A 144,179-nucleotide genomic window follows, 5' to 3' on the forward strand; every position below is an offset into this window, starting at 1 on the left:
ACATCAACTCCATTGGGGAAAAACACATCTTGGGATATGGAGAAAACATGTGCTTTAATTTCCAATGAAAATAGTTTTAAAACAATTACAATAAAATCTCTGACATGGATATGTGTCTTTAAACACTTGGAAATCAAATAAACTGACCATGTTCAGTATTGAAAGCACTGAAAGTTCTGTTATCCTTCAGGATATCACCATCACTCTCCTCCTGACTGTCTTTTTCCAAAATTGTAGGGTTACTTAAAAACTTGTTATGTTCCTTTTATTCAATTTGTTTCCACCTAATTCAACACCCTCTAGGGACATTCCATTTAGGATTATGTTCTCAGCACCCTCCTGTATAAACAACGAACTATCGTACATGTTTTCATCTTCCCATTTCTCAATGTTGACGGGTCCCACATGTTCATTATATGTGTCATTAAATATCCATTCCTTATATGATCACATCTATGCATGACATCTTGACAAAACAAGTTTTTACTTGTTTATATATCAACATATAACATAAAAGTAAATGTATGCTCATCCTGTCCGCGTTTCCATATTTTCCCCATCCCATTCTCTTTTTAACTGTCTATAATTTGTGGATGACTCTTTATGCTGTTATGATGTTTGGTGATTCAAGTATATTGAATGTAATTTGCAATCATTATTTTATCTCATTTATTTCATTATTGCTCTATCAGTGTAATATTACTATTGCTTTTAAGCTTTAGTATTTCAGAAATGCATTAATTCCAAGCTCACACTGTTATTAATATCCCTTCTGTTTAACAAGTACATAAACATACAGCACTTATATTAGCTATTGACTATATGTTGATATCTAATATGATATTTTGGCAATAAGCATATTTACTTGTTTGCATGTCAAAACATCAAAGAGTAGTATGTTCACCCACTTCTCCTTTATTATATTATCTCACTCACATTACCCTTTGGTTAGCTGTCTACAACTTGTAAAAATTCTTTATGCCAGCACTTTCTGATCTCTCTTAAGTAGATACATTTGGGTTAGTTTGAATAATTAACACAATTATTTAATTATTGTATCAATATTATAATTAGGAATTTGTTAGTTTCTTTTCTGCACATTTAGTTACTTATTTGTAAATTATTTATTTTTCCCAAATTGTTTATCTATAGATTCCATTACCACAGAGCATGCTTATCACAATATCAGTGAAATTTTAATTCAAACCAGCCAAAAATAAAACATTCTGAAGCCATCTGTAATGATTGTACTTTGCAAATTAACTAGACTGTAACTATAACAGTTCACTGCATGTATATAACAAGATCTTGTTTCTGAGATAAGAAACGTGTAATATTTTATTATTTTACTGCAAGGAGAAAACTTATAGTCCAAAGAATGCTTTGAAAGCATTCAAAACCTTCAGTCAGTAATAACTTCCTTGTTACATTTTTTCCCTCTGTCGCCACTTTTCCTATGTGCGACCAGACTAAGATGACATTACATCATCATTAAATGCTTCTGTAGCAAGCGTCAGGCTCAAAAACAAGGATTTAATGCATAGCTCGTGACTTGCTTCTCATGAAGCTTGACAAACAAAATATTGCCTTTGCGAGGAGAACATAACGCTTTTCAGGTATTTTCAAGCTTTTCTTAACTGTCATACACTCAATAAGCGTTAAAGGCATGTAAAAAAACAAAAAACAAGTTAAGCAGGGTAACACAATGCTATTTACATTATAACATTAAAATTACACTTCGCAAGTGACTACAAAGTTTTGGCATTGCTCAAACATGTCTACACAGGATATTTATAATAAAAATATGTTACGCTTGTTGATTAAACAAGCCAAGGACAAGAAAAGTCACTAATAAGCAGCGTAAAACTGGCAGTACCCCTTTCAACATCTAGGAACATCGCAATTCCATTTTAAATGGCAAGCAGTGCAATAAAGACACACAAGCTGTTCCAACTACTAATCCAACCCCAAACGAGCAATACTCAACACATTATTAATTGAAATTAGATATAAGTCGTAATCTTATAAAGCTCTGTCAATATTTATAATTTATGAGCCCATCAATTATTGTTTATACAATAATCTATAAAGGAAATAGTGTTACATAACAAAGAAGAAAGAATAAATCAGAAAGCTGTCACAAGTAACTAGTGAGAATTCAAAATAAGAAAGAAGTATTAAATATTTTTAGTTATGAATATGTTAATGTAAAATCTTACCTAATAGCTTGTAGTATTGGACATATTACCATGGGAAAAATGCCACTGGAAATTAGAAGTTAGTATTTTATTTCCCTTTAAGTTTTTTTGTTGATTTATCATTTGCTGTTGTTTTGCCATTTGTAGCTTGTCTCTTTAGGCTTGGGGTAGAGAGTTCCATATCTTCAATTTTGTCTAGTAGGTTATGTTTTTTGACAAATTCTCTTGCCTCTTCGATGTTATTAAAGATTTTCTGACCATCTGGAAGTGTGATTTTCAATCTAGCAGGGAAGAGTATTTGAGCTTTTATTTCAGCTTTTTTTAGATCTTTAATGAGAGGAACACAGGCTTTTCTCTTTGCTATTGTCACAGATGTATAATCATTATAAAATCTAATGACTTTTCCATTTTCCTGAATAGGACCCATTGACCAGGCAGTCATTAACACCAAATCTTTATCCTGTGTTGATAAAAACTTAACTATGATAGATCTTGTTGAAGTTATTTTTTTAGATATAGAAGGGTTTGACAAAGATCTATGTGCCCTTTTGATTCCATAAGAAAATGACTCTGGCAGGTTTAGTATTTTAGGTAACCAGTTATTCAGGAAAAGAATCATGTTATTCCCTTCTGTCCCTTCAAGAACTCCATAAATTCTAATATTATTTCTTCTTGACCTTGATTCTAGATCATCCACCTTTTCTAATAGTGAATTATTTTGCTTCAAAAGGAAATTTATTTGATTGTCATTCTCCATCTGTTTCCCATCTATTTCATTTAGAGATTCTTCTATATTGGTTATTTGATCTGAGTGCTTTGAAATAATTTCCTTTATTCTTGAATTTGTTTTTTACTTTCTTTTTCCATGTTTTCCATGATGTTTTCTAGGTTATCCATTTTTGTAGAGAGATCTTGTATACTTGTAATTATAGTCTGTAGTTCCTTCTTCATAGAACTATCTAGAACAGATGACTTTGAATGACTCATATTTCAAGTATCTGTATACAGCAACTGATGTTCTGACAGGATTTTTGTGAAGAATTTCACTGAAGATTGTTATTTTTTCTTCTTCTGATAATCCACAATAGTGAAAGGAATATTTATAGGCAGTTTTTCCAAGATATTTCAAAACATTTTTAATTAATTCCTGTCAGAAATAAATCTCATGAACAGAGCAACAAAAAACTACTGCACAAACTCTGACATCTTGGCCACACCCCTATTTAGCTGACATTTTCTGACATATCTGAAGTCTGACACTGGAATGTGTTGTGTCATTACCTAGTGACAAACATCCTCAGATCATCACAGTGCTTTACCACAGGAATACAAGATGTATGATGCACAGACCAATATTATGAGCCTGACTATATATATTCTTGCCCAAAAAGGCCAATTGAGAGGTGTGGCTACAGCCGGTTGACTGATGAAGCTCTGTAAGCAGTCCAAAAACTTGTTGATATACTGGCTGGGGATCTCCTGCTTGTGTGGTATTTTCTTACCTGAAAAGGCATATCCTGGTATGGCCATACCTGTCAACTGTACATTTTTTGGCAGATTGTCCAGGTGCTTGTCTAGAAGTTTTGTCCAGTCTACATAAACTTGTGTTTTTATGGCAAGCTAGTTGCATATAATCGAATACTGATGTTACAAAATAATGACAGACATTAGTGTTACAGACTTCATAACCTTCAGACCATTCCTGCTAATGCAAAACCTGTTATTCTACCAACTTTCTCAGTATGTAAGGGCAATATTTACAACACATGCCTATCATTGGGCCTTTATCCCACTTTTATTTAGGACCTTGTCCAGATGTCTTGCTGTCAGAGGTTAAGAGGTATGGGTGTGGGTATAGAATGCATTCTACTGTGCAGAGATGTCCATTGTATATGTAATATATTCCACATAGCACTGTGACTTCCAGGTATGTCAGTGGCAGAGCAGTACAGAGTAATGTGGTGAATCACTGACAGACAGTTGTGTATAGGTTGATAGGTTCCTACGATGTTAGTAGGGTATTTGCCCTTAAGCCCTTATATCCCACACAGATGAGAGCATAGCCCATGTTATGACATGTCAGCACACAGAGCCCCTGTCCAGCAGGGAGACAGGTGGTATCACAGGACTGTATTTTGTGTTTCCTGTGCACTTATGCAGGAAGCACATCACTAGGGGTATTGAGGCACTTGGCTTGCTGTTGACAGGGAGTGTATTCCACAGATAGGAGAGTGTTTGGTACATGTATCTGTCACACTGACAAGCCGTACTGATATCACAGCCTAGGTTGATGCTGAGCCCAAAGGTTGATGGAGTGGGTCTTGAGTGCCATCAAGGCAGGGTCTGGATTGCTCTTGTATGCCAGACAGGTTTCAACTCAGCAGAGTCTGTATGGAATGGGGTAGAGGGGCAGTGCTGTTAGCCTATCTGAGTAGAGTAGGTGTTTGGGGTTTGGGGTAAAGCCTTAGTGTTTGCAAGACCCTGGTCTGTGGAGTCTACATGGTCTGTGGTGTGTAGGTTTGTGGAGTTCTCGTGTGATTTTTGCCTCTGAGGTGTCCATTGTTTGGGTTTTTGTTTTGTTGCAGACCTCCACTTACATGGGTGTGTGTTGTGTATTTGCAGGTGATGTTTACTGACTCCATACACTGCATGGCACCTATGTTACTGCACAATTTGTTCTGGTGTGCGCATTCTCCATTTGTCTGGTCAGTGTTTCCCCTTCCCCTTATGTGTGTCTCTTTATCCTTCTGTAGTCCAGTCACAGGCTTTGGCCACAGTGGCTGCTGTTATATATTTGTAATTCTGATGTGAGCAGGGTAAGTGCTGTGACATCACACACAAGGTTGTGGACTTCACATCTCTGAGTGTACCTATTTAGCAGAGTGTCCATCATTGCACCACTCCATTTGCTGTGGTCCTTAGACAGCTTGTGTTGCTATATGTTATTATGAGGATACATGTGGGGCTAGCTGCCATGCCATCACAGACTGACATCTGGACAGGCCCAAATATGACAGTCAGACAAAGGCCCATACATGGGGACAGGATGTTAATGTTCTGCCAAACATAGACAGTTGGGAGACTGGTTTGGTAATTGCTTGTTTGCTCTTATGGGTATGATGTCTGCTTCCACACTGTCTGCCATTGCTGTTTTGACATGACCCTTTCTTGTTTTGCAAATAGTTGAAAGGCAAATGCAATGTTAGGACAAGCAGAACTGATATACAAGGCATACTTGTGCTCCTTCTGTGACAACCTGTGTCATTCCAGGGGTATGGCTGTTGGCCAATGACATCATGTTGTCAGTGCTGACACAGAAAGGTGGCAGCCTTTTATAAACTGGCAGTACACTGACTTTCAGGTACCTGCTGTCCTACTAGGCACCATACCTCTCAACTTCTGAGAGCCAGACATCTGGACAAAGCCATAAGTAACTGGGGGACAGATGCCTAAATATAGGGACCATTTTTAAGTATTGGCCTTACAAACCTAGAAGGTGATTCAATAACAGGTTTTGCATTAGCATGCGTTTTTCTATAGGGTATGAAGTCTTCCATTACAATCTGTCATTATTTTCTGACCTTAGTATTACGTGATTTGCCAATAAATTGCCAGACAACTACTATTTCATGATATACAGACCACAAATATGATGCAAACCTCTGGACATTCGACAATCAGTCTGTACAGTTGAGAGGTATGGTAGACACTGTGTAGGTTACTCCAAGCTGTGTACTGTCCATATGTGTGGCCCCCTATCCATGACCTGTCCAGCTTTCCTGGAATATCAGATATTGACGTCTGGACAGTGTGTACAACTCCTACCATAGGTGTAGCTGACATGCAGAATAGTTGGCACTGCAGTTCTTAGAACATAGCCCTGTCAACCACAGTACTGTACCTAGTCCACTTTGACAGAATAGCCGGGAGTAAGTGCTGGCCACATCCTGACAGTATTAACCACATGTATACATAGCTCTTTGACCCCTGCATATTGTGGACATGCAACAAATTATCATGTTGATTGGGACAACCCTGGCAATGTGTGCTCTGCTGCTATTTCCCTACAAGCATACATGTTACTGCATTGCTATGGGAATATGGGTGTGGGGCACACTTGTCAACTGTACACACTTGCACAGACTGTGCTGATATTCTTTAAATGTTGATTCCATTTAGCATAGTATTGTACCCTGTCTTTAAGACTAGCGGCATATCACTAAAGACCACAGGTCAGATTGTAATGGCATACATTTGAGTTTCAGACCTCTTACCCTTCAGAGCCTTACTGCAACTGCAAGACCTGCTGTACTATTACTGTGTAAGTCTGTAGGGGGGGCATTTCATCATTGTTGCCATTTGTGGTCCTTTGCCAGACATTTCTTTATGGTTTTCTATGGCTGACGTGCTGGGTGAGTCTGACTTGTAAGTATTGGACTCCCACACTGACATCCATGTCTGTGACCTATGACCCCCCCCCGCCAGTTAGTTGGACTTCCACATATACTGCAGTGGTATTTGTCACCTTGGGTACTACTGCATAGTGTGGGAAAGCCAGTATTGGGAAAACATTTTCTGGTGTCCCACATAGCTGTCAGTTGTCTGCTGCTATCCTAGTAGGCCACCCCATTCCCTTGCATGCATGCAGCGATACCATATATATGCTACCAGAATATACAACTCCATTCATTTATTGTTAAGAAGACTGACTTACCTTGTGCCTGTGGCAGTTGTGAGGATGGTGCTTGAGGGCTGCCTATGTCAGATGCATGCAGTACACTGCCTATACATGGTAAGGTACAAGTAGCATGATGTGTGTGGCATCCATTTTACTTTGTGTGTGTATGTCAGAGAGAAGTGTCAGTCCCTGGGTCCTTACAGTGTCAGTGTGTGTGCTATGTATTACCTCTTTTCCAAGGCTCCAGTGCATAGCCAGCATCCCCCACCAGATGGCCATATGGGATGCCCCCTGGCAAATCCCTGTTACAGCTGTGAGGAATGCCAGATGTGGGAGTCATGATAGCTTTCAGGGCTGCCAGCACACACATTAATGATAATGCCCTGGGCATTGCACATGACCTGGCATTGCACATAACCTGGCAGATGATGGAGTGAAAGCCCTTGCGGTTTACATAGACCATACCCTCTTCACTGGGTGGTGCTTTGATGTGGATGTGCATGCAGTCTATGGCACACAGTACCTCAGGGTGGTCTGCTACATGATGGAAGGGGTGCATATTGCTGGTCCTCTCCTCAGGGGTGCTGGGGAATTAAATGTGCTCACCGGCATGTGGAAACATGGCATCCAGAAACTGGTGGAGTACCCTGGATGCAGATGCCTGTGAGACCCCCATGATGTCCCAAGTAGGTCTTTGGAAAGTACCTGTAGCTAGTATTCTTAAGGCTACACATACCTTGGTATTCACTGGGATGGGTTCCCCTCTGTTAGCTCTGGTTCTGAGGTGAGGCTGGCACAGCTCAATGAGTTGCTGAAGTACGTCCCTGTCCACCCTGTAACGTTCTACTATCTCCAGATCATGTAGCCCCTAGTAGTTTACCCTGGGTCTGAACACTCTTTTCCTCTTTCTCAATTTGGGGTGATTGTCAGCATTATCCTACTCACTGCCCTCAGCCTCTAGCACATATTGATGTATCAAAGTGACAGCAGCCCCTAACATTTTGTCAGTTAAAATTCCCCTACATCTGTACACCAGTGGTGCAGAGTTTGTGGGAAAAAACAGACTGAAAGGTATTTGCATAGTTTATACTGTTATGCTGCAGATTGGCTGACTATGACACATTCCACCTGCCAGCTATATTATTTGTACTTGATTGCCTTTATTCTTTCTGCTATTTCCAATTTTTTCCCATTGCCATTTCCGCACTGTTAAAGCCCTACAGTATGCCATGCAAACCTGCTGCTCAAATGTAAACATTTCTGCCATTTCCATTTTTTTAAGACCCAGTGTACTACTTGCAAACCTGTTTAGCTAAATTAAACACTTTTAAGTATAAATGGCCCTCCCCTGGACGCGAACATGCTCCTCATTTCATAGAATAAGTAAATACAGCCTCAGACACACATCTTTGCTTAGCTGTGCTTAGCCAAGTTCAAATGGAATCCGTGCGCTTACACCAAGCATGACATACCCCCTTTTCATGTCAGCTGCTTCTCCTGCTTACACCACTGCATTATAGCATTAGGTGCATCCAGACAATGGTTTCCCATTTTGCTATTCAGTAAATTTTGCTCATTTGCATACCTCACTGCCATAGTCCCTTGTTACACCACTACACCAGAGCCTATGTCCTTAGCAACAAGTGGTACTTGCTATTGTTTTGTTTCTGCATGCTACCCACTATAATGGCAAAATTCATATTTCACAAATAAGTGTGTTTTTACATTTCTTTTTATATTTTCAGCATGATCTCATTTGCATGCTGCTGTGCTATGCTTAAACAGACAAAATTGGCCCCAAAAAGTTTTGATTTTTATAATTTTGCAACTGTTTTGCATGCCAATGGCCATCATTTTGGCCACTGGCATGCCTAATGATCAAAATACATGATTTACTTTGAGCTGTCATGCCCCCATTTTGATTTTTGCTGAAATGTACACGGTTAGTAACCGGATACATTTCTGCAATGGACACTGCTCTGATATGCATGTCTGCCTGCTTACTGAATAGCTAACTCACCTCATTTGCATGGTTTTCACCAGCAAATGATGTAATTAGCATTATTCAGTGGTGTCCATGCCAGAATAGTGCTGGTAGGCTCGTGCATGCCCCCAGCCTTGTTTACTGAAATTGCTCGGCGACCATATTCCATGCAGAAGCTGCTACACTATTCTGGCACAGTAAAATTGCTTTATTGAATCCCAGAGACTGCAACCAAAAAAGCCATTCAGTGATCAAAATAACTAGGAAAACTTTTCAAAAGCACACCCAACAGTTCCAGCCATCAAAACAACCTGGCACATATGCCAAATCAGTGACCAAAAGTGTTGTGAAGTAAAACAGGCCACAACAAAATTCCAAAAATCTGTAAAATATGCAGGAGGGTATAAAGCATTCATACTTTATTCCTCAGGGACTGAGCACTTTCGTCTCATCATGCATCAGGACTGCATCAGAACTAGGTTACATACATGAAGATTCCTATTTAAATAACTTCTTAAAGTAATATATCCCCATCAAAACAGTTGTTGTTAAAACATAAATCAAATAAAAATGAATTGACATTAAATATGAAAATAATAGCAAAACAAAATTAATAAATTATTTATACAAAAGTCCTTTATAGTTTGGCTGCCCTCAAATGCAGTACTGAATCTATAGATCTAACATCATTTAACCATGGGATGGTGTGAGCAGTAAATTTCAACTGTCAAAGCAGTTCTTTACATTCAAGCTTTGTCTCCCACATACCACCCCTAGGGTCTTTGAGTCCATGTTCCGAGATCACAAAATCAAACTTCCTAAAATTATTGCAAGGCAGTGAGTGTTTAAATAATGTGTTGTCATTAAATTTCTTTATATCATTATTTAGTTCATAGATGCTAACTCTTAATGCCTGTTCCATTCTTACCAATATAAAAACTTTGAACACTTATCGTAATAAAAACCACTCCACTGATCTTACAATTCCCTGGCTTAAGGTGAACAACTGATTTAAATTCATTATCCAACATATCAGTTTCATTTTCTAAAATATATAAATACTGCTGGCATGCACCCCATTTTCTTGTCCTACTGTGTCTTGGACCCATGGGAATACCCATGGGAATAAGAGTCATTTTTTTTGTTTAGTTTCCAATATGATCTTAATATTTTGCCTTGTCCTAAATATTTATTGTAGGCCTTTACCTAAAATTTTGTAAATTTCTTCATCACATTTCAAAATGCTCCAATTCTGTTTAAAAATATTCTCAACAGTCATTGTATGGTTATTGTAAGCTAAAACAAACAGTCTCTCAATTTTTTTCCATCTCATTCTCATCAGTTATTTATTTTTTAATTAATCCCTAAAATAGGTTGGTATTTGGTGTGCCTTAACTTTGCCACTTCATCACTAATTTTGTCACCATTTCCTTTGGATACCCCCATCTAAAAACATTTTGTCTATTTTTAGTTTTTCAATCTCAAAGTTCTTGTCAACAGAAACCATCCAAAACAACATGATTAGATGACCCTTCACCAAGCTCATCTTTTGTTAAAAGGATGCACACTCCTAAAATGTAATTAAGTATTAATAAATGCTGGCTTTTAATATATGTTAGAAACAAACCCTTGGTTACTATTGGAAATGATAACATCCAAATAGTTAAATGAATTTTCATCAACCTGGTAAGTCAATATAAACATACACGCACACACGCGCACACACACACACACACACACACACACACACACACACACACACACTTTTCTATTTTCTGTTAAACAACACAGTGCTAACAGAAACTGACCTTATTAATTGTGTATACTACATTTTTATAGCCATCTTTATGTCAGATACAGGTACTGTATCCAATTCCGAAATGGTGGAAATAATGAAATATTGGTAAAGTCTCACTGCCACTGATAAGCACCTGAACAAACTGACAGAAAATAGTCCAGTTGCTAGTAAAGCTGCTAATAAAATATGGTTAAGAACTTGCTGAAGTTAGTGCAGCCTTACCGAAAAGTTCTGCTACCACTGATCACTATTTGATCAACTTGCAATAACAACAGTTCACTACAGTTCTTCAACAATTGGTGGCTGTGATGAGCCAGTCAATTACTGTGTTGGGAAATTTGAGGACTGGTAACTGAAGAAGCTTGGTTCAGATAATGGCATAAAAACCTACCTAATGGAATTTGAGTGATACACATATTGGAACTGGTGCCAGACCAAGTAGAGGGAATGCCACCATCTTGTCTGGGAGATGAATTATTGAAAGACAACATGGAGTCAGTAGACACTGATGATTGATCCATAGGATTATCAATTATTAAGAAAAAAATAAATAACATTTAACAAAGGACTGCTGTTTTACCAGACAGCCAGGCATGTAGATTTCACAACTGGACTTTTAATATGAATAGACTAGCAAGGTTACAATTTAACTCATATTCATAATTTGTGGTTAGAACCTGGTGTGGTTATAGTACATACAATTTTCGAAATTCTAGCTGTAGTTAAATTTAAGGGGGCACTCCATAGTAATTTAAGAAGTATAAAGCCAAGAGTGAATATACAGCTTCCGAACAACTAGTTATTTGACTAAAGAGAGAGATTGATATAACTGAAATCTTTAAGACTGAACAGCATGTACCAAAAACTAAGTCTTCAATTAGATATGTATTTGGGTCTTTGAACAAACAAGGGCATTGCCAGTTATTTTTAAAGTGCTGAGAGGAACACATAGCAAAGTATTGCTCAGTTAGTGATAATAAAATTATACTTGCAAAATCTGGTAATGTTAGTTAACCTGCTGATAGGTAAAACCATGTCTGAAAGTATGCTTGTGGAATGTGGCAATGATAAACTGATAATTATACAATTACCCCCATTAGTATTCCAAAATGTGCACACTGATTGGCCAGCGTGCCCATTGTAAATCCCACAATATACCAACGGAAAAAGGTCCGGTTGCCCAGACTTTTTTCCGTTGGTATAAAGTGCTCAAAACATTTTTTTTCAACAAATAAAAAGAGAAAAAAGAAACAATGGAGCAACAGAGACTTTCTTTTCTCCATTGCTTTGGTTTCAAAGCATTGATGTACTGGGTATGTGAGGGACCCAAGTCCCATACATATGCTCAGCACATCAAAACAAGGAAGCAGTGTACCACAACCAGTGGAAGAACAGTAATGCGCCATTAGGCATATACATTATTTAAGAAAAGTATTTTTTTTCTTAAATAATTTCATTGTATTATAGCAATAACCAACTCTATGGTTGTGGTATATTGAATATTTACCCACAGTTGGCTTTATTTAATCACTAGGGCTTTGCCCTCATGATTAAACCACATCAACCATGGGTAAATCTTCAATATACCACACCACCTTGTCGGTTACTGCTTAAGTATCAAACTCTGGAATCATCATTCTGACTTCATGCTATTATTACACTTATCAATTGTAAGGCACTTGAGGAGGGAGACACCTGAAAATGATTATTCAATTCAGGAAGCACAGTCACACATGTTAGAACTCAAAACTATCAGCAGCCGGAAAACTATTATGTGTGTGCCCGAGGACAAGCCAGAATACTCTGTAACCTAAATAGAAATGCAAATTCTTCTAGGCAAAGTCTTCCATCCATCTGCTTACCTGCCTAACTTAACCCATGATATGACATTGGTCAAGATATACCACCATTAAAAAAACTTGGAATTGTTGAGGATGAACTGTAAAGTCAGAGATATACAGCTACAGTATAGATAAAGCTGTTCATTTAGAAACCTTAAAAGTAACTAAGATTTTACTCTGGGTGGAATGTGTAGATGAATCTGGCACTGTGTCTTACCAATGGACTCCAGTTATAAAGACATGAAAAGAGGACAGTGCTGAGACTGATAGCAAATGTCTGACAGTTAAGCATACACACTACAAGGCCTCCAATAGTTACAATGATGAAAGAAGTCAGTATATAAACTGATTTAGAAAAGCCTGCATATGACACTCAGGTGGAAACAGATGACTGCTGGACTTAACAAAAGGAGAAAGAGGAAGATAAAAAGATCCAGATATTTCTCTCTGCTATACTTGTGCAGACATCAAAACAGATACAGAACAGACCTCTAAGGCTGTTACAACAAGCAGGAGTAAAGTTGAATATAATAATGTAAACTGCCAGTAACACAGGCAGAAGAAAATTATTTTCATGAGTTACTCTTTACAGGGGATGAGTTTGGTGAAAAGGGGGGGTGCTGTATTTGCCTTCGTAAGGAGAAGTCTTGACCCTCTACTTCATGTCAAGCTTCTGATGTAAGTAATATCCATCTGGGTGACCTGCAGATAAGTCAAATCAATTTTATGAAAGCCCTCTAAGTAACCCAACAGAGAATATAGCAAGAGTGGAAGAGGGAGCTGCAATAACAAAACACCCCTAGTTCACATTCATACCTTGAGCTAAGAAGTGACTTACTATACAGGAAAACTGAAGAAAAAGAATGGATATTGAAATGTGTTAGTACCAAAGACATTTAGAGCTCTTGTAATGAAGCTAACACACTGCCATGTCTTGGGTGGGATGGATATGACTAAGGCAAGAGTTCTAGCTAGATTTTTTGACCTAATGTCAAAAGATAAAGTTAATAAGGGGTATGTATCTTAGATTTTTAGAAAACATACATACTGTAACTCATTTCTACACTTCTCTAGCTGCCACCCGTTTTATCAGAGGCAGTCCATTGTAAAAGGTCAACTAATTAGGGCAGCTAGGATGGTTACACTTGAGTTTGACTTCCACCAGGAATGTGATTTGTTAAGTAGGATGTTTGAACAGCGTGGGTATCCTAGTGAACTAGTTGTTTCTTTAGTCAGTGAAGTCTCTGAAAAAAGAAGACTAGGGGTTGTTTCCCCCATCCTTTGTCTAAACAATTTAGGTAATGATGGATTAGCTCACCATATGGAGGATAGCCTTTCTAGTGAATTAGATATAACACAAACCTCAGTCTCTAACTTTAAAGGTGGATTTATTACCACTTTTTGTATAGACAGCGGCCGAGTCAGATCTATTTTATACAAAAACTGGCAATTTATTTTAAGTGACAATTCATTATTTAGTAAACTGTGTCCAGTCCCAAATATAGTTTTCTGTAGAGGCTATAACCTAAAGAATTTACTTGAAAGTGGTGGCCATCAGACTAAAACGCATAGATATGCAGGGATGACCATGTGTGAATCTTGTAGGATGTGTATAAGTTTGAAATTAAATTCAAATTTAATTGTAATTCTAGACTGGTTGTATACATAGCAAGGTGTGTTTGCTGCCCCACATTCTACGTGGGGAAGACTGAACGTAGACTGCGGGACAGGGTGTATGAACACACCTATGCTATTTCTGTCAACAAGACGGATAATCCATTGGCAGGACACGTTGCGAACAATGTGAGCCACAAATTTTTGTTTAAGGCTATAGACCAAATTCAAACTAATATGAGAGGGGGTCCATTGAACTTACTTTTAGAAGAACACAAATTATCATGACAAATCCGATTAAATGCATTTGTGGCCCCAGGGCTGAACGATGCTTGTAATATTGCTTGCTTACTGAAATTAAAAAGCCTGAAACGGTAACTAGTTTAGTTTGTGAGTACATTTACACCTACACCTGTATGAACAATTAATAGTGGAGCGAATTTGAGGTTGGGTTGTATATTATGGTTTGAATTTAATGTTTTTCGAACTTAATGTTTTGTTGGGTTAATTAACAGTATTCAACACTGTAATTGATGAGACTTTTGGATCATTTCTTTGGTAAACTTGCAGCTAGTTTACTATGTATTTATGAATAATGTGTGTGTTTTTTTTAGGGAAAGTCTTTTTAAAAAAATCCCTTTTAAAAAAATCCATTAGAGAGAGGTGTGTCTATCATGTGACATGATTTAATTACTTAAATACTGTTCTTTGAAACTTTGTATGTGTTTCTGAAGAAGTTGCTACATTTTGGCAACGAAAAGTGCTTAAAAGTAAATGGTTCTTGTTTTTACCTTTATTGGATTCCTGATATATTTGTTGTGTTGGGATAAGGTACTATATAGACAATGAACTTGTCCTTTTGATCACCACATAACCAATATTGCAAGAAAGTTCTTTTTTACTGCACAGCTTGTTACTATGGGTATAACCTTCAATTCCAGGGATGTGATCTTTTCACTGTGTTCAACGTGCATCAGGCTAACCATTAAGTATAATGCCCTCTTCAATATGTACCTAAACAAGCAACCGACATCTTGAATTCCCACTCTTTCTTTGCTTTCTTACTGAGAAAATCAAGGGTCTTAATCATAAAAACTATGCAAATCATCTCAAAGCCTTTCTCTGTAACCAGCTGGGACTGACATAAAAGTTCTGAAATACAGAGACTGAATAGCCAAAATACAGACTTGTATATACCAAGTCCAAGATTGCCATTCCAAGCAATATTCCCTTTTCTCCAATGTATGGTGATCTTGGAGTTGGTATATATACGTTTGGGGGTGTGGGGGGCAAGCCTACTTCAAAAACAAATTTATAGGAGAAGAGTGATGTTTGAGATTTGCTTTTCTCTTGCAATGTTGGCCTTTTGCAGTATTTCATCACTCAAAGTTATGAATGATGGCATTTCAATAGGTAACCCTTGTTCCTCTTCATGGTTTCATGCAGGTTACTGACTGGTGATCTCTGTCTAGCATACAGAGCCTCAGCACACCTTATCCTGTCTGACCTACTGCACATTTGCAAGTTCAATGGGGGTGCAAACACCTGCTCAAGATATTGCAATCTGTTTTGCAACATGAAAAAGAACACATTGGAGGCATTGATATGTATCACAGAGGATGCCACTTCTTTTGAACTGACTTCCTGTTTACATAAAGCATAGCACTTCTCTTTCACCAATTGTACATCTTCTGGACAAATGGATGGGTAACCACAAAGTTACCCATGGTTTAGCACCCTTGTCCCTTATGGATAGGAGCAACAAGTAAATGTTCTGCACATCTTTGGGTTATTCATACTTAAGATATTATGGTTAAAAACTTCATAAGAATGTATACCTAGGCTTCTGAAGATCTTCATGGATCAATAGTTTATTAAATATATAGGAGTCTATGAACTTATAAGGAGAGAATGAGAGCACCGTGGCAGCAGCAAAAATAATTCTAGGGTGTGTTCTCAGATAAAGAGATTCCACGAGAACAGGTAATGCTCCTGCTCTACTGTGCCACGGAAAGGCCACTTTTGAGCACTGTGTGCAATTCTGGAGGCCACAGTAGGATAGGTACATCAGGCTGTTAGAAAGAGGCCAGAGGAAATCGACTAGAAATGGATACGTGATGGTATGGAAGGGGTGTAATCAAAAACAAGAGAACTTAGAATTTGTTTTCTGATCAGAGGTCAGAATAGATTGGTAGACATGATATCTTTGTACAAGAGCATATCAAGCAGATGTAAAGGGGCTATCCTGAACAGGAAGGATGGGTGGCCACACGCAGCAAATTGTAAGGACCAACAACTCCCTTGATCTGTAAAAGTAACTGACAGACAGGACTGTTGGCAAATGGATGCAGGAGAGTAAATCCACAGAACCATTCAAGTTGCAATAAGATGATAGAAAACAGATAAGAGTAAGATAAAAAATGATGGGGGTAGGGTGGAAGAAGGCAGACAAGATAAACATCATCTTTTCCTACAATGTAATATCAGTAAAGATGCATTAACTTTAAAAAATGTAATATTTATTGTTGCCATTTTACCAGAGGGGACTTTGATGTTACTGTTTTTAATTTTAGAAAACTGTAGTTCAAATCAGACTTAACTAAAGGTAATTACTTAGCTATAGAAAGCAAGCCACCTGACTTAAAATAATTACAGTCTGTATAGTTTCTGAAAATGGAACACAATGCAGCTCGTTTCCCAAAAACAAATAACCATGCACACCAAATTTAACTCTCACTTTATTCTGACAGTTGTCTCTCTACTTAAAATAATGCCAAAGAAAACTCCTTCTGCTTCTCAGCAGTCCCCATTGCATTTATTTAAAAAAAACTGCACAAGCTAAAACTCACCACATTATATCCTAGCCATCTTCTCCAAGAATACATCAAGAAGCCACAGATGGTTCATAGGTTCATAGGTTCATACTAGGCTATCTGCCCTAGGGCATTTATAAGCCTAGCCAGAGTGTGTTTGGCTTTTGACACCCATTTTAAATTAATTTTGCTATGCCGTTTTTCGAGGTTAGTATACTGTGCCTCTGTCTAACAGTGACACATAAGTGATACCCGAGGTAAACCTATGATCTCCCATCCACTCATCAAGATTCCTCTTGAAGAGAGTCAATGAGGGACTCTGCCTAACCTGGACTGGGATTTTATTCCAGAGTGAAGGGAGCCTCTGGGTTATGAATCTGTCCCTCCAACATGTCCTATTTATTTCAGTGCTGAGGTTCAAGTCTCTCGAGTGCATAGCTCGATGGGATTTGGATTTTCTGAGGTGCAGCATGTCCATTAATTCCGGGTTGCACATGGCTTTATATGTCAGGCACAGATTGCCTCTGAGCAGGCGGTATGCCACTGAGTAGAGCTGGAGTTTCTTTAACTGGGCAGCATATGGCATCTGTTTGAGCCCTTTGATCCTCTTGGTGAGGTACTTTTGGGGTCTTTCCAGTTGCTGCAGGTGTCTGGTAAGGTACATCCCAAAAGGGGCATTGTACTCAATTATGGGCCTGATGAGGGATGAGTAAAGAGGCACGATGACCTCCCCTGATCTAGATGGGAATCCCTTCATGATTAGGTGGGCTATATAAAATGTTTTTCTAACCACTTTGGCCACGTGGTTGTCAAATGAGAGATAGCTATCAACTTGGGTCCCCAGGTCCCTAATTACTTCTTCTGTACTTAATGGATTACCACCTATGTGGTAATTTGTGAGCACTTTGTTTTTGCCAAAGGGGATGACTATACACTTTTTGGTGTTTAGCTTGAGGCCATGGCTCTGGCACCAGTTGTCTGTTTCTATGAGGCCCTTTTGGAGGATGCTTGTGTCAGCTGGAGAGTCAATTATGGCGCCCAGTTTGCAGTCATCTGCGAACTTGGTCAGCCACAGTCCTTCCATGTTGGCCTGTACCTCTGAGAAATATATACCGAACAAGAGTGGTCCCAGGACTGAGCCTTGTGGGATGCCACTTTTACTGGTTTGGAGTCTGACATGGCTCCAGCAATTCTAACCATGTGGGTTCTGTCCTTGAGCCAGTTTGCAACCCATCTAGTGACATAGGGGTTTATATTTAAGCTGGTGAGCTTATCTATAATGCCCGAGTGGGGTATTGTATCGAAGGCTTTTGCGAGGTCCAGATAGGCTGTGTGGACCACCTTCCCCTCGTCAATGGCCTTGATGACTGTTTCAAAGAAATCAACCAGGTTTAAGAGGCAGGATCTGCCCTTAACAAAGCCGAACTGGGTAGGATCCAGTGTTTGTAGGTCCCCAATATCTTTATTTATGAGGTCCATGATGATCCTTTCCATAGCTTTGCAGACCAAGCTAGTCAGGCTTATGGGGCAATAGTTTCCAGGATCCGTTGAGGCACCACCTTTGTGGAGAGGGACCACTGTTGCTGTACGCCACTCTTTGGGTACATATCCTGTAGTAAGGCTGAGATTGAACAGTAGTTTTATGTTTGGGTTTAGCTCTTCTTGGAGTTCATGTAGGACGCAGCCCGGGACACAGTCTGGTCCCATTGATGCTGTGTTTTTTGCTTTGGAGAGGGTGGCTCTTACCTGAGCATCTGAGATGTCAGGGGGGCAGCACTCTGCTGGGATAGATATTTGCCCTTTTGGTGGGGAGGGGGTGAGAAGTTTGCGCTGAACCTGTCAGCTAGGATGTTGGCAATGTCTGTGGGTTCGGTGTATTTTTTGTCATTTTGGACTAATTCTGAGCATAGCTGGGAATTCCCACCCAGGTTCCTAACATAACTAAAGGAAGCCTTGTGATTATCCGTAGTGTCCTGTGTAATTTTTCTCTCAAAGCTGGCCTTAGACGATTGTATGAGTGCCCATAGTTTTTTGCTTATACTGATCAGAGATGCCTTCCCTTTTTGGGATTTTGCTCTATCATGTAGTAGCTTCCTCCTTCTATTGTATAGTTTGTTTATGGCTAGGGTCCACCAGACAGGACGTCTACCTTTGGAGGATTGGGTCTTGGTTTTATTTGGGATTGCATGATCCATGCATTCCTGAAGGTGTTCATAGAATGCGGTTATAAAGGATTCTGTGGTCTGGGCCATATTTTCTACAGGCCCGGGGGCTTTGAAGGATTCAACCTCAGTTTTGAGGAGTGTGAAATTTGCTTTAGAGAAGTTTTTCACTGTGGTTTTCTGGGCAGCGGGTGGGGTTGGGATGTGAATATCCAGTGAGATTAGTTTATGGTCTGATCTTACCAGTGAGGGATACACTTCTGGTCTGGAGCACAGAGTCCCCATGTTGGTGATGATCACATCCAGTATGTTTTGCCCTCTTGTGGGAGTGGTAATAAGTTGTTCCATAGCATTTGAGTTTATAAATTCTAGGAACCTTTGGGCTAGGGTGTTGGAGCTAGAGTAATGCTCCCAGTCTATGTAGCTTAGTAGCTTACCCTGTTTCTATCCTAGAAAAATCACTCACTCAGAGAAACTTATGTACCTAAACTCTGGAAAAAAATATTTTGTTGTACCCCTTCATAAAGGTGGCCCTTCTATTGATCTCTCTATCTAGAGGTCCATGAGTATTCTATCGCCATTATGAAAAGTCCTAGAAAAATGCACACACTCTCAGCTGCTCAAATACATACTAACCCACAACCTACTGACATCATCACAGCATGATTTGGGACTCAATCATAGCACCACTGCAGAATTAGTAAGTTTCATTAATATGGTTAACCAAAGCAGAAACTCAGATAATCTACTATCCACATTCTTCCTGATCTTATCCAAAACTCTTGATACTGCCTGTCTCAAAAAGCTTGTAAACAAACTTTCCACACTTTGACCAGTCATTTCCTCACTTCACTGGGTTCATAGTTACTTAACTGAAAGACCAGGCAGTAAAATGGCAGAATGATTGCTCTTTCTTCCTGACAGAATCTGTGGGTGTCCCCTATGGATCCATACTTGGTTGCCAATTATTCAATGTATTCATCAGTGACTTATAGTCAGTATCACTGCATGCCTCAGTAGTTCAATCCACTGATGATGCCACCCTTATTTGTACTGCTAAAAACCTATTGTCTCTACAACAATCTTTCTCTTCCCTTGAAAATTGACTTGACAGTTCCCAACTCCTACTCAACCCAAAGAATAATGTTGTTCACCCCAGAACAATATAACACTCCAAAATGTTTATTCACGATAACCTCAAAAAACAATACTGAAAATAAACTACTGTCCCATACCAAACTACTTGGAATTATCATAAATGACCACACTAAATTTGATCAACATATATCGCAAATCATAAAAAAATGAATCAAAAATTGGGCAATCTGTACAGAGCAAAATAATTCCTTACAGATATGACTTGGGTAAACATTGCCATAGACTGTTTTGTCCTTCATCTCCTGTGCACAACTCTTATCTTTACTAACCTAAGCCCCACTTTAACCTATAAGCCTGAACAGTTTTATAATAAAACAAATTAGCTATAAATCTGCCCAGTAGAACCACCACTGTTTAGCCTTTAAACAGTTGCATTGGCTTGAACTGTCACACATACCTGCACAGTTACAGCTATAATAATCCATAAACTAGCACACAAACCTGAAATATGCCCAAGCCTAGACACTCTCCTTCATCGCTGCTTCCCAAGTAGAACTCTATGTTCCTCAAATACATTGCTGCTTACAACAGCCAAATCAAAAATCACAGCCATTTCACTAAACTATGCACATTGATTCCTGTCTCCTTCAGACAGATTGATAAGCTAAAAATATTTAAAATAGTACTGAAGCAACATCTTATCCATACTTGATTTTGCACTTGCATAACCCCAGGTTAAAGGTTACTACCTAACTCAACACACTGCCATTGTAATATCACTTTCCCTAGTACAGACTGTATAAACAAACTATTGATATTGTGACATCCTTTCTTGCACTGAAACCATACATTATTGAACATTACTTTTCCTTTGACTACAATAAAGCTAAACCTTACCTTGTAATTTAATGTAGTAAACTACTCAGTCTCTCAGTCCCCATATTCCCAACCAATCCCTGGACTACTACCTTCCTAATCAATTTCCTGAACTATTCACATTGCCCTTTTCATAATCTCCTAAGAGAAAATCTCTTAGCACTACTCCTGCAGATAAATTGTTTTTCAGATTTTTCTTCCTGAAAAGCCAGCTTCTTACATTACCCAAATGCAACAAACTCAGTAGGGGAGGCCTATAGGATATATGCAAAATGCCCCTTAAACACATACTGGTGTTTCAACTACATGGCTCCTGAATGTCCATGACTTTTTCCCTTTAAAGTATTTAGGAAACATTAAAGTCAATAAAGCCAAACTCCATTAGTGCTAAACATGCATGCTTCTTTTTTCTTTTTTTTTTATTTTTACCTTGTTTGTACAGCATAATTGGATTGTTTGGCTATAGTTTAGAAACACAGGGCTTATAATCAAATATGATTATAATAAATATTAGACTGCCTGCAATGTTGCCCAAATAACATCCAAACAAAAGAGTAAAAAGATCAAACAGACAAACCATGTATTAAAAACAGTAAGTAAAGACCCAGCCAAGCTAAAGTCTTTGATGTGTAATACTTTAACCATCCTGTAGTGGTGGCCCATGGTATGTATACAAATGATCCTTTAAGGAAATACCAGTATTTCAGCTACATGGCTTCTGAATGCCCATGACTTTACTTTTCACATTATAAAGTCTTTATGGGTACAATGAACACTCCAGTTTGCCTGGGTCCTTCTAGCAGTTTTTACTGAATTGTTTGTCTATATGACCTTTTTTACCCTTTGGTTTGGATGTTATATTGTGTTTCATACTGTTCTTCTCCACAGGCCTCTGTTGAAGAGTCTATGCCCATTCAGCATTTTCCAGCAACCGAATAGCATTTTAGTGGCTGTTTTGGTTTTTCTGATTGCTTTGTATTTAGAGACAAAAACAGTCGCAGCCCATAGACATGCTTATCTTTTTTTTTATAACTGTTACTTGTCATGGTTATGGCTAGGAAATGTCACTCTTTTGATGCTCTCAGGCATAGAAATCCTGAATAAACATATGTAGTTTGATAAGATTTTGCTATGATTCTAACAGAAACATAAAGCACAGGATTCAGCTTCACTGAGATGACCAATATACCTGAAGCTTCTAGGAAGTGTGAATCCTGATGCTAGCATCTGCAGCATTATCAATGTTATAAATTGCATGACAATCAGATGGAGGGTCTATCCAAACTGTATTATCTGCATATGCTGTTTATTCTACCATCCAACTTTCAACATGCCATAATATTTAACTATCATGTATGTGCTTCACTACAGAGTGTGGTGGCATGATTCCACACTGAGAGTATGGTGGTATGGTTCCACATAAGCTGCATGGTGTATGGTTTCACACTGGTGGTATGGAGGTAGAGTTCCACACTAGTGGTATGATGGTTTGGTTCCACACTGGCAGCATAGTGATATGGTTCCACACTGGTGGTATAGGTAACTGAACATGCTACCACGTAGGAGACGTGTGAGAGTAGAACACCCACATTTGCAACAGCAAACCCATTTCACCCCAAATACTGTAAGCAAAGCTCAGGAGAGAGTACATGAGATCCATTCCGTCAGTTACTTATGAATAATATGTTCATGTTTCACATAAACAGTTTCCATTTTATCCCCTTACATTTGCTTATTTACATTTAATTATCAGGTCTGAAAAACAAGATAGCCATTTGCATGCTTTTTTGGAACTTTCAAGGCCAGTTCTGACATTACGAAAGAAACCAGTAATATGACTCATATGGCCTTTTGGCTTCCTTTTGTCACTACTGCAGACTGAAATAAACAGAGTAAAGAAATAACTCTAAAACGGCACATACCGCTTTTGTTTCTACAATGACATTCAGTTTCCATCTGACGCAAGATAGGAAAACTGAAGACAAAAAATAAATATTTTATATTGTCAAGTCTTTAAAGAAACTATTTATTCTGTTTTAATATCTAATAAAATGAGAAATGTGTTTGGAAACTAATCCTGATTTCAGGTGCAACCTTGAATGCTAAGGGCATTGAGTGAGTCTAAAGCATACAATATTATAGCCAGGCTCAAGCCTGTGTTCTAAATGCATTAAGCTCACTCAGAGCTCATTGATCTAAACTATAGTCTATCCAGCTATCACATTTACTTGCAGGGAAGGATTCTCAGTATTAATAATATATTTTGGGGAATTTTACTTCTTAACTTCCACCTTATAATCAGTAGTACTGGAGATTATGGGATAGCAATAAATATGGTTTTACTCATATAATGTAAAGATCAGCAGGTGCTGATTTACACTAATGTGTGCCCCCCAAAAATCTGTCATCCCTGACCTGTTGGAATTGTCAGGAACTTCCTCCTTTCTTTGAATATGTCTCTGAAATTCTATTCAGATTGCTTGCTCTTAGGGCAGATTTATGTCTAGAAAATTTGGAGCTGCTTGCTGAAAGGATGAGAGCCATTTATTTTCCTGTTAACAGGCTTCTGCATGATGTGATAACATTAGCTGAAATATTCAGAAGGAGCAAGTCCTTTTTTCTTTTGCTTTTTTTTTTACTCTTTTCTCGCTCTCTGAGCCCAGTTACCTATTTAACTCCAGCCTGTCAATTAGGCCAGGACTAGGATTGGGGGGGGGGATGGGGATGAGAGAAAAACTAAGAACTAATTAGGCAACTGTGTAATTTTAATTAGCTGTTTTGATAATTAAACTAATTAGTTCCCCTGTGTTTCCACAATATGCAGTGGACTGGTTTTGATATCATGGCTTCAGAGTTCCATTCCGTTAGTTAATTAGTCACTTTTGCATTAGAAAGCTTTATTAATAGCCTTAATTTGCAGTTGAAATGAGAAATCCGCTGTCAATAATTTGGGTAATTGCCTACTGTTTGATTATAAAGTGCAAAAAGTAACGGCACACTATTACATATGCAAATCCCAAGGGTTATTTCTTGGATACTTAGCTTTCTTGATCTACATTTCATCCTCTCCAGCTTTCTGTTATTCACTGACCCTGTTCAGAGGAAGAGAACATTGCTTGTTAAATGCTAGTGGTTTGCACCCCCACTACCACCTCACCGTCTCCTTATGCAGTCATCTTTTCCATCCATTTGTCTGTCTTGGTATAGCATGTATGCAGGTGCCTGCAGTTGTTAAAAGTTATTGCTTGCTTTGTACTTAATTAGTGTCCTTGGAATTAAATGAATGGTTCTGCATAGTCTTCAGGCTCCTACAGCCATGTTTGTGAATTGAATAATTGATTCTACTGTGCTAATCAGATAGGGACATAATGAGCCATTTTAATTAAATGGGTATCTAACCTGGTGAATAGTGGGAAAATATTTGCTCATTTACTTAGCAAAAGGACACAGTTGCATCTGACTGGAATGAATTGGGGGATGGGAGGTTATTACAATGTGAAGAGGGCTCCAGAGCAGAGATACTTTAGGAGTCATCGTTATACCTTTCCCCACAATAAACTTGAATGCAAAGTGACGACAGATAAGACACACAAGGTCCTTATAGTTTCTCTCTCTCTCTTCTCCATATTAACTGCAGATTTTCCTGCCTGAACAGCAACAGCAAACATATATAAATAAATAAAGTAGCCTGACTTTATTTGCAATGTAAACTCCTTTCATACCTGTTCCGTGAATTATCGAATACCTCCACTTATTTATTTGTACTCCTCCTACACCTGCTATGCTGCTCAGTGCATGTTTTTTTTTATTATAATTTGTTAACTAAGTAAGTTAATAGGTCTATATAAGAACCTCTTTTGCAGCAACATGGGCCAGAAGAACAAGGTTAAATTAAGTGTGCTTGAATAGTTTAGCTAATCAATCAGCATATTCTGAAAGGTTAGAAGAAGTAAGAGTGCATGGAAGAAAAATAAAGACATGGGGATATCCTGCATATTCCATGCAGACAATGAATTAAAGTAAGAAGTGAACTCCTGATTCTTAACTGTGAGTGCAAGATTTTTATGACTAAGCCACAATGCTGTCCATCTGTTTGTTACTTAGCAATGCTTAGCAGCAGTACCATGCATACTTTCTCCTTTACTTGTTTCCTATTTTCTAAAAGAACTCTTTTTATACCTTTAGGCATTTGCAATATCCTGCATATGCATATCATTTTGTACTCTCTTGCAATGAGAATGTACTAATATTTTTAGATCTTTTGTATTCAAACATCATAGGATATCTGATGCCTTTCAAAACTGCCTTTGCAACATCTTTAGCATTATCAAGATCCAACTCAAAGAGAGTACACAGCAAACTGAATGGACAGCGTGACATTACTATGAGATACAACTTAGCCTATGCAAAAAGGAATATGGGAAACTAGAACACACTGAAATGCATTCATAATTCATATTATTTGTGTTTGTGGGATGTTGAAAGACTTTTTTCTTTAGGTGATAATATGAAGATCTGGACATTTAAGTGAAAAAACTGGTGTGTGTGTGTGTGTGTGTGTGTGTGTGTGTGTGTGTGTGTGTGTGTGTGTGTGTGTGTGTGTGTGTGTGTGTGTGTGTGTGTGTGTGTGTGCGTGTGTGTGTGCATGTGTGTGTGCATGTGTGTGTGTGCGTGTGTGTGTGACAGAGACTGAGATAGAGACAGAGAATGTGTGTGTGTCTGCACATGTTTTATGTAGATATCTAAAAGCTGTTTTCTGCATGTCAACATTTCATTTTGTCTCCATTCACAGCCATGGTGACAAATTAATTCCCTTATCAAATATAACTTCCCCAGTTCTTTTTAATGACACTGATATTTCAGTCATTGACACATGGTGATACAAATGCAGAGGTAACTAATCAGAGCTTCCTCAGAAAAACGTCCACTTCAGATAAACTGAAAAGGTGAGCAAGTTTATTTACCTACCTGGAAATGAAGGAAGGGGATAAGAATGGGGAACCAACACTTTAATAGCAGACATTTCAGGTCACACCAAACAGGAGGGGTGGGTGTCATTTTTATTCCACACCAAATTGAATGCCTAGTATTTCTGTGGATGACAGAGATTGCTCATGAAAATATGCATCCGAGGACATCGCCATGATTTCTTAGCCAGATAAGGTCCAGCCCACTTGTTACAATAATCCATTCTATGAAATAGCATCTTATTATTAAGTTGAATTTGGTGACATGGAAATCCCACTGTAAGTAATGTGTCCCTTTTTTTTCCACGGAGTACATGGTAGAAACAGTAAAAAAATGATGCACATTAGTAGCAACAGTGCACTATGTAGTTTAAATAGCTGGACTGAAGCCATAAACCATACTGTGGTCAGACATTCAATGTATGCTATAACATGCAGGTTTTAAAAATAATTTATATACAATTTATTTATTTATGTTGAGCTGCATTAAGATGTGCTATAATTTATTTATTTATTTAATATTTTTGCTAGTATTATATAGGTGGGCTGCTCAAAAGTTAAAAACATTAAGGCGATGTACAGTGGTCTGCATGTCCAAACATCCTAGCTAGATCAATATATATTGTTCTATAAAATAAGAATTGAGATCGGATATAGAGAAAAAAAATAAAATAAAGTGATAATTTTGCCCATTAAATTGAAAGATGAAAAGCCCAGGAAGATTCTTTGATATTCAGTAAGGACTTGGGCATTGAGGAAGTGAGTGCAGGAATGTTACTGGACAATATTAGCCCGCTGAGTTTTTATTAAAGTAACAATGATGAGTTTTAAGAACTACAGCACTATAGTTTCTCTTGAATGATATAAAATGGTATTAAATCTGATTTGGCAATCTGTACAAGAGGAGAAGGGTTAAGGATATCAAAGGCATGATTATAGCATTTAGATTTAGATGAAACCATGACCGCAGCAGTCAAGTATGAGTTTTCTTTCTGCATGTAGATATCTGAAAGTTATCCCATAGTGATCTGTGAGAGAGGCATGAAAGAAAAACTATGAGCAGTACAGAAATAGGTATATCTAGGCAGCATACTGGTAAAGCAATTAGAATTGTATCCTCTAAGCAGTAACCATTTGAAATGTCAGGACCACTATAATGTGGAGACTGAATAGTGGAAGGAAAGAATGGACTTATATATACTAAGGCTAAGATGACATTTCTGGGAATATTTCTTTTTCTCCGAGGTACAACCATTTCAAAGTTGATATATATATATATATATATATATATATATATATATATATATATATATATATGTATATGGGTCTACCTGACATGGTTGACAGTTCATATGGTCGACAGTTTATTTGGTCGACAGTTCATTTGATCGACAAGCATTTTAGGTGGGGGCTTCACCCCCCCACCCCCACCCCCTAACTATATATATCAACTCCAGGGTTGCACAACATTGGGGAAGAGGGCAAATCTGCTTGTCGATCAAATGAACTGTCGACCAAATAAACCTTTTGTGCAAAAAGAAGTTTTGAGAAGAAGAGCGATTTTCAAGATTCACTCTTCTCCAGGTTTTCTGACTTTTGCTTTCAGCTTTTTGGCACTTGGCATTTTGAGTGTGGACATTTCACCTGGGAGCCCCTCACAGCACTGGTTCTCCAGTTTGATTCTCAGATGGGGTACCTTCTGTGTGGGATCCCCATACCCTCTTTTTGTCTGCATGGACTTCACAGTTGCTTCTGTATCTTCTCCTTTTCAAAGACATACAGCAGGTGAATTGGTGATCCTCTAAACTGTCAATAAATGTGTGACATGTGAAAGTGTATGTGTCTGTGCACATCCTGCATTGGGATGGCACCCCATACAGGATGAATACTATGAATTGCACCCACTATATGCTAGGATATGGTGATGCTTCCTCATAATCCTGCATTAGATTAAACAAATGAATCACAGGAAGAATAAATGAATGAAATGTCACAGTCAGTGTAGCTGTATGCATGTGTCATATATAAGAACATAGCAATCGCAGACTCTAGTAATACCATATGTTGTTTCAAGCTTCAGTTTTTCACTTAAGAATGATACAATAAATAAAGGTAATCTCTGGCAATAGGCACAAAAGGTTAAGGCTGTAAGCCATAGTTCCTGTGGTACAGGGATTGATTTCTTCAACCATCATTTGCCTACTATATGATCTTGAGTAAGTCACTTAATCGGACATTGTACCTGGGTCACCAATGAAAAGGGACTGTTTATTCAGTGGGCTTACCTGGCTAACAAATGGATATTATTACCACAGCATGCATAAAATACTTCCATTGTAATTTGTCATGGATGATTTTTTGATTCTGATGAACTTCAGTTTTACTGTAGATTTCTGGTATGTAACATTAGTGATAGTGTGCAATTGGCCACAAGATTACTATTCTGGTCAGCACTAAAGTCTGATTGTATATAGTCTATTCCTTCAGCTACCTTGGTGAAAACTTGTCCTCAAGGTCACATTACAGACTTTAAAAGAATCCACGAGTTCCAACAACTATAGAGTCTTCACACAGGTTTAATGTTCATGACACAAATAAAAACTTAAAGCACTTTTCGTTTGCTAGCATGCAAACTTCTTCAGAAGTACCAGTACAAACAATTAACCATTCTTAAATAGGCACTCAATCAAAAAATGCGGGAAACAACACAATTAATTACTTAAACAAACACTACCCCTCAAAACATCAGTATAGTTTAAAAATATTTTTATATTAAATTCTTCATATGCCTAAATTAGATTAAAAACATTAATTAATTAAAATAATAAACACTAATGTTAAACTACATTGCTACATTACTAACAAAGTGATGCCAGACAAGAAAAGTAATATAAAAAATAATAAACATTCTGAAGAACATTATCTTTGTAAATTTTTAAGTTTAAGAACACTAATAATGGAACATGATTCATTTAAACTTGGAATATTGAACGCATTTAGTTTAATCTGCCATATTAGTTCCAACTCTTCTAATTTAAAGGACAACGGAACACTTGTCATGCAAGATATTGTCTATGACCATGAATTTAAATTGATGGTGTACATTTGAATGAATGTGTTTTGCTAGAGCATTATCTAATTTATTATGATTGATGGCATAAAGGTGCTCATATATTCTGTCCCTGAACCTTCGTTCCGTTTTACCCACATAAAATGCGGGACAAGTTGTACATCTTGCCAAAGATAACTGATAAACAAGAATCACTGATCTGGTGTGGCAGTACCAGTGTTGCGTAGTGTATCATTATTTGCTGAAATAAGTATAAAACTATTATTGCTGTGACTTATGCATGCATGTGTGTATGTTTAAAAATATCACAGATTTTTATCTGTGCAGACACCCAATAATGCCAGGACATATGCATTATTGTTCTGGGTATCAGTAAAAAAATGCAGATAACAAGTAATTATATTTCAAAAGTAAGACATGTAATATACCACAGAACATTCAGACACTTAGATCTTCTAGGCATGTGGTGGCTGCAGCCCCCAGACTGCATAAATGGATAATTATCCTTGACTCTGTGGGGGCCCCACTCCCCAGACTGTATAAACAGATAATCATACTTGACTGGGTGGTGGCCCCACTCCCCCGACTGTATAAATGGATAATCATCCTTGACTGTGTGAAGGCTCCACTCCCTAGAATGTATAAATGGATAATCATCCATGACTGTGTGGGCCCCCACTCCCCAGACTATATAAATCGATAATCATCCTTGATTGGGTGGGGGCCTCACAAAAGCTGTCATTGGCTGGGGAAAAATGAGGACAAAAAATGTATTAATTTTCTGATTTCACTGTTTAACCTAAACAGGGCTGCGATATGACACTGTTAGGATAAAGCACTCATTCTAAAACCAGCCTTGCTCAGATGCATGTGTACAGAAAGTTGCTGTAGGTTATGTGTATGTGTATGTGTGTGGGGGAGGGGGGTGCTGGAGATTGTGTGGTTATTACTTCTTTAATTTGCATCTCAATCAAACCTTAGAAATGTGCACAGGAGGTCATCATAGCTTGTGTTTGGTGTGGGAACAGTGTTGATATAGTTTCCTTTACTTTTTTTACAGATCTCAGAGGTGTACAAAGAAGGTTACTATAGTTTGTGTAGGGGCAGTGTACTGTCTACAAGCATCAAAATAGAATACATTACTGTAATCATTATTTTTGTTCACTTGCCTCACAATCACATATCAGGCACATATACAGGTGGCTGCATTTAAGGGGTTGGGGGTTAGGAGGGAGGAGACATGCTATGTATATGTATATGTATGTCAGCAATCACTTAAAATACATGTCTGTGGCAGTTTAGACCTCTGCTTTTATCCCAGTCTAAACCCAGAGGCATGCATACACAGTGACTGTCTTGTTTTTTTTTTTTTTTTGGACGGGGGGGATTAGGGAGGCAGGCATATTCCCAGATTGGACCTGTGTATCTTCACAATAATTGGCTTGTTATTTTATCATGAGTTACTATTTTGTCATCTTTAGACATTAAGCCTTGGGCACAACTTATGCCTTCCTTGAAAGAAAAAAAAATATTTGACTGAAATTCTTTTCTTACTCATGATTTTTGTTCAGGACACCGTTGTATTAAAAAGTTGGGGAAATGCTGTAAAATGCATCCCAGAGCATCTATAATCCATGGCTTTTGGGGGCAGTAGCTTAATTGAGTTATTTCCTAAATGGTTCATGCTGTGCTGTCCTGGTCAGGAAAGGTGTGTTGAAAGGATTCTAGGAAAACTAAATATGAACAGCAACACTGAATTTGTTTCCTTATTCATAATTTCAGTTCAAGCTATCACTGGATGAAAAGGTTGCATAAACAAACAAAAAAAAACCTCAAAATGCACTTCAGAGGCAAAATGTGACAAAATGAAGACCGAATGAATGCACATGGTATGGGGACCCCAAAGGGGGTAGACAGAGGGGAACACTGGAGGATGTGTGTGGGTGGTGATTGGAGGATGAAACAGTAGACATTGCCTAGGTTGCCATTTCACCTAATTCCAGTTCTGTACATAGAGTTGTCATAATGTATCATTGTTGCAACTAAATGCCAATAAATGTGAATGTCCCTTTGTGAGATGGGCCAACATGGTGTGCTACCTAGGCCTGTAATAATATAAGACTGATGGGCCAACATAGTGTGTTACATAGGCCTGTAATAATATAAGACTGATGGGCCAACATAGTGTGCTACATAGGCCTGTAATAATATAAGACTGATGGGCCAACATAGTGTGCTACATAGGCCTGTAATAATATAAGACCGATGGGCCAACATAGTGTGCTGCATAGGCCTGTAATAATTTAAGACCGATGGGCCTGCATGGTGTGGTACATAGGCCTGTAATAATATAAGACAGATGGGCCAGCATGGTGTAATACATAGGCCTGTAATAATATAAGACCAGTGTAGCTGCAGGTCAGTCTGTGCATACTACTCTTAAAAGTTTGCAGCATGAACTAAAAGGTTGCTTAGTAGGGGTGGCAATGACAGAGTGATAGACTAGAAGTGCTTTGGGGGCCACCAGTTTGATATTTGCTGGGGGACCCCCAAAATGCTAACACTGGCCCTGAGTCATGTGTCCTTGGCTGATTTCAGTCTTCAGTAAAGCCTTGAACTGTAAGCAGGTTTTTGTGCACACTTCTATACCTGGCCTTCTACACTTCTTTCATTAAACCAATAAACAGATATGGCATACTTTGCTTCCTGCAAATATTCTTAAACCTCTTAGCACAAGAATTCTGCTCAAAACCAAAATAGTGATGGCACAAAGGCCCACAATTAGGGACATCATGTAAATACTGTTCTTATAAATTTAGACAGTTGCTAGAATAACAGGTTTTGCATAACATGCATTTTCCTGAAGGAAAAGAAGTCTGAAACTCAAATGTCTGCCATTATTTGGTGATTTCAATCCTCAATGATTTGCCAGATAATCAGAAATGTTATGAGGTGCAGACTAAAAACATAAAGCAAAAATGTAAACATCTTGCTAAATTATGGACAGTTGAAAGGCATGCCTCCAGCCTCTAAGTTTTTGTTCATTTGAATGATAAGTAATTTCAGATACAATTACTTCCTACAGTATAGAATAGGATGCATTACTGAAAGATATAGTGGACTCGTATCATCTTAGGATTTTAGAATAGGATGACCTTGTAAAATCAAGCGGTCCCATATTATATGGTCTAGTGAGAATGCCCAAGCATTCCAGGGAAAATGCCCTTTAATTTGCTTTCCTACCAGGCTAGACTGAGAGCCTAACACCTATTTTTCACAGTGACACTTCATCTGCTCTTCTCCATCTCAATTCCTTTATAGGCATAAACTCTTACGTGTATGTTTGTGAGGGTATGTGTATGTGTGTGTGTGTCTGCTATAGATATAAAAATATATACATACACACACACATATATATTAGTGATTGCAGAGGAACTCGCCCACTGTAAAAACACTGACGTTTAAATATAATTTAAAAAAACATGATTTCTTCTACACACACACACACACACACACACACACACACACACACACACACACACACACACACGTACATATGCACACACAAATACACACATACCAGATGCACACTTCTGCTTTCTTTTTTTTTTGGCATTCTGCTTGGCACAGCATCCATGTATTTACTAAGCAGGGGGTACATTTCTAAAGCACCCTACCTAGTGAACAGTAAAATTAGGGAATGCTGCTGATTAAAGCAAGAAATAGGGAGGGGGACTTTCTAAGAATGGTCATTTACCACATATTAATAATTTTAAGGAATTTTCGATAGCTTGTTAAACATTACTAGAAGTAAAAGGCAGGCAGTCCATTCTGCAGGTGAAATGTAATGCCTTGACCCTTTTATTGGCTTCTTCCTAACTTTCCTGTTGATATCTTATACTATTGACCCTCTCTCATTTCCTCCATAGTGAGCCTCTCCTTCCTTCTCTCATCTCTTTTCTCCCCATTTTGTAAATGCATCGTTAGCCTTTATATTTTCTGCCACCTTGTTTGAAAGCCACAACATCCAGTAGTCTTGTTTTTATTTCTCCTTAACTTGCTGCAATGCTCTTTCATAGTTTCTTTTGTTTGCATTATTTTTCTCTAAGCTCGTATTTTTAGGCTAAGTTGAAAATGTAACTGTATTCTACATCAGGTACTCCAACTAATTGGTTTGCACAACATGAAAAAATGTCTTTTTGTGTTCCAACAAGCTCCACTTTGCTACTTTACAACCCAATTCCCTCCCAACCCCACCATATCTATGAATTTTTATCTTGAAACTTTCTACTCATTCTGGTAATCAGAAGATAGCTTATTGGCTGATCATACTTTGACACATGACACTCCACTACAAGCTCCTACTCATTGCTTTCAATAAAATCTCTTTAATTCACCACTTCTGTCTTCACACTGATGTGTTTAGATCCTCTTTTTACTACGAATAATGCCTTCTCTTTCTTATATCAGCTTTCTAAGCATGTTTTTCTTCTTCTATTCATTAGTTAAATAAAATAAGCACATTATCTCCAATAACAATATTTCATCATTCTACACCTCAATTAAAGTTAGGCCCTTTGAAATAATAATCATAAAATCTATAAAATCCCAAAATGGGATTCTTCAGCCATCTCAACTATCCAGCTAAACTAAAATTAAGAGTACACATCCTTAACAAAGTCTTGCCAGTCTTTAATGTCTATAAATCAGCTCTAGCCTTAATTTCCATAACCCAAGCAAGAAAAAAAAATAATTTACAGGAGAACATAATGTAAACCTGGGTCACCACAATTGTACTCTGATTAACTTACCCAGTGAGGCAACAACAAGCAGATGCCCTACAATGAACTCTGTAAAGCTATAATTGGTGAGACTTTCAGGTTTGGGTAATTTCAGATAAATAAAGAATCACTTATAACTCATAATAAATGCCTTAAAGTGATACTTGGCTAGCGCACTACTCTAATGGCAGTTATAGTTGCCTCTGTGACAGCTGTCCAAATGTATATCTCTGTGCTGTTTGCTTTCACTCAGTAGCTCAAATAACCTTTCTCTTACTACACCAGTAAGAAAAAGCAGTTCAGTAATTGACTTCTCACCATACTGGCTTATCACGTAAATAACCCTAGGCAATAGAGCAGAAATCTCTTTGGCAATACTCATGATCTGTTACATAATTAAAAAACAAAAACTATATGCTTCTGAGATGCACATATCACATGGTGCCCTAAATTAACTTAATGAAAATAACTCTCTTTTAAGCAGTTTCCTATCTAGTCTAATGCAGTTAGAAATCAAACCAATAAGGACAGACCCCACTCAGAAATTCAAAAACTTTGTTAGGCTTAATGATTACCAAGATTTCTCATAGATATATACAAGTTTAAATTTGCCATATGTTTTGAGTGTCCACTGCAATATTATTACATTTTGGTCATTCATGCATTCTAAATTTCCTGCTTCATTCATCTAAAACTAGAAAATAGATTCATGGAATCTTAGAGAGATTCAAGATGGTGGGTGTCTAAGTAGTACCCTGTTCTAGTAGCTCCAGCTATTAGTATCTGGTCATCTTATTTAACTGAGTTAAATAGGCTAAAAATCTATACTCACTAACTTCGTTTTAAATACAGCCTTTGTGAGTGGATTTTAAGTTATTTTAATAACTTTAACTCACGCTAAGTGACTATAATTAACTTCAGAGGACTGCAACGGTTCCTGCACGTGGATTTTTAGAGGCCTGAATTCCAGCACCACACCGTGTGACAGCTCCGTCAATTTTGAACTGTGTCTCAAAATGAACAAAATGTCTAAAGATTCGGAACTTATGGACACTCAAACTACCAAATCTAAACTATCTGCTATTACTACATCTCCTGAAAAGGATGCAAAAAGGCTGAGATCATCCAAATCTACATCGGACCACTCCAGAGAACCGATTAAACAAAAAGCCGAGAGTGCTCTTCTAATGGATGAACTAAAATGTGCGCTTTCCCCTCTACAAGAAGCCATCAAAGATTTGTCAGCAAATATTAATACGCTTGATCTAACTATACATAAAATTGCAGATAGGTTGGACCTTGTCGAAGAAAGATCTAAGGCTAATGAGTTTGAAATTGGTTTAGTTAAAGAATCTCTTTCATTAAAAGATAAAACGATCAGCGCTATGCAAGCCAAGATTTGTGACTTAGAAGCGCGAAGCAGGAGGAACAATCTAATTATAAGGGGTTTAAGTGAATCATTTGAGCCCAGTCAACTAGCGGATGTTGCAGTCCAAATATTTAGTGCTTTATGCCATGAAACTAACCCCGCTTATAAGTATGAGATTGAGAGGGCGCACAGAGCATTACGGAGAGATCAATCAACCGTATTGCCTAGACCGGTGTATATCAAGTTGCTCAATTTTCGGGATGTTCAATCAATTCTGATAGCCTTTAAGAAAGTTAAAAAACTTACCTGGAATAACCAGTCAATAGTAATCACTCAGGATCTTCCCCTGGAGATACGAGAGATGCGTCGGAAATTGGCTCCCTTCTGTGCTGAACTCATACACAGGAAGATTAAGTTCCAGATGAGGTTTCCCGCTATATTGTCCTTTGTACATCAAGAGATGAAGCTATCCGTGACATCTCCTAGTGAAGCTAAAGCTATATTTCTTAGACATTTTGGGTTAGATCCTTCCGTTAAATGATGTGCTGTTCGAACATTAATATGTTCTTGTGGAGTTGGTTTGTGGCCACGTTTCCTCATTTGAGGGCAAGCGATGTTATTTTTTCTTAGTGTTGTAAAGATAAAGTATTTTTTTTCTTTCTTTTTTTCTTAACAAACTATAGGAACCTTTTTTTTTAGCTTCCGAAGTAACAGGAAGCCTTTAGGTGAGGCGCTTATTTAATCCTGGCTGTTACACATTTAACAGGAAGTTCGCCTCATCTATCCGGGTTTCATTAATGATGGCTGCTTGTTAGCCGCGGATCTTCAGGTTTATTAGCTGCTTCAAGGGCGAAAACAGTAAGATTTTTGGATTTGGGTTTGGTTTTGACCAATCTGGTTCAAACAGTTGATCACAGATTTTAATATTCACGCTGGTCACCGTGATTGTATATATTTGTCGTTAACTGTATGGTCCCAGATTTCCGGAGTAATATTAGTTTATTCGTACCAATAGTCACAGTAATTGTTAAGTGTGTTAATAGCAATTTTACTATTATCATACGTGTTAAGTTTCATTTATATGGACAGTATAACATGATATACTATTATTAGCCTTAAACCTACATTTTGTTAAGTGACCTACTTAAAGTTGATAACCTGTTGTTTACTGGACGCTATTAGGATATTAATAGGGATTGTGATGTCCGGGCTTGGTCTGGTTATGTGGTTGTATATTGTGTGTAAATATTTTACCTTCTGTATTTTACTTTTATGGATGAAAATTATTTTCTGTTACTTAAGTATAGGCTCATTTAGAATGTTTTATTTCTGCATTCTCTCAATTGCTACAGCAGTGTGGGTATGCACGGGGTTAGGATTGAGGGATTTTGGTGCCATGTATTTGCAATATGCTGCTCATCTTTCCTGTTTTTTAAGTCTTATTGATGGTTATTATACAGATTTTGTACATTTGACCTTTATAACTGTTTTCTCAGTTTTTTTTTTCTCTCACTATACTTAACTAAATGAATAGTATTTTAAAGGTTTCTTCGTGGAATGTTAGGGGACTCAATGATATAAATAAGAAAAAAATAGTAATGCATTTGATTCTTAAATCTAAAGCAGAAATATGTTTCCTGCAGGAGACTCACTTGCTAAGTAGTGATTGGTCCAACGATACCAGGAAGGCTTGGATTTGTGACATTATCTCTGCTGGGACCTGTAACAATTCCAAGGGGGTGGCTATTATTATTAAAAAATCCTTTTGACCACTGATTATTTCAAAAGATAGTGATCAGGAAGGCAGATGGTGTTACTTTACTTGCTCTTTACAGGATATAGACAATCCAATACTATTTCTGAATATTTATGGTCCATGTTCGGGGCATTCTGACTTCATTATGAGTATTTATAATTTATTACTTAAATTTCCCAATCATAAATTGGTTATTGGTGGGGATTGGAATATTGTGGTTAATCCTCAGGTAGATCGTTCATCTAGGAGTAAGACTGGGAATACAATGACGTGTAAAGCCCTGCTAGACTTGATTGAAGATTTTGACTTAATTGACCCGATTGCCTTTGCTGCCAATCTCATGGATTGCAAATCCAACTATTTTACTTATTTCTCTAAATGTCATCAGACTTGGTCCCGTATTGATTACTTTCTAATTTCAAGATCTTTCAATAATAGACAAATTAAGTTTACAACAGATCCTCGATTCCTATCTGACCATTCAAGAATAGACTTGGAAATTGGCTCAATTCGTAACTCGGCTGAACTATCCAAAATTCCTAGTTGGTCATTGAATTGTAACCTTCTGAAGGATCAACCCTTAATTACTGATATTAATACGACACTTAATGATTTTTTTGGGACACAACATGATGAGAATATCCATTTTGATATCAGATGGGCAGCAGCAAAGGCGGTGATTAGGGGTATCTTTATTAAGAAAGCGAGTTTTCTTAAAAGAGTGCGTTCCTCCAGGTTAACTACATTACTATTGGATATTAAACTCTTAGAGGAGAATTTGATTAATAATTACTCTATAAACCTTGAAAAGGAGTTAATTAGTAAACAGAAAGAATTATTTGAACATCACCAGTCTACTTTGTCTATTCAGGAGTTTAGGTTTATAGCCAAATTTTCAGAATATATGCAAACTCCTTCCAGAGCATTGGCTAGAATAATTCTCAATTCACCTAGATCTTCTAGAATATCCTGCCTTCAGCACAATAAACAGATTTATAGATCTGATGGGAAATCACTCAGTTGTTCTACCAATTATACTCGGGAATCTATGCTAATTGTAACCCGGTGGCTAGAAAGGAAGAGATGGAGGAGTTCCTTAATGAGATTACTTTCGAAAGTTACTAAGTTGCAAAAAACCTTACTCTCAGCTCAGATTACTAAAAAAGAAATTCTAGATGCTATCGATAACCTGAAATTGGGAAAAGCCCCAGGTCCAGATGGATTTCCATCGGAGTTTTATAAAGCGTTTAAAATCTCTCTGGCCCCTATTTTACTAGATTTATTTAAATCCTTTGCTAGTAATGGTATTGTGGACTTGTATACTAATTATTCTAAAACTATTTTGATTCCTAAGAACACTTTAGATTCTACTAATCCTAACAATTATAGGCCGATATCACTTATAAATGTTGATATTAAAATTCTTTCCTCTATACTGGCCAAGAGACTTAAAACTGTAATGAATGATTTAATTTCCCCGGAGCAAGCTGGTTTTATGGTGAATAGACACACTTGGGACAACACCCTAACCTTGGAATCTATGATAAAAATGATTAAACAAGAAAGAAATCCTAAATATGCTTTGGTTTTGGATGCTTCTAAGGCATTTGATCGGGTGAATTGGGACTTTTTGTTTATGGCTCTTCTGAAATTTGACTTTCCACCTGAATTTATCAATTTAATTAAAACTCTATACAATAGTTCATATACTCGCTTATATATAAACAAGACTTACTCCAATCCTATTAAGATTGCAAATGGTACTAGGCAGGGATGCCCTATGTCTCCTCTGCTTTTCAATTTATACCTAGAAGCTCTACTTCTTTTTGTTGTACAAAAAACCTATCATGCCATTCCTAGAATTTGTAATACTAACATTAGATTTACAGCTTTTGCAGATTATCTAATTATTTATTTTACGCAACCTACCAATGATGCTTTGAAAATAATGCACTCACTAAATACCTTTGCTGCTATCTCTGACTACAAGATTAGTGATAGTAAATCCCTTGTTTTCCCAATCAATCCCGAGGCGCATAGTCAACATTTGTTCCCAGTCTTACCCATGCATATTGGTTACTCTTTAAAGTATTTAGGGGTCGCATATGAGCATTCGTATTCCTCTATTTTGCAGGCTAATCTAACCAGGATATGGACTTCTATCCAGCAGGATATTATGAGATGGCAGCAACTAAAGTTCTCTATGTTGTCAAAAATCTCTATTGTTAAGATGAATATACTCCCTAAAATTCTCTACCAATGTAATTCTTCTCTATCTCCTGTGACAATTACTTTTATTAATAAGATACAGAAAGAGATTGCAAAGTTTATCTGGCACCCGAAATCGGTTAGAATGGCATACTATAGGCTTACCTTTCCTAAATCATTGGGAGGTATGGCGTTGCCCAATTTCATCTTATATTATAGAATTATTCATGCAAATCGAATTTTGGCTATTGCTAACCATACCCAAGACTCTTCAGTATGGACTCCTTTATGGATTAGACTATGGTATAATCACACAATTAGTAATAAGATTAACCCTAAAGCTCTACCCTTCCTGAATAGATCTACTATTAAAAAGCTCAAGTTACATAATACTCTAAAGGGTTTAATTAGGACTTTTCAGGAATTATTTCACTCCTTTGGTTTAACTAAGGCTCTTTTCCTGTTTCAGCCCTTCCACCTTAACCCGAATGTTAAATTGAACAGTCAAATGATTAATCTTAGTAATTTCCCATTGATTAGAGACTATACTTTTTGGGATTTTTATAAACATAAACATCTTTCATTAACGGAACTTAGAGAAGTTTTGTCTTTGTCCAAAGCCTATATGATTATTTTGAGACAGCTACGGGACCTCACTGCATTTTTTCTTCTAAAATTTCAAAGTTCAGATAATGAGATTGATACAGTCGTACATCTTCTACAAAGTCTCAATTCCAATAAACACATGCTTTCTTTAGCATACAAATCTTTCTCCTCCTACCTCTACAAAGGGGAGATTATATTTGCTGACTACTGGAATAAGCAAGGTGTTATTATATCGCCACAGCAGAAAATGTGGTCGATTGAACTTACACGTAAATATTCCCCTTTTAAGAAATTTATTTCTACTCAATTTATGATTACAAACAATTTATATATAACTCCTACCCATCTTAATAAATTCAACCCTTCTATATCTGTCTCATGTCCGTGTTGCTCACACTCTCATGCTGACATCATCCACATATTATGGTTTTGTAAGTATGCTCACAACCTATGGTGTTCTCTTAAAATAAGACTAAGTAAAATGGGATATCATAAGTCAACATTATCTTGGGAATTGGCTTTGCTCCATATTACTAACATTAAGATGACTCCTCTTAGACTCAAAGCGCTTATCACCATTTGTCTTTTAGTTAAGTTTTATATTACCAAACATTGGTTAGATCGTACTAAATTAACGTGGGGGGATTTCACTGCTTTGGCAATTAAATATATAACCTCCCAGAAAATGTTAATTGTTAATCCACGCAAAAAGATAGAAAACCAGAAATTTTGGGATTTTATTTTTCAATTATTGGTAGAGGTCTAATATATGGCTTATGATATCCCTTTTCACCAGTGGTTGTATGCCTCTATTTTTGCGATGATTTGTTTTGAAATCATATGAGTCCCAAGCTGCTTGGTGTACCTCTATGTTTTGATATGAGAACTTACAAGAAGATGGGCGCATAGTTTATTGTTTAATATTCTAGATATTGGCACTTGTGTATATAGTTTTATTAGTTTTTTTTATTTACTTTGGTTTTAATAGCTTTTCTTTTACCTTTGTTATCCTTTGTGTTAATCTTTGAGAGATACTAATGGTTTGGTTGTATGACGTTATTATATGTAGTGATTTATAAATTGAAATAAAGAATTTTGGAAAAAGATTCATGGAATCTTAGATATTCCATGGCAACTGAATCTTTTAACCACTGGTACTCTGCCAGTATCCTCTCTTTGACTGCATCACCCCATCTAGGAGATTTATACGTGTCACTCCTAGAGTAAATTTGTGTATATCAATCCAGTCATCTTGGTTATGTTTAAAGAAATATAGTGAGTTTAACCACTTAACACAAGGGTGAAGTTTATTCCAGAGGTTTTGGAGGAACTGAGTAATAAACCTATCCGTCCATCATGTTTTATTTTTTGCATGGTGAAAATTTATGTCCCTGGTTCTAGTAAATGTGGAGGTCCAGGATAATCTAGTCTGTAATTCTGTGCTAAATGAGATTGAGAAGTCACCTCAAAAGTCTTTTGGACATTTACTGCTAAAGTGATATCACATCCAGGCTCTCTTGGTAGCTCAGGGCCTCTATGCCTGTGATCTTTTTGGTTAGAAACTTTTGGAGTCTTTCTAATTGTTTGCTATATTTAATGAGATACATCCTGAAGTGGGTAATTGTTCTCAATAACTAGACTGAACAATGCTGAGAAAAAGGAAATAATAACCACTTCTGACCTTGATGCTCTTCCTTTGGGAATTAGCTGTATTCAGTATAATGATGGCCTGGCAACAGTTGTTGCATGATTGTCAAAAGACAGGGACTTATTAACCCAAGTACTTAAATCCCTGACTACATTTTTATTTTATGGTGGTATGTTGTCTATGCAGTATGATGTGGAGAGGGGATGTGAACAAAAAGTGGTGATGCTGTGCTTTCTAGCAATTAGTTTGAATCCAGTTTAGTAGGGTCTATATTATGTCAGCGAAAAGGCATTACAGTGAATGCCGTTTCACCGACACATATAAAACGAAATCTTAAAAGAACGAAACCCCAGTTCACCGATTTTTTTCCCATGGAACAAATATTGGTGAACCAACAAAACACAACATACATTTAAAACATGACAAAGTGGGGGGCTTCACCCCCCACACCCCAACTAAATATACCAACTCTGAGATCACACTACAGTGGAGTAAAGGGCAATGTCATGGCTCAGGCCAAGCGATTTATTTCCCTGGGTAAGAAATCGCTGACCTGAGCTTTCACTCTTTTCTGATTTTGCTCTATATGTGTCAGTGAAACAGCATTCACTGTAATGCCATTTCACTGGCATAATATAGACCCGTTTAGTACACCAAGAGTTTACTATGGAGAGTTCATTCTGGAGAGTATTTGTATCAGAAGATGACTTAATAACAGCCCCCAGTTTGCAACCCTCTGCAAACTTTGTTAGCTAGAAGTCTAGGTTCTCTGCTATGAGATCTGAGAAGTAAATGCTGAAAAGGTAAATGTCCTATGGGACATGGCTGGTCACTTTCATACTTTCTGCTGGGGTACCTGCAACTTATTCTGTTTGGATTGTTTCAGCTAATTGGTTTTCTATCTTACTACACATGAGGCAAGATTTAAAGCATTTTGCTTATGTATAATGCCAGCATAGGGAATGGAGTCACAGGACTGGACAAGTCAACAAATGCCACGTGTAGTACATAGCAACTGTCAAAGTCCTCCAAAACCATTTTAAAGATGTTTACCAGATTCAGTGGATAGGATTTATTATTCACAAAGCCAACTTTTCGGGTGTCAAGTCTAATAAGATTCCTGATATGGTAGTTTATGATGTCCATTATAATATCTTTAATGGCTTTGAAGATGAGGCTTGCAAGGCCGATAGGTCTATAATTACTTAAGTCAGTTGTAATGTCATCCTTATGAAGGGGCATCACCATGGCAGTGTGCCAGTCATGGAGGTCAAAACCACTAGGTAAACTTAGGTTAAACAGTTTAAGGAGTGTGTTTGCAAGGGCATGCTTAACACTATTAATTGAACAAATAGGTATAGTGTCAGGTCCTCTGCAGAAAGTATTTTTGTTCTTGGGTATCCCTTTCAGTTAATAATCTTTAAGATAATTGAGAGAGAGAGAGAGAGAGAGAGAGCTCCAGATATTTCAGGGCTTTGGATTGAATTCCTGGGGATGACATCAGCATAACATTTGTTTGCAATGATATTGGTACTGTCTACAAGATCAAAATGTGTGTGTGGGCATTGATTTTAAATTAATTCAGAGTAATGTATGGTACCGTTTCTTAATTTTCTAATATAGCTAAATAAGGATTTATAACTGTCTTTCACTTCAGAGGACAGCCTAAGGTCACAGGCTTCTTTAGTAGACCTGTTAGTGTTTTTCACTTTTTTTTGTAAAACTTTCTATATTATCCTTCAGACTAAGAGTTTTGGATCTACTGTATAATTTATGGAGTGTCCACATTGTCCACCACAAAAGTCTGAAACTCAGCCAGATCAGTTTAGTTTCCAACCTGTCCCAACAGCAACTATAAAAAAATATCTGTGGACACTAAAACCCACCATCTTAGCAGTAGACAATTTGTCTGTTGAGTATCTGAAAGTAGCTGCAGACACCTTTACCTGCCCTGTGTCTATCCTTATAAAATAATACAATAAAAGTAACAGCTAGTAATGTAACCAAATCCAATAAACTCTACAGGAATAAATAAAAGAATAAAAAGTCACTGAAAACACAAACCACTCTAAAACTGCTTTAATTATCCAGAGTAAAATCCACAGATATCACAAATCCATACAGCAAGTTAAATCCACAGGTAAAATCCTCTAGTTATAACAAACTCCACTTGCAAGTTAGAAAACTTTAATCTAGTAAGGCTTGATAAGGCATAACAGTTGAGTAGGTAACTGTGCAACTATTTAAAGAAGTAAGTCATATGCTAACACATTCAAATTAGACCTACTTTTGAAATTCCACTAATAAGGCTTTAAAGAAACATTTCCATTTAAGTTTGGTGGTAAATGTGCTCCTAAATAAAGTACCCAGTAAAATTCCTCTGTCACTGTGTGGTATATTACATTACCACCTCACACTGAGTCAGGTATCACTTTTAGTAGAAGAAACTTAAAATTATGATTTATGCCGTTTTCTTTTATATGTTTAAATAAGGCAGTCACTGTGGTTTCTCTTCTAATATTAGAACTATGATTCCAAATATGCATTTTAAATTTCTGATTAGTTTTCCCTACATAGTATGCTTGGCAAAGTTGACATGTGACTAAATAAACAAGATTTCTGGTATCACAGTTACCATAATCACCAAGTCTGTATACCATGCCTGTAACAGGATGAACAAAAAAATTGCAAGCACATACGTACTTACAGAATGAGCATCTACCACATTTAAAAGTACCCTTTTTATTAGATGATCTAAATGACTGTGGTTGCGTTTGTTCTTTATAACAGAGTATATTCTTTAAATTTTGACTTCTTTTGTATCCAACACTTGGTCTGTCAGATATAATAGAGCTTAATTCTGGAACGTCTTGCAGAATATGCCAATATTTGTTTATTATATGTCTCACATTATGTGTATTGTAATTAAATGTGAGCATGCATCTAGGTATATTAGCTAACTGTTTTTACTGTGTTTAGTTGATGTATTAGCTGAAAAGATTGGCTTAGCTTAAATAAACCGATTTTTTACTACATTATTATACATAAAATGGGGATGCATACTGTTACAATGTAAGTATGCATTTCTTTAGCTGTTTTTTATATAATTTAGTACCTAATGTTCCGTTGTTTTCTTTATGAGTTATACTATCTAAAAATCTGTGCTGTCAGTACATATTGTTGTTTTAAAACTTAGAAAAGAGACTGTATCAGATAAATATTTAACAAATAAATTAAATCTCTCAGTGTCTCCTTTCCATATAAAAAAAGAGGTCATCAACAAAACAATGATAAAAGAGAACACTATCTAAAAAAATAATTATCTGTTGACAGAATGAATTGACTTTCTCAAATATACATAATACTATTTGCGTAGCTACTGGCAGCAGGCATGTCCATTGCTACGCCTCTTCTTTGTTTAAATAGATGCTTTTGAAAAATAAACACATTATTAGTAAGTACTAGGGATAGCAGATCACAAAAACATTAATAAAATGTTCTGTATGTTCAGTAAAATCTAATAAATAATGTTTAACATATTGTGTACCAATGTCACTAGGAATATCTGTGAATAAAGAATCATATTCAGTTAGAAAGTTGTTTGTTAAAAGACCATTCATATAGCTTTCATAAAAATTCTGAAGTATCTTTTAAGATAGTACCTGTATATTCAAAGCCAGCCTTCAGCTGCATGTCTAAAAACGTTGATATTGGTTCCGTCACCCACCCTCTAACAGAAACAATTGGTTCCGTCACCCACCCTCTAGCAGAAACAATTGGTCTAAGTAGGGGCTCTCTCATAGAGTTATGCAATTTTGGTATCCCATATATAAATGATGTTATGGGATCAACAACTTTTAAATAATTACACAATTCATCACTAATTTTCTTTTGTATATGCATATCCTTTAGTGATCTGAGTACTTGTGCTATAATAATATTGCATTTATGCTTGGATATTTGTTCCTAATCAGGACTCGCAACCATATTTAACATAGTTTTCTGATAATAATCTGCAGCTAATATAACTACCCCTCCACCTTTTTCAGTATTATTTATTATAATATTGTCATTATCTATTAATGGCTTGATAGCTGATTGTTCTGCTGTAGTAAGATTATAAAAGCTCTTAACCTCATGCGTCTAATAGATGGCATAAATATCTCTTTCAACTGCATGCTGAAAGACTTGAATTATGTTATTGCAAAATTGTATGAATATTCTACAGCACTTACATATGTTAACATCAGTCTCCTGAGTAGCCCCAAATAACACTTTCAAATTCAATATTTTTACAAAATAACGAAATTCAGCTAGTGTCCTCACAATGTCATCTGTATAAGCTGGTATGAAATTCAGGCCTTTACTTAGAATAGATAGCTCTTCTGTGGTTAAATTATAAAAAGTAAGATTAAATACCATTTTTTTATTTCCTTGCTTGGCTGGAGGTTATCAGTCTTATGAATGATTTTTTTCTTTGTTGTTGCAAGTTCTTCCTCTGTGAGCGAGGTTGTGACATCAGGAGAGGTTCCTCTAACAAAAAAGAACAGTCAATGGGGTCAAGCTCTCTGATTGAGTTCATATTCACAAAGGTGAGCTCCAAATCTTGCTCTGCTGTTTCAATTTGTGTGGCAGTTGGAATTGTGGATGCATCTTGAGCATTATCATTTCCTTTTGCATGTGACGTCAGGGCATTGGGTGTACCAGAAATCTTGTTTATTTAGCCATGTGTCAACTTTGCCAAGCATACTAAGTAGGGAAAACTAATCAGAAATTTAAAATAGATATTGGGAAACATATGTCTGATATTAGAAGGGAAAATCCAGTGAATGCCTTATTTAAACATATAAAAGAAAAAGGCATAAATCATAATTTTAAGTTTCTTATTCTTAAAGTGATACCATACTCACTGAGAGGTGGTAATGTAATATACCACACAGTGACAGAGGAATTTTACTGGATACTTCATTTAGGAGCACATTTACCACCAAACTTAAATGGAAATATTTCTTTAAAGCCTTTATAAGTAGAATTTCAAAAGAAGGTCTAATTGAATGTGATATCATGTGATTTTCTACTTTGAATAGTTGCACAGATACCACTCAACTGTTATGCCTGATGAAGCCTTACTAGGTGAAAATTTTTCTAACTTGCAAGTGGAGTTTGTTATAACTAGTGGATTTTACCAGTAGATTTTACCTTGCTGTGTGGATTTGTGATTATCTGTGGATTTTACTCTGTCTAGTTAAAGAGGTTTTAGAGTGGTTTGTGGTTCCAGTGGCTTTTTATTCTTTTATCTATCTTTATAAAGTGTTCTATCTCAGCAAACTATGTCCCAGTCTCTGGAAAAAGTATGTTATTACAACCATACACAAAGGGGGCACATCCACAGAATTCACCAACTACAGACCTGCAGCTATCTTAACACCTCTATCAAAAATATTGGAAAAAATGTATCAGTTCTCAACTTTTAAAATATCTCATCAATAATAACCTCCTCGCTAACACTCAGCATAGATTTCAACCTAAATTTAGTATCACAACCACCCTTCTCATTTTCACAAACAGTGTAAAACAATTCAGAAATTCTGGCCACTTAGTATCATCTGTTTCCATTGACTCCTCTGAACATTCAGCACCATCTCTTACCAAAATCTACTCAAATAATTTTTATCCTTCAGCCTATCCTACTCAGCCATGTTATGGTTCCACAGTTATCTTACAAATTACCAGCAGGAGGTAAAATGGCTCCAAGACTTATTACCCTTTCTGTTTCCATTGGAGTCCCATAGGATTCAGTACTTGGCCCCTTTTATTCAATATTTTTATAAATAAACAATGCACAATCTCCAAGCACAAAACCATAGTATAATACGAAGATGACACCACCCTCATCTGCTAAGACACAACCCTCTTAAAACGTAATGATCTCACCAAGGATTCCTTCTCACCCATTGAAACATGGCTAAGAAACACTTCTAAATCCTAAGGGAAAAAAATGGTTTTCAACAAAAAACATTTCTCAGATCAAAAATAGTATTTCACAATACTTTGCAAAATAATCAACTACTTCTAAACCATGAAAAAACACAATTACTGCTTTTTACCCCAAAAACTCTCTGTCAAAACAAAACTATTCACTATTGATCCACGCAAAACTACTGTGTGTCATCATAGATGACCAGTTGAAATTTGACTACCATGTTTCACATGTTTTAAAAACTTTATCAAAAACTGGGTACATTAAACAGAGTAAGAAACAACCTCACTGACATGACCAGAATACCCAGAAGACATATAGACTCTACTTTCTTACTGCCATCTCTCCTCTATGCTGACACAATTTTCACTAACCTTCAAGTTTCACAACTATCCAAACTTGAGCAATGTTATAATAAAATAGACAACTTTGCTGCAAACAATAGCAATAAAACAGTTTACTATCAAAACCTCGTAACACCTTGTGTGAGTGATTATTTATACAAATTAAAACATTGTAAAATTCAGATTCTGACTGATCACAACACCGATCGTGGTAATTTCAGAAAAAACGACAGTTAGCAATGTCGACTTTACCGAATCTACCTGGACTTCCTGTTATGTCCTACTAATGTTTTGCAGGGGGCAAGTACCCCTGCACCCCCTACCCTCCAGCTAATTATATATGCAAACTCCAAGATCACACTACAGTGAGATAAAGGGTAAATTTCCCAATCCCCACTGTAGTGCAATCTCCATTCGAAATGACAAATCCACAACAGCGAATGCTAGTTGCATTCACTGTCATGGATTAAAAAATTTACAAATCGATGTTACAAAACCTTGGAACAGTGACATCGATCTTCCAAGGTTCACGTAACTGTCTTCTGAGATTTTGATGGTCAATCCAGTAGAACACACCACTACATATCACTGCTCTAAGACTTAAACTGGTTAGTATTACTGCGTTACTTAGTTCTTTCTCAGCTAACTATAATACACAGACTTCTTTATAAGCTAGAAAGTAGCTCCACCCTTAACAACTTAATACAACTCTACTCCCTCAACAGAATTTTACACTCTAGAGAAAAATCACTAATCACAATAACCAAATAATCTAGTGCTGCAGATGACAGTAGAACAACACCCTGCTATCACTGAAATCCATCAGAAAGTAAACTCATTAAAATACAACTAACACTTCACCTATCAAATCAATTGCCCTGTTCTTGTATGTCTCCAGGATAAATACCAGTGTCATCTTCAGCTTGCCATATCATCAAATGATTTCTCTTCACTCAGTCCCCCATGCCCCATAACCAGTCCTCCCCATATTTGATTGGTTTTACCAGTATCTTGCACCCTACTAAATACCCCACCTCTTAACTACAATATTAACATTGTCTGCTCTACCAAGTTCCTTGACTCACTTACATTTCTTTGAATTTCTACTCAGTAGTCCCAAGATGTATTATCTATTTGACAAATCCACTATACATCTTTTCAAATGTTCAGTGTTCAACATCATCTAAACGCATATGTATCTTTTATACTGTAATAGTTTGCCTTATTTCATGTGAATGTAATCTAACTAGCAAATGTATGTGTAATTGTTAATTTATAATACTTAATGTCTGTTACTCAATATTACTGAATGTCTGTTTAAAAATGTTTTCAATGTGTTGGAGCTTTACTCCTCAGGCCTCAGCTGAAAGTTTTTTTTTGAAAAAAAAACCTAGTCAGACAGACTCACTAAACAAAAGCAAAGTAATTACAAATAAAACAATACTCTCTGAAAAATAACACCCAAAAAGAAGTAGCACAGCAATTAAAGCGGTTGAGAGCCACAATAAATGAACACTTAAAATATGATTGACACATTCTCCAGACTGATAAAAAAAAACACCATAAACTTGGTTTATTATACAGAATTAAATGCTATCTGCATGACAGCACTACGAAAAATACTGCATCAGCCTATTTACTACCATCTCTTTTTTATTCCTCCCCCATCCTGATTAACCTTTCACAGCAATTAAATGAAACTAAAGTGTTCTGACAACAAAATTGCTAGAGTTCCACCAGTCTACCTAAAAAAGTTCACCACTGTATAACTTTAAAACAACTATACTGGCTAGAGCCTCCACAAAGTCTTACCTACTGACAGCTTGCCAATAACCTAACATATAAACTAGAAAAATGTCCATCACCATAAAATGCCATAAAAATATTATTCCTCAGCCAGGGAGCTGCACTCTGAAAGAAAATAATATTTACTCATCCCCAAATCTAATAATTGTGCCACACTCTATTTCTGCTATGTCTCCAAACTGAGAACCCCCCTAACACTACAGTTAAAGCAAATAAAAAGATAAAAGTTTAAAAAAATCAACTTAAATAATACCTAAATATTACCTGGCTATGTTCCTGCTTAACCACAGGCTAATAACCTAACTGTAAGTACCAAAAACTAATGTTTAATATACCAATTACTATTTCACTGGAACCTAATGCTACTATGTCAATTATTCTGCCTCCTAACCTTCACTCTGTTTCAAAATGTAAGTCTGCAAATATTATTTCTCATTCTTGAAAGTTTATTTAAGTACTAACCAACTGCTATACCCTTTGCTCTCATTTAACCATATCTATCTACAATACTGTCTCTCTTTCTACCTCAGTTTGATCTTCTCCATTTATTTATTTATATATTTATTGACATTTGTTAACCGGGTTTGTCCAACTGGGCTTGTGGCCCATTTTCAGTGGAGACCCGAGGTGAAAAGCTCCAGTAATACATTTTAAAACAAGTACAATTTTAAACAATATTGATATAATAGCAGTTATAGCAAAACACTGCGATGGTGGTGCAGCGGTAGCGTTGTTGCATCACAGTAAGACGTCCTGTTCGATTCTCAGCTAGAGCGTCTTCTGTGTGGAGACATGCGTGAATGGGCGTACCTTCGTTGAAGGTTGTGCGTCAGAGCTGGCAGTTCAGCACGTAAAAATCCACTGCCAATCATTAGTGGACCGGAGTTCTGCTGTGGCGACCCCTAACCGGGAAAAGCCGAGAGACACAACAACAACAACAGCAGTTATAGCAAAACGATTCACATATATGTTGGGTTACATGCATAAAGTTAAAGTTGCATTAAAAAGAAGCTAAGTAACAATTTTACATTGATATAGTTCAATAGGTCAACAATAAACATTTTTTTGTTTGTATAAAATTGTGCAAATGCATAGTAGACACATTGGAGAGAGAGGTGTAATGAGGTACTAAGTATGGTCCTTTTGAGGGTACATAAAGGGAAGGAAGACTAGGTAGGGTAATGGCAAGGGCAGGTTCTGGAATTGAGAAAATAAGCTTTTAGTTCATTTTTAAAGTGTGAGGTGTGGGAGATTGAATGTAAGTCAAGGGGAAGTTTGTTCCAAGCATGGGCAAGGGAGTGTTTGTAGAGTAGTTTGCCTACTGACCTTTTTGGGTGGCAGATATCAAGTAATTGTTGGTTAGAAGTACGGAGGTTCTGGGATGGGATGTAGATGGAGACTAAGGAAGATAGAGATGGACACAAGGAGGGCTTATAAAGAATAGAGTGTAGCATATGAAATTGATAAGATAGCAAAAACGGGGGAAGTTCAAGCCATTGAAGAGAGTTTAAAGAAATGCAGTGGTGTGAGTTGTATGGGAAGTTAGTAATGAATCTGGCTATTTTATGGTAAGTCTGTTGCAGTTTGTTTAGAGTGGAGGCCTGGATATTGGTAAGAACTGGGGCATATAAGAGGGAGGGAGGAGGAGTGCCTGGCCCAGGGTAAGTCTAGATTCAGGGGTTAGGAATTTTTTGTTCTGATATAGCAGACCTAGTTTCTGGTTTGTTTTTTTTATACATTGGAGTATGTGCAGGTTGAACTTGAGTTTGTCATCGATAATGACCCCCAGGAGTTTTGTGTGGGTGTCAGGTTGGATGTTTGTATTGTTAGAAGATGTAATAAAAAAGGAGGTTTTGTGATGAGAAAGAGAACGGGGAAGGAAAAGTAGGAGTTTGGTCTTTTTGGGATTTAGGATCAATAGGTTGTGAGAGAGCCATTGTTCAGTGGATAGTAGGGCCTGTTGGGTCAGGGAGTGTAGTTCAGGAATGTTATTTGAGATGGATATAAGTGTGGAGTCAGTGGCATACTGAATAAGGGAGGATTCTTTGCATGAGGTGTAAAGATCATTGTTGAAGATGTTAAACAAAAGGGGCCCCAAGATGGAGCCTTGGGGAACACCAGTGGAGATGGGAAGGAAAGGTGAGGAGGATGAGAGCCATTTGACAGATTGTTCCCTGCCAGATAGGTAACTATTAAACCAGGCAAGTGTGGAGGGGGATAGGTGGAGATTTGTGAGTTTGGATAGTAGTAGAGGATGAGAGACAGTAGCGAAGGCTTTGGAGAGATCTAGGAAGAGACAGGAAATGAGTTTATTGTTGTCTAGGGCCTCTGCAATGATATGAGTGAAGGAGAGGAGGGCAGTGGTGGTGCTGTGGTGAGGACGAAATCAGTGTTGGGTAGGGGTAAGTAAGTGGTGTGTGAGGAGGTGACTGAGAAGCTGTGAGTGAATATATTTTTCTAATATCTTGGAGAGGGGGGACAGAATGGCATTGGGTTGGTAGTTTGAGAGGGTCAGTGGAGTTTCCACTTTTATAAAGAGGGATAGTGAAGAAAGATTTCCAAAGGGTGAGGACAGTTGATTCCAGAATAGATCGATTAATTAGTAGAGATACAGGATAGGCAATTGAGTCAGCAGCAAGTTTGAGGAATGTAGGAGATAGATTGTCAGTGGAAGGAGAGCAAAGTTTTAGCTTGAGTAGTAGAGATTTGATGTAAGTAATGGAAAATGGCTCAAAAGAAAACAAAGTTGTGTTAGTGAGACTTGGAGAGGTGGGTGTCGAAGTAGAGTTTGGCTTAGAGGTTACCAGATTTTGGGTGGAAGAGATGAAGTGTCTATTCAGGAGGGTAGCTGTTTCCTGAGAGGAAGAGTTAGGGTATGGGGAGGGATTAGAGGGCTTTCCAGGATAGAGGATGTTGTTGAGAGTTGACCAAAATTTTCGAGGATTGGATTTATTGTTAAGCTGAGCAGAGCTATAGTATAACTTTTTGTCATTAGTTGTATGTTTTTTTGCAAGGTTCCTCAATTGTCTGTATTTTTGAAGAAAAGGTGGTTGTTTAGTTTTAGTCCAGGTTTTCCAAGCATGATCTCTTTGTTTCATAAGGGACCTAGTCTCTTTGGAGAGCCAGGGAGCATGGTTTGATTTTACTCTGATCTTCCTAGAGGAAGCTAAGGAGTTTAGAGTATTCATGAAGATGCTATTGAAAGTGCTTTCAGCATCGTTTAGGGGGAGGTGCTTTAAGATGGACCAATCTATGTTGTGGAGAATGGAGTTAAATTGGGGTGAATTGAAAGTCGATAGTTTTTGACAGTCTTTGATAAGGTAGGGTTTAGGAATATGGGAGTAGTGTCTTAAGATGGTGGTAGGGAGATGATCACTGAGGGGGTCAGGTAAGGTGGTGGGATTGTGGTATTGGTGGGGGAATTGGTAAGGATCCAGTCTATGATGGAGCTGGAAGTGGAATTTTTATGGAAGCGAGTGGGAGATGTTATAAGTTGCTGGAAGCCGTGTAGGTGGATACTGAGTTGGGGGGAGTCAGTCCATCAAAACAAAGTACTTCATTTTATTTCTCACAAATGTCTACTACTGTACTGTATGTTTAGCCAATGTATGCCAATGTAGATTCATCACAATATTGTAGGATTTGATTTATATTCATGCATTATAATGAAAGCTTTTTTTTCTTTTTATGTCTCTGTACTGCAAATGTTATCCTACATGACTTTTTTTTTGCATTAATATTTAACATTGTATAATTTGTGTGTGCAGATCTTCCCCTGGGCCTCCATTGAAAGTTTTTTTTTTTTTTTTTTGGCCAGTTAAATGGAATTAAATAAATAAATAATTGTGCATTTTATTTATGATGGTGGAACAACAGGGCAATTTGATTTTGAATCTCTCATGACATGGGATTCTGATAGGGACTGCTAGCTTTATGCATTTTTCTAAATGGGTGTAGAATTCCTTAGGGATCAGTAGAGGTGGAGACAGGAGTGAATTTTGATATTTCATCATAGAGTAGGTTGAGACTGACATGTTTGTAGACCATGATTTCAGTAGGGTTTGCTGTAGGCCTTTTGGGAGTTTAAAGGAGAAAGGCCAATGTTTGTGGTCAGACTTCACTGGGGAAGGAGATAGCTGAGGAGTAGTGCAAGAGCAATGTCCATGAATATTTGGCAACTGTGCTTCCCATGGAGTTGGATGCTATAGACCAGTGTATATCTTATTTATTTACTTACTTATTTGCATTTTTGCCCCCCCCACTACCTAACAACTATCAGAATCCCCCACCCCCCATCAGCTGGCCCATTTTTTCTTTATCACCAATAAAGAGTTAATGAAACTGGGCCATCACTGAAGCAGCAATTTATGGGATATGGGATTTTACTATTTACAACCCTAACCACACTGCACATTCCAAGTAGCATACTCAAGGCTTGGTATGCAGTGGGCATCAGTGAAGCCATGACACGAAGAGGATTTACCATCCACTTCCATATGTAGTGTAACCTCTCAGGGCAGCCCTGTTGCCATTGTAGCCACTGGTCCCCTTGAGTGTCTCATCCCTCTAGTAATTCAACCACATGACCGTGTGATGCACATTCTCCCCCTGAAGAGATGCAAGCAAAGTCACATCCCCATTTCCTTCTCCAGCCCAGCTTCAGCAGGTGCCTGAGTAACCTACATCATAATCAAGACTTTAGCCCACCATATCAATAGAACTGGCAGAGTAGAGTCTAGTTTTTTTTTTTTTGTTGTTGTTTTTTGTTTGTTTTTTTAATGATAATCCTATTACTGTACTTTCTAGTTTCTATTACATACTCTAACTCATTCAAAATAGGCTGTTCATCTTCTACAAAAAAAAGGCTCAAAAGCAAAAATGTTACCCCTAACTAACAATAAGCCTTGAAGCTCTTTTGAAGTAATGTAATCGGCCATGGAAATTGTGGAAGGATAACCTTTACAGGAGAACCAAATACCATTTTACCATTAACTAAGCATTAACTTGAGAATAGCAATTAATATGACACAAACCAACCTTATTAGGCATCATTAAAGAGGTCTGTATGGGCATACAAAAATGTTAAGAAAAAAACCACTATCAGCCTTGGAACTCACAATAACACCAGAACAGCTTCCTACTCTGATGTCTTAAGTGGTATTTTATGAATTCTCCCTAGAACACCCATTCACAGAGGCAGAACCAATAGCAACAGCCCATGTGCAAGCTCTTTACCATCCCATCAACTGTGTATATATATATATATATATATATATATATATATATATATATATATATATATATGTGTGTGTGTGTGTGTGTGTGTGTGTGTGTGTGTGTGTGTGTGTGTGTGTGTGTGTGTGTGTGTGTGTGTGTATATCACTGGATTGAAAACAAAACCTTATAATTTAGAATGATTCATCTCAAAAGACTGCTGAAGACATGCTTCAGAATATAGGCATATTTGAGAAAATCTGTCTTCAATATTTTGCAAAAAAAAATCTTAAAAATGGTCAGTCCCATCTTAAGTAAATTGCTGGCACAAGTATACAATCTAATCATAAATAAAGGTGGAAAAGGAATAGAAGGAAGTACAGTTGAACTGGAGGTAGAATGTTAAATGCAATTAAGTATATCAAATGTACTGTAGTATAGTCATCCCTCACATCTTCAAGCAAGATTTAATAGTTGCAGTGTCTAAACTTAAAATCCCCCCAAGCAAGATTATAGAATGTTTGCCAGTTTCTGTCCGCCCATCAGGAAAAATTGTATACACTTATTAGAATATGTTAAAAAAACACTTGTTCTCTCCTACATATACACAGACAGGCTGTATATGTCTATATACATCACCTCTAGCTTCCTCAACTGATCTGCTGTCACTGCTCAGATTTCTGTACCTTACAGTAGGACTGGTCAAAGCACTGTTTTTTACATCTTACTTTCCAGCTTCTTTGGCATTCTTCTGTCATATACTATCCCCATCACTCTGTGCCAGTTGGATGCAGCCCCTCTCATTCTAATTTTGACCTCCTCACTCAGACTTCCCTTCTCCTCCACTGCCCCCCCAGATACTTGAAGATGCTAACCTGTTCCACTGTTTTACTTTCTATCTCATTTCTCAGCTTTTTTGATTTTCCCCGTTTGTTGCCATTACAACTGTACTATCTGTACTCACTTTCATCTCATGTGCCTTCACTGTGCATTCCATGAACAAGTGCTTTGCATACGTTCTTGTTCAGAGTCTGAATATATAGTCATCTGCATATAGCAACTTTGTTGATCTGTGCCCTCTAACATGTTTGATAATGTGGTTTATTACCAGTATGAACAGCAGTCGGCTCAGAGCTGAGATCTGATGCACACCTACTCCCACTGGGAACTCCTCTATGAGTCCAAATTCTGTTTGTATCTGTGCCCTTGGGTCCTTGTACATAATCTATACTAATTCTACTAATGTCTCTGGAATTTTAAACCATAGCAGGATGGCCTAAAATCAGCTGTCTTGGGACTTTTTTTAATGTCTCCCAGTCTAGGAATACCCAGTTGCACTCTTTCCTCATCTCTAGCTTCTTCTCAACTACCTGACCCACTGCAAACACTGGGTCTGTTGTGCTGTTGTGCTGTATCCTGAATCCAAACAGCTCATCTCCTGTCTTACTTTCAACTAATCCTCATATTCCTTTAGTAATCACTCTCTCCAGAACCTCTTGCACTGATAGAAGTTTGACACTGCTATATTGCTCGCAAATGTGAATGCCCACTTTGTTCTTCTAGCTTGGTATTAGCATGCTTGATTTCTAATCATCTAGGATATGCCCTTTTCCCCATACTGCTGAGTATCCTCAGGAATAAGTTCTCCCTTAACTCACCCAACATTTTGATCATATCAACCATGACCAAATCTGAGCCTGCTGCTTTCCCTGATTTTATTTTTTGTGGTGCTGTTTTTTCTTACTTCTGCTAAGGGGGCTCCTCCTCCTGCTCCTCCTTCACTATAGATAGTACAGCTTCTTGTGGGTTTTCTTCATTCAGAAGCTGCTGGAAATACTCCTTCCATCTGCCCTTGATGTCCTATGGTATGGTGAGCAGATTGCTGCTGATATTCCTTATGAAGGTTGTCTGATGACTACCTTCTTTACATATTTAAAATGTACTTTTAGGCATCAAATCATCACTTTCTGTTGAAAACATGTAAAATATGGTATGGGATAAGGGCAGAATGTTCTGTGTAAATTCAGAAAAGATTTTTTAAAGGGCTTTTTGAACTTAATGACTGCTGATGGTCATAAGTTCCTCTCCTGGACAGCCGGCTCATTTATTCTCCTAACACGAGGTTGAGAGACAAGCAAGACGGAATGTCACTTAGGCAACCATCAGGGGTTGTTTAGTTTTTAGATTTAAGGCCCTAACCACTCTGTGCTTGCCCATAACTACTCCAGGATTTGACTTGCAAGGGGCTTCTACAAGGATATACAATTCACATGTTACATAACTCTTCAAAGGAGACTCACAACCAGTGAAGCCAGTGATCCAGATGGATCTCCATTCTCCACTGGGAATTCTTCATTGTGAATAATGGTTGCATGTGCACCTTTCCTCCTCATCCAAACAGATGAGAGTTGGCAAGCCACATCATACCTGTCTTCTCCATGCACTATATCCATCAAGCGCACACTCTGCTGTTCAAACTCAGATCACCTAGATCATATCCAGAGTTTTACCCTCTACAATAATGGAGCTGCCAATTTGGGAAACAATTCCTTGATTACATGATTTTTTAAATCAGGAGGGCCAGAGGGTTCTGTTATATGCCCCTTCCCATTTTCCTGCATGCAAACTCCCTTACCAGAGACCTCCCTTACTCAGTTGTACCATGCTTGCAGATAACTTCATTCTCAGAGTCACTATATCCACTACCAAATTACAAGCTGCCTGGAAAAATCCATATACTGTGGAATTAGATGCCCTCAAATCCACAAGCTATAAATTGTGCAAACACTACAACCATGGTATTTGGAATCCCTCAAAATGTATACAAAATAATAATATTTATATCTCTGACCCATAGAAATGGTTAATAGCACAGTTCTAGGAACAGAAATGCCATGGTGTCTGGTTTGATTAACACTGAACCTTCACATAGCACAGTGAAACCATCATCTAAACATATTTATCCCAAAATTAGAAAATGCATTGCAAGTGATAGTATTTCACTGTGCACACAAATCTAATAATCTGCATGATATGCAAATTTGTTCCAGCTAGTGATGAAGAATATTTATGAACCTCACCCTGGTTACTGACAACAGACTACCCTTTTACTGCCAGAGCCAATCTCCTGTTAAATGCATTAACATTTAAATTGTAAGTTATTTACAAATTATTTAGCATACTGGGTCTTTTGTTATTATAGATCTTAATACTAAAGCCAGCAGTCTTAAGGCCCATGTCTTGATTTTTATGACATCATCTTTAACTGAAAGTTTATCATTTGTTATTATTTGTATATGTCCAGCATTATTAACATCAAGCATTTTATTGTGTGATCCTGACACTAGAACACAGCCAGATATCCAGAATAATTTGAGCAATGACACAATGTTTCCATTATTATTACACTGTTCTATTACATGAAGTGGCACTGTGACATTTGGGAACTGATGTATTAATTCATTTAATTCAGTAAGGCTGCAACATTATCTTCTGTGCCAGGGTGAAAAATATTTGTCAGTCAATTCTGGATGCCAAGTCAAAGGACATGGTTCCATCAGTACTCATATCTTTCAGATATGTGTTTGCAGGCTGACACCTGTCTGTAAAAAATAGATTAACTAGGTTAACCCATTCAACTAGGCTAGTGGCCTCTTTTCGGTATGGTGTTTATACAACTATGGAAATAACAAATGATCAGGAAGCCACAAGTCAGCTGCAGGAATATTTAATAGGTTAACACCATCTATTGTGAGTGACTTGAAGTTAAGAACTTCCAAACTGTAAAATTTCTTTTATATTTAGAGTCACTGCACCTTTAAATGCTTTGGTTTTTAACAGTTTTTACAGCCTTTTTCATTGTTGGTTGCTTTTGGGGGTAAGTAAGTATGTAATTTTCTATAAGAATGGTTCATTTTCCTGTATGACAGTTCTGAAGAAGTCATAAAGATGAAAGTGCTTAACTGTGTTGTTTTAACGTAGTAAATACTCTGGTAGTTGACTCATTGCTTCCTGGTTGTGTGTTGTTTCCTTACTTGGCTTTTTTTATGTACCAGTTTTAGAGTTTGCACATAATTTTTGGTTTATTTATACAACTATGGGAAAGTTGGCTAGGACATCAGGGAATTCCCCCTTCTCATCATTGCTGCAAATGGGACCCATTTTGAAGGAGTATTCTTGTTTCCATTCCAGGCACAGAGGTAGCCCAGAGAAACAGGGAAGCAGATGGAGAGATAAGGAGATGATGGTGAGGTGAGAGAAGTAGAGGAGAAAGTAAATACCAAGACACAGAACGCATGCAGGATTATGAGGATATATTTCAAAGAAATTTGTTTGATGGAGATGAGTCAGCAAATGATAGATGTATAACTACAACCCTCCAGTTGTGAGGGTTGTGGGAATGACTTGCTTAGAGAAATGGTGATGCAGAGTGAGCCAGAAAATGAAGGAGATGTTTCTTGGGGGGGGGGGGGGCATTATGGAGAATATACAAAATGATGATGCAGTGACAATCCTGAAGAATAGTGGTGAAATGGAAATAAATATATATGCAGAGACAGTAAAGGAAGGCTGACATGGAGTAGTAGAAAAGAAGGCAGAAGAAAATGAAAAATGAAAATTCATGGTAAGGATTCAAAGTAAGGAAGACAAAGAAATGAGCAGGTATAAAGTGTGGGTCAATTTAATATCTCCTTTGGTTGTAAAAGCACATGAGCTAAGAGTATTTATTCTTATTGCCAAAGAGAACATTTCTGACATGATATTTGAGACATTTTTTTTCAACTGAAAATTTTCTTGGAAAATATGAAAAAAGTGAGATTGTAACCCATGGTATCTTTACATGATAAAAGTATTTAACAGAAAAACAAAACAAAAGAATTATGTACAATTTTGAACAGAAGTAGAAAGGGAGACTTTGAAAGGACATTTGAAAAATATATGTAAGGAAATACTGGACATTGCAAAATTTATGATAAAAGGGGTTTATGGACTTGTGAATGTGATTGTAATATTTTGTTAAAAATATACAGAGAAAATATATATATATATATATATATATATATACAAAGCATGATAAATGTGAGAGGAATGGGGTGTTGTAAAATGCTGGGGACAACCCAAAATATGTTGTTGTTGTTGTTGTGGAAAAGAAAGACATTTTCTAAGTAACTATGACAAAAGAAAATGTTACATTTTTGGGAATATGGGGCATGATGCAAAAATGTGATTTTATAGATGGATTGTAAAAATGAAAGTAAGGAAAAAGAAAAAGATAGAGAAAAATGGACAAAGAAAAGAAATTTTAGAAGGAGTAAAACAGAAGAAAAATTAGATAGAAAAAAATAATAAAGAATACATAGAAGAAGGTTCTGAAATAGGTGGTGAGGAAGACATAAATTGGAGGGTAGCAAAAGAAAAAATCTATTGGTAAAATGGTAAAAGATAGAAAAATAAATTTTAAAGGGATAAGTACAAAAGAAAAAATAAGGAAATGGATGAAAAAGAATATGTAGAGCTAATGATTGTGGGTTGGTACAATGATTAAGGTGTTTGACTCACAGAGACAAGGTACAGTGTTTGATTCTCACTTTTGAGAGGGAATTGGCTAGGCTTAGAATGGCCTATTAAGAAAGTTAGCCTAGTAATTAGCTATGAATGTATGAATCTAAGAAAAAAATAATTTTAGTGTGCTTTCTGCAAATGGGAATAGCATTAAGAATATAGTTAGAAGAATAGGCAGTGGTGTAATACATGTTATGTAGATGTAATTATATTAGAAAACACAAGATTTTTAGCAAATGAATAAAAATTCCAAACAGAGAAACCGTAGGGAAGAAAGATAATATGAAATATGAGTAATAAGAGATGATCTGGCATAGCTGTATTGTGCAGAAATACAGCAAAGATATAAAATGTAACTTTTGCAAAGATGGGAAGATTAACCATTGCAGATTTAAAACGGAAAGAACAAATATATAGAATTATAACATTATATGTTTATATTAATTGTAAAGAATGGGAAGCCTACTTCATAAGATTTTAGACTATGTAGTGATAAATATGAATATTATAATAACAGGATACTTTAATTGTGATTTAAGAGGCAAGAGTAAATAGAAAGGAAATGATATAAGAAAACTGTTAAAAGTTATAAGATACAGCAAGTTGAAACTTTGAGATAAAAATTCCTGGACTTACAAAAGGGGTATGTATAGAACTGAAATATATTATTTTATAGCAACAGAAGGTTTAGTTGTTGGAAGAGAGGGGGTAGCTGACAAAGGATTTTCTGATCAACTTGCAATATGGCTAGAAAAAAAGGAAAACAAGGAATATATAAAAAAATAGACAAAGAAATAAAAAAGATGAAAAAGCATGGAATGAAGAAGGACAGAGATTAGTAATATAGTTATGGAAAGATCATATTACTTTGAGAACCTTTTATAAAAATAGTCTGAATGGTGGATGATATTTAAGGAAAAATTTTAAAAATATTAAAAAAAATGTTTTTTACAGTGGCAATATGATGTGAGAAAATTAGAGAAAGAAAAAATATAAAACAACAGATGATGCATTAGAAGATTTAAAAATAATGATAGAAAGTACACTGGCAAAGAAAACGAATTATATAAAAGAAATAAAAAAATACAAGAACTTTTATATAACATAAACCAACAGTGGCATAATTAATAATGGATATGCAAGGACTGACCAAAGCAGACATTCACAGACCAAGAACCATAAAGTAAAACAAGTCATCCAGGATATACTATTAAAAAATCAATTTATTCCAACCAAATATCATGAACTGTTAAGGGCTTTCACCTGTACATTTAATTTTAAAAGGACTTTAATTACTTCCTTACTTATATGGGGTAGGTATTTTGTGATGTAAACTAACGGACCATCTGTTTTCTTAAAAACGTAAATGTATATTCTAAAAACACAAAACCAGTAAACCATTATATAAAATAGCTCTAATATTTCAGGTAAAACAAATATTAAATTATAAAGTTTCAAGCATCCCTATTTACAATCCATGTATATGCTATTCCTATAAAACATTAAATATTAAAATTATTCAACCACTAGGAAAGGCACATTGCTTCAAATGAATGTTAAATGTGTAACCCTAAAAATATTAATGTTTGCAATTCAAAAATATATTGTTATTCTAAAATATTGATATTGTTAAATAAACTCTATAAATAAGTAAAAACGTGAAAAGTGAATATCAAGTGCTTTCTCCCTTGTATAATTTCATTACCATCATAATTTTAGCAGTCCTTAATTTTAACAAGGACTTGATGGGAATGTATTCATTGATTCCTGTTGGACAAATTGGCATTTGATTTTAGTTGCCAAAAAGCTCTCTGTACTCTGACCTTTTTTCCCTATCATCGCTCATTTCCAATATAGCAAAGTTAAAGCCATTAAATCCATGCAAGTTGTGGAGTGTTTGTATAGACCACTGTTAGTATTTTAGTTAGAATATTGTATCCATGATCATATATCCTCTTTTTAAGTGCTCTCTCTATTTTCCCTTATAAAACAAGGGGTACTTGGTTCATTTTATAGTGGTCCAGCAGTTACATTGGATTTGTTCTTAATATTGTCCAATTATTCTCTATAATCAAACTGATTGCTGACATTCATTGCTGTACTCTGAGACCAATGCTGTTTCATAACCATTATTTACATTCCCTTTTTGAATTTTATTTAATTTCAAATCAACCCCTAAGAGGGTTATTAGTTGGATTTCCATAATTTACCACTTTTCCTGTAATGTGCTCCACTATTTTTCTTGGATAAACTCTGTCATAAGACTTTTTTTTAATTTTTTCTATTTCTTGTAAAAATACTTCTGCATCTGGGGTCATCCTTGCTAATCTTATTGACTGCACTTTAACCAAACTTATGCATTAAAGGATGAACTAGAAACATGGGGATATGTATTACTGAATGTAGGCTTTCTGTAGATTGTTGACATGAAGACCGTTTTGGTATTTGTAATTGTAGCATTTAATAATTTACCATCTTCCTCTGCTAATTGAAAGTAAGCCTTAAAGAATTCATAGTATTATTTAAATAATCTATGAAATCATGTACTACATCTTCTGGGGGATTCCATAATATAAAATATAATCTACAAATTGCAAATATAACTTACAATACTTAAAAAAAAACCTCAATTTGTAAAAGATATTGCTTCCCATGATTTGAGAACCAAATTTGCATACACAAGGACACAAAATGCTCAAATAGTGACTCTAGATATCTACTTAAAGAATATACCCTTGAAAAAAATAAAATTATTTCCTAGTACCATCAGCACACATTCTTTAATCAGGTTAATTTCATTTGCATCCAAAATTATTAATAAATATTCATGGAAGAACTCCATCCCTTCCTTAATCGGTATACAAGAAAATAAATCAGTAATGTTAATGGCTAAAAAAACTATGTCTATATCCCATAATTATTCTACTTAAAGAACTCATCTTTGAAAAAAAAATTAAATTATTGTCTAATACCATCAGTGTACATTATTTAATCAGGTTAATTTCATTTGCATCCAAAAATTATTAATAAAACTCTATGAAAAACCTCTATCCCCTTCCTTAATTGGTATACAAGAAAATAAACCAATAATGTTAATGGTTAAAAAACCTACATCTGTACCCCATAATTCTTGCTTCATCCACCCTAGGAAATTCCAAGAATCTTTTAATAATGACTTTCTTTTGAAAAAATGGGTTTCAAAAATCGATGAATCATATCTGCTATGGGATATGTTTTGACTGTTGTGCTACCACAGTGAGCTAAAGGGTGGTTTAAAAATATTCTTGTGTATTTTCAGTAATCTAAAAATATTTGGAATGATGGGATTAGACCTTTTTTAGAAATCATATAGGACAGAGGTATAAGTCATCTATATGAAGATCTATCATTCTGCATGCAATATTAATTTGGTTCCTCAAAACTGGTTCATAAGTGTTGCTATCTTTTACAATGTTCAATATTACCCTAGAATATTTTATGGAATCAAATATTAACATACCACCCCCCCTTAGGGTTTCATCAGATGTTTGGTCTTATCTTGATTAACAGACTTCAGCACTTGCCTTTCCTTGTTGGTTAAATTATGATGATTTTCTTTTTTTGTATTTTTGAGCTTGTATAAATCTTCTGTGCAATCTTCTTCAAAAAACTGGATTATGGGGTGTAAACTAGGGTTAAAAATACTTTTTTATAACAACTCACAAGTGTGAAAACTTGCAGTTATTTTGATTTTTTTATTTACATTATTGCAGCAGCTGGAGAGGCCACAAAAGTTCCTCACCAAAAGGATAAAGGGTCTCAAACATCGGTGACCACTGGCCTTGTTCAAGAGAAATCTTGACCAATGGATGGCAGATAGCCTAGTATGAACCTATGAACCTATGAACCTATGAACCTATAAAAAGTATGATAGTTGGTTAGAATAAATTGATTTTTTTTAATATTATATCTTAGACGAGTTGGTTTACTTTATGGCTCCTGCACTGTGAATGTTTATTTTGGTCAGGCCTTACTTCTCTATGATTAGATACTCTAATATTTTTGGGTTATTAGTAAGCGAGTACCATTTTTTTACAACTTAAGGGGTTGCAACTGTTATATAAGCAAAGATATTTTTTACAAGGAAAAAGAGAAGTATCAAGTTACTTAATCAGTTTAGTAAAGGAATATGGTAGTGTGGTGAGTGAAATAAAAAAGTAAAAGGAGAAACAGAAAGAACTCAGGAAATATTATAAATAGTGCAGTATGATATATACAAGAAAAGTTTAAAGAAAAAATGAAGGTAGTGAAAAAACATGGAAAGTAAACATAATTAACAGAAAACAAGAATAAAGAATTGGAAAAGGAGTTTTCTTTAAATGATCTAGATAAAGTAATAGGACGAGGAAATAGAAATTCAGCTGTAGGAGCAGATGCAATAGGAATATGGAGTGAAATGTATAAACATTTAAGGGACTAGCAAAAAATATATGTTTTAACAGTTTGAATGAATGATTAAATTAAGGTTTTATGTATAAAGAATTAAGTAGTGCAATACTTAAATTCAGATGGAAAAAGGAAGTTATAAGACAATTAAAAAAATGGGGACTGAATAATGATTATAAAATCTTTATGAAAATAATACAAAAGAGATTTATTTATTTATTTTTATTTATTTATTTAACATTTGTCTACCAGGGAAGTCTGAATGGGCAAATTTGCCCATTTTCAGTGAAGACCTGGGGAGAAAAGCTCCACATAATAACATAACAGATAGTATTTTAAACAGCAGTGAAACAATCAGAGAAATTATAATAATAAATAATATAATAACATATCACCATCCAAGTTAATAATAAAGCTAGCAGAATCACGTAGTAATGCATATTTTGACAGTTACACTTAGTATCAATAAATCATTCAATGGAGTAATGTCTCCGAGATACAACAGCTTAATATACAATGGAGTAGTATCTCAGATATACCTGTTTGGTACTGTAAATTGTTATGCTTAATGTTGTTATACTTATAATCACATGGGATCAGTAAAAAAATAGAGATATATTGAAAGTGCAGAGTAAGGAGAGAGAGGGTGAGGATGGAAATAAGTAAGGTTTTCAGTAAGCATACAGATATAGTGAAAGTGGAGTATGGGAAGAGAAAAGGTGAGGAGAAATGGGCTCAGCCTGATGAGGAGCAGGAGCATAACCAGTTGTCATTTAGGTGGGACATTAGCAGTTTTTTGAATAGCATTAGGATTGCTGTGTTTAGTAAGTTCTGGGGGGTAGAGTTCCATGATTTAGTTACGTACTTAGAATATAGTGAGTCTCCAAAACTGGTGTTGGATTTTGTAACTTCGAGTAGTAATTTTTTTGAGGATCATACAGTCCTGCTATTAAGGTGGATTTGTACTAAGTCTTGTAGGGATGGACCTTGTTGGGTAGGTAAACCATGGAATGGGCTATGGCAAGTTCGTTTAGGGTTAGTAGGTTGGGCAGCTCTAGCCATTTGAGTTGTTTCACAGCAAGACGATGGCTTCTGTGGGGCAGGTTAGTAGCAAATCTGGCTAACTTATGGTAGCATGATTCGAGTTTTCTTAAGTCTGACTTTTTGAGGTTAGAAAATATAGGGGAGGTATAGAGTAAAGTGGATAATAGGTGGGTCCTGGCAATAGATTGTCTGGAAGAGTTTAAGGAAGGTTTTATTCTGTAAAGGGAACCTAATTTAATGTGGACCTTTTTGATGGCATGAGATATATGTTTGTCAATTTTTAATTTATCAACTAGAATGATACCTAGCAGCTTAGTTTCTGACGTGGGTTTAATTAGAATGTGATTGGATGAGGTGATTGTAAAGTCATGGTTGGGGGAGTTTGTTTTGTGGCATTGGTTAGGGAACATTTGTTTGGTTTTGTTAGGGTTAAGGATGAGCTGGTATTTTTCTAAAAAAGACTCAATGGCAGTAAAATATTTTTTAGTATTGTCTTGTAGTTGTTTTAGGGTAGGTGTGTTGGAGATGACAGTGGAGTCATCTGCATGTTGTATGATGGAAGCAAGGTTAGTAGCTTTCTGTAGGTTATTGTCAGAACTGTGAAGAACAGAGGCCTAGGAATTGAGCCTTATGGAACACCTACTGTAATGTGAAGTGAGGAGGAGAGGTCATATTGCCATTTGACAGATTAATAGTTGGTCAGATAAGTAATTTTGGAACCAAATGAGAGTGCTTCTAGATATGTGAAGTGATGCAACCTCATGTAGGAGTTGTTCATGGACACTGTGTCAAATGCTTTTGACATGTCTAAAAATATTGAGGTAACCATTTGGCCATTGATTTTTAGTTGGTTGACAGTATTAATAAATTTGAGCAGTGCCATGGTGGTACTATGGCCTGATCAAAATCTGTGTTGTGCGAGGGAAAGGAGCTTATTAGAAAGTAGGTATTGCAGCAGTTGAGAGTGGATGGACTTTTCTAAGATTTTAGAAAGGGGATAGTATAGATATCGGCCTATAGTTAGATAGTTCTAGAGAGGAACCTCCTTTGTGGAGTGGGATTATGCAGGAGGTTTTGTAGATTTTTAGGTACATACTGTTCGGTGATAGATCTATTGATCAGTATTGAAACTGGGTAGCAGATGACATCAGCTGCTAATTTGAGGTAGCCGTTCAGCAGCTTGTCGGTGGCAAGGGTTGTGGGTTTCAATTGGCTTAGCAATTTCTTTATTGTACTTTTTTGGATGGATTTGAGAGAGAGAGAGAGAGAGAGGTAGATGAATTGGTGATAGTAGGGAGGGTGATTTGATGCCGGCTATTCTTGTTTTTTATGAATGAGAGTATAGAGTTTATGAAAAATGAGTTAAAGTGGGATGCTATGCTTTCTTCCATGTTTTTGATATTCAGGAATGGGGTAGGAGTGTGGCCTGGATGAATAAGCTGATTGATGGAGGTTCAAACTTTTTTTGGGTTGTTTTGATGTTTGGTCTGAATGTTTGTATAGTACAGCTTTTATCAGCTCTGATTTGCTTTTTGCAGACATTTCTTAGGTGGTGGTAGATGTCTAGGGAAGGTTTTGATTTGTTGGTAATATGTTGATAACATACTTTATCTCTTTGTTTTAGTAACTGTTTGGTTTCTTTAGAGAGCCATGGACATTCGTTAGTTTTTGTTCTTATGTGTCTTATGGGGGTAAGTGTGTTTATAACATCAAGAAATATGTTATTGAAATAATCAACTGCCATATCTAGTGGGAAGTATTTTAATGGGGACCAGTTACAGCTTAGCAGTATTTGTTTAAAGGTGTCTATAGAGACTTTTTTTGTATTACGCATTTGTTTATACATTTGTGGTTTTGTGGGTGAGCTGCAGTGTCTTAGGAAGAAGGTTAGTAGGTGGCCACTTAGGCTGTCTTGTAGACAGCCTGAAAGGTGGATTAGAGAGGGTTTGTTAGTCAGGGTCCAGTCAAGAATAGATTGTTTGTTGCTGTTTTTGCCAATTCTAGTGGGTGAATGAAATAATTGGGTGAAACCATGTAGGTTAATATGATTTGAGGGGTTATCTGATGAGTTGGTTTGCCAATTAGTATTGAAATCACCAACTCATATAATTTCTTGGCTAAATGTGGCTGAGGCCCATGAGAGAAGGCTTTCTATTGTGAAGGAGCTATTTGGTGGTATGTATACAGCTAGTAAAATTACATGTTTGCTGTTATTGATTTTTAGACGTGATGCTAAAAGTTCTGTATTATTAATATCTGGGATGTTTACCTTCAGTTTTTCAAAATTAAGAGTGTCTTTATATAGAATTGCAACTCCTCCACCTCGTTTTGTTGTCCTGTCTTGTCTAAGGATATTGTAGCCAGGGGGAATGATTTCATTATTGTTGATGTGGGGTTCAAGCCAGGTTTCAGTTAGTACAGCAATGTCAGGAGTGTATAGTGATAGGGTATCATGGAGTTCATGTATTTCATTTAAGAGACTTCTAAGGTTTATATTTATGAGGAGGATCTCAGAGCTTTTTTTTTTGGATATGCTGGCTAGTAGAGGTGAGGTTGGATTTATTGTTGGTTTGGTGAAGTTATTTGTGATGGCTGTGTTTTGTTGAGTGAGAGTAGAGCCAGGGTTGGGGTGAATGTCTCCACATAAATGAAGATTAGATTTTTTACTTGCACTTAGGAGGAAATCTTTGGAAGGTATAGGTGGTTGTTTCAGTGGTATTAATGAGGGGTTTGCATGGTGGATCTAGCTATACGGGTATAGTTCAATACTGGTGGAGTTGTAGATGTGGGGTGCTATGTCGAAGTGAGAAAGGTCAGACAGAAAGTTTGTTAAAGGGTAGGTGGGGGATTTTAAGTAGATTACGGGAGGGTTGTTAGGTGTTGTTAGTTAGAGAGCAGTTAGTAGTAATGGGATAAACAGTATGTGTAAGTGAAACATGTCTGAATACTGGGTTTTATGAGAGGAGTCAGTGGAGGAGGGAGTGGTGGTATAAGTAGTGAGATGATGAGAAAAGGATGTTATTGAGGCTTTGAGAAGCTAGGGATGGAATAGATAGGGTTTGGGATAATAATATACAATTATGAGGTTGGAGGAGCTGATTAGTGACTTGTGATGTGGAGGACAGTGATAGGTTGAGGATGTGTGGGTGGTGTGGTTTGGGTAAGATAAATGAAAGTGATGTGGGGGTGGGTGAGAATAAGGGTAGGGTAGGGGAGTAGAGTGAGCCTGAGTGGAGTGAGGGTGAATGGAACTGGCAAGTGTGAATTCCCAGTGTGCATGCCGTGCACATAAAACTATCAGCTGCCATAAACTTTTCTGAAGGAATGCAGAACTTTTTTGGAGGTATAGAATAACAACTGCGCATTCTGCACAGAATTAAGCTATTGAGTTAGAGGAGCACTACATGTCTTTATCAGGAATATGTTCAGGATAAGGAATATTCATTTAATCATCCCAGATGCTACCTGCATTCAATATGCTGATGACTCCACCTTGATTTCTTCTGACACCTCACCAGCTACTTTATTCACATTAACTCAAAATACCTTTAATACAGTGGAAAAATGGCTCTCCAATCAACATCTAATCCTAAACCCCAACAAAACTAAGCTGCTTTTCTTCTCTCCCACACGTAGGACCCCTCCCTGCCATCCTTCAACATAACCACTAACAATGGCACTATCATCTCCCCAGAAGCCAAAACTAAACTACTGGGTGTCATAGTTGATAACCTGAAGTTTGATGTGCATATCAATCAAACTATCAAAACCATTAATAAAATACTTGGCTCTTTACAGAATCAAACCTTTCCTTACCCCACTTGCTAGAACTGCAATTGCCCATTCCCATATACTATCAACTCTTCTCTGTGCCTCACCTCTATTCTCCAACTTAAACAAAACAGATCTTAATAAACTATCATCCTGCTATAACCACATTGCCAGATTTGCTACTGGCACAGCCTACCGGCCACACCACTGTCACAACCTAAATCACCTAGGATGGCGTGAACTGCCTAGCCTACTGCAGTTCAACAAGCTAATAGTGGCACATAAAGTCCTTTACCAACCAGAAAATGCACCTGCACTAAATAATATTATCAGCCCCTACACCAGCACCCGGCCACTGTGATCATCCACTAGACTCCTAGTTCAAACATACAAATCCAACTACTCAGTTGGGGACTCTCTATTTGCCAACACTGTTGGAAACACATGGAACAGGCTCCCAGCTGACTTGACCCTAGAACCCTCACTAATTCAATTCAAAAACAAACTCAAAAAATATTTCAAAGCTCATTGGTTATGTCTTTGCACTAACCCCAATTAGTGACCTCTCTATTACTTAGGTCCCTTACCTTCAACTACTTCTAACTTTTTTCTACCACACCATTTCAGGAAGGGTCAGTTGTATAACTGCTGCTCAATGTGTCTTAAACCTGAATGTAATGTTATATATATATATATATATATATATATATATATATATATATATATATATATATACATATGTATAAAACTTTGAAAATAATGTTATGTTTTGTAAAGTGTTTTATAATAAGTTAGTACTATATGTGATAAATGCTAGTATTGCTTATGGCTATAATCTGCTTGAAACTAGCATTTACTAAATGTTCAATGTGTATTTTTATCTTGGAGCTTTTCTCCCTGGGCCTCCGCTGAAAAAGGGCATATATCCAGTAGGACTATCCCGGTCAACAAATGTAAAATAAAATAAATAAATATAGTAATGCTTGTTGTTCTTTTCAGTTTAAACATGTTATTTCACTCTAGAAGTTGTGGAGCTAGCATAACAAAAACAATATGGGCACAGAGAGATGTTCATAAAAAAGAACCTTAGGTCTGTGAAAAGGTATGGGCACTCCACCTGACGAGACAAGCAGCTACACCAAGGAGATTTTAAAAATGGCTCCTGTAGCTTAAGAACGCTAGGTTAGGCTGTAATTGGTCTTGTGGGGGAGGGACAGGACAGAGTAGACTAGAAAAGGGGTGGATAGCCAATATTATGATGAAAAGGGCCGGCCCTGATTTCACAGATGTGCATGTCTACAGAAACAATCTGGAAAGGCAGTCGGTACTCTGGACTTGCTTATTTTGCATACCTTTCTTACTGAAATAAAATAAACCACTTTTACCAAGGATTATGTGGGATTTAGGAAGACCAGAATTTATAACAGAAAGGATTTAGTAGCAGTAGAAAAACAGCAGGGCTTTCAAATAGTTAAACAGCATATAAAGGGAGACTGCTGTTAGGAAGTACAGAATGGGGGGAGCAGCTAATTTCCTGAAAAATCAGAAAAAGCAGTAGGTGATTTGGAATTACTTGTTTTGCATACCTTTCTTATGAAAGAAAATAAAATAAAGAGCTTTTTCCAGAAGTATGTGGGATTTAGAAAGACCAGAATTTATAGGGGAATGGGTTTCGTAATAGTAGAAAACAGTGGGGCTTTCAAATAGTTAAACAGCATGCAAAGGGAGACTGATGTTAGGAAGTACAGGATTACGGGAGCAGCTAACATCCCTGGAGTGCTTTAGTTAAAAAAAAATATATAGAAATTAAACAAAGGCTAGCAATTAACAATTTTGTCCAGAGGATAAAACATACTTTCTATATAAACCAAAATGGAAAATATAATGAAAGATGCTAAATATAGCAAAAAGAGAAGGGTTGTCAAGAATTATTAATGATAGTTGAAGAAATTGTGGATAACATTAGTAACAGAAAAGAAGATGTGAAAATCAAAATAGGAGACCTTAATAAGGCATTTGATATAACTGGACTTGAAATCTTATGGGTAATAATTAAATAATATAATATAAGTGAGAAAGTTAGGAAATTATATATGTCAGTGTATAGCAATAATAAAGTAAAAATACTTGTAAATGGTTGTTTAAGCCAAGAGGTACATATGAAGAGTGAAACAGGAATGCACAATGAATTGTATACTCTTTGAAATAGTTATGAATGTGATAGTATGTGAAATAAATTACAAAATGAAGTAGGCAGACTATATACCACTTGAATGGTTAAGAATTCCAGTTCTGTTGATGAATATTTAGAGGTGATAGAGATGGCTTTAAATAAAAAAAAAAGTAAAGGTTTAAGTGATGTAGTAAGGATATGGGGAATATATTCTACAATGAATGACATTTCTGTGTTAGGTATAAAACTTGAGGATAAAGCTATAGAACTGAATGGGGGAAAAACAATAGAAAAAAACAAAACTCCAGCTGAGTGCTGGCTGTTTTATTTTTTGATATTGCTTTTTGAGCCTGTACATCTGCAGTCCTTGCAGAGGTTTTGGTTTGGGGAATTCCTTTGTTGCAGTCTGTTGGTGGCATTTGCTGGAACATCTACCTTTCTATCCAGATGGGGCTTTTTCAAGGTCACTATTGGAGTTGCTTGAAACAAATCACCATTTTTCATTTTTGGAACATTTGTAAGAGGGATTGCAGCTTCCTGTGTATATGTGAACTTTGTTGGTTCTGTTGATGTCACTATTAATGGAGGGCACCTTTTCCTAATGTTTAGTTATGAAAGTTAGTTGTTCTTTTAATGGACAAAAGTGAGATACTTATTTTTTAGTGCAGGACATTTTTTATTCACTTGGGCAATTACTGGTTATTTTTTATTTAGTTTGTGGAGATTTCTGACTGTTTGGACTACCTCCATCTGTTATGGACACCATTTTCATGTTGTTTGTGTTTGGTTCAATTGGAAAAGTTTAGCGCCAATATAATTCTTTGAAATATGCTAGTTATTGTGGTGTTTAACACTACAAAATATATGTTGGGTCCTGATTTTGTAAACTGACTTTAAAGAGAATATAATTCTCATTGTATTTATATATATTCACTATGCGGATGTGTGGTCTTCGTGAAAATACATTTTGGGGATAACATTAAAATTGTGTCCATGATGACCGTTTGTTTATGAAACAGGTGGCTCCCTAAAAGTTTTCCATTGCCAGCAATTTTTCTCCTTGCATCAGGGGAATGTGAGTGTTAAACATTGGTTTATGCTGTAATAGAGGTGCTTTTGGAACATTTGTACCGTGAATTACAATTTCATTAAGACTGTTGGGCAAATTTAAGAAGGCCAGAAGAGGTGAATACTGTTGGTTCTTCTGAGGTTTTGAATGAGTGAACAGAAGAGGTGAATACCATCCTGTTAGCTTTAAATAGAAGCGCAAGGACCTTTGAATATATGGACATGAACTTTAAATGTTTTCCTTGAAAAAATGAATGTTTTTGAAAATTCAGGGAGCCTTATGTTATACATATAATTATTTTCTGGACAAATGCTTTGATAAATATGTGCATTATTAATAGTAGTTCGATTTAAGATATGCTTATTATATATGAAAGTAAATGAAAGTTTATTATAAATTTTCTGTTGCTTTAAAGTAGGGACTGCATTAATAATTGCTATTTGGTTAGTAGGACCTATATGTGGGTATAACATTATTTTTATGTATGCATAGTGAATTGTGAATGTTTATTTCATCTGTAGTATAAGTCAGTTTTTCAAGCATGGATTTAATGGCTATTCTAAAGGGGCTGTCAATGGATAAGGAAAACATCCTGGTTTTTGGGATGGGGAATACAAATGTGAATAACAGTCAGATAGCCAACAATTTGGACCAGACTTGTATTTCTTTGTTTGACCAGCTTATTAAACACATGAAAAATTTGAGATCTTTTGTGTGGCATTTAAGACTCTTTAAGGCCTATCTAGATAAAGGGTTACTAAGAGTCTGTATTAAACCTTTAGTCAGTCAAGCAGATGATATGTTATTGTCATCTTGGGCAAATGTTCAGCAGACAACTTCTTTGCAGTTTGTAAAAACTTTATATGATTTTTATGAATGGAAAATAGATTCATATATTCCAGAAGTTGCTCAAATTTGTCAGAAAGTTAACTCTTTTGAGGGTTCTGTCATCTATAAAGAATGTTTCAACAAGTTGAGAGAAGAATTACTTCTTTTTGAACAAAGCCTAAAGGAAAGAAAGATAGGCAAGTTTAATAGAGACTCAAGGGACTACCAATTAGGTAAGCCCTTTGAGTTTACTAAAAATGCAAACAAGGCAAGAATGTTAGATTTGCTCAGAAGAAATCTATGTTTACTGGGCATAAAAGAAAAATAAATAAGTCTATTTTGAAAAAATCTATGAATGATACTTCAGGTGAAGATTCATCATATACAGATACAGAGGTGGATAGACAGCAAATGCTACCAGCTACTTAAAAGTCATGTATGGGAATGCAGGACAATTTGTCATTGAATTCTGACATGGCCCCTTTACCTTTGGGAAAAGAAGGAGGGTGGGTGGGAAACATAAGTCCAAAAATAGGGATCGATGGATCTCTGGAAGCCATGCTGAACTTCCTGAAACCCAGATAGTGTCCTCTAATAATGTGATTAATATCTCCAATTTTATTCCAGGGTTTTTTGTCCCTGAGGATGTCTTTGTGGAATGTTTTTATGCCTTTTGCAGACTGCTTAATTTGAAACTATATTTTCAGAATGGGGAATCTGTTAGTGAAAATAGTGGCTTCAAGTTTAATAAATCAATATTTATTTCACCTATGAATAAGAATGTAGAAGTATTTCAGAAATGTGTACTTAAGGAGTTACATTTTGGGCTAAATAGTCAATAATGTTGCTCCTTCTGATTTATTTAGTGAAGAAAGGAATGCTTTATCACAGCTGAAAAATAACAAAAATATAGTTATAGTTTGAGCTGATAAAGGTGGAGCAACTGTTATTATGGATAAATCTTTATATGTCACTGAAGCTAATAATCAGTTGCAAGATAATAGATTGTATGCATGTATGCCTTATGATCCCACTTCTGATTTCAAAAAAGAAATTGATATGTTTCTAGAGTCTGCTGTTAGCAAGGGGATTATTGATAAATGTGCAATGTTCCATCTAAAGGTTAAAGATCCATCTTCTCAATATTTTTACCTTCTCCCTAAAATTCACAAGGACATGCAACAGCCACCAGGTAGACCTATTGTGTCTGGTAAAGGCTCGCTAACTGAATGTTTGTCTGCCTATTTGACTGCTTATTTTAAGCCATTGTTACCAGGAGTGAGAGCCAGGATAAAAGACACTACTGAATTTTTGAATATTATTTCAGATGCCCAATTATAGTCTAACTGGTTACTATGCACCTTAAACGTTACGTCTTTATATACTAGTATTCCTCATTGGGCTGGTTTGTATGCTTTAGAATACTGGCTAAACAGAATGTCCCTATACAGCTCGGGCTTCAATACATTTTTGTTATGCTTAATGGAGCATGTGTTATCTAAAAATGTTTTTTTCTTCAATACCAAATGTTTTTTGCAATTGAGGGGTACAGCGATGGGTGCATCATTTGCACCCATATATGTTGACTTCTTTATGGGGTATTTTGAACAGATAACAATATATGATATACATCATAATATTTTTCTTGGAGAAATTGATATCTGGCATAGATTTTTGGATGACTGCTGGATGGTGTGGATGTCAGATGCTGTATATTTACAGGAATTTGTTCAATATTTGAATGAAAGTAAGTGAGGCATCAGGTTCACAGTAAATTATGATGCTACATCTGTTTTGTTTTTAGATGTTAAAGTGTCTAAACAATCTGATGGAACTCTGTCTAGTACCTTATATAGAAAACCCCACCATTCTAACACTTTACTCCACGCATCCAACTGTCATCCTAAACATATTACAGCAAATATACCTAAATCACAGTTCATGAGAATGCACAGAATATGTTCCAGTACTGAAGAATACATACATTTTGCTAATAACCTTATAGGTAATTTTGTTGAACGTGGCTATTCATTGGCACAGGTTAGGCAGACTAGTAGGGAATTACAATCATATTTAAGAAGAGAGCGTTTGAAGTATAAAGATTGTGGCCCTTGCTCTAGCAACAAGATCAGATTCACTACCACGTATGGTAGGAACACTCATAGATAAATTATGTTTGTGTCTGCCTTCAATGGTCATCTTTAAAAGTGAACTGTGTTTACTTTGCTCTCCGGTGCAAGTGCTTACTTAATGTAGCGCTTTGCACACGGTCTCTGATTTCAGCCGATAGGAGCTTGTTCTCCTTTCTTTGTCACGTATCTGTAGTTGCACTAGTTAATATATAAATTGCAATTATTTTTAATTTTTATTTTTTTCCTATCTGTATCCTGAAGTAATGCATGTTTTTACTCAGCTGCTAGGGCTGTTTAAGTTGTTTAATTGAAACGGTGCTAGTTATTTGTTAGTCAGAAGCTTTTTTGGACTAATCCTAATGGAAATGTACTTGTTAACGCTCAAACTTCAATGATTAGCATGCTGTTCTTGTAACAGCTGTGTGGGGCTTGTTTATTCACTCTACTGAAAGTGTGCTAGCTGTTTTTTTTTTTTTAAACTGCAACTTCTTAACTGAATCTAAATGTTATGTGGGGCTTGTTAACGCTCAAACTTCAATGATTAGCATGCTGTTCTTGTAACAACTGTGTGGGGCTTGTTTATTCGCTCTACTGAAAGTGTGCTAGCTGTTTTTTTTTTTTTTTTAAACTGCAACTTCTTAACTGAATCTAAATGTTATGTGGGCTTGTTTAACCACTTACTGAAACTGTGTTATCTGTATTCAAACTTTAACTTCTCTATCTGACTTAGAATATTGTGCAGTCGCACTACTATCTCAGCGCTCTGCACGCGGAGTCTTAAAACAGCCGTTTGGGGCTTGTGCTAATCAAATTAACTGGAAATGTGCTAGTTGCATTATAAAATGTCACTCTGCCTGAAACCTGATGTATTTATACACAATAGGAGTACAACTAAGTATCAGTCTCTGTCGCTAGTACTAGCTGTAATTTAAACTACTAATCTGCCCAAAGCCTAATGCATTTTATACATTCTAGGATTATAACATAGTTATCAGACTCTGTCGCTTAGCTGAACTGTGTGCTGTGCCTGCTATTAATCACATTTTACCCATTCTGTGCCCTGTTTTTGTGACATTATGGTATTTGATTGTGTTTAACTTAATTTTTACAGAGCTGCTTTATCCAATTTTCAACTTGCAAAATTAACTGTATATTGTTATAACTGTCTGATTATAACTCCTGACTCTTGTACTGTATGCTTCATTACTCTTTTTCTCTCCTTGCATGTTCCAGCTTGTGTTCCTGCCTATCCTGCTCTAACCTCCTGAATGCACCCTATCGGAAGTCCATACTAAGAACCCACAAACAAGGGCATTTAAACTCTAAAACTAAAAATCCATCTGCTCCCTGCAAGGAATTTTCAGTGAAAGTATGTGCAGTGCTTTAACCATTCTGCAATATTTAAAGGTAATACATACTTTCTAGTAGGTCGTTGTATGCTTCCCTGCCAGATTAGCCAGCAGCCAAAACTTTCCCTTTTCTTGTCCATTAAATAACCCTACTCTCCCTCTTATATTTTTACTCCTACTCTGTCTCATGATAGTTCCTTCCTTCCCCTAACCTGATATTTCCCCTATAGGGGTCCCTGTTGTATCAGACTGCCCACTAGGTGGCGCTCCTCTACCGTTCTGCTGTCTCCACTATCTTTCCCACTCTTCACCTTATCTCACCCACATAGTTCATAGACAACTCTTCTACTGCTCTCTCCTTCACTATTCTCCCTGGATTACCTATCCACTTCTCCACTCTACATATACCCATCTCTATCCCTCATAAAGCCTCTGATCTTCTTCTACTGTTATTTCTTTTATATATCTACCTACAACGCTAATTCGCTGTCAGTCTTTTAACTTACTTATTAGCAGTGCAAACTTACCTTCTGGCTCTCACACTCTACTGAATGTTTTCCTCCCATTTCTCCTTCCTTTGGCTCTTGCCGCTCCATTCGCCCTGCGGGCTCACTCTTCTCCCCTACCCTGCCCCCTAATCCCACCCACCTCCAGCACTTCGACATTTATTCCTGACTTACCCCTTCCTTCCATGCCAATTAACTAATCACAGTCCTCTCCTTATTACCCCTCCCACTCTTACTCCTCCCACTCCACTTGACCTTCACTCTTCACTACACGTAGTCTCTTTCTCTCCCCTGTAAAGAATCACAACCCCATCTACTTCCTTTAGCTCTCCAACCCTATTAGCCTGCTCACTTCCTCTATATTTCTCTCTTCAATCCCTCCCTTCTCTAAACATGCCCTCCCTAATCCTTTATACTATCCGTGTCCCATGCTCCCTTCTTGTACTACTAATTCCTCTTTATTTTGCTACTTCTTACTCTTCCAAAACACCCCTATGCCTACCTCCTACTCAAACTATCCCTTGCACTCACCTGCAACCATTTCTATCAACCCACTTCCACATCATATCATCCTCTCTTATTCCTCCTAACTTACTGTACCTATTCCATCCCAAACTCTTCTCCACTACTACAAATACCTTCACTCTTAAAATACTACTAGCCCCAAACAGCTTCCTACTTAACAAACCCAAAAGGCTAAAAGTTATTCCCTATAATGACCTAGCCTTATCTGGAGATATCCATCCCAACCCTGGCCCTTGCCTCACAACTAACAACTCCTTCCCCCCATCCCCTACTGCTTCCATTGCATACTCCCCTTCCCCCCTCCCTCTTCTTCTTCTGCTTCCTCTCTTAACACCCTTAAGTTCTTCACTATCAATGCCCAGAGCCTTAAGACACCAAATACAAGCTTGGATTTTCCACAACCAACCTGACATCTTAGCCATCTCTGAAACCTGGTTAAAACCCCATATTGCTGACTCTGAAATCCTACCTCCTGGTTTCCAAATCCATAGAAGTGACCGTTTAAACAAAAACAAAAAAGGTGGAGGCTCTGCACTAATCTACTCCAATCTTCTTTCATTAATCCCTCTACAAATTCCAACTCCACAATTAAAAAATTCTGAACTAACAGCTAGTCTCCTACGACTAAATAAACATAAACATATCTGCATTATCTCCCTATATATCTCCCCAGGTGACAACATCTCTACCCTTGAAAATATTCTTCACTGGACCTCAACTGAAATAGAATTTGAAACCTACATTCTAGGTGATGTTAATATTGATTGGAATAAAATTAACTCTGCTTCCCCCTCCCTATTCATTAACCTCTACAACTTCACCCAAGTAATCCACACAACCACTCGTCCTAACAAAAACCACCCCCCAGGATCCATCCATCGATTGGATACTAGTCTCCCATCCAAACAAAATAACTCTCTCTGGCACTATCCCAGACATCTTCAGTGACCATCTCCCTGCTTTCATACATCGCTCAGCTAACTCCACCCAATATCAACACCATTATATCCACACTCGTAATCTCAGCAACTTCAACCCTACAAATTTCTCAAACACTTTTAAACATATTAACTGGCAAATCCTAAATACTCTTCCCCTTGACAATGCTGTTGAACATTTTAACTCTATCTTCCTAAAAACTCTCAACTCCCAAGTCCCACCAAGAAACAAACGAGTCAAGGCTAATTCTGCTCCTTGGCTATCCAAAGAAACAAAACAAATCATGCATTGCAGGGACAAATCCTGGAAGCTATACCAGAAAAATAAGATGCCTTCTACCTTGCTTCAATACACCCAACTCCGCAACCAAGTAAAAATACTAATCACCTTGGACAAAAAAAAAACTACTATAATAAACTTCAGTCCAACAATAACAAGAACCCAAAACAATTCTGGAAATCTGTTAATTCCCTACTCCATCCAGGGTCCAGGAATAATCCCTGCCCTGACCCTAGCATAACTGACTCAGAACTAAGCTCTCACTTCAATACATTTGTTACAGAATCCATAGCTAGTCTAACCAAATCTTTTCCAGACAATAATCCATCCAACTATCTTTCCTCTTCTCCTAACAACCCTCATAACTGTCCTCTTTATTTCCAGCTCAAACCTGACTCAACTACTTTCATAAAAAGACACCTATCCAAACTAAAGCTATGCTCAAATGCCCCTGACAACATACCCTCCTCCTTCCTCAAATCTGCTGCTGAAGGTATCGCTCTCCCTATCAGCATCCTAATTAACAGATCTTTAAAAGAGTCATATGTACCCAAACTTTGGTGATCTGCCTTCATTCTACCTCTTCACAAAGAAGGCAAAAACACCAATATCTCCAACTTCTGCCCAATTGCCCTACTTTCGCCAATATCAAAATTTCTAGAAAAATGTCTACACCGCCAACTTATGCCTTTCTTAATTCAGAACCACCTCATAACACCCACCCAGCATGGTTTCCACCCTGGCCACAGCACCCTTATTGCCTTACTATCCTTCTTAGAAACAGTAAATCAACCCCGGGATTCTGGATTACTAGTATCCACATTACTGCTAAATCTTTCTAAAGCTTTCGACACCATCTCCCACAAGCACCTTCTCTTTCATCTCTCCAACCTTCATCTCTCCCTTGACACCCTATCCTGGTTCTCCAGCTACCTATCAGACAGATCTCAAGCTGTCAGATGGAAGAACTCTACCTCCTCCTTCTTGCCAACTCCCACCGGTGTTCCCCATGGGTCTATCCTTGGACCTATGCTTTTCAACATCTTCATAAATAACCTTCACACTGTCATCCCTGACACAACAGTTATCCAATACGCTGATGACTCTACCTTAGTTTGTGCCACCTCTAATCTTCCTGAACTATTCACTAAAACCCAAATGGCTTTTTCCACTACTGAGAACTGGATGCACCACAACCATCTCTCTCTCAACTCTAATCAATCTAAAATATTTCTTTTTCCTCCCTCCAGGGCTTTCTCTTTTGACAAAAATGCTTTCAAAGTCCTAAGCCAAAGCAACACTGCTATAGAAGTGGTCCCTTCTGCAAAACTCCTTGGCATTACCATAGACGAACACCTTAAATTTGATATCCACATACAACAAAACATAAAGAAAACACATCAAAAGCTATGTATGCTCTATAGGAAGCTTTCTCTCCAACTCCTCCAGGCATACTATAGCAAATACCTACCTCCTTCCTTCTTTACTATATGGAGCCCCTCTTCTAACTAACCTGTCTTCTTCCAACACCTCTAAACTCAAAATTTGCTATAATAAGATCTCTAAATTTGCAACTAAATCCAAAACCTCTCCTCACCACTGCCTTACCCTACAATCTCTGAACTGGCTGGAACTCTCTAACCACCTAGAATATCTCCAACTAACCACCACTCACAAGTTAATATTCTATCCAGAGAAATGACCAGCCTTAACAAACATCCTTCCCCCATACATCCCAATCAGATCTCTGAGATCTGAACACCAAAATGTAATCTGTATCCACAAACCCAAACGTCCTGCAGGCCATCTCCTTCTCTCTTTCTCTCTAGGCAAAAAATGGAACTCTCTCCCTCCTTCACTTAAGACTATACCTAACTCTGAATCCTTCAAGACCCAACTTTTCTCATACCTGTCTACTAAATGTAAATGTTCCTGCTTTCACCCTACATAAATTCTAAGAAATTTCCCCTTTGATCTCTCCATACTCCTTGCTCCATGCTACCCTACAACTTTATTTTCTATTCTTCTAAAACAACCCTAAGCTAGCATCCTCAGATTAAGCAAGCTCTCTCTCTTGACTCCAAGTATCTAAATATTGTAAATATCAAGTAACCTCAGATGCTTATTTTTCACACAGTTGAAACTTATTGCTCTGAATGTAAATACCTGTAAACTGGGTTATCTATTGTCTTTAATTGTGTTTATAATGTACAATTTAAGCATTTGCTGTTCCTAACTGTACAAATTTATGTATATATTTTACCTTTGCATTATGTAACCTTTTTGTATTTGAGTTGCTTATGGAGCTTTTTTCCCCGGGCCTCCACTAAAAATGGGCACATTCTGGCCCAGTGGACTTCCCCGGTAATCAAACTGAAAATAAATAAATAAAAAATAAATACATTTTTAGATATGATACAACAACATTGGGACATTTTATTAATAGATGACAGGTTGTGTGAGTTGTTAGGTCAGAGATGCTCATTTTCTTTTCGGAAAGGAAAAACTTTAAGTAGCTATTTTAGCCACTATAAACATTTTTTACCCTCTATACATTCTGTACAAACTACTATAGATGGCACACAGGTGGTGGGTTGCTACCCCTGTGGCCATTGCTCTTTTTGCAAATGTATATGTTCAACAAAGGAATTTTCAAGTAAGAATACATCCAGGGTTGTCTCTATTAGAATGTTTGGCAACTATAATAGTGACTGAGCTGTATATTTGGCTATTTGGTCTTGTATAGCCTTCTATATAGGTCAAACTTCCAGACCATTAAAATTGCGAATTTCAGAACTGGCTAATGCCTTATACAAACATACTATTATCCACAAGACAGCAATGTTTAAATTCATTATTATTGATAGGGTGTTGGGACATAGATCAAGGAAAAGTGGTTGGCATAATGTTTTGAATAAAAAAGAAAAGTCTTGGATAGTAAAATTGGGGGGATTGTTTCCACCTGGACTTAATGAACATGTGTAATAATTGTTTAATGAGATATAATTATTCTATTATGTTATGATATATAAGATGGGAAATGTACTGATGTGTTTTACATTGAAAAAGGCCTGTACATTAAAACTAGATATTTGCTTCAGTTGAGTGCTGGCTGTTTTTTTTTTTTTTTTTTTTTTTTTTCTGGAGAACAAACAAATTATCATTCAGAGAAAAAGGCTTGTTTGATAAATTCAGTGCTGATTGGAAAAATAGCATACTTACCAAGTACATTCATGTGGCAAATAGTAATTAAAAAGGAATTATTGCAGATATTTTTTGTTTTCATTTATATGGGGTTCTAGATTAAACCCATTAAAAAGGAGTTGAGTTTTGCATGTAAATAAAGAGGAAGGAGGTTTAAGGTTAATTAACCCAGTGGTGTATGCCACTTCATTAAATTTGTACAAACTGTTAAAGTGGATAAGTGAAATAGACAAGGGATTAGTCATAAAATCACATAAATATAAATATGATAAATTTTAGGGTATTGTAAAAAAGAGTAAAAGAGAAAACAAATGTATAAATGAAGAAATAAAATGCTACCAAAAATATTTTTATAAAAAATAAAAATTGATGCTATAGAAAAGTGTGGTCTAAGAATGTAATACTAAAATATTACTATGTAAAATCATGGGAAAATCTAACAGATGAAAAAATTAAAGGCATAAAAATAAGCAAATGTAAAAGTAGAATGTCAAGATTTTTTGTAAAAACTAATAATAGACAAATTGACAGTAAAAAGAAATAGGCCATATAAAAAGAAAAGTGATAGAAAATGTTTACATTGTCTAGAAGAAGAAACTACAAAACGTGATTTTGACATGTAAATTAGTAAAAAAGATAGGGAAAACTATGTAAAAAGGTATTTTCAAAGATATAAAATAAGTTGATAAAATAAGCATGGATATGATTAAATATGAATGTTATAAAAATAGAAGTAAGGAGTATGTTAAAAGAATAGATAAAATGTGTTTTATGTTATATATGGATTATATGGAATGAAAGAATAAATGAAATTATGCTTAATGGCAAATGGATTTTAGCAGCAATATTAAATAAAATCAGATGGTAGGTATGGAAAAAGGAGTGGGGGTCTAATAGGGATGAAAATTTAGTATGATTGTAAAGGAAATTATGAATATGTATAAATAGATTTGTATATCAAGATGTTCTCTGGTTCAATTCTTGGCTGGGGTGCCTTCTGTGCAGAGTCTACATGTCCTTCCTCTGGTTATGTGAGTTGCCTCTGGGTGCTCTGGTTTCCTCCCACATTCCAAAGACATGCAGTAGGTGGATTGGATACTCTAAATTGGCCATATGTGAGAGTGGGTGTGCGAGTGAGTGGTATGAATGAACTACTGTGGCAGGGCTAGCCACCTGGTGGTGTAAACCTTGGTTCAAGATGATTGTCAATGTTGAAGTGACACCCTGACCCTATGTGCAAAATGGGAAAAGGCGTTGTGTATGGATGGATGGATGGATGGCTGGACTTGTATATCTATATATTTGTGCATTTGTAAATATTTGTAAATATGTTGTAAATAATAGTTAGTTTTTATAAATAAAGAACTCCTACTCTTTGGAGCTGCTAGACAGTGCCATAGGGCTCCTACAGTAGCAAGGAAGATGCCTAATGAAAGTAACAACATGGAGGAGGAGAGAAACGCTATGGAGAGTTTAGAGTTGGGAAATGAGAATTTGGGGAAAAATGTTCAATATGAAGTATCAGAATGTGGGGAAATATTTCTGTATGGTAGATGATGCAAATAAGCAACATTTAGCTGTCTCACTGGAAAATGAAGTAAGCAAATGAGTTGAAGTGGTGTAGATAGCAGAACTGGCATGAGGTTGTCTTGCATATGATTTTCCGTTAAAAATAAAGAAGCAGGATGATCACGATGACAGTTCGGCTGTTTCATGGGGTGAGATGGCAGACATCTTTTACAGAAGTGTTGAGTATGGTAATGTGGAGAAGAAACGAGACGATGAGGTAGTAGAGAATGCAGTTTTAGAATGTATGCATCAGTGACAAAAAGTAAAAGATGAAAACAGCAACAAACTAAGATGCAGGGGAAAGGGAAAAATTAGATGAGGAAGGACAACAAGAGGCTAGTCAAGAGGGTGAACTAAGTGAAGAAGAAACTGAAGAAGAAAAAATATGGAGAGGGAAAATGAGGAGAGAGAATGCATGCAGGAGAGAGGTCAGGAAAAGGGAATGACACTGATATTTTTTTGAAGTTATTTTTGAGCATTTTCTGTCACTTTTCTTTTTATATGGCATATTTTTTTTTAAGTTCTGGTCAGTGAAAAATATGATTCTGAGGATCAAGGATTATTTGTATATAATCCCAGGAAAAATAATCAATAGGTAAAAGAGGAAAAAATCTTTTTCTTAAACTTTAAAAGAAGGAAAAAGCAATGGTTTTAGTGTACATTCAGTTAACATGAACAGTATTATTAATGCTGTAAGAAGGACAGAGATACTGGAATGGTATGCTAAATGTGATGTGGCTGCTATTCTGTTAGATGATAGAAGATTCCTGACAAGTGAATAAAGACTGTAAGCAGAAAAATTGTGGGTGGAAATATAACATGGAACCTAGACAGTGAATGTTGTTCTGGAGTGGCTGAACTGTGTGAAAAAAAACAGTCACAATACTAGATGTAACATTGGTATGAATGGGAAGGTTAACTGATGTAGATGTGAGGTGGAGATAACTTGTTTATAGAATTATAGCATCATTTGCATATATAACTAGCAAGGAAAGAGAGAATCTTTTTCATCAAATATTGGAATATGTGGTAGTTAACATGAAAAATATAATTTCAGAGAACTTTAATTGTGATTTAAGGGGAAGGTATAAAAACAGAGGACGTGATAAAATGTGGTAAAATGGCTGTGTGAAACAAAACTCAGTGCATTTATTAAAAGGGGACACTTGGTTCTCATAATTTTTTTTATTATCAGAAGGCTCAAGGACAGTTATTTTAGACCATTTAGCAATATGGATGGAGGTGATGTAAGAAAGGGAGTATGTTAAAACAGAGAAGATAATAAAAAGAATAAAAGAGAAATTATGAGATAAAATTGGGGAGTGGGAAGCAATGCAGTTACTAAAGATCATATAACCATGAAGGACTTCTATAAAAAATAGTCTGAATGATAGACTGAATTTAGAAAGACGTATGGAAAGTGTTTTCTTCAGTGGAAAGATGGTGAAGGAAAGGAAGACAAAGTGAAGTATGGGAAATTTAAAGAAATGTATTAAAGAATTTAGAAAACTAATACAAGAGAGCATTATAATATGGAAAAAGAAATATATAAAAGAAATGGAGAAAATAAAGCATTATTGTTTAGGCAGAGATATTTACAAGGGAGAAGGGATGAGGAATCTGCACATTTGGGTAAAATAGTAAAAGAGTATATTAGTACAATGACAGAAATGAAAAATGTGAAAGGAGAGTTAAAAAGAACACAAGAGCAAAGTATTGCAGAACAGCACATGGAAATATGTATAACAATATAAGGATGGAAAATAAGAGAAAGTGAAATGTAAAGAAATTTCAAGGAAAAAAGTTATGAAAAAAATTTTGAAAAAGAAATTACTACTGGTGAACTGGATGAAGTACCTAGGGAAATGATGCCGAGAAAGCATAGGGTATAGTATGCACAAAAAATGAATGGTCTGGCAAACAAAGTATTTTTGTAAATGTACTGAATAAAAGGTTGAAGGAATGATTTGCCTATGAAGAGTTATGTAGTGGGACATTAAAATTTATATGGAAGAAAGATAAGAAGAATGAAATAAAAAATTGAGACCCATCACACTAAATAACACAGGTGATAAATGTTTAACAGGAATAATATAGAGGAGAATGGAAGGAAGGATGAGGGGTATCATGAAAGAAAGCATATATGGTATTAAGGAAAGGGAAGGGATGTCAAGAATTGTTATTAATTATGAGAGACGTTGTGGATAATGTTAAAGGGGAAAGGGAAGATTTGATATTTATAGGAGGTTATATTAGCAAGACATTTGATACAGTAGGATATGATGCTTTGTGGGATATTATGTGTGGAATAGGTCACATAATTAGGATATTGTGTATGTCAGCATAGCAGAGTAATAGAGTTAGAGTGTTAGAGTGTTAGTAAATGGGCAGTTATGTAAAAAATATGCAGGAAGTGTGGCATAAAAAAAGGGTGTCCCATGACTGGAATAGTGTTTGCATTGGTGAGGAATGTGATAGGGAGCAAAGTAGCTTAAAAAATGAAAGATGCTAGAAATGTGATGCAAAAGGAGATGGTGATACTTAGCAGTTTTGACATAAGCAGATAATATAGTTGTAGTTGATAAGATCAAAATATGGATGAGGGAAGTATTGTTTTGTCTGAACGTATATTTAAAGGAAATGGAAATGACCCTGAATAAAGATAAAAGTAAAGGTTTAGGTGATGTGCTGAAAACTGGGGTGCTATATTTTTCAGCGAATGGAGTGTCTTTGCTAGGAATAAAATATGGATAAAAATATGTAGTTATGACACTATGAGAGTGTTTGATAAAAGAAATTAAACAAATATGTTTTCTGTGAAGGACAGATAGATTAGCATTCAGGAAAAAAGGTTTATCTGGTGAATTCAGTATTAACGGAAAAAGGGGGTACATGACAATTATTTGTATAATACCAATAAAGTAAGAAAAGGAAATTGTGCAAGTGGTGTTTTCTATCATATAGAGTTCAAGAATAAACCCAAAGAAAAGAGGTATGTAACATGTAAGTGAAGATGAATGAGAAATGGGGTTACAAATTCCAGTTGTTTATTCTGTTTTTTGAAACTTGTATAGAGTATTAAAGTGAGTTAAGGAAGAGCATGAAAATCTAATAAGAATTTAATAATGAAAAAGTTTAAATATAAGAACAAAAAATCTGAGAGATGACAGGAATAAGAAAAAGAGAAAATGTTTATATTAATAAAGAAATTAAAAAATATCAAGACAAAATACTAACCAATTTCAAATAGGCAAGGTCCTGATTCCCTGCTTTGGTTTATAAACTACCTCAGTGATCACTACTTCTCAATCAGTCAGCCTTCAAAAGGAGTATCACAAGGTTCTATACTTGCTCCTCTACTATTTTCCTTCTATATAAATACATCTTACCTTCGACCTATCTCTGTTCCTCTTCCCTCTCTGTACAGATGATATGGTAGTATTTATTTATTTATTTGTTTATTTATTTATTTAACATTTGTTGACTAGGAAAGTCCAACTGGCACAAAGCCCATTTTCAGCAGAAGCCCAGGGAGAAACACTCCAGATGTGGGAGGAAACCAGAGCACCTGGAGGAAACCCACATGAATGCAGGGAGGACACGCAGACTCCATACAGAAGGCACCCCAGCCAGAAATTGAACTGGAGAACCTGTTGTTGTGAGGTGACAATGTTAACCACTGTGCTGCCCACACAATTTCACACAATCAGCTCAGTAGTAAACCCCTAGATAGACTGCAAGCAGATTTCCTAGTCTTAATTCATTAAAGCTCCATCAAAAGCCTCCTTATCAACTCAGACAAAACCAAAACAATGATCTTTGCCTCAAAATAGAAACTAAAAAAAAAAATCACTAAAGTTTTTGCATATCTATGACAAAAAAAAATCACTAAAGTTTTTGCATATCTATGACCACATCACTACCTCCATAGAAAATGCTACTTCTTTTAAATACCTTGGCATTTGGCTTGACCCCCTCCCTTAACTTCCTCCTCCTTGACTCCTCATAGAAAAAGTTTTATTGTGTCCTATTTTGGGCAAATAAGACCTCCCCCTTTTTTACTAAAACATTCCGAACAGCCATATGCAAAGGCATTTTGTTTTCCAAATTATATACAGCTTCTTCCTACTCATAGCCAAATTCCACATGAATTCAAACAATAACCAGTTAAATTTGTAGATTTGTTACCCTGTTCCCTAAAAATTAACATGACTGCAAAACACTGAAAAAATTAAAATGGTTCCTTGTTCAGCATAGGGTTAACCATCTCCTAGGATCACAACTATTCAGACTACTAGTCAACCAGACCTTATATGCCCTAGCAGCTAAACTAATTAGACATTCTTTCTCTTACAGCCTCAGAAACCATAAAAGCTCTGCGGCCCCTCTAAACAAAATTCCATTGCACAGATCATTGCTTCTCTATAATTGATAGAAAGCAATGTGAAAGTATTCAACCAGAAATAAAAGGAACCTTGTCTTACTCAAAATTTACTGCTCAACTAAAGACTCATCTCCTCTAATCACTCAAGTGTCATTGCTGCTCATTAAATCATATCACCTAACCTGAGCTGTAGCACTCCTGTTCTCTTATTAGTATTGTGAGATTCTATTGCACCTGTCTTCACTTCTTACTCATAAAATCTTTTTTTAATACAACTTTCTCCTTCCAACTACTCACAACCTCTGTCTATAATTATCACATAGATACTTACAGTTTTCATGAGATTTGTCTTGACTTATGTAAACAATGTGAATTACAGTTGTCGATACTCTTTAGATTTTTGTTAGCTGATAGTTGTATTTTACTGATGTGTACTTTCATTATATTCTTACTATTTCCTACTCAATGCAATTTTGATTTTTCTTTGTATTCCTGGACTGGGAATAAAAATAGCCTTATATGATCAGTGCTCTACCTCCAGTAAACAAATTTTAAATAAATAAAAAAGTAAATAAAATGTGCCAGAAGTCAGCAGTACCAGCATAACCCCAGATGGTTTGCTGTCTGGATATGCATGTTTTTATATATACATAGATAAACAACATTATTTTTCTTCAATACTGCCATTAGCAGTCTTGTCTGTTCACTCCACTGAAGGGTGAGAAATAGACATGGAATGCTGTTAACCAGGCAGCCCTTATGGTTATATATATATAACCCTAGCTCCATCCTGCACTATCTTGACTGACACAGGTATGGTATACCTTTACAAAGTTAGGGCTAACTTGCTTATGTGTGTCATGTGATTTGGCTAGGTCTTGGCACTTATGAGTTATTTTAGAATGGAAAAGTGCCTATCTCTCTCTTTCTCTCTCTCTCTCTCTCTCTTGTGTCTTTACAAGCCTTATGTCTCAGTTGATGTGTTAACTGATAATGCTTCAGTTTCAAGAAAGTCAGAACTTAAGTCTGGAATCTTGCACAATGGCATTCCAGTTAACCTTGAGATGGCAGAGTTAGTTATTTGTTTTATTTTTGAGTAATGCTGCAAATGATGCCTAATTTGTTATTCCTTCATGCAGAACCATAGCTATGTCCACTATTGCTCTGTGGAGCTCCCTAAACGGATATCCCCCTCAACTCAAAGTTGAGGAACAAAATAAAAAGGTCTTCTCAAAGCTGAAGACTCCAAGAAATTAAAAAAAAAATCTGCACTGAAATTTTTACAAGCTGCCTGCTACTAATGTAAACCCATGCTAAGCATTTCAACCATGTCCAAAAATAGGTTCATAGGTTGATAGGTAAGTACTAAACAAGCTTCCATTGTGGGCTATATTAAGCCTCACCAATTTCCCTTTCAAAGGTAAGAATTAAACTTTATACTTTGGAGCATCAGTTTCAGTTGTGAAACCATGTATTCTCACTCTTTCATAACACTTTGCCAGTTGTGCACACCCAGACCACTAGCACCTGCTGACTGCACCCCTAGCAGTTTGTACCCAAGGTAGCTGCCTTCTTTGCACTGCCAATGCTATGACTCTGTCTGCATTAATTCCCTTTTTTCAAACTTATTTTACTATGAATAGAATGTCACTGTATATGTATATGTATGTATATATATATATATATATATATATATATATATGTATGTGTATATATATATATATATATATATATATATATATATATATATATATATATATATATACAGAGAGAGAGAGAGAGAGAGAGATCTACTTCAGTAGATTCACGTACCAGAAAACCGAAGCCAGATACCCAAGATGAAAGAACCGAACAGACCAGGGCACCTACATACAAAACAGCGAAAACTAACACCAGAAAAATGGTAAGTTCTCCAACACCACTACATAAACAAACCACACTAAACTCAACCCACCTAAGTGGGGGGCTTCACTCCCCATACCCTCTTACTTAAATATATCAACTCCGAGATTGCACTACAGTGTGGAAAAGGGCAAAGGTCACCATGTTGGCCAACAAATTATTTTTCTGTGTTAAACTTCCACTGTTTTGCCATTTGATGGCCTGATATTTTCGGTCTCTTCATCTCAGGTATCTGCAGTGGCAGCTGGTGACTTCAAATTAAAGGGGCAGTGGATTGGGTGGGGCCTATGGGAAGGGGTGTGGTTAACTAGAAAGGGGGAGAGCTATGCTCAAAAGTACAAAAACTGGGACTTTAATTATACTGGCCTGGCTGCCAAACTGTCAATATGAGAGTCCAGTCAAGACAAAATGAAGTGGAGAAGAAAAAAATATTTAAATTTATTGGCTACATGACAGCTTACTTAATATCTAGATGGAAACAAAAAGGTTGTGAGGCATGAAAAAAAAAGAAATTACTTTTTAAATACATTACTGGAATGCTAGTCAAAATCAAATATAAAAAAACAAGCAGCACTCAAGTCAACTCAAACCACTCCACATCTCCTTTACTTATAATTTATATTCAGCTTTATAAAAGTACCAATTAACACACAGACAACAAGCAACAACATGCATTTTCTGAATAATAAGAAGCAGATGAAAAGCCACTGTACTTGTGTCTACTTTGGATGGGGGGATACTCTGCACACTTGCACTGCATAACTGCTCCTTGCCTTGCTTGGACACATACAAAGTCACTACCTGAGGGAGTGGGGTACAACAGGTTATGTCACAATTTGAAATGTCTCTGGCTGATGGTGATGGCCCTGACACATTTGTCATACTCTTAACCTCAGAGCAAGAAATCTGGATGAAGCCATAAATAAAGTGGGACAAACACAAAGGCCCAAAAATAAGTACAATTTTTAAATACTGCTCTTACAAACTTAGAAAGTTAATAAAATAATAGGTCTTGCATTAGTATGAATTTCCTGAAGGGTATGAAATCTGAAACTTAAATGTCTGTCATTATTTTCTAACTTCAGTCTTTATTGATTTGCCACTAATTTGCCAGAAAAACCACAATTTTATGAAAAACAGACAAAAATGTGATGTGGAAATCTATACACACTACACACACACAGACACATAAAATAGACACAGATAAAGGAATATATGCCTTTCTAAAGAATCAGTCACAGGCAATAAACTAAACATTAACAGTTTCAGGATGCAGTGCATTCCAGAGAGACACAAGTGTTTTTCAAAGTGTATGCAATCAAAAACAGCTCCTAAGACAACATTTTAAAACATTATTACTTACATCTAAAATAGTTATCAAATAATTGTTAAACTTTAAAAGTAATTACAAGATAAACTGCTATGTCACACACATAGGCTAAATAGGACAGTGACTGAAGTTACCAATGAATGTTACTGTTAGAGATTTTACAGTACTTCAGTGGAGCTGGCTAAACTTCACAGCAAATGTTACACAGACAATTAATAAAGAAGACTGCAGAGTTGTTAATTTCCCAAACAATCACCATCCAGATAAACAGAAAACCACTGGCAACTCTTGGAACATAGATTGCCTACTAGTAACATAGCTTGGAATGCTGCTTTGAGACCAAGGCAGAAGGGCTGATCTCAGTGACTGTCACTTAATTATACTTAATCTATGCCAATGCAGCCCAGTGTGAGACAACCTTTCTGATATGAGCTGGCTTGTCAGATGTGGATAAAAGCAGCAATATCTCTGCATTTGTGACATCTTTCAACTTAGACCATAAAAATACTTAAAATATATTCCAAATCACCCTTTAAGGATATCAGGTGTTTCAGCTAAATGTCAATTCTGAATGTCCATGACTTTTCTTTTACTTTCATGTTTAAGTCTATTTATGGACAAATTCAGGTCATTAAAGCCAAACCCCTCTAGCTGTGGACATGCATGTTTCTGCCTTCTTCTGACATCATCAACACAGCATAAGAGGAATGTTTGACCTTTGGAAACACAGGTTTGTCATACCCAGCTGACATACATAAACATTAGGGTGTCTACAAAATATCCCAACTAACAAACTAAAACAAAGAGTGAAAAGGTCACACAGATAACCAACTTATCTTTTCTTATCTAGATTTGCATATATACCATGAGGCCTCTAATGCAAGAAGTTTAAGGTATCACACAGTTAGAAGTCTAGTTTTGCTAGATTTTTTCTGTTTGTGTTTTTTAACCAGTTGGTTATAGGTTTATAGGTCCATAGGTAGGTACTAGGCTATTGGCCCTAGGGCCTATATAAGCCTAGCCAAAGGTACCCTGGCTTTCGCCACCCAAGAAGATTATTTTCCTGTGCCACTGTCGAGCAGAGCCACAGAAGTGATCCCCGGGGTGAATTTCCTATCTCCCATCCAATCATCAATATTTTTCTTGAACAGTGCTAATGAGGAGCTTTATTTGATATAGATAGGTAGTTTGTTCCAGAGTATGGGAAGTCTCTGGGACAGGAATCTATCCCTCCAGCATGTTCTGTTTATTGTGGTGATGAGGTTTAGATCCCTAGAGCATGTAGCTCATAGGGATTGGGATTTCTTTAAGTGGAGCATGTCTAAAAGCTCTGGGTTTGACATAGCTTTGTGTGTTAGGCAGAGATCGCCTCTGAGTAGGCGATATGCAATGGAGTAAAGCTGTAGTTTTTTGAGGCGGTCTGCATAGGGCATCTCTTTGAGGCTGGTAATCCTCTTTGTGAGGCATTTCTGTGGCCTTTCCAGTTGTTGTAGATGTCTTGTGAGGTACATACCAAAAGGGGCATTGTACTCTATAATGGGTCTAATGAGTGACGAGTAGAGGGGAACAATGACCTCTTTTTTCCTGGATGAGAAACCTTTTGTGATGAGGTGTGCCACATAGAAGAATTTCCTGACTACTGTGGCGATGTGATTATCAAAGGAGAGTCAACTGTCCACCTGTGTTCCAAGGTCTCTTATCACACTTTCGGTGTTAAGTAGACTACCACCTATGTGGTAGTTCATGGGTACTGAGTTTTTACCAAAAGGAATGACAATGCACTTTTTGGCATTGAGCTTGAGGCCATGGCTTTGACACCAGGCATCTGTCTCAGCAAGGCCCTTTTGTAGGATGTCCACATCTTTTGGAGTTTTGATTATGGCTCCTAGTTTGCAGTCATCTGCGAACTTCATTAGCCAAAGACCTTCTGTATTGGCCTGTACTTCAGAGAAGTAGATACCAAACAGGACAGAACCCAGGACTGAACCCTGTGGTACTCCACTTGTCACTGGTCTGAAGCTGGATTTGGAGTCTGCTACTTTCACAGTGTGGGTTCTGTCAGTGAGCCAGTTGGCAACCCATCTTGTGACATAGGGATTTATACCTAGTTTAGTGAGTTTATAATTCCAGAGTGGGAGATGGTGTCAAAAGCCTTGGCGAGATCTAGATAGGCTGTATGAATCACCTTATCCTCATCTATGGCTTTGGTGACTGCTTCAAAGAAGTCTATCAGGTTTAGGAGACATGATCTGCCTTTTACAAACCCGAACTGGGTTGGGTCCTGAGTTTGGAGATTACCAATGTCATTGTTTATAAGTTCCATGATGATACGCTCCATAGCCTTGCAGACCAGGCTCGTTAGGCTAATGGGGCGGTAGTTTCCAGGGTCTGTGGTGGCTCCCCCTTTGTGGAGTGAGATAACTGTTGCTGTGCGCCATTCAGTGGGTACATAGCCTGAGGTAAGGCTATGATTGAACATGGTACTTAGGTGGGGTGCCAGTTAATTCTGTAGTTCATGTAGAACACAGCCTGGGATGTCGTCAGGTCCCATGGATGCTGTGTTCTTGGCTTTGGATAGTGTGTGTTTTTTACCTGTGCAGCTGTGATTACAGGAACTTTGCATTCTTCTGGTATAGAGATGGGCCCTTTAGGGGATGACAGAGGGGTAAAGTTAGCACTGAACCTATCTGCCAGGATGTTGGCAATATCCATTGGCTCTATATATTTAGTGCCATTGTGCTGTAACTCAGAGCAGATCTGAGTGTTGCCATTGAGAGTCTTGACATAGCTATAGAATGCTTTGTGGTTGTCTTTAGAGTCAGTGGCGATTTTGTTTTCATAACTAGCTTTGGAAGATTTTATGAGGGATCTCAGCTTCTTACTGAAGCTGACCAGGGAGTTTCTCCAATCATGGGATTTTACTCTTTTTTGCAATAGTTTCTTTCTTCTATTGTAGAGTTTGTTTATGGCAGAGGACCACCAGATTGGCTTCCTTTTTTTGGAGGAGAGCATCTTTGTTCTGTTAGGGATTGCATGATCCATGCACTCATCTTAAGTGCTTATAAAGTGCATTTGTGTAGGATTCAGCAGTCATACCTCTATTGCCCATCAGCATGGGTGTCGTGAAGTTTGCCACTTCTGTCTTAAGAAGCGTGAAGTTGGCTTTGGAGAAATTTTTTACTGTGGTTTCCCTAATGGAGGGTGGGGGAGGGATGTGGATGTCCAGGGTGATTAGCTTATGGTCGGATCTGACCAATGAGGAATTGACCTCTGGTGTGGAGCAACAGTAGCCCATGTTGGTAATAACCAGGTCTAGGATATTGCTGCCCCTGGTGGAGGTGTGGATAAGTTGATCCATGGCATTGGAATTTATGAATTCTAGAAAACGTTGAGCACAAGATTTGGTACATGAGTAGTTTTCCCAGTTAATGGTAGGGTAGTTGAAATCGCCCATTATTAGGGTGTTAAGTTGTACCCTAATATTTTCCAGTGTATTAAGAAATGAGGAGTGGGAATCCTGGGGCATGGTGGGGGACCTGTAGCAAGCTACAATTTGGATTGCGGTCTTTCCCAGAGTTAGTTGCACTTGGATAATCTTGGATGCATTATGCTGAGCAACTAGCCTGGAGGTGTGGATATCCTTAATGAATATGGACACGCCTCTGCCTTTAGTGTTTCGGTCCAGGTTAGGTGGCTGAAAGGTGTGGTATGAATTATAGCCTGGTAATGCAGGGGTACTCTCTGGAGCCTTGGACCAGGTCTCTGTCACTGCACAGATGTCGATGTTCTCCATTTTAAGGAGTGCCTCGAGAGAGTGCATTTTGAGGTTTAGACTTCTAGCATTGAGTAGCAATACCCTCAGATTCTTCTTGCCTGTACCTGTTAGGGTGGTGAATTTGTCATTTGAACCTTGCCTAAAATGCGCAGTGAGGAACGTTGAGTGCTGTCATAATTTGTAGCTTATATAGTGCTTATAATAAGTTCTGAACAAGTGCTGAAACAAAAAACTGGCTAGTTATAAGAAACAAAATTAAGCTAGAAGGCTTCCCTCCAACACAGAAAGGCTTGGGCCCAAGAAGCCTACAAATAGTCCTGGACACCGCAAATCTATATCCAGGCTAGACTACCCACAGGAAAGGCAGGAAACAAGCTTAGAAAAAGTTAGACTGGGAGGAGGGTCCCAGATCAAATTTACACTAGGGGCGGGCAACTGCAAAGCCACCAACTATAAAAACACTATACCAACAGGGAGGGAGGATGGGAAACAAACTGCAGAAATCTTTCTCACAGCTGAAAAGCAGCAGTGAGCCTTTAAATGAAAGCTTTAAACAGCTAAAAGAGCCTCTAGAAAAAAGAGTTTAATGCAACAAGTTATCAGAAACAAACAACCCAACAGATGCTTAATAAAAGTGGACAATTTCCAGTTAATACCTCACACACAGTGAAACTAGCTAGAAAAATGCACAGTACACAAAGTGTTATAAATAACAAAGAAATAAAGAATAAAATAAACAAAAAACAGGATACTTAATGTTATATATTATAGCTCCGAGTTTACTTATCTGTGTGACCTTTTCACTCTTTGTTTTAGTTTTTAGTTGGGATATTTTGTAGACACCCTAATGTTTATGGATATCATCTGGGTATGACAACCCTGTGTTTTCAAAGGTCAAACATTCCTCTTATGCTGTGCTGATGATGTCAGAAGACGGCAGAAACATGCATGTCCACAGCTAGAGGGGTTTGGCTTTAATGGCCTGAATTTGTCCATAAAAAGACTTAAAAATGAAAGTAAAAGAAAAAGTAATGGACATTCAGAATTGCCATTTAGCTGAAACACCTGATATCTTTAAATGGTGATTTATATATATCCCATGAGGCCTCTGATGCAAGAGGTTTAAGGTATCACACAGTTAGAAGTCTAGCTTTGCTAGATTTTTTTTCTTTTTGTGTTTTTTAACCAGTTGGTTATCTGTGTGACCTTTTCACTCTTTGTTTTAAAATATATTCCAGGAATAGAAAGAAAATAGTGTGGTACAAAGAAATAGACTACTACTGTACATTAGTCCCAAACAATGTAGTACACATGAAAAACCATTGCTGATACTTAAAAAGTTAGATTTATGCTGGGTTACTAACCTACCATAATAATTTGCATGCTGGTCTGCATGCTTATTAATGTGCAGTATAGGAAGTGAAAGAATCCTCACTCCCAGTGTCCTCCCTGCCAGCTTTCAGAACACAAACATTAGGTCCAACTGTTCTCTCTTGTCTATCTGATCAATCTATGTATCTTGGGGCAATGTAGCAATTGCCTCATGTACACAGACAACCCTCTCCTCCACCACCCAACACTAAAACCTGTAAGAGATGCATTTATCTAGCCAAACTGGAGGTAAAGCTCTCTCCAACCAAGACTGAATGTGAAGGTCAAGAGGAGAAGGTAAACACTTGCACCACACCACACTCATCACATAGTCCCACTAAACCTACACCAACAAAATCCACACATAGAAACACAAAAACATTTGCGGAGGCTCTCAGTAATAATCTGATCAAGCAACAGAGACCTCCAAAGTAGAAACACAAGCAACCTTCAACCCCCAACACAACCCTAATGACACATAGCCCCCAGACTCAGTTTGCCACTCAACCACAGCTCATAAGGCAAAACAACGTACCCAACACACTAGTCATAGGTGACTCTATAGTCAGGCACACTGATGTCCCACTCACCAGGCTAAACAAGGAGAAGGTTACCATCAGCTGCCTGTCAAGTGCCAGGATCCGCCACATAACCCACGCACTCAGGTCACTCCACAAGTACAACTATGACTCTATCATTGTCTATGTTGGTGTAAATGACCTGAGATATACCTCCCTGGATTACATGAAAAGAGACATGGAAGAACTCTCTGATATTGTAGCCCAGGCAGGTATGACCATAGCCTTGAGTAGCGTCCTGTCATCGCCCAGAATGATACTGCAGTACAAGGACAAAATGATTGACTTCAACAATTGGCTAAGCTTCTGATGTCATTCTAAGGGGATCCAGTACCTGTCTGCCTGGTACGACATGGTCGACAGTCCACGATGCTTTACCAGAGATGGCCTGCACCTGTCACCCCTGGGTTTCCGGATACTGGCTAAGACTCTTGCCACCCCTGTAGTGCTTTTTTAGGCAAGGTTCAAATGACAAATTCGCCACCATAACAGGAACAAGTAAGCAAAAAACTGAGGGTAATGCTACTTAATGCTAGAAGTCTAAATCTCAAAATGCACTCCCTCAAGGCACTCCTTAAAATGGAGAACATCGATAACTGTGCAGTGACTGAGACCTGGTCCAAGGCTCCAGACAGCACCCCTGCATTACCCAGGCTAAAATTCATACCATACTTTTCGTCCACCTAACCTGGTCCGGAACACCAAAGGCGAAGGTGTGTCCATATTCATTAAGGATATCCACACCTCCAGGCTAGTTGCTCAGCATAATGCATCTGAGGTTATCCAAGTGCAACTAACTCTGGGCAAAACTGCAATCCAAATTGTAGCTTGCTACAGATCCCCCACCATGCCCCAGGATTCCCACTCCTCTTTTCTTGATATACTGGAAAATATTAAGGTTCAACCAAACACCATAATAATGGGCGATTTCAACTACCCCACCATTAAGCGGGAAAACTACTCATGTACCAACTCCTTCGCTCAACACTTTCTGGAATTCATAAACTCCAATGCCCTGGATCAACTTATCCACACCCCCACCAGGGGCAACAGTATCCTAGACTGAGTCATTACCAACATGAGTGACCCGTGTTCCACACCTGAAGTCAACTCCTTGTTGGTCAGATCTGACCATAAGCTAACCACCCTAGATATCCACATCCCGACCCCACCCCCCGTTAAAGAAACCACGGTAAAAAATTTCTCCAAAGCCAACTTCATGCTTCATAAGACAGAAGTGGCGAACTTCATGACACCCATGCAGATTGCAGATGAACAATGCAGTTACAACTGCTGAATCCTACACAAATGCACTCTATAAGCACTTACATGAGTGCATGGATTGTGCTATCACAAACAGAACCAAGATGCTATCCTCCAAAAAAAGGAAGCCAACCTGGTGGTCCCCTGCCATAAAAAAAAATTCTAAAACAGAAGGAAGAAACTGTTGCAAAAGAGAGTAAAATCCCATGAGTGGAGGAGCTCCCTGATCAGCCTCAGTATGAAGCTGAGATCCCTTATAAGATCTTCCAAAGCTAGCTACAAAAACAAAATCGCCACTGATTCTAGGAACAACCACAAAGCATTTTATAGCTATGTCAAGAATCTCAATGGCAACCCCCAGATCTGCTCTGAGTTACAGCACAACGGCATGAAAATTACAGAACCAGCTGATATTGCCAACATCTTGGCAGATAGGTTCAGTCCTAACTTTACCCCCCTCTCACTCCTTAAAGGGTCAATATCTATACAGGAAGAATGCAGAGTGCCTTTAATCACAACTACGCATATAAAAGCTGCACTCTCTAAAGCCAAAAACACAGCATCCATGGGACCGGACAACATCCCAGGCTGCGTTTCAAACAAACTGGCTCCCCACCTAAGCACCATGTTCAATCATAGCCTCACTAAGACTTTGTGCCCACTGAATGGTGCACAGCAACAGTTATCCCACTCCACAAAGGAGGAGCCACCACTGATCCCGGGAACTATCACCCTATTAGCCTGATGAGCTTGGTCTGTAAGGCCATTGACCATATCATCATGGAACTCATAAACAAAGACATTGGTAACCTCCAAACTCTGGATCCCACCCAGTTCGGGTTTGTGAAATGCCTCCTGAACCTGATCAACTTCTTTGAGGCAGTCACTAAAGCCATAAATGGGGGTAAGGTGGTTCGCACAGTCTATCTTGACCTCGCCAAGGCTTTTGACACCATCCCCCATTCTGGAATTATAGATAAACTCGCTAAACTAGGTATAAATCTCTATGTCAAAAGATGGGTTGCCAATTGGCTCACTGACAGAACCCACATTGTAAAAGTTGCAGACTCCAAATCTGACTTCAAACCAGTGACAAGTGGAGTACCACAGGGTTCAGTCCTGGGACCTCTCCTGTTTGGTATCTACTTCTGTGAAGTACAGGCTAACACAGACGGCCTTTGGCTAATGAAGTTCGCAGATGACTTCAAACTAGGAGCCATAGTTGAGTCCACAAATGACGTGGACATCCTACAGAAGGGCCTCACTAAGACAGATGCCTGGTGTCAGAGCCATGGCCTCAAGCTCAATGGCAAAAAGTGCATTGTCATCCCCTTTGGTAAAAACTCTGTACCCATGAACTACCACATAGGCAGCAGTCTACTTAATGCCGAATGTGTGATAAGAGACCTTGGGAGCCAGGTGGACAGTAGTCTCTCCTTTGATAGTCACATCACCACAGTAGTCAGGAAATCCTTCTATGTGGCACACATCATCACACAAGGGTTCTCATCCAGGAAAAAAGAGGTTATTGTTCCATTCTACTCGACACTCATTAGACCCATTATAGAGTACAACGCTCCTTTTGGAATGTACCTCACAAGACATCTGCAGCAGCTGGAAAGGCCACAGAAGTACCTCACAAAGAGGATTAATAGCCTCAAACAGATGCACTACACTGACTGTCTCAAAAAACTCCAGCTTTATTCCATAGCATATCCCCTACTACAAGGTGATCTCTTCCTAACATATAAAGCTATGTCAAACCCAAAGCTGTTGAACATACTACACCTATAGAAATCCCAATCCCTCCAAGCTAGATGCACTAGGGACCTAAATCTTGTCACCACAATAAACAGGACATGCTGGAGGGATAGATTCCTGTCCCAGAGACTCCCCATAGTCTGCAACAAGCTACCCATCTTTGTCAAGCAAAGTTCCTCGTTGACACTATTCAAGAAAAATCTTGATGAGTGGATGGGAAATAGGAAATACACCCCGGGGATCACTTCTGTGGCTCTGCTCGACAGGGGCACAGGAAAATAACTTTCTCGGGTGGTGTAAGCCAAGTAACCTTGTTGGCTAGGCTTACTTAGGCCCTTGAGATGTCATTACTAGTAGTGGTCCTTCAGCTATATTTAATATTAATAATTAAAATGTATATACCTATAAACCAAAAACAGCAGTTTTTGTTACTGCATCAGAACATGAGTCTGTCATTCAGAATGTCCCCTCCATCAGATAACAATGACTTCATGTTTTTTATGCAATTGAGGACAGCTTAGTTATTAAAAATGTTATAACAGCACTACTGCCTATATATATATAACAAATATCATCTTTTCTGGCAGGAAATTGCAGGAATTGCTGTTTGCCGAACACATTTCCTTCCAAATCCAATCTATGGAATAAACAAGGCAAGGCCAGCCTTTATTTAGAATTGCCAAGCTAGTGTTAAGTTCAGGCAGTTACACAAATGGGTATCTAAAGAATCCACGTTGGCACCACGGGCTCCTATTTACAATGAGGAGTGGTTGAAAGTAAAGTGCACTACTATCCAAAAATCAAAGTGGCCCCCTGTTTCTGCTAGAGGAAATGCCATGCTTAATACTCTCAATTTTAAATTACTTAAAAGTAGTTTCAGTCCACCCCATACAAACAAATTAAATGTCTCTATTCACACAGATACAATGAGGCCATCAATGTAATCACACCTCCCATCTCTTTAACTATATGTGAAAAATCATTTGCAAATTGTCCCAAGCCTGTTGGAACAATCTGCCTAAACAAAATATGCTCAATAGAAAGCATTTTGCAATTAAAAAATGAAGAAACCCCTCACACTAGAAGGTAAATGCACTGGTTTCAGAGACACTGGTTAGCATTGTTAACCACTGTTTGGACACCATGTGTGACTGATTTACAGTTTCAGAACTGTTTTTTTTTTCAATATGACTTGTTTAGTTGACCGTGTGCATCATGTATACATTAATATTTTCCTATATTGTATCTGTATATATTGTCTCTGTCTCAGAAATTGTTATGCCTTTACAATCTTGGCATGATCTGTTTACGACAATTTATATACCATTGTAATTGCTGATGTCATCGCCAAATGGATGGGGTTGTGACTGAAAAGAGTCTTGAACCATTCCACTAACCAGGTTAGCATAAATAAATAAATACATAAATAGGAGGTGGGTATACTGTAATTATCTCAGACGTATTGAAAAGGCCACACTTGCTTCTTCACTATGCACACATGATAAACTTAAATCAACAGCTGCATTTTTCTCACATTCAGTTCAACAAATGCAAATCTAAGATTTGGATTTTAGATTGATATTTTGGTACTGGATAAACTAAAAGGCTAGTGTCTAAGCTGTATAAAAGTACTTTCAGCTTAGTATTAGGAAGTAACATAAATAAATCAAATGACTACAATGAAATGTTGAAAACAGAAAATGCAACGTCATGGGAATCTTAATAAAAATTGTATCTTAAATGTCCCTCAGTACACAAAACTGCAGTTTACATGATTCATGACATTACAGAATGAATATTTCCTCTGATGAAACTACTGTCATATAAAATTACATCATCGGTAGAGTCCTCAGCATGAAAGCATCACTTTGATAAACTCAAACATATATAATATAATATATGAATATTAGTAAAGATCTCTTTGAATCCACCTGATCAGTAAACTAAAGATGACTAAAAGTATTATACATGTGATACACTGATGTATGTTCCTCCACAATCAAAATAAATTTCTAGCACCTAAAACCAGATCAGCCCTTAAACACCTCTAGCAGCAGCATTTAGAGAGCATAAAAAGCATTTAGAGAGCATAAAAATTGGGGCTACATGTTGAACTTTTCATTTGTGCGCCTTGGATTTGTTGGATTTCTTGTCATTTACTATTAAGATTCCTCCCTAGAGGGAACCCTTCAAAAACAGGCACACCCACATTTCAAAAAATAGAAGCAAACAATTTATTGTCCCTGATATTTTAGTATGAGAGATTATTAAACACTAACTGTACACAGATTCATCAAATCAGTCATCTGAATGCACAAAGAAGTCTTCATACTTTAGTGCAGAATGCATTTCATATTAGCAGACTAACCAGAATATACACATGTAGGTGTGTAGTGTACATTTTTTAAGCTTAAATCCTTGTCACAAGCAACCGGTCTAGCTTTCAATTAGTAAACCTGATGAACTGTGTGTGCAAGTAATACAAACTAACATTTTCACAGTCACCTATAAAATAAATGCACTGTCGTTCATAGTAAACGAGAAAATGCCTTCAAAACTAGCAGGAAATTAGAAAGGGTCCAGACAGACTCCAGCTATATCACTTAGTGACTTACTGCTACTTGTAAGAAGGTGAACAGTGAACACAGGCAACAGAGAAGTTAGGAAGAATTAGGATAGGAATCAAAGTTCAACTCTGATTCTCTCAGCAAAAACAAAAAGCAAACAAGTTGTTTCACCAACGGTAGCAAAAGTACTGTGCTAGTCTACTGATAGTTTCTCACTCTCTTTTTCGGGAAAGAGCGAGAACCAATCAATATCCATCCAGCCGTCTGCATCACATATGTGACTGCAGGCATAGCAGTCCGATTCCCTTCCAGTTTACTGTACGGTTAAATCACATAGACTTCTGGGCATCACAGTGATTTACAGAAACTAATGTAAAAAAAAAAAAAAAACGGAACTCACCTAGCATACGCAATTGTGCAGTTCAAATTCTGGGACAAAGCATAGAAGAGCACTGCAGATTTGAATTGAAATAATAAATTTATTTATAAATATTTTATTTTTTTAAACTTTCTTTTCCTTTTCTTCACAGCTGGGGGTGGCTGCAGTTGGTCTATATTAGAACATCAAAGTTTCAGAACTTCGAATGTTCTAATATCGAATACTATTCAGCGAAAGCTGAAAACATAGAACATACAGAACAGCAAATGTTTTCCCTAGGAAAAAATTTGCTCTTCCAAAACACATACACACAACACAAGCACACCAAACAGACAGCAGTCCGCACACATACACCTAAAATCTTACACCTAACCCTACACTAAACTATGCACACCCCACTAACTATCCACTTACCTTAACCCAAACCCTAACCCTAAGGTTCGTCACTATCACACATTCACCTCACCCGCGCCCTAACCCTAACTCAATTACCCTGCCCTAACCCTCACATCCACACAATCGCACACTTACCTAACCCACGCCATAACCCTAATTCACCTAACCCGCCCTAACCCTCACATTTGCACAATTGCACACATACCTAACCCGCGTCCTAACCCTAACTCACCTAACCTGCCCTAAACCTCATGTCCACACAATCGCACACATACCTAACCCACCCCCTAACCCTAACTACCCTAACCCGCACTCATAGGTTCATAGGTTCATACTAGGCTATCTGCCCTAGGGCATTTATAAGCCTAGCCAGAGTGTGTGTGGCTTTCACCACCCCTTAGGATGAGAATACTATACCCATTAGTTTGCTATGCCTCTGTCCAGCAGTGACACAGAGATGATTCCCGGGGTAAACCTACGATCTCCCATCTACTCGTCAAGATTTCTCTTGAACAGAGTCATTGAGGGGCTCTGCCTCACATGGACTGGGATTCTGTTCCATAGTGTAGGGAGTCTCTGGGTGATGAATCTGTCCCTCCACCACGTCCTATTTATATCCGTGTTGAGGTTTAAGTCTCTTGCTCTCGTGGCTCTGGTGGATTTGGATTTTTTGAGGTGGAGCATGTCCATTAATTCGGGTTGGACATGGCCTTGTATGTCAGGCACAGATCACCTCTGAGCAGACGGTATGCGACTGAATAGAGCTGGAGTTTCTTCAGTCGGGCAGCGTATGACATATGTTTGAGCCCCTTTATCCTTTTGGTGAGGAACTTTTGGGGTCTTTCCAACTGCTGCAGGTGTCGGGTAAGGTACATTCCGAATGGGGCGTTGTACTCAATCATTTGTCTGATAAGTGAAGAGTACAGGGGTACAATGACCTCTCCTGATCTGGATGTGAATCCCTTCATGATCAGGTGGGCAATGTAGAAGGTCTTCCTAAACACTTTGGCAATGTGAGTGTCAAAAGAGAGGTTATTGTCAACTTGGGTCCCCAGGTCCCTGATAACTTCTTCCATGTTTAATGGATTACCACCTATGTGGTAATTAGGGGTTACCTTGTTTTTCCCAAAGGGTATGACTATACATTTTTTGGCATTTAGCTTAAGGCCATGGCTCTGGCACCAGTTATCCATTTCTATGAGACCTCTCTGGGGGATGTCTGTGTCTGATGGAGTGTCAATCATGGTGCCCAGTTTGCAGTCATCTGCAAATTTTGTCAGCCACAATCCCCCTATGTTTGCCTGCACTTCAGAAAAATAAATGCCAAACAAGAGGGGGCCCAGGACTGAGCCCTGTGGGACACCGCTCGTGACCGGCTTAGAGTCTGACATGGCACCAGCAACTCTAACCCTGTGGGTTCTGTCCTTGAGCCAGTTTGCAACCCATCTTGTGACATATGGGTTTACATCTAAGCTGGTGAGCTTTTCTATGATGCCCGAGTGGGGTATTGTGTCGAACGCTTTTGCTAGGTTAAGGTAGGCTGTGTGAACTGCCTTACCCTCATCAATGGCCTTAGCGACTGTTTCAAAAAAGTCGACCAAGTTCAAGAGGCAGGATCTGCCCTTGACAAAGCCAAACTGGGTAGGATCCAGTGTCTGTAGGTCCCCAATGTCTTTATTTATGAGTTCCATTATGATCCTCTCCATAGCTTTGCAGACAAGGCTCATCAAGCTTATGGGGCGGTAATTTCCAGGGTCCGTAGAAGCACCGCCTTTGTGGAGTGGGACCACAGTTGCCATCGCCATTCTTTGGCACGTATCCTGTAGTAAGGCTAAGATTAAACAGCAGCCTTATGTGTGGGTTTAGTTCCTCATTGAGTTCGTGTAGCACACAGCTGGGGACACCGTCCTGTCCCATTGATGCTGTGTTTTTTGCTTTAGAGAGAGCAGCTCTCACCTGGGCATCTGAGATGTTTGGGAGGCTAGACTCTGGTGGGATAGATATTTCTCCTTTTGGGGGGGGGAGGGGAGAAATTTGCACTGAACCTGTCTGCCAGTATGTTGGCAATGTCTGTGGGTTCAGTGATTTTTGTATCATTTTGGACTAATTCTGAGCATATCTGGGAGTTTCCACCCAGGTTTCTAACATAGCTAAAAAAGGCCTTATGATTGTCTTTTGTGTCATTAGCGATTTTTCTCTCAAAGTTGGCCTTGGATGATTTTATGAGTAATCGTAGTTTTTTGCTAGTATTGATCAGAGATGCCTTCCCTTTTAGGGATTTTGCTCTGTCATTTAGTAGCTTTCTCCTCTTGTTGTAGAGTTTGTTTATGGCTGGGGTCCACCAGACTGGGTGCCTGCCTTTGGTGGAAAGGGTCTTGATTTTATTAGGGATTGCTTGATCCATACATTCCTGGAGGTGCTCGTAGAAGGCATTTGTAAGGGTTTCAGCAGCATGGGCTGTGGTTTCCACTGGCTCTGGGGCCTTGAAGGATACCACTCCAGTCTTAAGAAGTGTGAAGTTTGCTTTTGAGAAGTTCTTCACTGTGGTCTTTTTTGCTGGGGTTGGGGGCGGGATGTGGATCTCCAGTGAGATTAATGTATGGTCTGATCTCACCAATGAGGGATATACTTCCGGTGTGGAGCATTTTGTCCCCATGTTTGTGATGATCAGGTCTAGTATATTTTCTCCTCTTGTGGGAATGGTGACTAGTTGTTCCATAGCATTTGAGTTTATGAACTCCAGGAACCTTTGGGCTAGGGTGTTGGGGCTTGAGTAATGTTCCCAGTCTATGTTTGGGTAGTTGAAGTCACCCAATATGATGGTGTTTGGAGTGACATTCATACTCTCCAGTGTCTTCAGGAAGGCTGCGTGGGTTTCCTGAGTTTAAGAGGGTGGTCTGTAGCATGCTACAAACTGTAGGGCAGTTTTACCTATGGTTAATTGCACCTGGATGGTCTCCGATGCTTCGTGCATTGCCACTAACCTGGAGGTGTGGGTATCCTTTATGAATATGGATACTCCCCCTCCTTTTGTGGTTCGGTCCGGATTTTGGGGCCGGAACGCATGATATGAGGTATAACCTGATAGTGCTGGGGTGCTCTCAGGAGCCTTGAACCAGGTTTCGGTCACAGCACAGACATCGATGTTCTCCATACTGAGGAGGGCTTTGAGGGCGTGCATCTTGAGGTTTAGACTTCTGGCATTGAGCAGTATTACCCTTAGTTTTTCTCCATTTTTGTTTTCTAGGGCGGTAGGTTTATCATTTGAGCCTTGCCAAAAAAAGGCACTATGGGGGTGACAAGAGCCTTTGCCAATATCCGGAAGCCCAGGGGTGACAGGTGCAAGCCGTCCCTTGCGAAGCAGCATGGCTTGTCAAGCATGTCATCCCAGGCAGACAGACATTGGATCCCCTTAGAATGACACCAGTAATTAAGCCAATTATTAAAGCTGATCATTTTGTCTCTGTATTGTGGCATCATTCTTGGTGAGGGTAGGATACTGCTCAGGGTCAGGGTCATACCGGTCTGGGCTACATAATCTGAGAGCTCCTCTATGTCTCTTTTCATGTAGTCCAGGGAGGTACGTCTCAGGTCGTTCACACCGGCATGGACAATGACTGAGTCATACTTGTACTTGCTGTGGAGTGACCTGAGTGCTTGTATTATGTGGCGGATTCTAGCGCCTGACAGGCAGCTTACTGTGATCTTTTCCTTGTTCAGTCTGGTGAGTGGGACGTCAGTGTGTCTGACTATGGAGTCACCTATAACAAGTGTGTCTGGCATTGTGTTTGGCCTTAAGGGCTGTGACTGTTTAGCACACTGACTTTGAGAATTATGTGTTGCATGTCTTATGTCTTGAGGTGGCAGTTGCTTGGGTGTCTGCTTTGGAGGCCTCTGTAGTTTTGGTAGATTTTTGATCAGTGCCTCCAAGTATGCACACTTACCTGAACCCGACCCATATCTTTCCACCACAGCGCTGAAAACACTGAAGCAACAGAAACAGACAACCAAATTCTTTCCCTAGGAAAAAAATCAGTTTTTTGTTGCTTCAATATTTTCAGCTTTCGCTGAATATGGTTTGATATTAGAACATTCGAAGTTTTGAAACTTCGATGTTCTAATATAGACCCAGCTGCAGTCTTGCAGTCCAATGGCACGAGTCACCACTGGATATCAGGGCTTCGATTTTCAGGTAAGTCGGTCTACTGAAGTAGACCCATCTCTCTCTCTCTCTCTCTCTGTATATATATATATATATATATATATATATATATATATATATATTTTTTTTTTTCCCCCCAGTTTCCTTTTTTTATCTTTTTCATTCAACAAGCCATCTTAATATAATAATTTTAGAATGACAAGAAGGTACTTATAAACAGCAGAAAATGTTTATTATCATTATGCACATGTGTATAAGTCAAGCATCAGTTTATGAGAAGATTTACCTTCAGCTTTTGGCTTAAGGTGGTGTCAATGCAAACTGTAGCATCTTTAAATCTGCATGGGAACCTCTCAGAAAACTGGAAGCTTTGGATCCCAAAATTTGATCTGGATCTCAGTGTGAGTGACCACAGTGCAAACCAGAGAATGTGCAGTACACCACGCCTCCTTATATACAAGCAAGGGAGCAAGTAAGATATTTAATGATTGTATTCTAAATGAGGGGGAAAAAGCTTGGCATTGCTGGAAACAAATCCAGGCAAACAATGATTCAAAGACCTTTTGTAAGACCTGTTCCTTATGATAACTCAAGGGGCATAGAAAAATATTGATGAATGTGTAACTAGGTTAAGACATAGAGTACAGAAGAATGAATGTGAGCAGCTATGGGATTCCTTAATCCTATACAAAATTATTAAACATGACAATTTAAGGGGAAAGCTATTGAGAGAATCAAAACTGACACAAGAATAAGTATACCTGTGCTGTGCATCATACAAATGAACTATTGTATGTGCTGTTACAGTCTTTAAATAATGATTAAGAGGTGTGAAAACCCAATACTGTGTCCAAGAATGAGTCAACTAAGTATAGAAGTTATAGAAATAATAAAAGTTAAAAAAATGGAAAGGCCAACAGGTGATCTCATAAGACATTGTAAGAGATGGCAACTTGCAACAAGGAATAAGCAAAGAACCACATCATGTACATTAGTTGTGGTAACAGGCATTTAAAAGGAAACTGTAAGGTAGTAGAAAGTAAACAAGCTTAAAGAATGTGCAGAGTTTTTGGTCTTTATGCGAGAATTTGTTTTATTGGAAAAAATACACAATCTTCTGCTTTTCAAGAGTCCGATAATGATGTAAAGGAAGCAATGCTTGCTCCTGGTGTGAAAATAACATGCAAGCAGGAAGCAGAGTAAAAATGTGTAAAACAGAGCTATCTAATAAAAAAGCCTGGTAATATATCTCAGAAGAAATCCCCAAATTTTTTCCAATAATTCTAGACTGAAAAAAAAAATCTGTATATAAATGGCAAATCTGCCGTGTTTAAGCTTGACACTGGACCAGAGTGTAGCATAGTTGCTGAGTCTACCTTTAGTGCTTTGGTTTTAAATTGCAGGCTAAGTAAATTTTCGTTCATGCATGCTGTTGTCATGGCTGAAGAGCTGAAAAGTGCAGCACTGGCTTACAATTGTAGCAAGCAGCTTGTGAAAATTTCAGTGCAGAAAATATATTTTTTTAAATCTTTTGGAGTCTTGGGCTTTGAGAAAACACATTTTTGGTTCAACTGTGTCTAAATTTAAGCGTGTGCACAGCTTTTTTGAAACAGTAGCATTGTAGTCTCATTTAAAGCAATGCTTTATACTTATATGTGGGTTGTCAAAACATGTGGTCTATACTCAATGAGAGCAGAATGCAATACACAGAGAAGCAAAAACATATGAGGAAAATCAGCCTGTTTGCAAACTCAGCCTGAATGTGTGATGTACCTGTGCATTAACATGCCTGAACAGCACTAAGTCAAAACTAGTACAGAATCAGCCAGACTGAAGCAATAAAGAGAGTAAAGCATTATCTGGCAAAATGTTTATAAACAAGAGACTACAGAAAAATATGCCAGCTTTATCAAAATCACTGCTGATGCAAAAACATTGCACGGAAAGTTCTGAGAATAAGAATAATTCTATAACTATGTAAAAGTCTAATATACCTAAAAACTGAATATTATAATAAACTGTTTCAAGAAACTGGACCAATAATCTATGTTCATTACAGAGTGTCTACAGCTCTGACTGAAAATGAAGAGCAAGAGCTTAAAAGAATGGAGCTGCTGGGAATGATGGCCTAACATACGGAACCTACTAAATGAGGTATGGTATGGTATGGTGTGGTATGTTATGGTAACTGTCTGTGGCTATATGGTACAGTATGGTAACTCTTAACTGTTTGAAGTAAGACAAAACTGGACCTACACAATATGAACTTTAATTACCTTTTACAGACAGTACAGGATAGGAAGTAGCTGCTACAGTGCCTAATGCACAATTCTTCTCACTAATGGATTCTGCTTAGGGATTTTGAAAAAATAAACTAGACAAAGCAAACTCTAAGCTACATATCATTAATAAAGTTGTGGACAGATGCAGTTTTCTGAGACTACAATTTCTCATTTCATTCATGTCATCTCTCTCTGTTTAATTTCTCCAAGTCTTTTGGGTTTCTAATACCATGATGGGAATGGACCCCATTCTGAAGTCAGGGTATGATTACAGTTCATGAAACTAGTCTTGTTTCAGTCTGTCATATAAGTCAAAAGTGCTCTTAACAGCACTCACAATGTGACCAGAAGTGACTCCCTCTGCAATTCATCTGGAGTTACAGATATTGGTGGCATATCTAAATATGACTGTAAATTCTTTTTTATGAGACTCATTGCTCCTACTACTATGGGAATGTCTTGGCATCTTACTTCCACATTGCCCTCATTTTTGCCTTTAAATCTTGGTATTTTATTACTTTGTGCCTCCCTCTGCATAAGACACTGTAATCACTAGGTGTAGCAATTTCAATGATCGATGCTACTTTCGTCTTCATTTCACGGACTACTATATCTGGTGTTCTCACATCTTACTTATAAAAGATAGTTTGGAGATGGTCAGGAGAGTAATCTAGAAATTTTGAACTACTAAACAGACTTGCAACCACTGTACCTGCTTTCTCATGTTTTGAGTCAACATTATATTTGATGCTTCAGCTGGACGAAAGTTGGAAGGAGCTAGGAGCAGTACTGCTGCACAAGGAGAGACCTATTGCTTGCTTGTCTATCAGCACATACGCAAACTGAGATAGAAATACTGGCTATAATCTTGTTGTCAAAAATTGATACAATTGTGTATGTGGCTAGCACATTTAAATTGATGGATTACAAGCCCTTACAAAACATCTTCAAAAATCACGTCTTAAAGCATCATCGATATTGTAAAGGAAGCTGCTGCTATCAGTACAGTATTATGACTCTGAAGTACAGTATAATCCAGACAGACTAATGTATATACTGAGCATGCTAAACAGACCATATCTGAATGAATGTAAGGAAGATTTGCTGAAACATCATTTGGAAATCCTATTTGGCTCTGGCACAAATTCTAGTAAAATGAGAAGCTGCAAGAACTCAAAATGGTGACAAGAGAAGGCATAGGGAAGTATGTGTTGAAAAAAGATAATGACATGATAATGACATGATGGCCAAGGACAGCAATACGATGCTTCTCTGTCAATTGTTCAGATCATACTATAACTTGAAAAAGAGCTATCTTGCATACATGAGTTATTACTTAAGGATGAGAATGTAATTATTCCATTTCAGCTAAGGAAACAGATGATATTAAATATCACTGAGCCTCATTCAGGGATACAAGGCTTATTACTTAAAGATGAGAATGTAATTATCCCATTTCAGCTATGCCATTAAATGTCATTGAGTCCCATTAGGGAATATCCAAGTGCAAGGGGAGAGCTAAAGATATGATGCATTGCTGTGACATAACATGAACAGAACATATGGTACAAAACTATATACCTTGTAGTAGGCATAGAAACCAACACCAGAAACAGGAATCAATTCTTCATGAAATTCTAACACTGCCATGATATTACCTTGGCACATAATACCAGAGCAAGTGATGTTAGATAGTGGTCCTCTATTTGCATGTCAAGAGTGCAGGCACTTCCTCAGGAGTATCAGTTTCAGCATGTTGTATCAGATTCAAAGTGTTCACTACCAACTGGCAAGTGTAATGCATTATACAGACTGTGAAAATATGCCTGGAGAAGCTACATCAGACAGCATGGACATTCTTAGTATTGCTAAATTGCAGGACCATGTCACTTCTGGTTGTGAAAATATCTCCCTCACATCTGTTAATGGGAAAAAATGTTGAAAATGAAGGTTCTGACATCCTTCCATTTGTTGGCTCATGATAGTAAAATGCAGGTGTTAGAACTTCTAAGAAAAAGGCAGTAAGAACAGAAGCAATATTATGGAGTGACACTGAGTCAACATTTGGTGAAAAAATCCTCACATTCAAGATGTGAGGTGGTTGCTAGCAAATTCCGAATTCTGCATGTTTCTGGTTGATGACTTACAGTTACATAATAGAAGCTAGAAACACCTGATGAAGATTCTTAGCCAGGAATACTTCCCAGTCTGTCAGTGGACTGATCCAGTCCAGAACTATAGGACACTATATTCAAGACAATAAAATGAAATTTTTTTAGGGGGCAGGGTTACTACATGTATTGTCATGTTTCATGAGTCTTAAAGTATACATGCATGTAGGTATATATATATATATATATATATATATATATATATATATATATATATATATATATATATATATATATATATATATATATATATATATATATATATATGTATATATGTATATATATATATATATATATATATATATATATAGATATATATACACATATATACATATACATGGATCCCCTTCAAAACATTGAATGGCCATAACATCTAAGCTCAGAACATTGAGACCATAACATCTAAAACCCATAATAACTTCTAAAACGCATAACATTGAATTTCATAACATTGAAACTTTGCATCACAACTTCAAAACCTACAAATCACATGTAAATAACATCCCCTCCACCTAAAAGAACACCAAAGTAGTAAATATACTTTGTACTATGTTTTTGCAAGGAGGGCAAGCCCCTCTGCACCCCCCCCCCTCCGTAAATTAAATATACCAACTCCGAGATCACACTACAGTGGGGAAAAAGTTAATGTGCAGAGCTGTAGTAACTACAGAGGGATAAAACTGATCAGTCACAGAAGTTATGGGAAAGCGTAGTGGAAGCTAGGTTAACAAGGGAAGTGATGATTAGTTATCAGCAGTATGGTTTCATGCCAGAAAAGACCACTACAGATGCGATGTTTGCTCTGAGAGTGTTGATGGAGAAATATAGAGAAGGTCAGAAGGAGTTACATTGTGTCTTTGTGGACTTAGAGAAAGCATATGACATGGTTCCTAGAGAGGAGTTGTGATATTGTATGAGGAAGTCAGGAGTGGCAGAGAAGTATGCAAGTGGTAGAGGACATGTTTGAGGGTAGTGTTACAGCAGTGAGGTCTGCGGTGGGAGTGATGGATGTGTTTAAGATGGAGGTGGGATTACATCAAGGATCAGCTCTGAGCCCTTTCTTATTTGCAATGGTGATGGACAGGTTGACAGATGAGATCAGACAGGAGGTCCTGTGGACTATGATGTTTGCAGATGACATTATGATCTGTGTAGTGAGAGTAAGGGCCAGGTTGAGGAGACCCTGGAGAGGTGAAGATAGGCTCTAGAGAGGAGAGGAATGAAGATCAGCAGGACTAAGACAGAATATGTGTGTGTGAATGAGAGGGAGGATAGAGGAATGGTGAGGATGCAGGCAGTAGAGGTGGAGAAGGTGGATGATAATAGTTGGGATCAACAGTTCAGAGTAATGGTGAGTGTGGAAGAGAGGTGAAGAAGAGAGTACAGGCAGGATGGAGTGGGTGGAGAAGAGTGTCAGGAGTGATTTGTGACAGACAAGTACCAGTAAGAGTGAAAGGGAAGGTCTACAAAAGGGTAGTGAGACCAGCTATGTTATATGGGTTGGAGACAGTGGCATTGACTAAAAGGCAAGAGTCAGAGCTGGACGTGGCAGAGTTAAAGATGTTAAGATTTGCATTGGGTGTGACGAGGATGGACAGGATTAGGAATCGGTATATTCGAGGGTCAGCTCAGGTAGGACGGTTTGGAAACAAAGCAAGACAGGCAAGATTGCAATGGTTTGGACATGTGCTGAGGAGGGATGCTGGGTATATTGGGAAAAGGATGGTAAGGATGGAGCTGCCAGGTAAGAAGAAAAGAGGAAGGCCTAAGATAAGGTTTATGGATGTGGTGAGAGAGGACATGCAGGTGGTTGGTCTGACAGAGCAAGATGCAGAAGACAGGAAGAAATAGAAACAGATGATCCGCTGTCGTGACCCCTAATGGGAGCAGCTGAAAGAGAAAAGAGAGAAGCTCAAGTTTCTGCACATACACTAGTATGCACTCATAGTACTTACATTAGTAATTGATTTACTAAGGACTAATGGCATTAAATATAATAATGGTTTTCAGTTCTAAAGGAGAATTCAAATATAGATGTCCTTTGTAGAAGTGACAAGGGCTTTAATGCAATTATTTTATATATGGGAGAAAAATATTGATAATAAAAGGCAAAACAGTTACATTAACAATAGTGCAGTAATATCATAAATGGATGGAAAATATTAATAGAAAATGTTAGTATAATACAAAATAGTCATATTTCAAAAGGTAAGTTTTATTATGTAGTTAGCATTTTAAACAATTTACAATTATACATTAGCTATCAAATGTTTGTTCAGGAGAGATATTCTAGAAAAAGTTTGTAGGGAGGTTCGTAATGTATTTTTCCATCCAGAGGTTATTATCCCATATCTCTAAAGCTCTAACAATCATATGTTTCTTGAAGGAACTCCTTAAATTTATTCCTAACATTAGTTTCTTTTTATAGAAGCTATTTTTCTTACTGCCTTTTTAATCATATGCCTATGTAAAGTCATGGTTTGTTAGATGGCACCTTTGTGGTCTTAGGGAAGAGAGGTTTTTGCTTCTAGTTTGTTTGGAATGGATAGTTAGTATGTGCTATGTGACAGTTTAAAGGAGAAGATGGTTAGCAGCAGTGTAGCTCTTGTGGTTACTGGTAGTCACTTTACAGTTTTAGTGTAAGCCAATGAGAATCTCAATAGTATGGCAAGTTAATAAAACAATATTCTTTATTTATAACAGTTTGGAGGAGGTTAGTTTTATGTTCAGTGCTTAGATCAGTAATCATAATTCCATATTCTAATCTAGGGATTACAAATACTTTGGCTAAGCCAGACATAGATTCAGTAGGCAGATTGCTCAAAATGTGTATCAAGCTTTTACCTGCTGGAGGAAATGTTTTCAGTTAAGCATTCGGTGTATAAATAAAAGTTAAGAAGGGTTTAAAGATTAAGTCAAAGATAGTAGGATTGCAGATGCTACATTGTATTCTAATTTAGCCCAGTAATATTAATAGATTTGCAGTCTTTAAGCATTTGATGGATACCAGATAACATTACTACAGTTCCGGACGTTTTTAAGTGTAGCTGGTTATTAATTATTTACATGACAAACTGAAGTCTACTTGTAGTGCATTTTTGAATGTTTTTAGGGTAGGAATTGAGAAAAGAAGAAGGATCTCATCACTGAGTTATAAGATCACTATTATTACAAATCAATGTATAAGGAGCAGTATTTAAGTAAATATATGCATTATTATTTTCTTCTAATAAAAGAAGAATACAGTATAAAAGTTAGAAGTAACTTGCGAAATTTCTCCTTGCGATTTGGCTATGTCTTAGTAATTAAGAGTAATGCTTCTATTTGATATCACCATAATCTCAGCTCTGTACAGGTCTTATGCCTTGGTTGCCATGGTAACCAATGATGCTCTTATGTCAAGAATGCCAGAACATGAGTCTGGAAGCCAGAGTACTACTATATGTCTCCAGGCCCCAATGGAAGTCAGAGTTGCATTCGACTGCACATCTCACTGTGCCCAGGATCTGCAAGTCAGATTTGGTTGCTTACACTCACCATCTGGTAGGCAATGTTGTCTAGTTTTATAAATATCTGCTGTCTTAAATCTAGAACAATTACTTTAGTTAAATATTACACTGAGTAAGAAAGTATATAGTTTGGTCATCGCTTCCTTCCAAATGTCTGCTCAATTCTTTAAAAGAAAAAAAAAAAGACAAATGCAGTCATCATAAAGAACTAAAGAACTAGGAGTAAATTATTTGTTTAAAACATACACAGCTTATTTTAGAAGAATGAAAAAAAAGAAATATAATATAAAAAGTAAAAGCAGAAATGTTGTGTGTGTAGGGGAGGGGCATCCAGTTTGCTCTGGATTAATATAAAAAGTAAAAACATAAATGTGTATGTGTGGGCATCCTGTTAATGATTAGTTTCTCTGGATTACACCTAATGAGAGCCAGTTCTTTCCGACTCTAAATTAAATAAAGCAAATATCAGATGTCAAACACTATGATCAAATATACGTTAACTCCAAAAGGTAGGAGTAAAGTTGAAAGAAAATATCAAACAAACCAGTAAACAAACAAGCAAACCAATACTTACATACCAGATGTAAATCATTAATATCATTTGCAGTAATCTACATTTTTATGATAGAAATGACCCCTCTCACCTTGCTCACGCTTTCGGGTTTGGCAGGGCAATATTAATGTGATCAGCGAGTAGCCCCGGTCTCATATTTAGAAGTAATTTTACAACAATTTGCTGAAATGCTTTACATTCTGGACCTTGAGCTGAAGCATGTCCATGTGAATATATAAATCCATGATATACTGAATGTTGTAGGGTGCACCGCCTGTTTCATTTAATTACTGAAGGATATTAAGGAAAGCAGAAATAATAGTAAAATCATTTGACATTAAGGGACCTGCCTGCTTCTTAAGTCAATATAAAAAGTTTACAGATTTAACAATTGTATTAATTCTCTCAAATCATTTGTCAATCTGTAAATATGTTACCACACTTTGATAAAAAGTATAAATTAATGTGCTGTACATTGTATGTTTCACACATGCACTTTAACAAAAAAAAAAAAAAAAAAATAAGACATAGTTTATCTTCAAAGCCAAAACAGGCTCTAGTGAGAATTTGATGTAGAAAACTTTATCTGCTACAAGTATACAATTCAGGCGTAGTGCACATTTTATTTTTATTAAGAAAAAATTCAGTGTTGAGTGCTGACTTTTCATTGTAGCTACTCAAAAATCAATGAAAGTTTTTAGCAGGGTTACTGTACCTGAGCCAGAAAGATAGGTGGGTTTTAACTTCTTCATTGCACTTTATTGTTTGTTTGGTGAAACACAAAGATCAATAAAGCAGTAGCACACACACACTGCATGATAGGTATGATTTATGTCTGGGACTACATGGGACAGCTTTATAGAGAAGATGTTGTCACTCTTACAAAATATTCTCCCTTCTGAAACACCAAAAGCAGTTACCTCAGATCATAGATTATAAAACTGTTCAAACAAGGCCAACGTTTTTAAGCCTCACCTAGGTAAGGAAAAATCTGTATTCTCTCCCTGCAAAAAAGTGTATGGTAGACTGTACAGATGCAGTTTAAACTCTTTCACCAAAGCACAGACACACTAGGGTGTGCTTCTCTTGGAAATGTCAACACTCAAAAAGCTGAATGTTAAGAAGTGTATAAATGAATATTTGCAGTATAGAGATATACAAAGAATTCCTGTGCAAAGGGAGTACATCTGTAAAACTAACTTTTTATGAATATAAATAGTAACAGCTGAAAATCACGTGCCTCTTCCTAACTGAGGGGGTGAGCCCATTTTTAAAATGATAGGTGGGCAGAGGGGGCAGCAACATTTAGGTCTGAGTGCAAAATGCAAATGTCTGGCTAAACTCTGAGCACGCAAACACACACACACACACACACACACACACACACACACACAAATGCACACTCTGCTCATTGGATATTATTCCTCTGCATTTATACTGATTATATATAAAATGAATACAGAATAGTTAACTTTATATTTGCATTACATTTTCAGACATATTATATCAATCTCTAAAACAAACCAAGGCCTTGCCAGGGAGTCTGGCTTCAATATTTGAGAGAAACTGTGAATGACTTTAAAACAGATACACATATGCAGAACAGTCCTGCTTACACATCATGAAACAAAATGAAATAAACACCACACACTCCTGCCAAAGGTGGCTCACAAACAACAAAAATCCAGGCTTAAAAACAAAATGTGAGCACACCAACAAAGCTGAGAAAAAGCCAAAAAATGTCCTAAAACACTTCTTTATTACGAAAGGATGAAGCGATAACCCCGCGAAAGCGCTAATCCTTTTGTAATAAAGAAGTGTTTTAGTACGTTTTTTGGCTTTTTCTCAGCTTTGTTGGTGTGCTCACATCTTGTTTTTAAGACATCATGAAACAAGTTAGACTAGCTTTTTATGAAGTATTGACCACAGCCTTTTCTTCAGAACCCTAAGTTAGCCATTCATGTAAATCTGATTAGGCACCACTAACACTTGCCTCAGTCATCCTGCATTTGGTTGGAGACTGTGAGCAATTAGCATAATAAGGTAACAACAGCTCAAGACACAGGTGTGGCCACTAAAATATATAATTAAGGCAAATTGAATTTCTCCTTTTCCTATCTACAATACAATACAATACAATACAATACAATACAATAGGACTGATATTTACAGAACCTAGATATGGCAACTGAGACATATATGGAGAAAACAGTCATTAAAAGTTATATTGCAACAGCATTCTTAAGGAAAATCTAAAATAAAAATATTGTCTGCATCTTGTACATTTTTTTGATATACTGTTTTAAGTATGGAATGCATAGTAGTGAATTCCTCCTGTCTTACTGCTTATTCTTAATTTTTTGCATACATTCATCTCTCAGCACACAAAGCTCAAGGAAAAAAAGTACAACATTGCAGTACTACAAGCCACCTGAGTTCACAGAAACTGTAAGTAGGATGAGAATGGTAAAGACAATATTTCCTTGAGTAATAACATACTTTATACTATGTAAGAGTTATCTGGAATCAAAAGTCATATGTAAACTTTTCCCGGTCCCCTTCAAATAAATACACCACACCAAATTACATTTGATGACCTTTATTAAACTTCCATAAACATAATTTTATTGAACAGTATTTTAATTTATTGATCACAGCATGAACATCCATATAACCATTTACAAGGGCAACATAACCCCACTTACCCTAACCAAGTAAACAGCGTCCTCACCTCCATTCACTTATTTTTACTTATGAAGCAGTGACCTCATCTCAGCTCACTTCCTTACTTATCAAGCAATATCCATACCTCAGCTCGCTTCCTTACTTATCAGGCAGCATCCTCACCTCAGCTCGCTTACTTACTTACTTATCAAGCAGCATCCCATTGTTCACTTTGCCAAGCATACCCCTTCTAATATATGATCAGAAATTTCAACTATTAACACGTAGTTGCAATAGCTCTACCATTAAATAGTTCAAATATTTATCATATGCGTCATATTGCCAAAATAAAGTGTCACACCTTGGAGATATATAATGCAATGCAGGGTGTCAGACAACGTTTTGCCAAGCACAGAATGCAATGCAGGGTGTCAGACAATGTTTTGTCAGGCAACATTGACCATCTACATACTGTCCAGTTTTCAAAATCTCTCAAAATAATTAATCTGTATGCTAAGATCCAATGCAGCAAGATGATATTATTCCAAGCATGGCTTTGTAGAAGTAAGAAACATATTCTAGCAGTAAAAGAAACATGATTAAAGCTGTATGTAAGTCTAAATTTGCCATTCCAGGTTATACAGTTTACACAAAGGACCAAATAGAAGAAAGATCTAGTTATATTGCTATATGTGTACATGATACCTTAATCTGAAATCTGCATGAGCAGCAAACTCAAAAAATTTGCAGGTAAAGAAACATTGCTTTTATCACCAATGAGATTTAGTTATATTTATGTAAATGTGAAAAAAAAAACACTTTGCTGCTGCCTATTACTGTTAAAAGCACTCATGCCAAACAAGTTGTTATTGATTGGGGATTTTCACATATCAGTGCAGCAAAAAAGCAGTAACATGGTTGTTAATACATTTCAATTATATACAAGATATCAAGGAATCAGCAAGAATAGACACGAAACAGGTTTTAAACATTATTTTGCCAGGAAAAAGCTATCCATCAAACTTCACATTTTCTAGCAAGTTACCTATTCATCTATGTGACGATATTCCTGTATTTGTTATTCACAAATTTAAGAAGGGCTAAGGATTTTCCCAAATCATCAATTCCAGTAGCCCTGAAAGACCTTCACACTGACAGATCTGAAGCCAAATACTGTAGAATGGGCATGCCTGTATTATTTCTTAGATATTAACTCTGTTTTTGACTTTAATAATTATATTATCATCTGCATACTAGATAATGTATGCACCATCCAGCTAGAATCAACAAGAACAAAGTTCCTTGGATTTTAAGTGTCACCCCTGAGTGCATTGCTGAAAATAATACTTGGAAAGAATGCAAAAGAAAATAAACCATTAGTATGCAAAAATCAGCTTCTGTGTTATCCTTAATAAGTATCAGATACAAATAAGACAACAACAAAAAAGTATACTATATAACACTCCAGATTACACATCAGAACAATCCAGAAAATTCTGGAAGAGTATACAAATGATACATAAAGAGAAGACTTTCTGGAAATAAACTCACACATTATGACTAATATTAATTTACATAATTCTCAAGCTATCTGAATGAAAAGAGAGAGACTAAGATGAACTTTACTTGAGTTCTTTGCTATAACTGGCACAAGGTAAAGGGAGAGAGTAAGCACGTTATGTGAAGTACCCTTTAAGTTAACTCTCATTTATTATATGTGTACTACAGGCATTCTGCAGCCTTTTTAAAAGATGTACTATAATTGAGATAAATAAGTACTGCGCATGGCATATGTATATATATAAATATATATATATATATATATATATATATATATATATATATATATATATATATATATAAAATGTTCCAATCTCTGTTATTTTACTGTACTATGCTAGCATATGTCTGGCTGTACACTAAAAATTAAGCAAATCACAAGCAGTAACTTTGTTTACATAAACTATATTAAAAACTCTAAGTGACAAGATTCAATCTCTTCTTCTGTCTAATTGGATCAACCACTATCTCACGGTCCCCAATCTGTCATAATTTCATCACTCTCAGCTTCCTCATCCATCCAAAACTAATACTCCTTGTAACAGTTCAAGTAACTCAACCATTCTAACTTTCCTAATTACTTTACATTTCAGTCTTAAATACAGTAATACTTTCATAGTTGCTCTTCTAACATATCATACTATATTTAATTATCAACCACCCCCTTTTGAATATTAAGGTTCATAGGTGTATACTAAGCTAATGGCCACTTGAGCCTTTATAAGCCTAGCTGTGGAACCCAAATGTATTCCACAAGATTTATGTTTAGACATTTATATAGAGGGTGAGGGTGATTGTTGGTTACTAATTTAGATGTAGGCACCAGACCAAGGGTGGATTTTCCAGTTCCCATCAAGTGATCCATGTTATATTTTAATAGGGTTAAGGAGGTTTTTGTTTCACATGTATGAGGCACCTATTCCAGGGGATTGGAATTCCCTAGGATATGTACCTGTCTCTCTCTAATATGTCCTATTTATGTTGCAAGCAAACTTTTGATCCTTAGATCTAGTAGTTCTGATGCTGTTTGTTTTGCACATGTTCAAAAGGATCATCAGAGCAAAGTCCAAGGATGTTTTGTATGGCAGCCATAGATCACTTCTCAGTAGTCCCTAAGAGACAGAGTATAGAGGTACAGCTTTAAGGCGATCCATATAGGATGTTGTGTTTATGCCCTGTATTCTTTTTATAAGGAACCTTTGCAGATGTTCCAGTTGCAGCTAGAGCTGGATCATGGTCAAATGGGGCCCTAGGCATGATAATAGATTGGATTCCCCCATAGCAGCCCTTCTGCACACACCCCCTACCCCCACCGCAACCCCAAAGCAGCCCCCTCCCCAGCCATTTCAGTGTTCCATTAACTGGCTATTTCTCCCCATTTACCATAAACACTGTTCAGACCTATCAGTGTTAATACTGCTTTCTTATTTACTTCTCCACTCTTTACAGATATTGAAATAAAATAGCACAAACACTGATGGCCATTTGCTAAACAAGCAATACAGTCTCAGAATGAAAACAGACTTAGCGTGAGCAGTAAACTTCTCTGTTATTGAAACTCACTTTCATTGAAATGGCATTAAAACCCACATTCAAATAAAATGCAACTGGACAGTGGAGAATTAAGTTTACCTTTGGGCTGTTTTCAAACCATAGGCTCCTTGCACACATTTTAGGGCCATGCATACATGTATGTATTCTTTGATTCACCTTCCTGGTTGTATAAATTATACTCCTTGTATAATACAGCACCACTTGTTAGAGTGTGTTTTAAATTTGTAGTTTTGAACATTTTTCCAATAAGCCATGAAACAAAATTCATGACACAATAATGACAAAACTGCCCATTTCAGAACATTTTAATCATAAAAGGCCACTCAAACTTCTGTTATTACAATCCACTAGTATCAGTCAATAAACACAATCTCTTCAGAAGTAAAAGTCATCTGAATAATTCCACATTAAAGAGATCTGAAACTAATGATGAGGTTGCTACTGGCAAACAAGTTTACATTTCAGTGTTTCTTCTACAAGTTCAATACCTGCTGCCATTGAAAAATTCATTGCCTATGTTACACTAAAAAAAATAGTAAGCTGGTAATATTGTAATAGGTAATGACTGACAAACTGACAACAAGTTCATAGTTACTGGGCATCTCATACAAAGGAGGGCACACTCAGGAGTGCAGAACCCCTGTCTCCCTTAAAATGCACCAAATAATCTGCAATCAAAAGGGCACTGCAATATCAGCACTCCATCTACATGGTGTGGGAGTAGAATCCACAGCCTTATACATCAAAGACAAATATGCTACCAGCACTGCTTTCAAACTCTATAACACAAACAGTGACTGCCATTTCATAAACAAAACAGTTAGTTGCACATTGAAACAGACTTAGAATAGGCAAAAGTAAACTTATCTTCCCCTGAAACTCACAATTCCATGAAAATGCACTGAAACTCATAATCCCTTGAAAGTGCACTGATAATTTCCTGAAAATGTAATGAAACTCACACTCACAATTCCATCAGCAGTCTGGTAGTTGGTGTAGAGGATTCAGGCTCCTGTCCCCATAGAAGCTCACAATTTCTTCAGCAGTCTGGTAGATGGTATAGAGGATTCAGGTTCTGCCTCCTGTAACCAAGTTACAGGGTCAAGGCTGATCAAGTTTATAGACTAGACTGCCCCCCCCCCCAACTAGGACATTATATCCCATACCTTCGTGTCTCTCAAACTCTTAGCAAAAAAAAGCTGGACAAAGCCTAAAATAATGGGGGGATAAATGCCCCAAAATAGGGACAGAATATCAATATTATTCTTATAGACTTAGAATGCTGCTAGAATAACATTTGGTTCCTATTACACGGGGACTTCCAAAGATCCACACAGACGCCAAATTTCCACCTTTGAGACCTATAGTTCCAGGGCGTAATTGGTCAACAGAACCCCTGTCAATTTATGCTGAGAAATACTTGAAACCAATTGTGAATAGGAATAAGTTTATTTTAAGAGACTCAAAAACGTTTTTGAGTGACTTGTATGAGTTTATGTTACATTGGAATGTGAGTCATGATTCTTTTTTATTAGTGACCTTAGATGTAAATTCTTTATTTACATCTACTACCAATGATGTTAGTGTTGAGATGCTCAGACAATGTTTGATTTTTGATGGAACTTATGACCACAGATGTATTGATTTATTATGTTTCCTCATGGAATTGGTGCTTGAAAATAACGTTATGCTCTTTGATAATAATTTATACTTAACAGAAGGATGGAGTGGCTATGGGCACATCAATTGCCAATAATTATGCTAACTTGGTAATGGCCACCTGAGAAAGGGATTATATTTTTCAAACAAATAGATGGTGTCAGATAGTGTTTAACAGGTGTTTTGTCGACAATCTTTTCTTGTTGGGTCATGGGAGTCGATCTGAACTGGACTTTTTTTCATCAAACAATTAATAAAAGTGCCAGCTTTCTTAAGTTTGACTTGAATAGTTCAAATAGAGAGATTGATTTTCTTGATATAAAGATTCTCAAGGATAATAAGAAGGGTTTGGTCACTAGGATATACAGAAAGGAATGCTATAGGAATCATTGCTTCACAGAAGAAGCATGCATCCCAAGCATGTTTTCTGGAATATGGTTAAAGGCCAGGCGTTAAGAGTCTCCAGGCTCACAGCTAATGAAAGTGATTTTAAGGAAGAAATAGTTAATCTTAGGAATAGGTTTGTAGAGAAGGGATACATAGATGCCACTACCAATAATATTCTGGATGAGATGGTGACCTTGAGAGATGAAATAGGTAGACCTTATTTTTCATCGAATTATGGTTCTCTTGAGAAGGTCAAGGAGTCCAAGAAGGCAACAATACGTATACTGACCTATTTTTCTGATAATGTAAATATTGTAACAGATGCAGTGAAAAAGTACTGGTCGATTTTGACTTATGACTCTGAGATTAGGAATAGTGTAGGGGATATTCACAATTTTTTTATTTAAGAATAAAAAATCACTTAGGAGACTGTTATGCTATCTGAAAGAAAGCGTAGGGGTTTCTCCTGAATTTGTTAGACAAGGGACTTTCCCTTGTAATAATTGTTAGCTATTACAGGTATATAGATGTTACCAATAGGTTTATACATCTATATTTTGGCACTGCATTCAAATTTAGATTGACAGCAGATTGTAATACTTCCAATGTAGTATACTTAGCAATGTGTAATGCCTGTTCGGCTTTTTATGTAGGAAAAACCAACAGGAAAGTCAAACTTAGTATTAGGGAACATGTTTTGAACATCAGAAAAGCAGTTTTGATGACCAGTCTAGCAAAACATGTTTCCTAATGTGGTCCATTGCACTCCTTTAGATTTCTCATGATAGAGAAAGTTTGGAGAGTAAACAGGGTGGTGATATGGTCAAGAAAACAAAAACATCTGAAACAAGATGGATTATAAAGTTAAGAGCAGTTAAAGGGAAGGGGTTGAATGGCAGGATTCCCCTAAAATCCATCCTTTGTAATAGAATGCTTTAAAGATGCAATAGAAATTTTATTATTTATTTTTTTATTTTTGAATATGCATTTTTAGTGTCTCCATAGATTTATATTGTATGTTTATTATTATGTTTAACTCACAGAGTATTGTTTCATACGAGTTTTGGCATAAATTTGTTTATTTTAACGTTTTTTAGAACATTTAACAATGAATGAATGAACTGTGTTGCTCTGAGTGGTTGTCACTTAATTGTGATTAGTATATTTAGACTGTTTTTTAGAAGTGTTGCTATGGTCTGATGAAGTGGTGTTTTATCACTACGAAAGCACTAACCTTTCAATAAATTGGATTTTTATCTGTTTATTGTGGCTTCCTATATCATTGTTTGGTCCATTGTATGCAGCTGTAGAATAACAACATTTGCCTTAGCATGCATTCTCTGAAGGAAATGAAGTCTGAAACTCAAATGTATGACATTATGTAGTTATTTCAGTCCTCACTGATTTACCAGAAAACCACACATTATGAGGAATAAGCCAAAAATATGAGGCCAACATCTAGACATTCTGCAAAAATCTGGACAGTTGACAGGTATACATACCTCTCAACTCCTTAGTGCAAGTACTCTAGTAAGAGCCTAAAATAATGGGGATACATTGGCCCGAAAATAAGGATACATTTTAAACATTGTTCTTTTTAACATAAAAAGTTCCTAGAATAATCCTCTGTGATTTACCATAAAACCACAAATTTTATGAGAAACAGACCACGATTATGAGGCTAAATCTGGACAGTTCAGAGATATGTTAAACACACACACACACACACACACACACACACACACACACACACACACACACACACACACACACACACACGATCACCTACTCTCTCACACAGACCTGCCTTTTCTCTGTCTGCTCTCACACAGCAACACACACATACAGACACCTACTCTCTCACTTAGACCTATCTTCTCTCTGCTCTCACACAGCAACACACACATACACATACCTACTCTCTCACACAGACCTACTTTCTCTCTGCTGTCATACAGCAACACAAACACACAAACACACCTTGTCTCTCATACAGCAATATACATGCACTATCTGTCATACAAACAGAATGGCTAGTTTAAATTACATACACACATATGGGTCTACTTTGAAACATCTAAAACCCATAACATCTAATTTCATAACATTGAGAACAGAACATCTAAAACCCAAAACATCTAAAACTTATAACATCAAATTTCATAACATCTTACACTACAAATCACAAAAAAATAACATCCCCTCCATATACAATGACACCAAACTACCAAACACACTTTTTACTATGTTTCTGCAGGGAGGCAAATCCCCCCTACACCCCCCCATGGGGGCCTCCACCCCCCACACCCCCCGTAAATTAAATATACCAAATCCGAGATCGCACTACTGTGGGAAAAACTTAATTTCCTAACCCCACTGTATCAAGCCCCCCTGCAGAAACATAATAAAAAGTGTTTGGTAGTTTGGTGTCATTATAGGTTCATAGGTTCAAAGGTAGATACTAGGCTACCTGCCCGAAGGCATTTATAAGCCTAGCCAGAATGTGTTGGCTTTTGCCACCCCCTTAGATTAGTTCCCTGTGCCTCTGTCCAGCAGAGTCACTGAAGTGATCCCTGGGGTAAACTTTCTGTTTCCCATCCACTTGTCAAGGAGCTCTGCCTAATGTAGATTGGAATCTTGTTCCAAAGCATGGGAAGTCTCTAGGACAGGAATCTATCCATCCAGCACATCCTATTTATTGTTGTGGTGAGGTTTAGATCCCCAAAGCATGTGGCTTGAGAGGATAAGATTTTCTTTAGGTGGAGCATGTCCATCAATTCTGGGTTGGACATAGCCTTGTATGTCAGGCAGAGATCACCTCTGAGTAGGCGGTATGCAACTGAGTACAACTGGAGTTTCTTCAGTTGAGCTGCATAAGGCATCTGTTTGAGTCCAGTGATCCTCTTGGTGAGGCACTTCTGTGGTCTTTTCAGCTATTGCAAGTAATTTGTAAGGTATATCTCAAATGGGGCATTGTACTCTATAATGAGTCTGATGAATGATGAGTAGAGGGGCACAATGATCTCTTTTGATCTGGATATGAACCCTTTTATGATTAGGTGGGCCACATAGAAGGATTTTCTAACCATTTTGGCAATGTGATTATCAAAGGAGAGATTACTATCTACTTGGGTCCCCAGATCCCTTATTACATCTTCTATATTTAGGGGACTACCACCTATGTGGTATTTTGTGGGTACTTTGTTTTTTCCAAAGGGGATGATTATGCACTTTTTGGCATTTAGCTTGAGGCCATGATTTTGACACTGGGTATCCATCTCAGTGAGACCCTTTTGAAGGATGTCTGTGTCAGCCAGAGAGTCAGTTATAGCCCATAGTTTGCAGTCATCCGTGAACTTGGTCAGCCATAGTCCTCCTGTGCTTGCCTGTACCTCTGAGAAGTATATGCCGAACAGGAGGGGTCCTAGGACTGAGCCCTGGGGAATGTCACTTGTAACCAGTTTAGAGTCAGACCTAGCTCCCGCAACTCTCACCATGTGGGTTCTGTCCATGAGCCAGTTGGCAACCCATCTTGTGACATAGGGTTTTATGTTGAGGCTGGTGAGCTTGTCTATAATACCAGAATGGGAAATGGTGTTGAAGGCCTTTGTGAGGTCTAGGTAGGTTGTGTGTACTACCTTTCCCTCATCTATAGCCTTGGTAACTGTCTCAAAGAAGTCCACCAGGTTTAGGAGGCATGATCTGCTCTTAACAAAGCCGAACTGGGTAGAGTCCAGTGTTTGGAGATTCCCAATGTCTCTGTTAATGAGTTCCATGATGATGCGCTCCATAGCCTTGCAGACCAAGCTAGTCAGGCTTATAGGGCAATAGTTCCCGGGGTCTGTTGTGGCTCCACATTTGTGGAGCGGAATAACTGTTGCTGTGCGTCACTCTATGGGTATGTAGCCTGTGGAGAGGCTGGGTTTGAACAGGGTGTTTAGGTGAGGGGTTAGTTCGTCTTTGAGCTCAGTTAGGACGCAGCCTGGGACACCGTCTGGTCCAATTGATGCTGTGTTTTTGGCTTTGGAGAGGGCTGTTTTAACCTGAGTGTCTGTGATTTCAGGGGCTCTACATTCTTCTGGTATGGTTATGGGCCCTTTTGGGGGTGAGAGGGGGGTGAAGTTTGCACTGAACCTGTCTTCAGGATGTTGGCGATATCAGTCGGTTCAGTGTATTTTGTGCCATTCTGCACTAACTCTGAGCAGATCTGAGCATTGCCACTTAGATTCTTGACATAGCTAAAGAATGCCTTGTGGTTATCTTTGGAGTCCTTGGCAATTTTTCTTTCGAAGTTCACCTTGGATGTTTTTATGAGGGATCATAGTTTCTTGCTGATACTGATCAGGGATGTCTTCTCTTCTTGGGATTTTACTCTTTTCTGTACTAGTTTCCTCCTTCTATTGTATAGCTTGTTTATGGCAGGGGTCCACCAGACTGGTTTCCTTTTCTTGGAGGAGTGAGTCTTGGTTTTGCTTAGGATAGCACGATCCATGCATTCTTGTAGGTGCCCATAAAATGCATTAGCAAAGATTTTGCAGCTTGGACAGTGTTATCCTTTAGCATGGGAGTTTTGAAACTTTCCACCTCGGTCTTAAGTAACGTGAAGTTTGCTTTTGAAATGTTTCTCATGGTGGTTTCCTTGTCTGGGAGTGGGGGCGGAATGTGGATATCCAAAGTGATTTGTTTATAGTCAGATCTAACCAGCGAAGGGTTGACCTCCGGTGTGGAACACCGGTTGCCCATGTTGGTGATGACCAGGTCCAATATGTTGTCACCTCTGGTGGGAGTGTTAACCAGTTGATCCAGGGCGTTTGAGTTTATAAATTCTAAGAAATGTTGGGCAAGGGAGTTAGTACTTGAGTAGTTCTCCCAGTTAATGTTTGGGTAATTGAAATCACCCAATATTAGGGTGTTTGGTAGGACCTTTATGTTTCCCAATGTTTCCAGAAACATGGAATGGGGGTCCTGGGACATGGTGGGTGATCTGTAGCAAGCTACAGTTTGAATTGCAGTTTTGCCCATTGTTAGTTGCTCGTGGATGATCTCTGAAGCATCGTGCTGTGCCACTAACCTGGAGGTGTGGGTATCCTTGATGAATATGGATAAGCCCCCGCCTTTTGTATTTCGGTCTGTGTTCTGTGGCCAAAATGTATGGTATGAGTTGTAGCCTGGTAGTGTTGGGGTGCTCTCTGGAGCCTTAAACTAGATTTCTGTTACTGTACATATATCGATTTTCCCCATACTGAGGAGTGCCTCGAGTGCGTGCATTTTGAGGTTTAGACTTCTGGCATTGAGTAGCATTACCCTCAGTTTTTTGTTACTTGTGCTATTTACAGTGGGTTTGTCTTTTGAGCCTTGCCTAAAAAAGGCACTATGGGGGTGGCAAGAGCCTTGGCCAGTATTCGAAAGCCTAAGGGTGACAGGTGAAAGCCATCTCTAGCATCATTATATGTGGAGGGGATGTTATTTTCATGTGATTTGTACTGTTAGATGTTATGAAATTCAATGTTATGAGTTTTAGATGTTTTCGGTTTTAGATGTTCTGGTCTCAGTGTTATGAAGTTAGATGTTATGGGTTTTAGATGTTTTGAAGGGGACCCACATATACACATACATAAACATACACACGTTTACTCTCATGCAGAAACATCAGGCCCGCTAGTTTAAATTATACATATACACATAGGCACACACACATGCATACATGCACTTACCTTCTCTATAAATGAAATGGCTTGTTTAAATTCCACATTGAAGTGTGGAATGGGTTTATATCTGCATTGGCGTGCATGAGAGCAATGCATGTATGGTCTTCCTTAAAGGAGAAGATGCCACCACCGTGCTGTTCAGAAGTATTTTTTTTTATATGTTGAAGCCTCCTGGCCAGAGTGGGCCCCCATAGCCATGGGGCCCTAGGTGACTGCCTATGTTGCTAGTGCTGGATCTGGTTCTGGTTGCAGCATGTGACTGGTCAGGTACATAGTGAAAATAAACATAAATGTACCGTCAGAGGTTAGACTCGTATATATTATTATTATTATTATTATTATTATTAAGGTAATAGTAAGGACAGTATTACACTCAGCAATGAGTCTGATGAGGACTGAGGACTGAGGATAGTGGTACAATGACTTCCTTGTATCTAGATGCCATGCCCTTACTTACAAGTTGTGCAACACAGAAGGATTTCCTAACTACTTTGGACACATATTGGTCAAAGGCCAAGTTGCACTCTACACATGTCCCTAGATCTTTGAATAATAGGTCAACTTTTAGGGGTGTTCTATCACTGACACAGTTTCCTGGGATAGATGACTTTCCAAAAACTGTTATAATGCATTTCTTGACACTGAATTTTAAGCTGCAGCTTTGGCTCCAGTCATTTGTCTACTTCAGACCCTTGGGTAAGGTGTTTGCATCTTGTGGGGTTTCTGTTACTGCTCCCAGTTTGCAATCATTTATGAACTTGGTCAGCCAGAGGCCTTTGACATTGTCCTTGACTTCTGAGAAGTAGATGCCAAAGAGAACTATTTCCATAGTTAAGCTGCCTCTTCTTTCCATTATCTTTTGCAATGTTACAGCTCTTTCTTCACTATATGCAAGTTTGTATCTATTGTTGTATATACTTATATAAGCTATGTACCTGACCTGTTTCTAAACGTTTAAGTAACCTATTGTAAAACTTTTTTTCTGTCATGTATGCACATTTACCTATATTTTGTATTTTTTCTGATATCATATAACTGTATTTTATGTATATGTCAAAACTGGTGTTAAATGAGGAACTTTTCTCCCTGGACCTCCACTGAAAAAGGGTTTTATGCCATTCAGACTTTCCTGGTAAACAAGAATAAATAACTAAATAAATAAATAAATAATCACAGTTTAATTAGTGTCACTGATTATGATAACTCTGTATTAGATACTGACATATGTAGTCTTTATACCTTATAGTCTTTTTTCTGGACATTCTAGATAAAGGTATATATGATCTCCATCATTCAAAGCCTCAGGTAATGATTGTATCTCTAGTTGCTTCAGGGACTCACCTCAGTTCTGGATGCTTCTGACTGCTGGTATATACAGAGAATTTTGGCTTAACATATTTCCATTTCAATGTAAGTACATGCATCACTTAAATCCTTTTGGAGGTATGCTCAATTATCAGTTACTGAGACGATTATAAGGACATAAGTTTGTTTTCATCTAGTTCTTTCAATGGAAAAAAAAAAAAAAAAAAAAAAATCAGAACCTATGTGTTAATCTGTACCAGAAAAGTCCACTCAGAACGCTCTCGGAAACAATTCCCTTAAAATTTAGAGCGGTCAATCAGTTTTAGTAATGTAAAATTTTATTAGAAGGCAAAGTGTAATTAGGTGTAGCCAGGCCCCATCCAGGATAAGGTGGATTTATGATATATTTTTCGTTTAGCCTACCTTTTTAAGAGAGCACCATACTGTGAGAGAGATCAAAAAAACAAAATGTGGATAATATCAGCTTGGGAGAGGAACAAACAGGAGCAAGGAGGAGAGACATTGGGTTAAATTTATTTTATACGAACTGGAGTTAAATATAGATCTTAAGTAAGTTTTGAAAAGGAGTCTTCTGAGTTAAGTTGTTAAGTTGGCATCTTGTTGATCCCAGTATCTGCAAAACATTTTTCCCTTGATTCAGAAATACAGAGAGAGCTTTATAAGCTATAGAAAAGTCATGTTTTTTAGTCCTTAAGTTTTTGTAATAAATCTGCTACCACGATTATAACCTTTCAGAGCTTGTATATCAAAAAAAAAAAAATGGTGAGTTCCTTAGTTGCCTTAAAATAAATAGTGGTTTTTTTGGCAGTTTCAGGTATCTCTGAGGTTGAAATATTAGAAGAGCATTACTTAGGTTAATAGATTGAAAGAGTCCTGTATAGTCTTAGTTTAAGAAAGGCAAGGCAGTAGGGTAAGGTCAAGTTTAAGGGCATAATTTAGATTTCATCAAAAAGCTTGTTTATCTCTAAAGCGGGGGGGATTTAGCATTGATCTCTCTCTCTATTATATTATTAAATTATACGTGCAAATCGGATACTTACTATTGCTAATCATTGTCCAAACCAGCCTATGCGGACCCCCTTATGGATTAAAATATGGTTTTCATCTAGTTCTTTGAAAGTTGACTCTAATTTGTTTTTCTACAAATGTCTCCGATTTCCTCTTTATACATTTGAGAACCTTCTCCCTAAACCTAAGATGGTCTAAGTTTAGAAGCTTCTCCTAAAACAATAGCTTCAGAATGACCCTCATGTTCATTTCTTGGTGTTTATATTTTCATCATAGCCTTTTTTAACACAGATAAAGGTTTAGCATTGCTGTTATTATGACCTTCCTGTTTAGCCTGCATTCTTTGCAAAATATAGATATAACCTTGATTGTCTGGTTGTAATAAAATCCTATTTCCAGGAAGATTATTTCTCAGCCTTCTGCACATCAATAATTATACAGGTGATAATCTAATACTTTACAACAGTGCAGTTCTGCACTCCAAACTATTTGTATATCAGTCTCTCTTTCCTGTCCTTTCTCTTTTGTCATGATTTTTTTATTGCACAAATTAATTTTTCAACTTGAGCCCTCCTTGGCAAATACATGACTTATAGGTAAATGCTTTAATTCCCATACAAACATTTGTTTTTTTAATTCTTGATTTACAAATTGTGGACTATTAAAGGAAGTGAATATTTCAGATATCCCCTACCTATCAGATTTATTTTTAGGTATATTTCATGTTTTTTTATAGCTCTTAGTTCATACAATTTGGGTTTCATTAAATAATTGCCCACACATATCAATAGATGAGCTTCCTTGAACTGAGTCTAATCCAAATTTATTCCTTGACAGATTGGGTATCTTATGATATATCATCTCTTCTTGAGGATTTTGATTGTGATAGGTATCACAGCCTTGACAGACCTACAGCATATTCTTGCTTTGTATTGAAATTCCCAGTTAATTCCTCTTCTTATGATGTCTTTTTATATTTGCAGTTTACCATTCCTAGATAAGACTAATTTATCTTCTTAAGCGTTAACTGTATAAGCTGATGAGGTACTGTGATTCTATTTGAATTAAACATCAGGTCCTGTGTGCTTTTGATTTTAACCTCATAGGGGTAATACACTTGCATGCCTTTATGAACTACTTTGTGGGTGATCTGGCAACACTTTCATAGTAAACATTCTGTGTAGTTGGAGTTCTCTGTCTCTTGTATACGTTTATGAAATCCCTTGCCTTTTTCTTTTATCATTGAAATGGCAATAGAGCCCTTAGCATTCATAAATCTACAATCAACAAATCTTTAGTTTGTTGTGAATGCAGATTTGTCAGGGACATTGGGAAATGTAATAACTATTCTAGCGTATTGTCAATGTGTAATGTCCATCAAAATATTGAATAACAACTGACATGATTTATCCATAACATATAAGCAATTAAAAAACTAACATCATCGTTTATTTGCAATGCATAATACATTACTTAATGATATTAGTCTATGCGATCTTATTTGCTTGTGAAAAAGATCTTGCATTTTTATCAAAAATATTTTCAATTAACAATTTGTAAACATGACAACCAGAATAACATATATAAATGTACTTAATAAACAGTTGATAAATAAGTATATGAAACAACTAAATGGAATGTCAAAATATATATTACAATCAAGCATCTATATTACAAATGCAGTGGTTGTAGAGTTGTACATATTTTGTTACTTTAGGAAATGTTATTTTTTCACAGATGCCATTGTTCAGCTGTATATGCCTTGCTAATTGAGCCTAATGTACATGAAGTCATGACTGCATGTGATAAATCTTTTGCTTCTTGGAGTTCTGGTCATGGCTGAAAATGGTCATCTGACCAGTCCAACTATCTGGTTAATAAACAATAAATAAGTAAATAAATAAGCCACACTCAACATACAAACAACATACATCTCTTCACCCACTGTTACTGCACTCAATCACATTTCTTCAAATTCAGTAGAATTCTTTGCATATATGAAGGTGCTATATGTAGGGGCATTCTATAAATGTGTTAGAAAAAAGTGGAGTTGGTCAGCCTACACTTGTCTTCAATACATGTACTCAAGAAATTGTAAGAATGTTATAAAATGCTCTAGAAAGGCTTTTGGTTAGTGAGCCAACACTTGTCTTCTAGTCACGTACTCAAGAAATTGCTAGCACATTCTGACAATCCTATAGAAAGTCTTATAATTGTTCAGTCAACAGTCATCTTCTATGCATGTACTAAAGAAATTCCTCACTCCATGCATAATGACTACTATTTTATTCTGAGCATACTTGATCTATACAGCTGAGAATGTTTTTGATCTATATGCTGCAGGTTTATTTTAAGTACTGATCCTGTTCCAAATTGGCTAGCATCTACTTGCACCACAACTGCTTTAGTAATATCATAGTATCACAAAGTTGGTGCCCCAGTCACAAGCTCTTTCAGTATTTCAGAATTCTTATCTTTTTCAGGTGACTGTTCCTATTCACATCATGCTCTCAAAGGTTCCTCAAAGGCATTAAAATGTTGAACATATTTGGTATGAAATTTGCTAAGTACTATACCACACTTAGAAATCTTATCAGGGAACTTTATCTTCTGAGTTAGATATTTGCATTGAAGCTCTCATTTTCTCAATATGTTGCTTTAGACACTAAGACTAGGATGTGACCTGTTTACCTCAGACTAGCTATACAAATCTGATACTTGTTTCTATTTAATTTAAGATCTTATGTCATCCTCCTGCTTGGACCAAATTACAAACAATAGCTACTGGACAAATAGGTATTGAGTTTTCCCATAAGAGCCTTATCCATTCAGCTAGGGTGATTAAGGTCAAATTATACACAGGCACACACACACGCACACACACACATGCACACACACACACACACACACACAGAAAGCCCATTGCTTAAGCACTGTGGAAATCATACAATTAGAAGTATAATACTAGCTCTCATTTAGGACTCAAACCCAGTACATTCAGCATGCCATGCTGGTGTCATTGCCACTAGATCAAGAAGAGTTTCTGAACAGTGTACAATGGATGCAGTGGATGTGTTTTATGGTTCTACCTACTGGCAGATAAATGGAACTGCAATAGACTGGATTTGTTTCAGGGAGTTGTTTCATGCTGTATTTCACTAAGGAAACATACTCATTTTCAGTCAAATTAAAAATGTATGTTCTATAAGGTCTGGAATATATACACTATAATGTATTTAATATCTGTTTTTAGTATCTGTACTAGGAAAAAATAAATTGATCTCAACATTTTGCACACTGATGTAGAAATTAAGTTATTCATGGATCCCTGTATTTATCTGGAGTATAACTGAAATCACAATGATTGCAAATGTGATTCAGAACTTGCGGTACATGTTTTTCTTTAGCTCTCCATCATTAAAAGTGACTTTTTAATCAACTAGCATTCATAGTTTGTATGAGACATTTCATGTACTCTTTATGTAAGGAACACTGATGTTGCTTGTCCATGCCTGAGAGGAGGGATAATACAACATGGCTACATTTCTACATATTGCTTCTTTGATGAGAATATTTTTATACTGAAACCCTGGGATTCATAAAGCTTACACCAGGCACAGGCGTAGCATAGGTGGTATAACAGCAAATATGGCCGCCGAGCGATTCAGAACTGCGCAGCCCTCTGATTAGGTATGCTAATCACCCCATGCGCAGTGTCGCACCATGCAAATGAAGGCATATAGCGCTTCATGAAGTGGTGCAGGCGTAGAGAAAGCCCAGCAAATGTAAAGCAAAAAACACGGTTTACATTTTCCCAAACAGAACATCGGAGCTATGGAAGTGGACCAGACTCATGTATTACAAAGTTAACATATGCCAATGGCTAAATACACAGCCAATGGCATAAGAAAAGATGCACAACACCTAAAAAACAACATTTAATGTCATGTCCACAGTAATGCACAGGACAACTGCAGGGCATGTGTGCGCAAACTGGAACACAAAAAAAATATATACAAATGTCATAAAATCGCAATGTAATACAAATCAGGATTTCACCATAATACGCAATGGTATGCATGGTAAACCACAACCAAGGTGCAAGGGTGCTAAGGGTCTGTGACAGTGTTTGGCGCGGTAACTATGAATTAGTAGTCAATGCCATGCAAATGAGGCAGGTGATACTGAATCGCAAACGTCCCGCTGGATGAAGGATGTATCATACGGCGCAGCGCTATAACACCGAGGAGTGGCTCAGAGGTAATACATGACATCAGCAGAGGGGTGTGTCACCGTAGCTGTAAGCACACTGGAGCAATGTAAATCTGGCCTGGCTGTTGCTAAGCAAAGCTGCAGGACAGGGGTGGGGAGGTAGGTATAGAATCGTTTAGCTGAGAGCACATATGGTGCCCGAAAGCGCATGTGTACGGGGATGAAAACATGCCCGAAACCTGGTAAGCGGATGCACGCGCCACGAACAATAGCACGAACAGGAAGGTCAGGGGAAGAAAAGAAGGAAATGCTGCAGTAGGGTTATTGGAGTACGACTGAGCAATTAACACCTAACAACTCACAGCGGCCAATCGACGGCAGCTGACAAGTCTGCTTGCAGAAATCTGCAACACAGGATAGGGGAGGCATTGGATTGCAAAGAAAGGAGGGGAGGCATTGGATTGCAAAGACAGGAGAACTGTCATAGCAGAGTAAAGCAAACCTACAGTAGACCGGCAATAGAACACATTACGCAAGATAAGCCAGGTCTAGGAAAGTACAAATGGAAGCAGGCTGCTGGAAGTATGCCAGAAAATGGTAGGTGAAATGTGCAGAAATGTAAAGGGAAGGGCAAGAGGTAATCCACGGCAGCCAAATGTAATTCAACACCAAAGACACCACAATAATAGTTCCTGTAGTAAAACACATAAGATACCCTGTAGCTACGATCGTACATACACACCCTATGACATCATCGGTGTACACAGCACAATAGCATAAAGTGTGAAAGCACCTGACACACACCTGTGTATTCCCAAACACTGCACCATAGGTGTAAACACACGGGGAACTTTTAAAATGTACATGTTGGGAGCTGCCATAGCTGTGATTCATCACCACTTGTTACAGACTGACGGTGTTGTGGAGGATGATGCCGACAACCACCGCAGGCCCCAGAGGAGGAGAAGAGTGTTCAGACCAAGGGTAACCTACCAGGGGCTACATGATCTGGAGATAGTAGAGCATTACAGGGTGGACAGGGACATATTACAGCAAATAGTGGAGCTGTGCTGGCCACGCCTGAGAACCAGAAACAACAGAGGGGAACCCATCCCAGTGGACACGAAGGTATGTGTAAGCTTGTGAATACTAGCCACAGGTGCCTTTCAAAGGCCAACTGGAGATATAATGGGGATCTCACAGGCATCAGCATCCAGGGTACTACACCAGTTCCTGGATGCCATGTTACCACATGCCAATGAGCATATATACTTCCCCCGAACTCAGGAGGAGTTGGCCAGCAATATGCGTCACTTCCACCATGTGGCACACTACTCAGAGGTACTGGGTGCGATAGACTGCATGCACATACATATCAAGTCACCACCCAGTGAGCATGGTAGGCACTACATAAACCACAAGGGATTCCACTCCATCAACTGTCAGGTCATGTGCAATGCCCAGGGCATTATCATGGATGTGTGTGTTGGCAGCCCTGGACGGTACCATGAATCCCATTTCTGGCATGCCTCACAGCTGTATCAGGTATTTGTCAGGGGGGACATCCCACATGGCCACCTTGTGGGGATGCTGGCTATGCACTGGAGCCATGGATCATGACTCCCATCAGAAATGCACACACACTCATGCAAGAACGCCATAATGAGGCACATGCACAAACCAGAATCAACACAGAGCGTGTGTTCGGGATGCTGAAATCATGGTTCCGTTGCTTGGACACATCTGGTGGAACCTTGCAGTACTCTCCAGGCACGTGTGCCCACATCTTCATAGTATGTGCCATGCTACATAATATGATCCTGTGGAAACAGCTGCAGCAGGGACAAAATGGTGAAGGCCCACATAGCCCACCACAATTGCCAAGGCCATCACAGGTACAGAGGGATTCAGACCACGAACACACTGTGCCAGCCCCAGTAGGCAGATGGAGGCATGCCCAATATGCCTACGCCTTGGCAAAGAGGGAATGTATAGCACATACTCTGACAGTGTAGGCCCCTACGGACTGACACACCTCTCCACCTGCACACACAGTAAAATGGATGGCACACACACATGACCACCTGTAATTTGTAATGTATAGGAGGCCCACTGTGTGAATCCTACATAGGCAGCCCTCAAACATTGTACACACAACAGCTATTGGAACACAGAATGTCAACACCTGAACAGTACATGCGCCTATCAGCATATGTTGGTGCTGTGTGTATAGGTTCCCAGGTACATCGGTAGGTACACGCCCGATTGTCAGAGGCCATACACCAAATGAGGCAAACAGTGTCTGCTGTCACCACAACATCAAGTAACCAACTGTCGCTTAGTGGAGCAGAGGCAATCGTGGGATCACATGTGTGTAAGCACTGTTCTGCACACACTCTGCACGGATTCCCTGCTGTGTTAATGAGGGGCGCCACATAATGTAATCATGGATGTTGTGTCAAAGCATGGGGTGTACCCATGACAGGTATTCATCACCCCAGCATGCTCCACCTACGGTCGTTTGAAGGTGTAGCACATTATCGTGTGTGGCTCACTGTGATATACATAACCCAATGCCAGAGCACATCCAGTAAACATCACAAGGACATACCATTAACTGGACTCATCAATATGTAAACTAACTGAGTTACCCATGTGAGTGCAGTATGGAGTAACAGCCGTAGTATACTCCACATACAAAATGCCATAACACGTGTACACATCCCAGATAGCCAAGTGGTAAATGCAGTGACCGTCGTGCATCTTCCCGGTCCCACGTCCCGCAAGGGATGTAACGTAATCCCGAAGGCATGAGTAATGCATGTCGGATGCAGGTCATCAGATCATGTTTAGCACATGTTAGCGGGAATATGCATTGCCCACTACTGGTAAGCGTCGTTTAAATATGACTATATGGATATGCATGAAACAGGGCTAAGCTTCCCCGAATATCGCACAGATCACAGTCAATGATGTCTAGAACAGGTGATTAAACCAGGATTATTCACCTCTGTACTAATAGCGCCTGGTCTGAAGGGTAAAACGACCACTGCCAGGAGTAGAACACGCAATCATGTATACAATCACCTAACACTATGGTAGCCAAGATGCACCTATGGTAGGGTTGCCATCTTTTCAAATGACCAATGTGGGACATACGTCAGATTTCTGCAGGCTGACACATACACCTGGCCAGTACGAAAATCAGAACTTCACATTTTTGCCTAGATAAAAGCTTATTCTTGTAATGTTTTAGTTACTTATTCTGTTTCTTATAGCATTTAGGTGTTTCAGATACAGAATAACTGTTTTATGCAACTATTACATAAACTATAGGAAATAAGTTTGCCCTAAAATCTCAGGATATTTGCCATTTTACAAATATTTTGCAGGACACAACTGCCCAAAGAGGGACTGTCCCTCGCAAAGTGGGACAGGTGGTAACCCTAACCTATGGCAGGTGTATAATGTGACAGGTACAGACACAAACGTGCGGAGTCCAGGAAACAGTATACACCAAGTACACAATGAAAGGTGTAGCTTGCCTGTCACTTTCCCTGTCAGAGATCTATATATATATCTATAGATATATATGTATATATATATATATATATATATATATATATATATATATATATATATATATATATATATATATATATATATATATATATATATATATATATATATATATATATATATATATATATATATATATATATATATATATATATATATATATATATATATATATATATATATATATATATATATATATATATATATATATATATATATATATATATATATACACACACACACATATATATAATACAGATAGAAGGGGAGATAGAGTGATATATGTTGATATATACGGATTCACCGATATCTGCAAATATATAGATAGGTCAACGACATTCATAAAACCTTGGAGGTACAAATAAATAGGATACAGCCAACTATGGAATGTGTTACATACCGACATGCATAACCACGAGGCTGAAAGACCGAAAGAACACAGTACCAGAACAGTAGAACCGCGAGTAATATTATGAAGATATGAAGGGACATTTAGCTACCGCTGCTGGTGTTGCGGTCCACGTAGGTACTGTGTTCAACTGTGTTTGTGAGTGCCGTAGTCTGTGTATGTGTGTGCTGAGGGTGCCGTGTGCATGTCCGTGTGACTGTAATATGTGTGTGTGTGTCCGCATCGTGTGTCTGTTAGTGCCAACTCGGAGGTAGATCATTACGGTAGGTGTGGGTATAGCTAGCCGTAGGCATACGGTTACCACCTGTCCCACATTAGGAGGGACAGCCCCTCCCTGGGCAGTTGTGTTCTGACATAAAACATTACAAAGGGCAACTGTCTGAAATTGTAGGACATTATTATGTCCCATATATTATGTAATAGCTGCATGAAATAGTTATGCCTGTATGCAAGAAACATAAATGTTACATGCAATATGATAAGTAGCCAAAGTCCCACAACAATAAGTATGTCTCGAGGATAAAAGTATGTGCTATCCTGTGTACTGACCATGGCTATGTGTCGGCCTGTAAACACCGATGTGTGTCCCGCAAGTGTCCAACAATGGCCATAAGAAAAGGTGGCAACCCATGCCAAAGAGGTTCTGTCACCAACACAACTGCAATGACTGCAAATATCTGGTTCAGAAATACACGGGATAGCTGTCATTTAGAAATATCCCTTTACATATCGCTGTAATTCCGGAGGTATGGAAGTATCAACCTCACCTGCATACTATATAGAACCAATTAACAATGGCCCAATGTATAATCCCGTAACATAAGTCTACTAACTGATAGCTCTTTAATTAGGGAAGGAGCCCACACACATATATATGGAATATGTAGAAATGCAAGCCCCACAAACCTGTATATGCTACGTACACCCACCTACATCCCCCACACTAGAAACTATAGCAATACAGACTGTAACTACAGCACAAACATCCAGTCAGACAATTACATCTGCAGAAGCATTAACATACCTTGTGAGAGACACATTTAAAGGCGCCATTCAAAATTGTAGCCATTGTATAATGGAACAAATGGCGATGTTACAGGTTTTGTTTGCAATAGTCCATTATCAGATGGTTGGAATGACAGGTACACTCACATGTAGAACCACATACTCTAGCCGTCACACACAATCCACGGGGGACATGAATCCAAACTATACATGTCTTTACACATAGCAGTTGCAATTACACACAACAAGACACAATACAGGCCGTCTCCCAGAAAGGTAGGGCAAATGGGCAACACCCAAGTGGAAAATTCAATTATACCTCACTGTTGCCGCATAATTGGCAAATGGAGTAGCTGCACAGCTGTTGTGCAAGTAATAAGTCACTCAGGAACACCAATTGGTGGCAGGAAACCACATGTTACAGGTATCGATGTATATAAGGATGACTTGCCAGACATTCAAACCGTATGCTCATACCATAGAACTGTTTAAACAGTGTAAGAGAGATAGAGATGAAAGTCTGGAACGATAACAAGGTATGTAGAACACTCGGTATGTAAGTGTATGTATAGCATGTTTCGTATTAATTATGCTAGTGTATGTATAGCCTGGTTTGCATTAATTAAAAGTGTCTGCAATGCATAAAGTGGGAAAAGGTATTTATGTAGTGATGTCTTGCTGAGCATACTAACGCTTGTAGAAATTGTGCGTCCAGCAGTGGGCCAGAAGGTAAACATCACAGACACCACACGGGGTGCTACATGAGGGCTTGAAACAGAACAATTCCATACCACCCACCGTCAGTGGTAGGGTATGTCCAACAAGTACGTGCCATAACAGGGGATAGTATATGTTGATATACTGTCACAGTAGGCATGTGTATGGGCATATAACGACAATGACATGTCTAAGGTGGTCCTGCTGTGCAAGTATGCTTTGCATTATGGGATACTATGTAAAATATGTGTAATGTATAGTATTGTAGGTAGATATGTCGATATGCTACACAGCATAACAGGCATATAATGCATACCAACGGTATCGTCTATTGACATGTACAATGTACAATAACAGGATACATATGGCTTGTAGTCACGGGACATTGTAATAGCATGATAGCTAATCAAAATGGAAGAGCGACTCAAGTAACTATGCACAAAGGACATGTAATAGCTTCACAGGTTCATAGTGGGGTACTATGCAGTCTGGCAAGTCTATGTGTAAGCACAACCACAGTGTTCACACCAGTGGCACCTCTCTAGGGTAGTGTCCTGTGAACAGCAGAGCCATGTGTTACCTGCACCTCTGCACAGTACAGCCACTGCAGTGATCCCTGGCGTACATGTGTCTCCCATCCACCAAGTGAGGTATCACATGAACAGTGCTACTGAGTGTCCCTGCGTGATGTACATAGGAATCATGTTCCAAAGCATGGTGAGTGTCTGGTTTGGGAATGTAACCCTCAAGCACATCCCACTCATCATTGCGTGTGTGCACATATCCATGAGCATGTTGCTCACAGTGGCTTTTGCTTATGTCGCGTATGTGGAGTATATCCATTGATATTGTTGTGGACATGGGCCCTGTCTGTTCAGCAGAGGTCACCCCTGAGTATGTAGTATGCAAATGTGTACAGACGTGGTGTCCGTAGTTCAGCCGCATACTTTAACTGTCGGAACTCAATAAACGTCATGGCATGTTAATGTTGCGGTATGTAAAACCGTAGCTGTTGTGTAAGGTACACCCTAAACGGGGTGTTGTACCCTTGAATGTGTGTATATGTCTGGAGTTCAGAGGTACAATGGGTGCCTATGTACCAGCTACACACCCAGTACAGATAAGTGTGGCCACGTAGAAGGATATCAATGCCACAGTGGCAATATGGATATCACAGGAGTGGGTGTGACATATGTGTGTAGTAAGAACACGTACAATGTGTCTTGTATGTAGGGGACTACCACCTATGTGCTAGTCAGTGGGTGAATGGTGTAATGCAAAGGAGATGTTCATGCACCTTGTGTCATGCAGCTTGAGGCCATGATATTGATATCAGGAATCCATCACAGTGACACCCTTATGGATGGAGTCAGTATCAGCTGGTGGAGCAATCATGGCACTTTGCATGCAGTGGTCTGTAAAGCTAGGCAGGGAAAGTCCCTCTGTGCTAGCCTGTACCTCAGGGAAGCATATACTGAACATGAGGGGCCCTATGACTGAGGACTGTGGTATGCCAAGTGTAACTGCAATACAGTAGGTACTATGGTATGCTACCCTCATTGTGTGTGTCCTGTCCATGAGCCACTTTGCATAATATCCTGAGACATAGGGTTTGATGTGCAGGTGGATGTGTATGTTGTCAATACCAGAATGGAGAATGGTGCTGAAAGGCAATGAGAGGACAATGTAGGCTGTGTGCACCCCCGTACCATTATCAACTACCCTGGTAACTGTATGAAAAGAGTCCACCAGGTGTAGGAGCCATGTTCTGGCCCTAACAAATCCAACCTGGGTGACATCAAAGGACCGGAGCCCAACAATG

This window comes from Protopterus annectens, chromosome 11.part0, assembly GCF_019279795.1.
Source record: "Protopterus annectens isolate FY-2018-M chromosome 11.part0, PAN1.0, whole genome shotgun sequence".
Classification (NCBI taxonomy): Eukaryota; Metazoa; Chordata; order Ceratodontiformes; family Protopteridae; genus Protopterus; species Protopterus annectens.